The sequence below is a fragment of the Oncorhynchus nerka genome, linkage group LG1 (genome assembly GCF_034236695.1).
Source record: "Oncorhynchus nerka isolate Pitt River linkage group LG1, Oner_Uvic_2.0, whole genome shotgun sequence".
NCBI classification, from domain to species: domain Eukaryota; kingdom Metazoa; phylum Chordata; class Actinopteri; order Salmoniformes; family Salmonidae; genus Oncorhynchus; species Oncorhynchus nerka.
In genome coordinates this window covers 9860071-9981966 of record NC_088396.1, presented here as the reverse complement: position 1 = coordinate 9981966, position 121896 = coordinate 9860071, and the positions used below count along the sequence as shown (strand labels likewise).

At 42.0% G+C, this 121896-nt stretch overlaps 4 protein-coding genes and 1 long non-coding RNA gene across 15 annotated transcripts; 2 read left to right on the top strand and 3 right to left on the bottom strand.

The window, feature by feature from the left end:
- The first annotated feature begins 735 nt into the window (after nucleotides 1-735).
- On the top strand, nucleotides 736-32744 carry LOC115136440 (sterol 26-hydroxylase, mitochondrial). Of its 2 annotated transcripts, XM_029672052.2 has the most exons (9): nucleotides 736-1000; nucleotides 3991-4181; nucleotides 9722-9921; nucleotides 12390-12587; nucleotides 12729-12892; nucleotides 25858-26024; nucleotides 26134-26215; nucleotides 26385-26585; nucleotides 29119-32744. In XM_029672052.2, the coding sequence occupies exons 1-9, from the start codon at nucleotides 758-760 to the stop codon at nucleotides 29248-29250; spliced, it is 1578 nt and encodes a 525-aa protein (XP_029527912.1). In that variant the 5' UTR covers nucleotides 736-757; the 3' UTR covers nucleotides 29251-32744. The 2 variants fall into 2 exon arrangements, with proteins under 2 accessions (XP_029527912.1, XP_029527965.1); XM_029672105.2 differs by lacking the exon at nucleotides 29119-32744 and having other exon boundaries at nucleotides 26134-26250; nucleotides 26385-26555.
- Nucleotides 32745-33730: 986 nt separating this feature from the next.
- Nucleotides 33731-44649, top strand: zgc:66484 (uncharacterized protein LOC327557 homolog). Of its 3 annotated transcripts, none has more exons than XM_029671837.2 (4): nucleotides 33731-33835; nucleotides 41417-42606; nucleotides 43110-43299; nucleotides 44058-44649. In XM_029671837.2, the coding sequence occupies exons 1-4, from the start codon at nucleotides 33815-33817 to the stop codon at nucleotides 44193-44195; spliced, it is 1539 nt and encodes a 512-aa protein (XP_029527697.2). In that variant the 5' UTR covers nucleotides 33731-33814; the 3' UTR covers nucleotides 44196-44649. The 3 variants fall into 3 exon arrangements, with proteins under 3 accessions (XP_029527697.2, XP_029527821.2, XP_029527756.2); XM_029671961.2 differs by lacking the exon at nucleotides 33731-33835 and adding an exon at nucleotides 39935-40196; XM_029671896.2 differs by lacking the exon at nucleotides 33731-33835 and adding an exon at nucleotides 39935-40245.
- A 43-nt stretch (nucleotides 44650-44692) lies between these two features.
- On the bottom strand, nucleotides 44693-71117 carry vil1 (villin 1). Of its 4 annotated transcripts, none has more exons than XM_029671706.2 (20): nucleotides 71064-71117; nucleotides 57926-58034; nucleotides 57706-57780; nucleotides 57417-57613; nucleotides 56533-56641; nucleotides 53551-53661; nucleotides 52085-52293; nucleotides 51812-51890; nucleotides 50945-51043; nucleotides 50258-50411; nucleotides 49714-49814; nucleotides 49447-49584; nucleotides 49102-49260; nucleotides 48783-48962; nucleotides 48025-48170; nucleotides 47707-47851; nucleotides 46536-46724; nucleotides 46276-46344; nucleotides 45815-45967; nucleotides 44693-45678 (listed from the first exon to the last, which is right to left on the bottom strand). In XM_029671706.2, the coding sequence occupies exons 2-20, from the start codon at nucleotides 58004-58006 to the stop codon at nucleotides 45565-45567; spliced, it is 2508 nt and encodes an 835-aa protein (XP_029527566.1). In that variant the 5' UTR covers nucleotides 58007-58034; nucleotides 71064-71117; the 3' UTR covers nucleotides 44693-45564. The 4 variants fall into 4 exon arrangements, with proteins under 4 accessions (XP_029527566.1, XP_029527390.1, XP_029527304.1 ...); XM_029671530.2 differs by lacking the exon at nucleotides 71064-71117 and adding an exon at nucleotides 68530-68596; XM_029671444.1 differs by lacking the exon at nucleotides 71064-71117 and adding an exon at nucleotides 66108-66209.
- Nucleotides 71118-71738: 621 nt separating this feature from the next.
- On the bottom strand, nucleotides 71739-86397 carry LOC115135865 (integrin beta-2-like). Of its 5 annotated transcripts, none has more exons than XM_029671051.2 (16): nucleotides 86301-86397; nucleotides 83373-83421; nucleotides 83155-83261; nucleotides 79837-80041; nucleotides 78493-78663; nucleotides 77987-78228; nucleotides 76760-76918; nucleotides 76472-76567; nucleotides 76218-76307; nucleotides 75307-75441; nucleotides 74817-75010; nucleotides 74267-74499; nucleotides 73855-74074; nucleotides 73354-73565; nucleotides 72787-72953; nucleotides 71739-72559 (listed from the first exon to the last, which is right to left on the bottom strand). In XM_029671051.2, exons 1-16 carry the CDS (start codon nucleotides 86307-86309, stop codon nucleotides 72494-72496), a joined length of 2355 nt encoding a protein of 784 aa, XP_029526911.2. In that variant the 5' UTR covers nucleotides 86310-86397; the 3' UTR covers nucleotides 71739-72493. The 5 variants fall into 5 exon arrangements, with proteins under 5 accessions (XP_029526911.2, XP_029527002.2, XP_064857680.1 ...); XM_029671142.2 differs by having other exon boundaries at nucleotides 83376-83421; XM_065001608.1 differs by lacking the exon at nucleotides 86301-86397 and adding an exon at nucleotides 84686-84867 and having other exon boundaries at nucleotides 83376-83421.
- Nucleotides 86398-88242: 1845 nt separating this feature from the next.
- Nucleotides 88243-89692, bottom strand: LOC115130740 (uncharacterized). The gene is made up of 4 exons (XR_003863831.2): nucleotides 89577-89692; nucleotides 89065-89199; nucleotides 88822-88962; nucleotides 88243-88707 (listed from the first exon to the last, which is right to left on the bottom strand). It is a non-coding gene; the product is annotated as an uncharacterized LOC115130740 (long non-coding RNA).
- Nucleotides 89693-121896: the final 32204 nt, after the last annotated feature.

The following is a 121896-nucleotide window of genomic DNA, read 5'->3' as shown; positions in this document are numbered from 1 at the left end:
CAAACAATTTGACAGAGCTTGAAGAATTTTGAAAATAATAATAGGAACATGTTGCACAATCCAGGTGTGGAAAGCTTTAATCGCTGCCAACGTTTCTTCTACAAAGTATCGACTCAGGGGTGAGAATACTTATGTAAGTGAGATACTGTATTTCATTTTCAATAAATTAGGAAACATTTCTAAAAACACGTTTTCACTTTGTCATTATGGGGTATTGTGTGTAGATGGATGAGATAAATATATTTAATCAATTTAGAATTTAGGCTGTAACACAACAAAATGTGGAATAAGGGTATTAATTATTTATTTTAGTTTTTGCAAAGAAAGTAGTGTGTAGTTCCAGTAGTTAACTAGACAGCTACATTGGCAAAAAAAAGTCATTAACAACTCAAACACTACCAAGCTTTGAATTTAGTTCAACTACCACAAAGCTACTGCAAAATGTAGTTAAAGTCCTAGTTGAACTACATGTCGTTCACTACTCCCCAACACTGCCCACAGCCGTTTTTTTATCTGAGATTTTTAATTTCTCAACACAGAGACAGTGACAGTGGCCTTCTGTTATTTCTCTGTTCCAAGTAAGCATTACTTTCTGTAGGGCTTCTCTTCAACAAGGGGACATTCCTTCTATTCCTCTTCTCCAGTGTTGGAGCTGAAGGGTTAACCTCCTTAGGATCCCAGGGATATGGCCCCTCCCCAGTCTCACTGGTGAAACAGAAGCCCTGTGTTTTTAGATATTCCTTGTACTGCTCCCATCATGGTAGTCTGTCTGGCCCAGAGTATGGTGCAGAGGAGCGGCCGCTGGCTCCTGCCGTTCCCTACTGCCCTGTCTCTGGTCTACACCAGGGCTGCAGGAGGCACCCCTTCTCCCTCAGTCGCCCAACCGTCCACCTCCCAGGATAAGATTCGGACCGAGGATGACCTCCCCAGGATTAAAACCAGGGAGATGTTGTACAGATTGTATGTCCAAGGCTACTACAAGCGTCTACATGAGCTACAGGTACAGGAAAAAGGAAATGTGTGTATTCTAAGCGGGCTCTCTATGTTTTCTTTGGTACTCAAGGTGGCTTGCTGCAAATATTTACCCCTCTCTATGTTTTGGGTCCTGTAAGTTTCCAATATCTTACTGTGTGTTTCTGATATTTACTAACAAATTGAAACATGAGATCCGTGTCAGCCAGGGTGAGCTTTTGTGTTTAGCCACAGCTGACCCACAGAGACCGTGGATTTAACCCAAGACATGTTTATTTTTGTCCCTTGTAAATATTCAGCTTTTTTTCTATATACATTTCAATCTCTTTCCATTTTTCGAATTAAATATACCTTCCTCCAACCCGCCTCACCCAACGTGGTACGGATCTGCTATTTTTTTTTTTACCTTATAACTGGAACCTCAATTAATTACATGACTTAAACTGCCCGTTTCTGCATAATTCAAGCAGGCAATGAGCCCCGTCGGGTCTTTTTAAAAATGGCGGGTGAGGAAGCGAAACTAATGCGTGATAGTGAGACGGAGAGATGTTGTGGGAAAATGGCTTTTTTTCACTCGATCTGTCCAACTTATCACCTTATCGCCTCTAAAATGTAAATAAAACACTATAAAGAGTTTATATAATGTGTCATTACATACCTATTTGAAGGTTTGTGTCAAATTTGAATGTAACAGAGGGTCCGTTTTTTTCAACTTTTCCCCAATACTTTAGAGCCATTACCATGTCGATCCACGCTTGAGTAGAAACCTAGTTCACACCCCCGATTTTGAAGTTAACACAGTCGCTACAGTCCCAGTTTTCTTTGTAGCCTCGTTTGAATGTTGCGGTTGCGCACATTTGTACAGAATGGGATGAGTTTACGTTACCTCCCTCATCCTGCCTCACTGCTTTGCTTTCTTGGCCAGGTTGTAAATGAGAACTTGTTCTCAACTGGCCTACCTGGTTAAATAAAGGAGAGTGTGTGTGTGTGTGTGTGTGTGTGTGTGTGTGTGTGTGTGTGTTGTGTGTGTGTGTGTGTGTGTGTGTGTGTGTGTGTGTGTGTGTGTGTGTGTGTGTGTGTGTGTGTGTATATATACTGCTCAAAAAAATAAAGGGAACACTTAAACAACACAATGTAACTCCAAGTCAATCACACTTCTGTGAAATCAAACTGTCCACTTAGGAAGCAACACTGATTGACAATAAATGTCACATGCTGTTGTGCAAATGGAATAGACAACAGGTGGAAATTATAGGCAATTAGCAAGACACCCCCAATAAAAGAGTGGTTCTGCAGGTGGTGACCACAGACCACTTCTCAGTTCCTATGCTTCCTGGCTGATGTTTTGGTCACTTTTGAATGCTGGCGGTGCTTTCACTCTAGTGGTAGCATGAGATGGCGTCTACAACCCACACAAGTGGCTCAGGTAGTGCAGCTCATCCAGGATGGAACATCAATGCGAGCTGTGGCAAGAAGGTTTGCTGTGTCTGTCAGCGTAGTGTCCAGAGCATGGAGGCGCTACCAGAAGACAGGCCAGTACATCAGGAGACGTGAAGGAGGCCGTAGGAGGGCAACAACCCAGCAGCAGGACCGCTACCTCCACCTTTGTGCAAGGAGGAGCAGGAGGAGCACTGCCAGAGCCCTGCAAAATGACCTCCAGCAGGTCACAAATGTGCATGTGTCTGCTCAAACGGTCAGAAACAGACTCCATGAGGGTGGTATGAGGGCCCAACGTCCACAGGTGGGGGTTGTGCTTTACAGCCCAACACCGTGCAGGACGTTTGGCATTTGCCAGAGAACACCAAGATTGGAAAATTCGCCACTGGCGCCCTGTGCTCTTCACAGATGGTTCAGACTGAGCACATGTGACAGACGTGACAGTCTGGAGACGCCGTGGAGAACGTTCTGCTGCCTGCAACATCCTCCAGCATGACCGGTTTGGCAGTGGGTCAGTCATGGTGTGGGGTGGCATTTCTTTGGGGGGCCGCTCAGCCCTCCATGTGCTCGCCAGAGGTAGCCTGACTGCCATTAGGTACCGAAATGAGATCCTCAGACCCCTTGTGAGACCATATGCTGGTGTGGTTGGCCCTGGGTTCCTCCTAATGCAAGACAATGCTAGACCTCATGTGGCTGGAGTGTGTCAGCAGTTCCTGCAAGAGGAAGGCATTGATGCTATGGACTGGCCCGCCCGTTCCCCAGACCTGAATCCAATTGAGCACATCTGGGACATCATGTCTCGCTCCATCCACCAACACCACATTGCACCACAGACTGTTCAGGAGTTGGCGGATGCTTTAGTCCAGGTCTGGGAGGAGATCCCTTAGGAGACCATCCGCCACCTCATCAGGAGCATGCCCAGGCATTGTAGGGAGGTCATACAGGCATGTGGAGGCCACACACACTACTGAGCCTCATTTTGACTTGTTTTAAGGGCATTACATCAAAGTTGGATCAGCCTGTAGTGTGGTTTTCCACTTTAATTTTGTGTGACTCCAAATCCAGACTTCCATGGGTTGATACATTTGATTTCCATTGATAATTTTTGTGTGATTTTGTTGTCAGCACATTCAACTATGTAAAGAAAAAAGTATTTAATAAGAATATTTCATTCATTCAGATCTAGGATGTGTTATTTTAGTGTTCCCTTTATTTTTTTTGAGCAGTATATATATATTATATTTGTTCCCGTAATAACCCGCAGAGGAGTGCAACTTAAGGAAAACAGGCAGTCTCTGCTGACGTGCAGTGTTGTTTACCTTCTCCAAGAGCTGTCTTGCCCTGGAAATACAATCCCCATTGACACAGCAGGGATTACCAAAGTACAGCGGTTTACATTTATTGTACCAGAATGCATGTTGAAAGATTTGTTGACCCCATTTACTAATATCAATCCAGCTTTTCAGTTACATAACAATGTGGAAAAGATTGAATAGTAGATGTGTGCACAACAAAGTAGGCCTATACTATATGTAACCCAGCTCGTCGCTCTCTCTCTCTCACTTTCCCTCTGTGTGCTAGGTGTATGAGAAGCAGCTGTACGGCCCCATGTACAAAATAGGCGTAGGCAGCATTAACTCCGTTGCTCTCAACAGTGTGGAGCTACTGGAGGAGCTGCTTAGGAAGGATGAGAGGTTCCCCAGCCGAGGAGACATGTCCCTCTGGACAGACTACCGGGACCTGAGGGGCATTGGTTACGGCCCCTTCACTGAGTAAGGCCCAGGGATGCCATCTGTTGGTGGGAAGTGATGAGATCACATAAAAGAGGGATATAGCAGTGGCAAGGGGAAAGCAGTCACGTTAGAATATACTGTACATATATAGTATGTCTTATGATCACACTCAGTGATGCGGTGAGGTCGGTGGCTGGGTAAGCACGGGCTCTTATGAAAGCCAGATTTACTGACAAACCTTGATGAAGCTCCAACAACCAGAGTGACATAGGCTATTAAAATCCTCTATTGACTCACCTGTCCGTCAATGTAAGTAACATAATAAACAAATCCCCATAAACATCTGTCAGAAGCAAGCTAGAGTTACTGTATTTTTTGCATGGGCTGTGTCTAAATCCACCGCATTTGCCTGTGGTGGCCTTCCACACCTGTGGTGGCCTTCCACACCTGTGGTGGAAGGTGGCCGAGCTACAGCAGTGTTTTTCAGACCACGAGACATCCCGAAAATGTCTTCTCATAAAAAGGTTTGCAGCATTCGAACGGCCTACAAACGTATGACCACTCTATAGACCGGTGACACTCACAAACATGATGCTGTCCTCCGTTGTACTCTGAAGGTCTGAAGGCAATCCATACAAAGGAATGAAAGGCAGTACAGAGGTAGTTTTGTGCTAACAAAAAAGGAAATTCCTGAGCTTTGTTATCTCCTAGATATAGGACAGACACTTAAAACCTTAGTCTTTATGATTTATTTTTTGACGGCCTGTTTTGCCATTTATGAACCTGTTATTCAATGTGTTTCCATTGGTTAGTAGTAAAGGCCATTTTTTTATACCTAAAGGTGTCCTAAAACTCTAAATCAAATGGCTAAATGATCCATTCGAACATCGTAAAACAATTGCATATGTTAGCTTAGTAAAAGTGTTATTTGGTAATGACGTTGCAGACTAGTGGACATTCCAGTACTCACTGTTCGCCTGCCCGACAGCTAGCAGTGAGGGAGACGGTGGTTGCCTGTTATTGTTTGAGGTACAATAGTGTACATTTGTCAGGTATTTTTTTTTTCTGCCTAGAAGACCCTCTAAACACCAGTCTCAACGTTAACAGTGAAGAGGCGACTCCGGGATGCTGGCCTTCTACGCAGAGTTGCAAAGAAAAAGCCATATCTCAGACTGGCCAATAATAAAAATTTAAAAAAAGATCAAGATGGGCCAAAGAACACAGACACTGGACAGAGCAACTCTGCCTAGAAGGCCAGCATCCCTGATGTTTTGCGGGTACTATTTAATGAGGCTGCCAGTTGATTACTTGTGAGGCATCTGTTTCTCAAACTAGACACTCTAATGTACTTGTCCTCTTGCTCAGTTGTGCACTGGGGCCTCCCACTCCTCTTTGTATTCTGATTAGAGCCAGTTTGCGCTGTTCTGTGAAGGGAGTAGTACACAGCGTTGTACGAGATCTTCAGTTTCTTGCCAATTTCTCGCATGGAATAGCCTTCATTTCTCAGAACAAGAATAGACTTGACGAGTTTCAGAAGAAAGTCCTTTGTTTCTGGCCATTTTGAGCCTATAATCGAACCCACAAATGCTGAAGCTCCAGATACTCAACAAGTCTAAAGAATCTAGCTACAATAGTCATTTACAACATTAACAATGTCTACAGTGTTTTCCTGAATAATTTGATGTTATTTTAATGGACAAAAAAGGTGCTTTTATTTAAAAAAACAAGGACATTTCTAAGTGACCCCAAACTTTTGAACGGTAGTGTATGTGCATTAAAGTAGTAAAAAGTTTATTTATTTGGTCCCATATTCATAGCACGCAATAACTACATCAAGCTTGTGACTCTAGACATTTGTTGGATTCATTTGCTGATTATTTTACGCCCAATAGAAATGAATGAAATCATACCTTGAAGGCAGAACTCAGTGTGTCAGAGTGAGCAATGAGCTGTCGCCCACTCTTAGCTATGATGTGGGCGTGCCCTAAGGGTCAATACTGGGGCCCCTCCTGTTCAGCCTGTACATTAATGATCTGCCTTCTGTTTGTAGTTCGGTCTGAAGTTCAAATTTATGCAGATGATACACTGATATGTGCATGCAAAGAGCAAACAACAAGCTGCACAAGAACTGTAATGGTCTGTAATGGTTCCAATACTGTAATGGTCCAATACTGTAATGGTCCAGGTTACAAAGTGTCTCAGTGACTCGTGTTTGCATCTCAATGTGAAAAAAACTGTTTGCATGTTCTTCACAAAGAGGGCAATAGATGTTACTGAGCCAGATGTCTATGTGTCAGGGGAGAAGCTCCAGGTGGTATCTGATTTTAAGTACCTTGGCATCATACTTGATTCCTTCCACTTTTAAAAAGCATGTGAAAAAGGTAATTCAAATAACCAAATTCAACCTAGCTAATTTCCTATTTATATGAAATTGTTTGACTACAGAGGTAGCAAAACTGTACTTCAAATCTATGATACTCCCCCACTTAACATACTGCTTTACTAGCTGGGCCCAAGCTTGCTGTACAACATTAAGACCCATTCAGTCTGTCTACAAACAGGCTCTCAAAGTGCTTGATAGGAAGCCCAATAGCCATAATCACTGTTACATCCTCAGAAAGCATGAGCTCCTGAGTTGGGAAAATCTTGTGCAATACACCGACGCATGTCTTGTTTTCAAGATCGTAAATGGCCTGGCTCCCCCTCCACTCAGTATTTTTGTTAAACAGAAAACCCAAACCTATGGCAGCAGATCCACAAGGTCTGCCATGAGAGGTGACTGTATAGTTCCCTTAAAGAAAAGCACCTTTAGTAAATCCACTTTCTCTGTGAAAGCTTCCCATGTCTGGAATACACTGCCATCAGACACACACAACTGCACCACATATCAAACTTTCACAAAATGCATGAAGACATGGCTAAAGGTCAGTCAGATTTGTGAATATAATCCCTAGTGGTTTATTGCCGCTTTCCATGTTGTCTGTAGCTTGTGAGGTGTGGAAACACTCTGTTGCTTTTATGAATTTTGTCTTGCTGCTTTTTGTTCTAGGTTGCTCTGTCTGTATGCTACGTCTTGCTTGTCCTATGTTGCTCTGCGTGTGCTCACTGCTCAATGATTGTCTTTATTGTAATTGTTTTTAATAACCTGCCCAGGGACTGCGGTTGAAAATGAGCCGGCTGGCTAAAACCGGCACTTTTACTGAAACGTTGATTAATGTGCACTGTCCCTGTAAAAACAAAATTAACTCAAACTCAATGGTAAATCATGTATTGTGACATTTTGGGTCAGTTTTATTGTAAATAAGAATATAATGTTTTCTAAACACTTCTACATTAATATGGATCCTACCATGCTTACAGTATATCCCTGAATGACTCGGAAATAATAATGAGTGAAAGTTACATAGGCATAAATATCGTATCCCCCCAAAATGCTAACCTCCCCTGTTATTTCAATGGTGAGAGGTTAGCATGTCTTGGGGGTATGATATTTGTGTATCTATAACTTTCTCAGTGCATCTGTAACAACTTGGAGAAAGAGCGCAACACATACACACTGACAACGGCTACATCTGTTCAACTCCCCTGTGCCGTTCCTAAGCCAGCCTTTCGGAAGCTTTACCTTCACACAGCCTGTCCACATGTGCTGTGTTGTCTGCACAGCCCTAAATCCAGCCGCTCAGAGGTGTCTACATACTCCTAAAGCACACTGATGCCATTTCAGAATGTGAGAGGGTTTAACATGATTTGCACCCCACACAAGGTCCCTCAGTGAATTTCAAATACTCTCAAAGAAGGGCACCTATTGGTAGATGGGTAAAAATTATAAAAAGCAGACATTGATTATCACTTTGAGCATGGTGAAGTTATTCATTACACTTTGGATGGTGTATCAATACACCAAGTCACTACAAAGATGCAGGCGTCATTCCTAACTCAGTTGCTGGAGAGGAAGGAATCCGCTCAGGGATATCACAATGAAGCCAATGGAGACTTTAATACATTTAGAGTTATAATGGCTGTGATATTAGAAAATTGAGGATGGATCAACAACATTGTAGTTACTCCACAATACTAACTTAAATGACAGAGTAAAAAGCAGGAAGCCTGAACAGAATAAGAATATTCCAAAACATGCATCCTGTTTGCAATAAGGCACTAAAGTAAAACTGCCCAAAATGAACTTTGTCCTGAGTACAAAGCGTTATGTTTGGGGCAAATCTAACACAACACATTACTGAGTACAACTCTTCATATTTTCAAGCGTGGTGGTGGCTGCATCATGTTATGGGTATGCTTGTCATCGTTAAGGAGTTTAAAAAAAACGAAAACAAGAAACGAAATAGAGCTAAGCACAGGCAAAATCCTAGAGGAAAACCGTGTTCTGTCTGCTTTCCAACAGACCCTGGGAGACAAATTCACCTTTCAGCAGGACAATAACCTAAAACACAAGGCCAACTATACACTGGAGTTGCTTACCAAGACGACATTGAATGTTCCTGAGTGGCCTAGTTACATTTATTTTACTTCAATTGGCTTGAAAATCTATGATAAGACTTGAAAATGGCTGTCTAGCAATGGTCAACAACCAACTTGACAGAGCTTGAAGAATTTTAACATTGTACAATCCAGGTGTGCAAAACTCTTAGAATTATCCAGAAAGACTGGTGATTCTAACATGTATTGACTCAGGGCGATGAATACTTATGTAAGGAAGATAAATAAGTGTTTTATTTTCATCAATTCTAACATTTTGTAAATATTTTTATTTTGTGTTGATTGTTGACACAAAATGATGAATGAATCCATTTTAATTCCACACTGTAACACAACAAATAAATGGAATAAATCAAGGGATGTAAATACTTTCTGAAGGCAATATATATATATATATCACAGGGTAAGCACTGTCTACCCTGCCTACCTTGACTACACATCACTGCAGTGATGCCATTGATACACTAGTGCTCTGTCATGAAAGAAAATGCTACAGATCCAGTGATTGAAAAAAGGCTGTCATTACACATTTCTATAGACCATGCGTGTGTGCAAGGCAGGAAACGTGAACTATGGACTAACACAGCACAGCTTGCACTGGGAGTGTCCTTTTAGAACCATCAAACTGTATGAGATTACATGTGTTTTTACTTAGCAGCCATCTAGCTTTGTGAGATTTCCTATGTATATCAACACATCTACTTCAAATCGAAAAGCAGTGCAGTCATTCTGATTTATTTCCTTAGTTTTGTGTTCCGTGAACTCCAAGTGCTGCAAGACCAGCACAACACCCTGCGTGGCTTTGTAGGTCAAGGTCCAGTCACGTTAATCAAACCGGATGCTCACAAACAGTACATCCATTTAAATGAGCCGGTTACGTAAGAGTAGTAATACACTATTGTTACATACTGTATGCAATTTACACAGAAGCTGAAGTGAAAGCTTTATCCCATCTTATCCTGCTTGAATTCAATATGAAGTTACCTAAATTCCAACATGTACCAATTAATTAATGCATCATCAATGTTATTGTTGTGAATGTGTCATGCATGTTTCCTGATACAGTATATGTTTCCTGACAGGGAAGGGGTGAAGTGGTACAATCTGAGGACTGTGCTGAACAAGCGCATGCTGCACCCTAAAGACTCGGTGCAGTACGGAGACGTGGTCAACGAGGTGGTCAGCGACCTGATCAAGAGGATCTACCACCTACGCCGGACCAGCCCCACGGGAGACCGGGTGAACAACCTGTCCAATGAGCTCTACCGATTCTCTCTGGAGGGTACGTGGGAAATTCTGCCTATGGGTTGGGACGGCGATTCTTTCACTCTTCACTATATCTACAGTTCATTTTAAGTTCAATGATTTGATCAAGTTGGGTCAAGTCGCAGGTTTGACTGGATCTTTAAAGCATCCAGGTATAATTATAATATAATTCTAACTTGTTATAAGCATTACTAGGCTTTGAAATGTCTTATAATAACAAGGCTTTTAATGTCATGTGGGCTATCTCGTTGCTTAACATTTTCAACGGTCTCAAACTGGCTGTTATTTAGTCCGGCTCATTATGAGATGATTATACGACATTATAACGGGGTCATACATGCTAGTCTTGCTATGCATTACAGCTGCATCCTAATGCCTCATACCTGGATGCTGTAAAGCTGCGGTCACCAACCTTTTCTGAGTCAAGATCACTTTCTGAGTCAAAATGCAAGCCTAGATCTACAGCTCAGATTTGGTTTTAAACGTTACTTAAATAATAACAACGCAAGCTTATCGAAACACTGCTGTACCCCTTCATTGCATCTGCTGTGCTGGTTGTAGCGGGAGTGGAAGTAGGGAGAACGCACATTCAATGGTTTTTAAGTGTTAAAAAAAGTGTTGACCGTGCTGAATAACAACTTTAAATATGAACTTACTCCTAAAAACAGCAGCTCTTTGCTGTATTTGTGAAGTCTCTCCAGTCATGGTTTAAGGTGTTGTTTTGTAATGATATGGAAAATTATGCTTTACATAGTGTCTGGCATCTTGGTATGTCAGATGAACAGACAATGCTTATCACTACCTCCGAAGTAGACAGAGGCTAGGAGGAAGTGAGATGCATTGGGTGGGATCCCTTTTTATAAGAAACTCACAATCATCAGCTGTATACGGGATATTTCTGATTTGCTATGTAGCATAGTCAATATGTTAGTCATTGACAACCCTGGACTTTGTGCTCAGGGTTGTCAATGACTAATGCTCAGTCATTCTTCAGCTACCTTATTTCCATCATCTTCAAGAGGTAATGTTTACTGTTCCTAATGCACGTCATATAGCAAAAGGAGCATTCCAATACTTTGAAATTATATTGTATATATCTCATTTTGTCCAATATTGATAACCTATAAATAGAGCTTTTGTAGTCTGGAATCAGCAGAATATATCATTTTCCTTTGACAGAGAAAATGAATCTGAATCCATTTGTAAAACAGTACTCAAACCGTCAATTACAAAAATGGTCTTAAAGCTTCCTAAATGTAGGTACAACTACACATCTGCATTGAGAAACTGCCAGGGTATAAAGGTAATACAACTTTAAGGGTAGGGCACTGTTAACGTCACATTGATCCATTCTTTGAAGACTCTAACAGACATGACTGTTAACATGCGCACCTGAGCTCAGTATGTTTTATAACACTCAAGTCCTGTCACGTTGCTGTGGAGACTTTCCTTGAGTAATTTACACATCACAAACATCACTTCAGAGTTGCTTGATGAATCTCGAGCGGCTGGATTTATTTGTTAATAAAGTCACCACTATTGTATTGTAGACTTTACATTTAAGGGACTGGGTCCATTTAGCTATTATATAAACAGCGTTATGGTAATGTGGCCACACCGTCTCTCTTGAGCTTCCCAAGTTGTGCCAAACGGACCAGTTCGTAGCTGGATTCTTCACCGATCTTTTACACTTTCTCTGGAACATGAAATTTGTTCATACCTCAAGTTCTGTGTGGTGGAAGGATTTCCTTTCTCCATGAAAAACTACTCTATAACTGTGTGTCCATGAGGTCTTCTTAGGAATTTAGGACCTCTGACCACAGCAGTCTGGTTGTAGAAGCAGAGAGCGGGGGAGGGTGCTCGCTGTACTCAAAGAGGGCAACGTCATGACACCAGGCTTCGCCCTACAGCTTACCACGACATCCCCTCCCTGCAGGAGTTTGTGGACATGACTGACCTGAACACTAGTGCAATTGAGGGATCTGACGCCAATGAACGTGGACCTCATCATGCAGCCAGCACTGGGCATTATGTTCCACAACCTGACCAGGCTAGCGAGCAAGATTCTGATCTCCTATAGAATCTTCACTCTGGATGAGGTGAGCAGAGCACTCCCTCAGGCTCCTATATGTGGACATACAAAAAGAGTTTGGTGTCATGGAGAGTTGTTTAGAACCTCTGACCAGCCTGATGTGGAGTTCTGCTGGCCTCACCTGCACTGCAGCTGTGATTGGAGAACTGGGTCAGAGACATCTAATTGTCCCTCTGGGTCAAAATGTTTTCAACAGGTAGTTAAAGCTGTGTTTACTCTCTCTCCGTGCTGCTGAGCTGAGCAAATGATAGTGATGACTTTGCTGTTAATCTGTCCCTTTGCATCATATGTACAGTATCAGCAGTGATGGTGTCTGTGCTCCATAAGTCTATGGCTTCACCATTCACGTGCAGACAAAAGTTTATCTTAAACTTTAAATCTCTGTTCTTCAGGAATCTCTTCCATCCTGTTTGAGACTCGGATCGGCTGTCTGGAGGAAGAGATCCCGGTGGAGACGCAGCACTTCATCGATTCCATCGCTCAGATGTTCTCCTACAGCTTGCCGGTGGCCATGCTGCCCAAGTGGAGCCGCAACATCCTGCCATTCTATGGGCGCTACATCGCTGGCTGGGAGGGCATCTTCAAATTCTGTGAATTCTTCAGCATAAGACATTCTGTGCACTTCTGCACATCTCAAGGATTTAAGAGCACTGGAATGGAGTGTGCATTGTTGATATTGGAATTCATTTGATTACCTATTAGTACAGATGGATAATGATTTTCTTTTTCAGCTGTGAAGTTTATTGAGATGAAGATGGAGGCAATTCAGAAGCGAGTGGACACAAACCAGGAAGTTGAGGGAGAATACTTAACGTACCTCCTCTCCAATACAAAGATGACCAATAAGGAGGTGTACGGCAGCGTCGCTGAGCTGTTATTGGCTGGAGTCGATACGGTAAGTAAATCTGCGGAGATTTAACTACCGTCTCAGTTTTAGGGGAAGCAACCGGGGGGGGGGGGGGGATCCTTTATAATAAAGTAGCCTATTGCAGGTACAGTACCAGTCAAAAGTTTGGACACGCGGGGGGTGCTGTTGGAAGCTAAGGATGTAGAACGCATTTCCCTAGTTAGTGACCAAATGTATATATTTAACCTTGAAAAATTGTATGTATTTCTGTTTGGTCAGGTGTCTGAAGAGACCTCTAAACAATTCAGATCAAGTCTGAGAAATGTTGTAATGCTTTCTACCCAGCCAAAAACGGAGTCTGAAAGAGCAGGCCGCAGCAGGCCCGTGCCCTCTCCTGATTCAGCCGTGGATTCAGACGCTAAATCAGGAGAAGGAACACTGACCCACGGGAACACTGACTGTAGAGCTGCTACAATCCGTGATGGGCACCCTCAAAACTGATATTTTTGGTGGAGAGTCAAAGACGAGCTTAAAAAGAAGTTGATCTTAAAAAATCTATAGAGAGTATACAGAATAAGCTCGACACACGTAGCAGCCTTATCGGAGCTGGAGCTTGGTGCTACCGACCACAGCACTCGCATTAGCGAGCTAGAGGCTAACGTTGGCTCATTAATAACTAGGGTGATATACCTCGACAATAGATGCGAAGATATGAAAAGTAGAATGCGGAGGAACAACATTCATCTTCTGGGAATACCAGAGGGAGTGGAGGGCCCAAGACCGACGGAGTTCATGGCCCAGCTGCTTCAGAAGCTGCTCGGCCTGCAGGAGAAGCTGCAGCTAGACTGGGCCCACCGCACCCTGTGTAGCCGACCCCAGGATGGAGAACCCCCTCGACCATTTGTCATCAGGGTGCATTTCTTTTCACAATTCCAGTGGGTCAGAAGTTTACATATACGAAGTTGAATGTGCCTTTAAACAGCTTAGAAAATGTCAGAAAATTATGTTGTGGCTTCTGATAGGCTTATTGACATCATTTGAGTCAATTGGAGGTGTACCTGTGGATGTATTTCAAGGCCTGCCTTCAAACTCAGTGCCTCTTTGCTTGACATCATGGGAAAATGAAAAGAAATCAGCCAAGACCTCAGAAAAAAATTGTAGACCTCCAAGTCTGCTTCATCCTTGGGAGCAATTTCCAAACGCCTGAAGGTACAACGTTCATATGTACAAACAATAGTACGCAAGTATAAACACCATGGGACCACGCAGCCGTCATACCGCTCAGGAATGAGACGCGTTCTGTCTCCTAGAGATGAACGTACTTTGGTGCGAAAAGTGCAAATCAATCTCAGAACAAGAAGCCACTGCTCCAAAACCGCCATAAAAAGCCAGACTACGGTTTGGAACTGCACAGTACAGATCATCGTTTCTGGTCTGATGAAACAAAAATAGAACTGTTTGGCCATAATGACCATCGTTGTGTTTGGAGGAAAAAGGGGGATGCTTGAAAGCCAAAGAACACCATCCCAATCGTGAAGCACGGGGGTGGCAGCATCATGTTGTGGGGGTGCTTTGCTGCAGGAGGGACTACTGCACTTCAACAAAATAGATGGCTTCATGAGGCAGGAAAATTATGTGGATATATTGAAGCAACATCTCAACATCTTTTCAGTCAGGAAGTTAAAGCTTGGTCGCAAATGGGTCTTCCAAATGGACAAAGATCCCAAGCATACTTCCAAAGTTGTGTCAAAATGGCTTAAGGACAACAAAGTCTAGGTATTGGAGTGGCCATCACAAAGCCCTGACCTCAATTCTATAGAAAATTTGTGGGCAGAACTGAAAAAGTGTGTGCGAGCAAGGAGGCCTACAAACCTGACTCAGTTACACCAGCTCTGTCAGGAGGAATGGACCAAATTCACCCATTTGTCCCAAGTTAAACAATTTAAAGGCAATGCTTCTAAATACTAATTGAGTGTATGTAAACTTCTGACCCACTGGGAATGTAAAATAAATAAAAGCTGAAATAAACTATTCTCTCTACTATTATTCTGACATTTGACATATTAAATAAAGTGGAGATCCTAACTGACCAAAGACAGGGAATTGTTACGAGGATTAAATGTCAGGAATTGTGAATAACTGAGTTTAAATGCATTTGTCCAAGGTGTATGTAAACTTCCAACTTCAACTGTATGTCTATGTCCTGGGAAATGTTCTTGTTACTTACAGCCTCATGCTAATCGCATTAGCCTACGTTAGCTCAACCGTCCCGTGGAAGGGACACCGATCCCGAAAAAGTTTTAACCACTCAACTGTACGTCAATGATTTCTTCCACTGACTTGCTGTGCCTTCTGTCAGCCGGGATTTGGTTAAAAAATTAGAGCAGCTGATCACTGTTGAAGAATTGTCTAAGGCTGTCAAATACCTTCAATCCAGGAGAAGCCCAGGGCCTAGGCTTTTTTTAATAAAAAAATAAAACCCAATTGGGGACTTGTCTAAGACCCGACAGTGTATCATACCGTCCAATTAGTCTGCTAAATGTCGACTATAAAATTCTAGCCAAACTTCTGGAAACAGTCCTCCCATCAATTATCTCTCCGGATCAACAAGATTTATTCAAAATAGACACTCATTCTTCAATTATTTAATATTATATGTAATCCCTCTGTCACCAATGCCTCTGAAGCCATTCTATCCCTGGATGTGGGGAAAGCATTTGGAATGGAAATACTTTTTTACACTAAATAAATTCATTACTTGGATAAGACTTCTGTACTCATCCCCTCAAGCCTCTGTCAGGACTAATAACACTAATCAGATTGCTTCCTTTTGCAACGATCGACACGTTTGAACAATAATTATTAGCTAAATCTGGTCTCCCCAGACATAATTTATTTAGGTTCTTACAAATCAGGAGTTACGTCCACAGCATAGATCCCCGATTCCCCACCCTTCCTGGTGAAACACAGTTTGACACATTTCTTATCCCACTTCCTACTCTGAAAGGCATCTTGTCAATAATCAATAGCCAAATTTGCTCACTACAAACCACCTACTCATACAATATTAAATCCTCATGGGAGGAGGAACTGGGTGAGGAAATATCTGATGAGCTATGGGAAGGGGCACTCAAAAGGGTACATACCTCTTCTATTTGCGCTCGGCACGATCTCATTCAATGCAAACTCATTCATAGGGCTCACTGGACCAAAGCGAGATTATTCAAAATGTACAATGGATGTGAACCCTAATTGTGTATGATGTAACCAGTCTCCTGCTAATCACGTACACATAATTTGATGTTGCCCATCTCTTGTTGGTTTCTGGAAAGATCTCTTTAACGCACTCTCAGAATTAAGCTGCACACAGATCGAACCAGACCCTTTTATTGCATTACTTGGGGTTTCCTTTCCCACAATACAACTGGCCAAAATGAATAAGGATGTAATTTCCTTTGTCACTTTGTTAGCGAGACGATTCATTTGACTTAGATGGAAATCCTTTGCACTCCCTTCTCATGCTCTCTGTATTAGATCCATTTTGAATTGCATAAAGTTGGGAAAAATGTAACACCCCCTCAATGGGTCTATAGACAAATTCTATGCATTGTGGGCTCCCTTCTTTTCTTATGTTAAACGATTTCCCTGCAGTTCCAGAGTGATGTATATTTATATATCGGTGACGTAAGAGGCCTGGTATGTGTATACACGGAATCTCGGATGATAAGGAGGACTGTATTATCTGTGTTAGTGGACTTGTAACAACTATCAAAATATCTTTATTTTGTCTTTGTTTTTTTTGTTATTTCTGTCTCACTCTTTGATTTGCTGTATTGTTGTCCTTGATGTGTTGTTTTATATTACTACCAAATAACTTACAAGTGCAATTATTTTGTAAATATGGTGTTTGAAAATCCAAAAACACAGTAAAAAAAAAAGTTTAGACACCTACTCATTCAAGGATTTTTCTTTATTTTGACAATTTTCTTAAATATATTTTACCCCTTTTTCTCCACAATTTCGTGGTATCCAATTGGTAGTTACAGTCTTGTCTCATCACTGCAACTGCTGCAACTCCTCCGAAACACAACCCAACACAATGCCTGCTTCACCTGGAAGCCAGCCTCACCAATGTGTCGGAGGAAACACCTGGCGACTGTGTCAGCTTGCACTGCGCCCGGCCCTCCACAGGAGTCGCAAGTGCGCGATGGGACAAAGATATCCCTGCCGGCCAAACCCTCCCCTAACTGGGATGACGCTGGGCCAATTATGCTTCGCCCATGGGTCTCCCGGTCGCGGCCTGCTGCGACACAGTCTGGACTTGAAATCAGAATCTCTAGTTGCACAGCTACCACTGCGCCACTCGAGATGCTAATATACTATTTTCTACATTGTAGAATAGTAGTGAAGACATCCACAACTATGAAATAACACATATGAAATCGTGTAATAACCAAAAATATATCAAAATATATTTTAGATTCTTCAAAGTAGCCACCCTTTGCCTTGATGACAGCTTTGCACACTCTTGGCATTCTCTCAACCAGCTTCACCTAGAATGCTTTTCCAACAGTCTTGAAGGAGTTCCCACATATGCTGAGCACTTTTTGGTTGCTTTTCCTTCACTCTGCGGTCCAACTCATCTCAATTGGGTTGAGGTTGGGTGATTGTGGTGGCCAGGTCATCTGATGCAGCACTCATGACTCTCCTTCTTGGTCAAATATCCCTTACACAGCCTGGAGGTGTGTTGGGCCATTGTCCTGTTGAAAAACAAATGATAGTCCCACTAAGTGCAAACCAGATGTGATGGTGTATCGCTGCAGAATGTGGTGGTAGCCATGCTGGTTAAGTGTGCCTTATGGCTAACGAGACATGGTGTGATGAAAGAAACATACAGGAACTCAAATCCTTCTGTTCACCTGATTTAGAATTCCTCACAATCAAATGTAGACCGCATTATCTACCAAGAGAATTCTCTTCGATTATAATCACAGCCGTATATATCCCCCCCAAGCAGACACATCGATGGCTCTGAACGAACTTTATTTAACTCTTTGCAAACTGGAAACCATTTATCCGGAGGCTGCATTCATTGTAGCTGGGGATTTTAACAAGGCTAATCTGAAAACAAGACTCCCTAAATTTGATCAGCATATCGATTGCGCAACCAGGGGTGGAAAAACCTTGGATCATTGTTACTCTAACTTCCGCGACGCATATAAGGCCCTGCCCCGCCCCCCTTTCGGAAAAGCTGACCACGACTCCATTTAGTTGATCCCTGCCTACAGACAGAAACTAAAACAAGATGCTCCCATGCTGAGGTCTGTCCAACGCTGGTCCGACCAAGCTGACTCCACACTCCAAGACTGCTTCCATCACGTGGACTGGGATATGTTTCGTATTGCGTCAGATAACAACATTGACGAATACGCTGATTCGGTGTGCGAGTTCATTAGAACGTGCGTTGAAGATGTCGTTCCCATAGCAACGATTAAAACATTCCCTAACCAGAAACCGTGGATTGATGGCAGCATTCGCATGAAACTGAAAGCGCGAACCACTGCTTTTAATCAGGGCAAGGTGTCTGGTAACATGACCGAATACAAACAGTGCAGCTATTCCCTCCGCAAGGCTATCAAACAAGCTAAGCGTCAGGACAGAGACAAAGTAGAATCTCAATTCAACGGCTCAGACACAAGAGGCATGTGGCAGGGTCTACAGTCAATCACGGACTACAGGAAGAAATCCAGCCCAGTCACGGACCAGGATGTCTTGCTCCCAGGCAGACTAAATAACTTTTTTGCCCGCTTTGAGGACAATACAGTGCCACTGACACGGCCTGCAACAAAAACATGCGGTCTCTCCTTCACTGCAGCCGAGGTGAGTAAGACATTTAAACGTGTTAACCCTCGCAAGGCTGCAGGCCCAGACGGCATCCCCAGCCGCGCCCTCAGAGCATGCGCAGACCAGCTGGCCGGTGTGTTTACGGACATATTCAATCAATCCCTATACCAGTCTGCTGTTCCCACATGCTTCAAGAGGGCCACCATTGTTCCTGTTCCCAAGAAAGCTAAGGTAACTGAGCTAAACGACTACCGCCCTGTAGCACTCACTTCCGTCATCATGAAGTGCTTTGAGAGACTAGTCAAGGACCATATCACCTCCACCCTACCTGACACCCTAGACCCACTCCAATTTGCTTACCGCCCAAATAGGTCCACAGACGATGCAATCTCAACCACACTGCACACTGCCCTAACCCATCTGGACAAGAGGAATACCTATGTGAGAATGCTGTTCATCGACTACAGCTCGGCATTCAACACCATAGTACCCTCCAAGCTCGTCATCAAGCTCGAGACCCTGGGTCTCGACCCCGCCCTGTGCAACTGGGTACTGGACTTCCTGACGGGCCGCCCCCAGGTGGTGAGGGTAGGCAACAACATCTCCTCCCCGCTGATCCTCAACACTGGGGCCCCACAAGGGTGCGTTCTGAGCCCTCTCCTGTACTCCCTGTTCACCCACGACTGCGTGGCCACGCACGCCTCCAACTCAATCATCAAGTTTGCGGACGACACAACAGTGGTAGGCTTGATTACCAACAACGACGAGACGGCCTACAGGGAGGAGGTGAGGGCCCTCGGAGTGTGGTGTCAGGAAAATAACCTCACACTCAACGTCAACAAAACTAAGGAGATGATTGTGGACTTCAGGAAACAGCAGAGGGAACACCCCCCTATCCACATCGATGGAACAGCAGTGGAGAGGGTAGCAAGTTTTAAGTTCCTCGGCGTACACATCACAGACAAACTGAATTGGTCCACATTTACATTTACATTTAAGTCATTTAGCAGACGCTCTTATCCAGAGCGACTTACAAATTGGTGCTTTCACCTTATGACATCCAGTGGAACAGCCACTTTACAATAGTGCATCTAGGTCTTTTAAGGGTGGGGGGGGTGAGAAGGATTACTTTATCCTATCCTAGGTATTCCTTAAAGAGGTGGGGTTTCAGGTGTCTCCGGAAGGTGGTGATTGACTCCGCTGTCCTGGCGTCGTGAGGAGTTTGTTCCACCATTGGGGGCCAGAGCAGCGAACAGTTTTGACTGGGCTGAGCGGGAACTGTACTTCCTCAGTGGTAGGGAGGCGAGCAGGCCAGAGGTGGATGAACGCAGTGCCCTTGTTTGGGTGTAGGGCCTGATCAGAGCCTGGAGGTACTGAGGTGCCGTTCCCCTCACAGCTCCGTAGGCAAGCACCATGGTCTTGTAGCGGATGCGAGCTTCAACTGGAAGCCAGTGGAGAGAGCGGAGGAGCGGGGTGACGTGAGAGAACTTGGGAAGGTTGAACACCAGACGGGCTGCGGCGTTCTGGATGAGTTGTAGGGGTTTAATGGCACAGGCAGGGAGCCCAGCCAACAGCGAGTTGCAGTAATCCAGACGGGAGATGACAAGTGCCTGGATTAGGACCTGCGCCGCTTCCTGTGTGAGGCAGGGTCGTACTCTGCGGATGTTGTAGAGCATGAACCTACAGGAACGGGCCACCGCCTTGATGTTATTTGAGAACGACAGGGTGTTGTCCAGGATCACGCCAAGGTTCTTAGCTCTCTGGGACGAGGACACAATGGAGTTGTCAACCGTGATGGCGAGATCATGGAACGGGCAGTCCTTCCCCGGGAGGAAGAGCAGCTCCGTCTTGCCGAGGTTCAGCTTGAGGTGATGATCCGTCATCCACACTGATATGTCTGCCAGACATGCAGAGATGCGATTCGCCACCTGGTCGTCAGAAGGGGGAAAGGAGAAGATTAATTGTGTGTCGTCTGCATAGCAATGATAGGAGAGACCATGTGAGGTTATGACAGAGCCAAGTGACTTGGTGTATAGCGAGAATAGGAGAGGGCCTAGAACAGAGCCCTGGGGGACACCAGTGGTGAGAGCACGTGGTGAGGAGACGGATTCTCGCCACGCCACCTGGTAGGAGCGACCTGTCAGGTAGGACGCAATCCAAGCGTGGGCCGCGCCGGAGATGCCCAACTCACACAGACAGCATCGTGAAGAAGGCGCAGTAGCGCCTCTTCAACCTCAGGAGGCTGAAGAAATTTGGCTTGTCACCAAAAGCACTCACAAACTTCTACAGATGCACAATCGAGAGCATCCTGGCGGGCTGTATCACCGCCTGGTACGGCAACTGCTCCGCCCCCAACCGTAAGGCTCTCCAGAGGGTAGTGAGGTCTGCACAACGCATCACCGGGGGCAAACTACCTGCCCTCCAGGACACCTACACCACCCGATGTTACAGGAAGGCCATAAAGATCATCAAGGACATCAACCACCCGAGCCACTGCCTGTTCACCCCGCTATCATCCAGAAGGCGAGGTCAGTACAGGTGCATCAAAGCTGGGACCGAGAGACTGAAAAACAGCTTCTATCTCAAGGCCATCAGACTGTTAAACAGCCACCACTAACATTGAGTGGCTGCTGCCAACACACTGACACTGACTCAACTCCAGCCACTTTAATAATGGGAATTGATGGGAAATGATGTAAATATATCACTAGCCACTTTAAACAATGCTACCTTATATAATGTTACTTACCCTACATTATTCATCTCATATGCATACGTATATACTGTACTCTATATCATCGACTGCATCCTTATGTAATACATATATCACTAGCCACTTTAACTATGCCACTTTGTTTACATACTCATCTCATATGTATATACTGTACTCGATACCATCTACTCTATCTTGCCTATGCTGCTCTGTACCATCACTCATTCATATATCCTTATGTACATATTCTTTATCCCTTTACACTGTGTATAAGACAGTAGTTTAGGAATTGTTAGTTAGATTACTTGTTGGTTATTACTGCATTGTCGGAACTAGAAGCACAAGCATTTCGCTACACTCGCATTAACATCTGCTAACCATGTGTATGTGACAAATAAAATTTGATTTGACTCAGCCCAGTCAAAACTGTTCGCTGCTCTGGCCCCCCAATGGTGGAACAAACTCCCTCACGACGCCAGGACAGCGGAGTCAATCACCACCTTCCGGAGACACCTGAAACCCCACCTCTTTCAGGAATACCTAGGATAGGATAAAGTAATCCTTCTCACCCCCCCCCCCTTAAAAGATTTAGATGCACTATTGTAAAGTGGCTGTTCCACTGGATGTCTTAAGATGAACGCACCAATTTGTAAGTCGCTCTGGATAAGAGCGTCTGCTAAATGACTTAAATGTAATGTAAATGTAATTTAAGTGTGCCTTGAATTCTAAATAAATAATTGGCAGTGTCACCAGCAAAGCACCATCACACCACCTCCTCCATGCTTCACGGTGGGAACCACACATGCAGAGATCATCCGTTCACCTACTCTGTGTCTCACAAAGACACAGCGGTTGGAACCAAAAATCTCATTTGGACTCATCAGACCAAAGGACAGATTTCTACTTGTCCATTGCTCGTATTTCTTGGTGTCCTTCAGTATTTTTTTTTCATTTAACCCAACTAGGCAAGTCAGTTAAGAACAAATTCTTATTTACATTGACTGCCTACCAGGGAACGGTGGGTTAACTGCCTTGTTCAGGGGCAGAATGACAGATCTTTAGCTTGTCAGCTCGGGGGTTCAATCCAGCAACCTTTCAGTTACTGGCCCAACACTCTAACCGCTAGGCTACCTGCCCCCCCAGTGGTTTCTTTGCAGAAATTTGACCATGAAGGCCTGATTCACACAGTCTCCTCTGAACAGTTGATGTTGAGATGTGTCTGTTACTTGAACACTCTGTGAAGAATTTATTTGAGCTGCAATTTCTGAGGCTGGTAACTCTAATGAACTTATCCTCTGCAGTAGAGGTAACTTGGGATCTTCCTTTCCTGTGGCGGTCCTCATGACTGACCTTCAAGTCTTAAAGTAATGATGGGCTGTCATTTCTCTTTGCTTATTTGAGATGTTCTTGCCATAATATGGACTTGGTCTTTTACCAAATAGGGCTATCTTCTGTATACCACCCCTAACTTGTCATAACAACTGATTGGCTCAAATGCATGATGAAGGAAATAAATTCCATGTAACAAGGCACACCTGTTAATTGAAATGCATTCCACGTGGTTGAGAGAATGCCAAGGGGTATGCAAAGCTGTCATCAAGGCAAAAGGTGGCTACTTTAAAGAATCTCACACACATAATATATTTTGATTTGTTTAACACTTTTCTGGTTACTACATGATTCCATATGTGTTATTATTCTACAAAGTAAAAAATAAAAAGTCTGCCATGAGTAGGTGTCCAAACTTTTGACTAGTACTGTAGGTGTCATAACCAGCCATAAAAGAACTACAGTGGTAGGTTTTTGGGGGTTTTGACACTAATGTACAGTAGTTGTCATATCCAGCCATAAAATAATGCAATATATGTCACAGTAGGTCTAAATATATGTGTCATAACAGCTGACATGTCGTAACTTGTCGTAACCGGTCATAATATGGTCATGTCAGCTGTTATGAAATATTATGACATTGTTTGGACTGTGTCAAAACGTTGTGACGCTAGGTGTCAAGTGAAGTGTTACGGAATGCTGTTCATCGATTACAACTCAGCCTTCAACACCATAGTGTCCTCCATGATCATCACTAAGCTCAGGGCCCTGGGTCGAAACCCATGCCTGTGCCACTGGGTCCTGGACTTCCTGATGGGCTGACACCAAGTTGTGACGGTAGGCAACAACACCTCTGCCACGCTGATCCTCAACACGAGAGTCCCACAGGGGTGCATGCTCAGCCCCCTCCTGTACTCCCTGTTCACCCATGACTGCGTGGCCGCACACGTCTCCAACTCAATCATCAAGTTTACTGACGACACAAACGTGGTAGTGATTACCAACAATGACGAGACAGCCTACAGGGAGGAGGTGAGAGCCCTGGCAGAGTAGTGCCAGGAAAATAACCTCTCCCTCAATGTCAACGAAATAAAGGAGCTGATCGTGGACTACAGGAGACAGCAGAGAGAGCACTCCCCCATGTCACAGGAAGGCCAAGAAGATCATCAAGGACCTCAGCCACCGGAATCACTGCCTGTTCACCCCGCTACCATCTAGAAGGTGGAGGCAGTTTAGGTGCATCAAAGCTTGTACCAAGAGACAAACTATATTTCAATCTCCAGGCCATCAGACTGGCTTCATTAAAAACTGTTAATCTGATGGATTTTGGATGTCCTTGGTCTTATTTATTTGTTTGGGGGTCTATACATGAGGCCAACTTCACCATATTGTCCTGGCGGCATACTTACACACCCAGTCTCATTTTCTTTTGCGTGAATGATATTTCTCAAATGTAAACACCCAGTCTCATTACTTTGGCGAATGGCATTGTCATGGATGTGTTAGTAGCTGGGCTAGCACATATCAACACTATTTTTGGACACTATTGTCATTAAATTGTTTGCTATCCCTTTTCCTTTCTTTCTGTGCCACAAAATGTTTGCATATATGCTACCGGTAATGTTACTAGGGCCACGTTCAGTTGAAAAATGTTCTTGAATTAAGTTGTTTGTTCTTCATAGTATATTTCTAAAACGTGTCCTGCTGAACGCTCCCCCAAGTTGTTAGCTATAGCTAGCTAATGAGGTAACATAACTGAACAAGGTGTAGCCTAAACAAATGGTTGACGGCCCAGTCCAAAAGTAGCATGGTTGGTTTTAGAACAGCCCACGATATGCTTTATGAATGTAAAATGCGGCCTGCCAATGCATGATAGAAAGAAAAAAACGTAGTGCACTTTTATGAGTCAAGCCTTTTGAATGGTAGCCTAAGGGCTAGAATCAAGACGTTTTCTCTGAAGAAAAGATGGAGACTTGGATACAGAACCTGTATATGAAATTCAGTGGGAAATGTGGAAGGATTGATCGAGACTACAAATTTAAACTACTTTTTTAAAGCCTACTGAAGTGGGAGAAAAACACAGCTAGACTATTGTTTTACTATTAAACTCAATGCTGCTATTGTCTGTAATATCGTAAAGCGGCTTGTGTTTTTTAACCAGGCAAAGAGTAGCTAACTAGAAGGCTGGTGGTGACTGTTTAGCTAAAGTGAAGCAAGAGGGTCACCTGCGCGATGTGTATAATCGGAGGCGGAGCTGGAGCAGAGCCTGTCTGCCTACACTAGTTGCTCGCTCCCAGCAGCTCACCAGCTGATGAAGGCTGTGTTGCTGCTCATCTGTGCTGCTAATATTAATTGTGTTTGTCACTGAAAAGCTCTCCATCACTCCAAAAACTTTTGTCCAGTCCAGTTAGTAGTAAGATTTTAGTCACAGAGATCATTTTGTCTCGTTTTAGTAAACTTAAAAATAATAGTTAATTTTTTTCTGGCTCTATTTAGTCAGTTATAGTCTCGTCAATTGCCACTGAAAAATAGGTGTTTGACAAATATCTTAGTCACTATTTTTGTTGACAAAATGAACACGGATTTCATGTCTGAGTAACTCAAACATTACAACAAAATCAATGGGCTATAAAAACCTAGCTAAAAATATTACCTGACATGGGCTAGGTGATCTGGACATTTCTGACAATATAAACATGATCTAAGGTCTGTAATGACTGACATTGCATTAGCAAAACTGCTTATGCACTGTCCAAATTCGACATGGCACCTTCTGCATTCTTCTATTACAACTTTGAAGAGTAAGTTGAATGCCTAATTGAGGGAAGGGGGGGGGACCACTGATTTAAACCATGTTCTAACCAAAAGTTCACAAGTATGGCCCCAGTGTGTTGTACGATAAGGGCATGTATTCACGAACCACAGGAGGTTGGTGACACCTTATTTGGGGAGAACGGGCTCGTGTTAACGACTGGAGCGGGATAAGTGGAATGGTATCAATTACATCAAACACATGGTTTCCAGGTGTTTGATGCCATTCCATTTGCTTTCCTCCGGCCATTATAATGAGCCGTTCTCCCGGCAGTAGCCTCCTGTGTCACTACCGCTGCTGTTGTCATATTTTAAGACATCCAATACCATGATGTGGGCGATGTACCTGCTGTCCAGGGACTCCAATGTGCAGAACACCCTTTATCAGGAGGTGTCACGCTGTGTACCAGGAGACAACATTCCATCTGCTCAAGATGTCAACTGCATGCCATACCTCAAGGCTGTAATCAAGGAAACACTAAGGTAAGACATGTGAATAGTGGTCGTGTATGTCACTTTGGAAAGGATGGAGTTCTTGAAAGTTCCCTTATCTTACTCTAACACCATTTCTGATGTACTTCCTGTTCTTCAGAATGTACCCTGTTGTCCCCCTGAACTCACGCATCATGGCAGAGAAGGATGTCATTATTGGCGGACATTTTTTCCCCAAGAAGGTTAATCTCTCTTTAGGGAAACAACCAACTTTCAAGTACATCTTCACTTTACTGGCCTAAAACTGACCCAACCATAAAAACATAACAACATTTGAATGCATGTAAATCATGCCGTTGTTGGTATAGTGCTGTAACAATTATTTACCTCTCTGCTGTTTTGTGTCTGTAGACTTCGTTTACAATGTGCCACTACGCCATCAGCCAAGATGAAAAGACATTCCCAGAACCATCAAAGTTCAAGCCTGAACGATGGTTGAGGGACGGCCGAGTCCGGCCAAACCCCTTTGGCTCTATCCCATTTGGTTTTGGGGTTCGGGGTTGCGTAGGTCGTCGGATAGCTGAACTGGAGATGTACCTGGCTTTGTCACGGGTAAGAGCAGTTTACAGATGCATTGCACTAGACTATTTCAACCAATAGATTGTGTAGAGTGGATTTTGTAGTAGTGTAACGGATGTGAAACACTCAACTTTCCTAATATTAAGCACATTGCTTATATATACAAAATGAGTATAGACTACCGTAATTGCTGGACTATTAAGTGCACCTGAATATAAACCGCACCCACTGAATTATTAAAAAATATGTATTTTGTACATAAATACGCCGCACATGTCTATAAGCCGCAGGTGCCTACCGGTACATTGAAACAAATGAACTTGGTCACTATCTTCCTCCTCCTGTGCACTGAAACCACTGAAGTCATCTCCTTCGGTGTCGGAGATGAATAGCCTCAGAATTGCTTCATCCGATGTTGGATCGTTTTCATTGTCGCTCTCGTCACTTTCATCCGGAGGCAAATACCCCGCTGAGCTCATGCTGCCCCTTCAACACGCAGCAGTCCAGCCTTTCGAAACCCGTTGATGATAGTGGATTTTTTGACAATGCTCCACGTTGTCAGGACCCACTGGCAGACTTGACCATAAGTTGCTCTTCGCATGCAGCCCGTTTTAGTGAAGGATTTCTCCCCACTTGTCATCCAAGACTCCCACTGAACAAGGAGCGCCACCTTAAATGCACGATTTACACTGATGTCGAGTGGCTGCAAATACTTTGGGCCATCTGCTTTTCTTCCCTCTGAAAGCCTTTGTTGTCTTTGCACTGAGTCAGTTCCTCACTCTGCTGTTTCCAACGTCTTATCATCGACTCATTAAGGCCAAGCTCCCGTGCAGCAGCTCTCTTTCCTTTTTCAACAGCCAGATCGATCGCCTTCAACTTGAAAGCTGCATCATATGCATTTCTCCGTGTCTTTGCCATGATGAGGGTGACAAAATTACTACCGTAATCAGAATGATGGGAAGTTTGAGCGCGCTCGATTTTACGTCACATTATGTGACGGTGCTCAGTTGTTTGGCGGCATCAATCTTGTGAAAGCGGGAAAAATCCATAAATTAGTCTGATGGGCGACTTTTTCGAATCATAGTCGCACACATGTAACCTAGCCCATAGACCTATATATTTGGTAAGGTTTGTATCACAACTAAAGTGACCAAATAACTTCTTAAAATTAAGCATATCAAGGGGTGTAGAGCCTAACTGGCATATGCAGTCCGTGAGTCAAGTTTGGGGAAGATAATTTTCACCATAAAAATGCACCTTTATAATAAAAGCATTACATGCATAATCGTATTTGCATGTAACAATCGTATTTGTCACTTTTGATAATGGTGTTTTCCCGCTAATGGAACATTCGTGCTTATAGCCTACTGCCATGTGCACATTGCTGCTCTTATAATGTGAAGAAATAGCCTAATAGTTTGTCACATTTTAAGTTTTACATTCTGATCTGTTGCCTCATTGTGCAAAAAATATTTTGTTATGCTAGTCGTTATATTAATTTGGTATCTATCGCGTGCTACAACTGACCCAGACTGTTTGGAATATTTATTTCTCACAGAATAGGTCAACTTTTGTAAAAAAAAAAATATATATATATATATTTAACTAGGCAAGTCAGTTAAGAACAAATTATTATTTACAATGACAGCCTAGGAACAGTGGGTTAACTGCCTTGTTCAGAGGCAGAACGATAGATTTTTACCTTGTCAGGGGATTAGATCTAGCAACCTTTCAGTTACTAGCCCAACACTCTAACCAGTAGGCTACCTACCGCCACTATGGGGGATAGTAGATTGACCTAGGCTAGTGCTTTTGCTGTTTGTTAGGCCATCTTGTTGGCTGACGAAAAGTAAATGTGGACAGTTTTCCAATATATTTAATATGCACCTCGGAATTGGATAAGGACGGGCGCTGTTGCATCCCCGAAGTGTCTGTCTTCACTTGTAGCCTGTTAGAAAGACCCGATCACCTGATGGAGAGCCCGCAGCACTCAGGGAGAAGGGAACAATGGCACAGGTGTTGCAAAGGCTAATAGCATCAGTGGCTAAAAATCAAAGTGGCTAAAAGGAAGAAAAAAATATTATTCTGAGTCTCAAGATTATATAGTCATTCTGAATTACGTATTGGCCTACATACATCATTATAGATGTTGGTTGATATTAAACTGATCCAACTTTGAGTTGAACAATGAGAATATCTATCGAAAAAAGCAATTGACTGCAATAGTGTTTAATATGAAGATTTCACAGACATACTTCCTCCTCAAGAAAGACTGTGTAGTTAAAGGTTTGTACAGGGTATTGAAAATTGTGGAAAATATCCTCCTAAAAAGGAAACGCTGGCCAGGTGTCTTGCTTGATGCTTAGGTGGACGACTTAGGCCTATTCTCTCTTAGTGAATATATAAAGGCATCTTGATCTGTAGGATTACTTCAGTTACTACTAGATCTAGAACTCAAAGCGGTTGGTGGTTGTCAGGAAGCCGATAGGACAGGAATGTTTTTTGAACATGAATACTCCTGGAGAGACCCTGACAATGACTGAAAATTATATTTTCTCTCCCCCAGATAATCAAGCTATTTGAAATCAGACCGGACCCCAGCATAAGAGAGGTGAAAGCTCTCAATCGCTCCGTCTTAGTAGCAGACAGGCAAGTCAATCTGCACTTCCTGGAGAGGACGGACAAAGCTGCCCTTTGATATGTTAAAGACAGGTGATAGCCATTTGTCACCAAGCAGCCTACAATATCTATCGCTGAATGTAATTAAAAATACACTACAGTTCAAAGGTTTAGGGTCAATTAGAAATGTCCTTGTTTTAGAAAGATAAGCAAAAAATTTTTGTCCATTTAATATAACATCAAATTGATCAGAAATACAGTGTAGACATTGATAAAGTTGTAAATGGCTATTGTAGCTGGAAACGGCTGATTTGTTTTTTTAAATGGAATATCTACATACGCGTACAGAGGCCCTTTATCAGCAACCATCACTCCCCTGTTGCAATGGCACGTTGTGTTAGCTAATCAAGTTGATCATTTTGAAAGGCAAATTGATCATTAGAAAACCCTTCTGTAATTATGTTAGCACAGCTGAAAACTGTTGTTCTGTTTTAAAGAAGCAATAAAACTGTCCTTTAGACTAGTTGAGTATCTAGAGCATCAGCATTTGTGGGTTCGATTACAGGCTCAAAATGGCCAGAAACAAATTACTTTCAGAAACAAATAACTTTCTTCTGAAAATCGTCTGTCTATTCTTGTTCTGAGAAATTAAGGCTATTCCATGCGAGAAATTGGCAAGAAACTGAAGATCTCGTACAACACTGTGTACTACTCCCCGATGCACAACTGAGCAAGAGGACAAGTGCATTAGAGTGTCTAGTTTGAGAAACAGATGCCTCACAAACCCTCAACTGGCAGTTTCATTAAATAGTACCCGCAAAACACCAGTCTCAATGTCAACAGTGAAGAGGTGACTCCGGTATGCTGGCCTTCTCGGCAGAGTTCATCAGTCCAGTGTCTGTGTTCTTTTTCCCATCTTAATCTTTTATTTTTATTGCCCAGTCTGAGATATGGCTTTTTCTTTGCAGCTCTGCCTTGAAGGCCAGCGTCCCGGTATCGCCTCTTCACTGTTGATGTTGAGACTGGTGTTTTGCGGGTACTAAACACAATACCCCATAATGCCAAAGTCTCATTATATTTTTTCCAAATTAATTAAAAAACAAAAGCTGAAAGGTCTTAAGACAATAAGTATTCAACCCCTTTGTTATGGCAAGTACAAATGTGCTGAACAAGTCACGTAAGTTGCATGGACTCACTGTGCGCAATAATATTGTTTAACATGATTTTTAAATGACTACCCCATCTCTGTACCCCACACATACGATGTATCTGTAAGATCCCTCAGGCGAGCTGTGAATTTTAAACACAGACTCAACCACAAAGACCAGGGAGGTTTTCCAATGCCTTGCAAAGAAAGGCACCTTTTGGTAGATCGGTAAAAAAAAGCAGACAATGAATATCCTTTTGAGCATGGTGAAGTTATTAATTACACTTTGGATGGTGTATCAGCCTGTCACTACAAAGATTACAGGAGTCCTTCCTAACTCAGTTACCGGAGAGGAGGGAAACCACTCAGGAATGTCACCATGAGACCAATGGTGACTTTAAAAAGTTACAGTTTTATGGCTGTGATCGGAGAAAATATAACATGGATCAACATTGTAGTTACCCCACCATAGTAACCTAAACGACAGAGTGAAAAGAAAGAAGTCTGAACAAAATAAAACATTCCAAAACATGCATCCTGTTTGCAATAAGGCACAAAAGTAAAACTGCCAAAAATGAGGAAAATAAAATAACTTTATGTCCTGAATGCAAAGCGTTATGTTTGGGGCAAATCCAACCCATCACGGAGTACCACTCTTCATATTTATGGTGGTGGCTGCTTCATGTTATGTGTATGCTTGTCATCAGAAAGGACTAGGCACTTTTTTTTAGGATAAGAATAAATGGAATTGAGCTTACCACAGGCAAAATCCTAGAGGAAAACCTATTTCAGTCTGCATTCCAACAGACACTGGGAGACAAATGTACCTTTCAGAAGGAAAGGCCAAATATATCGACTGGAGTTGCTTACCAAGACAGCATCGAATGTTCTTGAGTGGCCTAGTTACAGCTTTGACTTAAATCGTCTTGAAAATCTATAGCAAAACTTGAAGATCGTTGTATAGTAATAATCAACTTCCAACTTGACAGAGTTTTCTTGTAGTTTTTATGGAAAGTTTTCTTAACCTTTTCAGAACAATTTGAGAAGATGACTTTAAATAGAACCATGAGAACCATGAGGAAAATAGAACCATGAGGAAATTCCCACAGAAGAATGTTGTTTCTTAACATTCTCAAAACTATTTGAGAACATTCCCAATGTCAAACCAGTTGGAGAACATTCCTAGAAAATTAACAAAATTGAAATGAAATGTAACCATCTTATACTTTTAGGAAATGTTTTGTTAAGGTAATGAAATACCAAGAAAATATACTGAACAAAAATATAATTGCAACATGCAACAATTTCTATGATTTTACTGAGTTACAGTTCATATAATGAAATCAGTCAATTGAAATTAATTAATTATGTCCTAATCTATGAATTTCACATGACTGGGCAGGGGTGCAGCCATGGGTGGGCCTGGGAGGGCATAGGCCCACCCATTTGGGAGCCAGGCGCAGCCAATCAGAATGAGTTTTTCCCCACAAAAGGGCATTATTACAGACAGAAATACTCCTCAGTTTCATCAGCTGTCCAGGTGGCTGGTCTCAGACGATCCCGCAGGTGAAGAAGCCGGATTTGGAGGTCCAGGGCTGGCATGGTTACACGTGGTCTGCATTTTGTGAGGCTGGTTGGACGTTCTAAAAAAAAAAATCTAAAACAACATTGGAGGTGGCTTATGGTAGAGAAGTTAACATTCAATTCTTTGGCAATAGCTCTGGTGGACTTTTGTTCAGTCAGCATGCCAATTGCACGCTCTCTCAAAACTTGTGACATCTGTGGCATTGTGTTGTGTGATAAAACTGCACATTTTAGAGTGGCCTTTTATTGTCCCATGCACAAGCTGCATGTGTGTAAAGATTGTTGTTTAATCAGATTCTTGATGTGCCACACCTGTCAGGTGGATGGATTATCGTGGAAACGGAGAAATGCTCACAAACAGGGATGTAAACAAATGTGTGCTCAAAATTTGAGAGAAATACACTTTATGTGCGAATGGAAAATGTGTAGGATCTTTTATTTCAGCTCTTGAAACTAGCACTTTACATGTTATTTATATTTTTGTTCAGTGTACAATTTTTTTGTTGTCAAGTTCCTTAAAATGTGCTGAGAATGTTCCAACACCAAGAAACTATCCTGCACCATTATCAGAAAGTTGTGGGAAGGTTGTATGCAAAATAACCATAGGCCACGCCTTAAGAAACATATGGTTCTCAGAACGTCATGTTGGTTTAGTTGGGGTTCAGCTGTCTTCTATGTTGGGAATTCTGATAAGGCTTTACAATGACTCATTAAAATGTAGGCTACTATATAAATTGCTATATCTAGACCACACTGCTTTGGTTTAATTTTAAATTGATGTATGGAAAGTCTGTTCTATATTTAGATTAAATAAATTCACTACAATGATGTTGTAAACTTGATATTTGTCTGTGTGTTTGAGTAGGCCTGCTGTAAGAAAAAAATATGTTTTACTAACATACTTTACATCAACTTCATACAGGTGCACCAATACCACATAGAATGAAAGGTTGCTGGATCGAATCTCCAAGCCGACGAGGTAAAAATCAGTCATTCTGCCCCTGAGCAAGGCAATTAACCCATTGCTCCCTGGGCGGTGATATCGTTTAAGGCACCCCCCTCACCTCTCTGATTCCCAGGGGTTGGGTTAAATGATGCAATAGACACATTTCAGTTGATTGCATTCAGTTGTACAGCTGACTTGGTATCCCCTTTTCCATTTCCCTATCAGTAATCAAATCAGTCATTGGTACCTGGCAATGTTGCAAAAAATGTTCTAATTATGTCCAGAAGATGTCAGTAGCATAACAGTCACCAGGAAGATCATGCTGTCAAACAGCTGCTGTAGCTACACATGTTCGGCTAGTTGTAATGAGGTCTGGATATGCATGAATGTACAAATTATGGAGTGCACAAATTAATAAAATAGAATCCCAGAGTGTTCTTAAGATGCCACTGCAAGATACATTTTATTTTGCGTTTTATAACATGAGGACTACCGAAGACATTCGAAGAACTCCTCCTTGTTCTAACTGTGCTAAACTGTATGGGTCCAAAGGCTAGCCTACCCAGTGTGAGATTTTAGTCCAGAATTTAAAGCAGAAACCACATGGAGAGGCGTTGTCAACGGAGTCAGAATTTGCGTGAGAGAGTAGAGAGCATCAATCCATATACAGTGCATAGCGTATGCCAATTTTAATTATCATGAGAATCCATATAAACAGTTGTTTTTGTTATGGTCGCTATGTAGCCCTTGTATATTATTGTTGTGTGTTCCTTTTTACTCAACTTAAAATGTCCTACGGGAGCCACCATACTTTAACTAACCAGTTATGTTAGCTCAACAATGTGAGGAGAGTTGTAGACACACCCAAGCAGTTTATAAAGACTTTAGTCTTGTTCTTCCTACATAACAGTATTCTCTCTTGAAATCTGAGTCCTTGAGTTTCCCAGTCCAGCCTGCCTAGGCTATATGCTATCGAAATCAACACAGGTAGGCTGCAATTGTTTTCAATTATAAACTTGATTCGAGTCCTGAATGCTGATTCGCTGACAGCCGTGGTATATCAGACTGTATACCACAGGTATGACAAAACATGTATTTTTACTGCTCTAATTACATTTGTAACCAGTTTCTAATAGCAATAAGGCACCTCAGGGGATTGTGGTATATGGCCAATATACCACGGCTAAGGGCTGTATCCAGGCACTCCGCATTGCGTCGTGCTTATGAACAGCCCTTAGCTGTGGTATATTGGCCATATACCACACCCCTTCGTGCCTTATTGCTTAAATGTATAGCCTGTTTGACTGAAACCTTAGCTTACAGCCCAATACATTTTAAACTACATCTTTAGCTAGTCTACTTAGCATAGGGAAAATAGTCCTCTATACCACACCACCACATTCCACTATTTAACCTATCTAATCCTACTCCAGACCAACGTCTGTGAAGTCAGAACACTACCACTCAACACCCCCCGCAACTGTTATGCAGTAAAACTTCGCAGTCCCAAGTATTTCTCTGCTGCTGCCAACAACCTTTTATTTAATGTGATTTTAAAAAAATAAAAAAATAATGCAGTACAATTGGCAACCATAGCTATGAATGCCAAGAAACCTACCTTACTGAAGCAAATACAGTATTCTTCCCATCACTCTCTATTAGTCTCTGCCTAATCGCAGTAATCCTCTCAGGATCCCTCACCCTGTACCCATCTTCCTCTACCACTCTCTTCACCACTTCCGCATACGACACTATCTGTACTACTCTGACGGTAGCAACCTCAACCTGCCTTTCTCTCACCGGACACCTCCGAGCTCTTGCCCCATCGGTACCCCCACAACTAACATCCAAACTACACATTCCATCATCTCATGCGCTCTTGCACACTTCTCACATCTAGGACCTTTCAGGTACTAGTCCAACGCTCTAACCACTAGGCTACCCTGCCGCCCCATTAAACACCGAAGTATTTCACGGGATAACTCTCACTTCCTACCCTAACCTTATCTGCTAAAGATTACAACAAAACTCAACAGAACAGACAACTTATTTTCCGTTTCCCAACGCTCTCCGGCAGGATCTGTGTCGCAACCAGGGTTGGGGAGTAGCGTATTAAAAATGCTTTCACACTTCTTTGTTTTCTCAATGACATTTAAATCAACATTGAAAAAAGGTTCAAGTTTAAGTTTGTTCCACTTGAGCATGTCTGAGCACAAGTCAGAAACCCCCATGATTTCACACAAAATATGTTTGATGGATCGCTGGAAAAGATCAGGAATAGGTTTTTGTAGGCTACAGTCCAATCTATGTCTTACAGTGGTGCGACTGCTGTTGGCATCTAAAGATGAATCAACTTGAATAAATACTTGGAGGTATAGAGAGAGAGAGAGAGAGAGTCCATATATATATATACTGTATATACGGTTGATGTCGGACGTTTACATACACCTTAGCCAAATACATTTAAACTCAGTTTTTCACAATTCCTGACATTTAATCCCAGTAAAATGCCATGTTTTAGGTCAGTTAGATCACCACTTTATTTTAAGAATGTGAAAAGTCAGAATAATAGAGAGAATAATTTATTTCAGCTTTTATTTCTTTCATCACATTCCCAGTGGGTCAGAAGTTTACATACACTCAATTGGTATTTGGTAGCATTGCCTTCAAATTGTTTAAATTGGGTCAAACGTTTCGGGTAACCTTCCACAAGCTTCCCACAATAAGTTGGGTGAATTCTGTCCCCTTCTTCCTGACAGAGCTGATGTAACTGAGTCAGGTGTGTAGGCCTCCTTGCTCGCACATGATTTTTCAGTTCTGTCCACAAATTTTCTATAGGATTGAGGTCAGGGCTTCATATGTGGATTTGCCCTTTAAACAGCTGCATATTATCAAGATATCAAAGTGTCACCAACAGAAAGATAAACAATAGGCCTATAGCAAATGCAGCACATGGCATTCATTTTTCACATGTAAATAGCACTTTTCAGTAGTGCCCAAAGCATGCCATTCCATGAGCGCAGCATTTTTTTCAACTCGAACCAGTGAGGCCAATCAGTCCTCCATGACAACAAAATCATAAGCAACAGAGTAGGCCTGGCTAATAAGTCCTTAGTTTTTGGGTTATGCTCAGGTAAAGCAATTTGGCTAATCTATACTTCCATATTTCCAAGTCCTATTCTTGAAGATCAAGGGGTATAACATTTACTGGAATGACTTTAATTCTGATAGACTTTGGTTTTTAATGTAAAGATGTAATTTATAATTTAATCGTATTATGTAGAAGGTAATGGGTTAAAAGCAGCCTACATAACCAACCCATAAAGTAAAATTGTACATCCATATATGGCCAGCTATGTAAACTTGAACATTGATTTATTCTGCAATAGATGTCGTTCAATTGGTAACATACATTTTTATCTTATTCTAATGCCTCTAAAGGGGAAGGTCATCTAAAAGTAACTGAATGTAATCAGATTGTTAGTGAGTTTGGATAATCTAAAAGTTACGTAACTGATTACAATTTTGGACAGGTAACTAGTAACTAACAGATTACATTTAGAAAGTCACCTACCCAACCTTGGTCGCAACAAATGGCGAACAGACACCGGGAATCTTCACTTTCAACTGATCTTCCTCAACATTTAATGCTACCCACGTTATCACTCCTTTCAAAGGTGCCCTGCTCTGGAGATCAAAGCAAGTCACATTTATTGTCTCTAATCGCGTGACCCGGAGCACCCGTTCCCTCTGGGCTGAAGAAACACAACAAATCATCCCTAGTCCACTCCTAGTTACTTTCACCAACTCAACAGTCTCAAACCTCTTCTCCACTCAACCTACCACCACATATTGATCAGCCAAAATGGAAGGATCCATTCTCTACACAAATATCACTCGCGCTGGCCCAGAATCATCCTTTACATCCTCGGACACGGCCCGACCTTGGTGGTCCTCACTGCAGGAACTTCATCCACACTCGTCAGGGCCCATCACTAAGCTACTGAAACACGTATCCCTTTTTTTGTACATGAAACCAACCTTCCTTGTCACACTGCTTCCCTCTACACTCAACTTCTTCTCAACAGTCATCACTGCACCTGCCACCACATCTAATTCATCTTCACACTCGTCCTACTCCATTTCCTAAAGTTCTTCCAAAAGTTCTGTGAAATCCCTCAGGGTAGCCTAGTGGTTAGAGCATTGGACTAGTAACCGAAAGGTTGCAAGTTCAAATCCCTGAGCTGACAAGGTACAAAATCTGTCGTTCTGCCCCTGAACAGGCAGTTAACCCACTGTTCCTAGGCCGTCATTGAAAATAAGAATTTGTTCTTAACTGATTTGCCTAGTAAAATAAAGGTAACATTTTTTATTTTTTAAGAATTCCATATTCCCTCAAACGTTTCCACGGCTTTCCTTTTTTTCTTGTCCATTATCTTCTCCTTCACTAGATCTTTTAGAAGGCCTGTGTTATCCTCCACTCCAATGTTTATTAATAATATGCTCCACTTTCTTCCTTATTTCCTTTTCTGCCATCTTCTCCAGTCGCTCCTGTTCTCCCTTACCAGTATTGCTCCGCATAGATGCTAGGAAAAATAAAGTTACCAGTCAAAAGTTTGGACACACTACTCATTCCACTGTTTTCCTTTAATTTTCCACATTGTAGAATAATAGTGAAAATATCAAAACTCTAAAATCACATATGGAATCATGTAGTAACCAAACAACATTGACATTTAAGTCATTTAGCAGACGCTCTTATCCAGAGCGACTTACAAATTGGGAGCAAGTGTTAAACAGATCAAAATATATTTTATGTTTGAGATTCTTCAAAGGAGCCACCCTTTGCCTTGATGACAGTTTTGTACACTCTTGGCATTCTTTCAACCAGCTTCATGAGGTAGCCACCTGGAATGCATTTCAATTAACAGGTGTGCCTTATTAAAAGATCATTTGTGGAATTTCTTACTTTCTTAATGCGTTTGAGCCAATCAGTTGTGTTATGACAAGGTAGGGATGGTATACAGAAGATGGCCTTATTTGGTAAAAGACCAAGTCCATATTATGGCAAGAACAGCTTAAATAAGAAAAGAGAAACGACAATCCATCATTACTTCAAGACATGAAGGTCAGTCAATCCATAATATTTCAAGAACTTTGAAAGTTTCTTCAAGTGCAGTTGCAAAAACCATCAAGCGCTATGATGAAGCAATGGACATTAGACTGGTGGAAATCTATCCTTTGGTCTGATGAGTCCAAGTTTGAGATGCTTGGTTTCAACCGCCGTGTCTTTGTGAGACGCAGAGTAGGTGAATGGATGATCTCCGCATGTGTGGTTCCCACCGTGAAGCATGGAGGAGGAGCATGTGATGGTGCTTTGCTGGTGACATTGTCTGTGATTTATTTACAATTCAAGGCACACATAACCAGCATGGCTACTACAGCATTCTGCCATCACATCTGGTTTGAACTTAGTGGGACCATTTGTTTTTCAACAGGACAATGACCCAACACACCTCCAGGCTGTGTAAGGGCTATTTGACATAAAAGGATAGTGATGAAGTGCTGCATCAGATGACCTGGCCTCCACAATCCCCCGACCTCAACCCAATTGAGATGGTTTGGGATGAGTTGGACCACAGAGGGAAGGAAAAGCAGCCAACAAGTGCTCAGCATATGTGGGAACTCATTCAAGACTGTTGGAAAAGCATTCCAGGTGAAGCTGGTTGAGAGAATGCCAAGAGTGTGCAAAGCTCACAGGCTGTCTGTTTTCTTTCAGTCCCTAACATGCAGTTAGATGTTGGAACATTGCTGCGGGGAGTTGCTTCTGTTCAGCCACAAGAGCATTAGTGAGGTCGGAAACTGATGTTGGCCTATTAGGCCTGGCTCGCAGTCTGTGTTCCAATTCATCCCAAAGGTGTTCAATGGGGTTGAGGTCAGGTTTCTGTGCAAGCCAGTCAAGTTCTTCCTCACCGATCTTGACAAACCATTTCTGTATGGACCTCGCTTTGTGCACGGAGGCATTGTCATGCTGAAACAGGAAAGGGCCTTCCCCAAACTGTTGCCACAAAGTTGGAAGCACAGAATCGTCTCGAATGCCATTGTGTGCTGTAGCGTTAAGATTTCCCTTCACTGGAACTAAGGGGCCTAGTCCAAACCATGAAAAACAGCCCCAGACCATCATTTATTCTTCAACAAACTTCACAGTTGGCACTATGCATTGGTGCAGGTAGCGTTCTCCTGGCATCCGCCAAACCCAGAATCGTCCGTCGGTCTGCTAGATGATGCATCGTGATTCCTCACTCCAGAGAGTGCCACGTTAAAAGTGTGTCGTTCTCTATGGATGTTGTAGAACATGGGGGGGGGGGGGGGGGTGAAAAGATTAATTGCTTTTTGGGATGGAAATGTTGATATGTTTTTATTTTCCGGCTTTTAATCTTCAATAGCTCTTAGACAAAGCTTGCCATGATGATGAAAATTATATATTCTGAATCGGGGAGGATGGATAAAAATTCACCTTTTGTTTGTTGTTGAAATTTTGTTATTTTTTAAATGTATTTTTTACTTTCAATTTTACACAAAGCGTACCATGACTATGAAAAGTACACAGCTCTGGAAAAAATTAAGAGACCACTGCATTTGACTATTTATAGGTATGTGTTTGGGTAAAATTAACATTTACATTTTATTCTATCAACTACTGACAACATTTATCCCAAATATTGCCAGAGCAGAAGGAAGCATGTTTTCTTCCTCCACCAAATTTCACAGTGGGTGCGAGACACTGTGGCTTGTAGGCCTCTCCAGGTCTCGCACCCATTGTGAAATTTGGTGGAGGATCGGTAACGATCTGGGGGTGCTTCAGCAAGGCTGGAATCGGGAAGATTTGTCTTTGTGAAGGACGCATGAATCAAGCCACGTACAAGGTTGTGAAAACTTGCTTCGGTTTCCTCCTGAACTAGACTTAATGGCTTTTCGGTAAAACAAAAAAAATATGGGGAAAATATTTGTGCTCTCTTAATAAAACATCATTTCACACCACCATTTTCAGGATTTTCTGACAACTTCCGGATGTTGCACACCTCGTGAGTCTTGTTTACCACTGGCTGAAGACGCACCACAACATCAGGAAGTAGCATTAGCCACATACATGGTGGTGGACATGTGTGTTTTATTAACATTATAGTACGCAAATGTCCCATATTTTGTTCCATAGACGAGCTATTAAATCTAGTTAAGGAGGAAACCGATGCCTTCGCAGCCAGAATAAAGGATGCTTTATGTATGTCAGACCATGGAGGGGACACGAGTGTATTACCGTCGAGGCTGACAGCGTTGGCACCTAGAGGTAATACGACATCAGGAAGAACTATGCCCACTAGAAGTCTCGGCGCTAGGTATGAGAGAAATTGACACACTGTACATTGTAGAGTTCAAAAACATCGCTAGCAAAACACAACCCGTTCTCGCTAAGAGAGCAATTGAATTAAAGGGCAACTACACCCTCCAAATGTACTGTATTGATTGTTCCCAGACCTCAAACGTGCTCCTGATGTGGTTTTAAGCATTGTTGTGATTTTGAGAGTGAAAACATGAAAAAACGAGGAAGACTCGAAAACCAGGACAAATTTAACCGGGAAAACAGAATTGAACAAAATAGTGTATTGCAATCTGAGCAGACTGAGTCGACACCTAGAGGTAATACGACATCAGGAAGAACTACGCCCACCAGGACACTCAGCGCTAGGTCTCGGCGATAAATTGAGAACAGCGACACATTTCTAACACTTTGTATTTTTTTTGTTGTACACTTTTAACATAGGCTCAGGCCCGGGTGTGAACTCATATCCCAGCCATAATGCCTTGCATTATGCCTGGGAATAAAACACTTCAAGTTTGGCTTAGAGGCAACTTGAATCAAACAAATGCGATGTGTCTTCAAAATACTATTCATATTATGCATAAAACGAACAAAATGTATTCATTTGTATGGGTTATATTGATTAGCCATTGGCTCAACTCGCCAAAGGGCACAATTTACCCCAAAGCAACCATTTTGACTATATTAGCCCACACAGCTACAAGGATAAACTTTCGTGATAGGTTTAGGACCTCATCTTGTAGCTTATAGAGACTCCAACTAATGTATGAAACAGTTTTAAGACTGTATTTTGGCTTAGATACAAGCATCATGAAACCTATAACACAATACATTCATTGGACTTGATTAATACATTTTTTTACCTCAATTTTTCCATGTGGTTTCTTCCTTCACAGACTCCATAACATGATGACATCTTCTTAAATATTTGGTCCCATGATTCATTTTGTGTATAGTTTCCTAGTAACAAAGAGTGACTCAACTAAACCTTTGGCATGACTTACCCCACTGTCCCTTACATTTTTGGCTAAACTTATGAGCAACAGAAATGGTCTATTATTTGTTGTTAAACAGCTGCACAAATACAGCATGCAATTGGAAGGTTTAGTTTTTGGTGAAGGAATGTGTCCCAAGCAATTCTATGGTGACAGGGCAAAAACTGTACCCTTCTCACCTCCTTCCCTCAGGAGACAGCTCACTGCAGAATGAGTCCACACAGTGCTGCCAGAGTGGTGGTGGTTGGTGCTGGTCTATCAGGCTTATCTGCAGCTTCCACCCTGGTGAAAGCTGGCTTTCGGCACATCCAAGTCCTGGAGGCTATGGGCAGGCCCGGAGGCCGAGTCTACACCACAAGACCCTTTGGCCAGAATGTAATTGAGCTGGGGGCCAACTGGATCCACGGTCAGGCCAACCCTCTCTTCCTGCTAGCCCAGGAGCAGGGCCTGCTGCTGGAGGAGAGAGGCTCAGCCAGCATCATGTGCCTGCCAGGCTCTGTCACCCCTAGGGACTACTTCTTCCGGGAAAGCAGGCGACAGCTTCCGGTGGACGAGGTGGAGCAGGTGTGTTCCTTTTTCAGCGGGCTCACCTCCAGGGCCTTCAAATCAGAGTTGGAGCCTAGGCACAGCAGTCAGAGCCTGGGGGGCTACCTGGACGAGGAGTTCGCCCAGTCACCCCTGGCGGCCTTGGAGGACGGCCCGAGGGTATTCGAGTGGTGCAAGAGGAGCGAATGCACGGATGAGGCCAGCTCCTCCCTCTATGAGGTGTCTGCCTCGCAGCTGGGTCACTATGTGGCCTTGGAGGGGGGCTTCTTCAATTCTCTGGGCCCCGGAGGCTATCAGGCCCTAGCAGACACCCTCTTGGACAACCTTCCGCCTGGAGCCTTGTTGTGTGACAGGCCGGTACACAGCATCCACTGGGCCCTGCAGGAGGAGAAGAACCACACCCGTCCAGTCAGAGTGCTGTGCCAGGGGGGCCAGTGCTTCATGGCAGACCACGTCATCGTGACCGTCCCTTTAGGCTTCCTGAAAGAGAATGCAGTGGCCATGTTTGAGCCAGCCCTCCCCAAGTCCAAGGCCGACGCCATTGAGAGACTGGGCTTCGGCACAGTGGACAAGATTTACCTGCGGTTCGAGGACAGGTTCTGGCCCCACGACTGTGCCGGGATCCAGCTGGTGTGGGACGCTGGGCCCGAGGATGAGGAGGTATACCAGCACTCTCAGTCAGAGGGTGGGGCCTGGAGAGACATGTGGTATAAGAAGATCTGTGGCTTTGACACGGTGGCCCGCCATCCCACAGTCCTCTGCGGCTGGATCACCGGCCGGGAGGCCCGACACATGGAGAGCCTGGACGAGAAGATAGTGGGAGAGGTGTGTGTAAGGTGTGTATCAGGTCTGCTTATCAATCAGGTGCACAGGTCAAAGGTTCAATCATTGAGTGTGTGGGAGAGAGTTGTGGCCATCATATCTCATCACTGAGATATGTGACATTCATGTTGAACCTTTCACCCTGCCTTTAAGGTGGTGTCTGTAGATGGCCTCAGATTCCATGTTTTTTATGCCCTTAAATACCCTACAATGGTTTACCACACTAATATTTAAGGACATTTTATTCTGCTATTGTTTTGTGCTTGATGACAAAAGTGACTTTATGACGAAAACTCTTAAGTAAAATAAGCTATTCTTATTTTTAAACAACCTATTTTGCAACATTCAAGCATGAGCTATTGCTCACAAAGCAAAAAAACAGTGAGAATGCATGCATGAAGAATTAAATCAGAAACACACAGTCATCACTTTTAATCCCATCATTAGTCAGCTATTCCTTTGGCAAACTGTGTGAGAATGTTCAGGATGAGTAACAATCAGGCTTGTGTTTTGACAGAATGCTCAGGTCCTTCACTGGCTGGTCAGTACCAGAGCCAGCCCAGGTCCTGATGTCCAAGTGGGGGAGTGAGCGTTTTGTCCGTGGGTCATATACGTACCCCCCTCCAGGAGTGGACGCTGTGAGGGAACACACAGCCCTGGCAGCCCCTCTTCCTTTGCCCTGTGAGGCTGGATACTCACAGGCAAAGGTACAGTACATGACGTTCACAACCCTTCCGGAGCGCACATGATTCTGACAACAACTTTCATGTACAGTTGGCAACACTTTAAAATGAAGATAGAAGCATGCTTAATGTTACTAGAAGCTAACTGCTCATGATTGCAATAACTAATATCTTTGACATACCTACTTCCTAATAACATGTTAGTAAGCATGTACAGTAGTTTGACATGGCTAATATTGGTACACACACAGTCAAGTTTGTAAGTGTATGAACCAGCGATATGTCTCTTAAGTTAGCTAACTTGCATTTGAGACGGCATCAATTAAGCCACGGTATCACTCAGAATGATCTCAGTTAATATTCATTTTATGGTCGGCAAGCTGACCCTTAATCAGATTTTATGCAGGAGATATTTTTGTTCAGTATCTGCAATTGAAGCCAATATCATATACCAAATACCAACTGAGTTGGTGGTGCTTTGTAGACTGTGACCTCTTTTTTTTAACGATGCGTTGTAGAATTGCACAATATACACATGTGATTTACAGTAAAGATAATACTCAGGGACCAAAGTTTGTGTGTTTGTGTCTGTCAGTTGTGTGTTTGTGTCTGTCAGTCCTGGGGTCAATTCAGTTTTCAATTTAGTCAGTCAATTCAGTGAATTAAAATGATATTCATGAAATGGAAATTATCCATTGTTTTCTATGAAGATTTTTCAATTGATGAATAGAATTTCAACTTACTCCCCGAATTGACCTCTACTCTGGTCTCTGTATGTTCAGCCTCTTCAGGTGCTGTTTGCTGGCGAGGCCACCCACGTGAACTTCTACACCACCACTCATGGGGCCTACATGACGGGCATCAGAGAAGCACAAAGACTCATTGACCATTACGCCGATAGTGAGCCCCGATTCCTCTAACGAGTGATACACAAAATGCCTCATTTACTAAGAACTCTAGCTTGTCAGCAGGTTACTAATACTGATGAAATTACCATGAATTGTTTTCGATATCTAGTAAGCAGCTGCTTGAAATCATTAGCCACTATGAATGTCGCCACTATGGATTCAGCTGTGGACTTTGGTCACCATCATGCGATTGTGTTAAAGTTGAAGTGCTTTGTAATTGTAGTTGTATGTCACAGTATCAGTTCTTTCTTTTAGGGATTGGTTAGCATACTAAGATTGCCTGACTCATAATGTAATGACCTTTTTCCTTTTTTCGTGTAACTTGAAACCTTAGCTGTCATTTTAAATGACACCTTTTTTGTTGTTGACAAATACATTTTTTTGTGGGATGAATATATTAATTGGATCCCAATTAGTTATGCCATACTGCCATTTGTTTTCACATTAAAATTTGATGCACATATCAGTATGATTCATTATGATTTGCTGAAGGTATTGAAAACACAAACTGGGGAATAGGGTCTTTATTGACTGTCATTGTAGCATTGCAAATGAAGGATCTTCATAGAGATGTATTCATCTGCTTATCCAACATAGCAAAAAACAAAATACCCCAATAGATATCTCCATTTGACAGTCATAATTTCATTGATACGTTACATCTCAACATGTGTATTATGAAACACAAAGTACCTACTAATAAACTAAGCCCTTGTGGTCCTCTGAAGATTGCAAATATATTTTTGCAGATATGTTTTCAATATTAAGGCTAATCGTGGACATAAAGTATAGAACCAACATCATATTCTACTTATTTTGAAATTCCTGACAGGCACATTACATATCCAGAAATAGTTCTGTGACACAACTAGCAATTCAGGGGGAAAGTGCTGCAAATGAAGCCTATGCTAAATCTCCAATAATAGAATGTGTAGAATCCTTTCTATCAATTACAAATGTCATCTTCATAACTCGATTGCCTAAATTTTAACAGTGACATTTCAGAAGCAAGAAAACAAATCATAGATTATTTGCAAGACTAAACCTAAAGGCGCTTTAATATGTTGTTTACAGTTATTTGAGAACGACCCACTCATTCACACACTCTCTTGGCTAAGAGTAGAAGTGCAAGGCTAGATGACAAAACACGAGGGGCCTCATTTTGAAAGCGAGAAAAAGTGTCAACCATGTCTGAAATACTCCATATACTTTTGTTTTAGTGGGGCTCATTTAAAAATAAAAAAAACAGTGCAGATTGAAGATGCAGAATTTCAAACGCTTGCATTCCAAACTCCTTTTGAAATAGAGTTTGAGAAGATTTGACAACAGTGCCGTTATTACACACTGTCAAAATGAGGCCCACGGTGTAGATATACTCCTTCTAGAATAGACCCTTCTCTTTCTTCAAATTCTGCTGCTTCCAGTTGGGCATGGAGTAGAAGTCTACCCTGGACACACCCAGGATCAGAGCAAAGTCATCATTGGAAAGATGCTCCTGGAAAAGATAAAGGTATGGTATAGTACATGTTACAATAGATGAGTGAGAACGATAAGCATGCATTTAGCTGGCAGCTACTCTGAAATACAGATTGAAGAGAGACCAATCATGGAGTTCCAACGGTGTAGTTTACCTCTTTCTTGGTGGGGTCAACCCCTTCGGGCAGGTCCTCTGTCTGGCAGTTCAACAGCTTGTCTGCAGGGAAGGTGGCCTGAACGGTAGGTTGCAACAGTGGTATTCCAGTGTTCTTGGAGTTATTCTGAGTGGAATTGGATGTGGTTCTCTCCTGTAGCCACAAACAGACAGAGACCATTCCTTTAACCGTTGCAGAAAATCATATCTGACTGGTTTCTGTGACAATGCCATCATTTTTCCTAAATGGCTAGGCAAGGTTAAAACACCAGGTCAACTGGTGGCTAGACCTTTCGGCAACTCTGTTGGTGGACATTGTTTTCCGTGAGTCAGATTAACACTAACACTTTAATACATTTCCAGTTGCATACTGTAGATGCACTGCATTTGTAAAGAATGCTTACATGAGAACAGTTTCATAAATCAGATTATGTTAGTGCGCTTGAGAGAGAGTACACTCACCACAGCGATCTGGATGATGTCAGTGGCATCTCCAAGCTCAGCCTTCAATTCTTGGTAGGACTTCCCTCCCTGTGGACATAATAATCAGCTTGTTTAAATCAATATTTTGTGCCCCGAGTAAACACATTTTGGTAACACTTGAAACCAACAGGTGTAATGCATTATGATGCAGTTATAATGCATTGTTAGACTTGTTATAAGCACATGACCCTGCTACAATGTGTATTATTATCTCATAATGACTCATTCTTGCTACATACACTCCACATGTGTGGGTCCCAGGCGTGGAACCAGCCAGTGAAGGTGGGAGGCTCAAAGCCCTGTTTGATCATCACGATGGGGGTGTCTACATCCCGACCCCCTGGGTGGGACTTCAGGTATTCTTGTGCCGTGGGGACCACATTGTCCTTCTCTATTTGATTGGCTCCCTTGCCGATCCACAGGAACACCTGAGTAAGAAGAGGTCAAGGGTTTGTAAGGAAGGATGTCCTCTCAGGACGGCTTGTGTTTTACAAGAACCAGACCTTTGGCCACCAAAGGACAGTACAGTAGTAGCCTGGAACCCAAACTGTAACCATGGGGAAACAGGGTAAATCAGTTTGGACTCCAGGCACAACCGATTGGCAAGTTGTACTGCAAATTGAGAAATCAGGTGACTAAACTGAAAAAAATAATAAGAAACTATACTATGAAACAAAGATAAATGATGTAAAGAGTGATAGTAAAAATGCTTTGGAGCACTTTAAATGAAATGTTGGGCAGAAAGGCAAACTCAGCTCCATCATTCATTGAATCAGATGGCTCATTCATCACAAAACCCACTGATATTGCCAACTACTTTAAAATGTTTTTTTTTCATTGGCAAGATTAGCAAACTTAGGCATGACATGCCAGCAACAAATGCTGATTCTACACATTCAAGTATAACTGAACACATTATGAAAGACAAGCAATTGCAATTTTGAATTCTATTAAGTGAGTGCAGAAGAGGTGATTACATATTTTTTTGTTGTCTATGAACAATGACAAGCCACCGGGATCTGACAACTTTGATAGAAAATTACTGAGGATGATAGCGGACAATATTGTCACTCTTTATGGAATAGCAGGTACTGTGAAGTGACACACACACAGGTACAGACACACGGCATACGCACACAAACGCTAGCACACTCACTCTACACACACGTTCATTGCAATATTGTTGTATGGTGGTATTATACATTTTCTATTGTAGATATGTAGTGGTGTAATGTTATGTGATGTACTGTTTTATCTTTTGTTTAATTTGTGATGTAAATGCCTTAATGAAAGAGTGGAAGAGTACCTTGGAAGAGTACCTTGGAAGAGTACCTTGGAAGAGTACCTTGGCAGCAGCTAATGGAGATCCCTAATAAATACAAATAAATGCTAAAAAAGACAGGCCCTCACCATGTCCCATATGTCCAGCAACATGATGTCATCTTCGTCCAGGTCGTCCTGGTTGAAGTTGGTGATCTCCGTGGCCAGGAAGCGGCCTGTCTGATTGGAGCACTCGAAGAGACGTGGGGTGATGTTTGTGTGCTCTTCCTGAAGCCTTGGCAGAGACCACAGACAGATCAGGAAGAAGGCATCAAAAAAGGGATGTCATTTTCAGTTGTTAACAATGTTTTTCTGAGTTCATTAATAAAATAAGTTAAAATCTGCTAACTGAATTCAGATGAACAGGGCCCTTAGGTAACTATAAAACCAAGGGATCAAGTGTAGTACCTCTTGCTGTCGGCATACTGGGACTTGCCCCCGAGATTGACCCAGAAGTGAGCCGGCTCCTGGCCCTCTGCAATGACCTGTTTTTCCCTCCTGGAGATGATGTCTGCCAGGGATTTGCCCATCTCTCGCTCATCGCCACTGCAGCCCTGCAAGGGATGAGAGTCATACCTGTCGCATAACTAGGTAAAGTACTGCCCTTGAACTCAGGGACATCGTGCCCCCTCTAAAATAATGGGTGTCTGAAGTATGTGCATATTTTCAAACACCTGAATCATCATTTTTCTTCAATCTAGAGCCATAATCGCCTAATTCTATGTAAAAATATGTATATACCTGTTTAATTTTTTATTAATCATGCACATTAATTATTTAGGATATTTTATGACTTAGGAGTTTAGTACAACTGCCACACTAGTATATAGTATCATAACCCAAGAACCTTTAGTACATTTAGTAATTTCTTGCTTATCTAAAAAAACAAAAAAAACATTCCTTGTACTTTTTGGCTGGTCCAATCATTGTGCCCCTCCACCCAAATACCGCTGACAGATCTTTTTATAGATAATTATGATAACATTTGGGCTGAAAAATAAAGTTTCGTAATTAGCATCAGAAGTTTTCAAAAACTGGGAAAATCTGAGCGGGCACGTGCCATTGGACATGACGCCACTGCTTTTACTCTCCTCATCAATGCTTAGCTGGAGACCTGTTACTCTGCTTAACCTGGATTACAAGGTTATGGCATTTTTGCTGCTTACCTTTCCGTACCACAGATAGCAGCAAGTGTCAGTGCTGAGCACAAAGACGTCGTTGGAGTTGAGGGACGAAGAGCGTGCCGGCACTTCAATGGCGCGGGTGTTGAACTCGTTGGTGCCGTGGATGTGGAAGAGACGAACTGCCGGCTGGACATGTTTGGAGTTGACTCTGGAGCTCCCCTCCTGCAAACCATGATTACAATCGAATGATTACATACAATCGTTATGAGATTCCAATGAGAATCTTTTAAGACTATAGATTTGAAACATTCCAAGAATTTCCTTGAAAAGTAATTGACAAAGGAACACATGGAGGGCTTACCTCATAGACCACCATCTTGCCCTTGAATATGGCCATGAGGTGGAGTGGTTCTTTCCCCATGGGCACTCGGACCTGAACTGGCTCCCCGTTGTACTGCCGGTCGATGTTCACGGCTTGGAAAGCAGAGGCAGCTAGCTCTCCCGTGGTCGCATGACGACCCTATATTGCACACGTCAAACACATCCTAGTTATCTATCTGCATAGGTTGCAGAAAGCAAGCCAGACTAAGTCATGAAATTAAGCTCTTCTCGTATCAACATTTTCTGGTATTAACTAAAAGCTTGATTGCCAAGCAGAAAAAGTGCTATGTCATACAGGGAAAGGTGGCTAGCAGGGTGTTCTGACCTGCCACATGTATAGCATGTAGTGACTCCTGTTGCTGACTTCATATTTGTAGAGGATGAGATAGCAGTCGCCTCCATAGAAGTGGCCCAACCACTTCCTGTCCACAGGCACCAGCTCACTGTCCTCTAACCTCCACACCTGGTTGGAGGAAAATAGGACATATTGGTGTCCATTGGATGTATAGTTTAAAGGGGAGGATTATGAATCATTATTGTGTCAAAGCTAGTTATAACAGGATGTGACAGAAGAATTTTGTTACCAACCAACCTCTGCTTCGCCTGTTCCGTCGTCCACCATTTTCTGCTGGGCAGCCAGGTCAGGCCTTGCATGCATGGAAGTTGCATCAAACTTGATCTGCTCAACCTTGGCTGCATTGTCAAGAAAACACTTTTTTTTTTTACCAGTGAATACTGAGTGCTTAGTTTCATTAGTCGAGTTGAGAAATACAGTTGAAGTCAGAAGTTTACATACACTTAGGTTAGTTAGAGTCATTAAAACTCATTTTTCAACCACTCCACAAATTTCTTGTTAACAAACTATAGTTTTGGCAAGTCGGTTAGGACATCTACTTTGTGCATGATTACAAGTCATTTTTTCCAACAATTGTTTACAGACAGATTATTTCACTTATAATTCACTGGATCACAATTTCGGTGGGTCAGAAGTTTACATACACTAAGTTAACTGTGCCTTTAAACAGCTTGGAAAATTCCAGAAAATGATGTCATGGCTTTAGAAGATTCTGATAGGCTAATTGACATCATTTGAGTTTTACTGTGCATTGAGTGTATATCCAGTGTGACTTGCTCACCAATTTTCCCTGTGCTGCTTGTGGTGCCCATCCCCACAGTCTGACCCTTCACGGTCCACCTCTGGAAAAGCTGCTTGAATACGGCAGACTCAGCACCATCATTCACCGTCTCGATGTAGGTGGAGATAGGGTAGCCCTTTGCCTTCTTGTATGCCTAGAATTCCAAGATTTTAGATTTTAAAATACAGAGGTGGGATCTTAATTTGATCACTATTTTGTTGATGAAAATGTATCAACCCCTAAAATCACTGCATTCATTACAATCCACATAATAGTTCACATTTCTTGTTGCTGCAGGATTATTTTCCAAACTGTCTCAAATTAAAATTGTACATCGGTAGGGATCACATGGAATGTAATTCCTGTGCTTTGTTTATTTTTTCTTTTGCTAGGAACATACCAAAGTATTCATACATTAGAATGTTATAGATATATGGGTGTCAGAGAGAGTGGGTAATCATTGAGTGGAGCTTAGATCCAGGACCAGAATAAGTGTCTCAGGTGTTCAGCTGGTTTTCAGGGTTAACTTGTTTGGGTATTTGTTATATGGGATGTACAAACCGAGGGTGTCTGATATTTTAGGACCCCCTATAACAGTCAGTCTGAATTCCCCTAAAAAGCCTATAGGGGACAGCAAAGGGGTATCAAAACCATTGTGAAACTAATATGTGTCGAGGCGCGGCTCACTTCTGCTTTATCCAAAGACTCAGACCGCTCTGTCTTGGAAGCCTTTTTTCCTTTCCAGATAAAGATTTGCGTACCACCTTGATCCAACAGAAAGCAGTCCTGTGAAATTAGTAGATATAGATTAGATGTCTCATGTATGAAATTACATTTATTTATACCTCTACTGCCCAGTAAAGAGGTTTACTGTTTTCCTGAGTGCCAGTACTGCATTATTAACTTCTGTACATAGGGACAATTATTATGTGGCATACCGAGAATGTCTGTAACAATCCCAACAGATTCATTTTCACTGCGCTAAAAATGAGAACCAATTACTATAAGAACCAGTTACTGTAATCCTCAATTTTCATGTGAGCTTCATTTCTCATGGTTTTAAACCACATCAGTGTTGGCTACTGAAATACTTAGACGCAGACAGACAGTGGATTTATTTTCTGTGTACCCCTTGTAATCTAGATGTATTAGTATTAGAAGTTTGGCTAATTTTGACTGTTGAGACCACATGCAGGCCCTCAAGGGGAAGCATGTCTGTCTCTGTCTGGTGTCACAGGGCCGAAATAGTCTCTCTTTCAGTTCTCATTAAAACATCACAGAACTAGTGTAAAACTTACACATACTTATCTCTCTCAGCTTACACATTTCGCAGAAGGATCTTTATCATTATCCTTATCATCTTCTCATTCTTGTATGAACCTGATCATTTTATTAGGCTTAAGCTCAGTCAATATAATTGAATAGCACACGCCCAAATACTGTACTTTGAATTCTGGATACAATTTTGCTTGAGTAGACAAGTGGCAACAAAGTGCACTTTAAACCCCTTCTCCTTTAACATGCCCCCTCCCCTTTCCCTGATTGGGGAATCACCTCGTGATTCAACAGGTCCTGAGTCAGAGGCTTCACTGCCACTTCCTGCACCACAAGGTTCCCCTCAGCATCTGAGATACTGCACAGAACAAACAGAATGTTACACATCATTTAAAAAAAAAAAATCTGTAAGAAAAATGGCTAGCTCTCAGTAGCTAGTTCACATCTGCTACGGTACATGTCAATGACAGGTCATAAGAGCTTATCATGTCTATGACAGGTCATAAGGAGGTTATAGATATCCCTGAGGTCAGGTCAGTGGTCATCACTCACTGAAAGAGCTTCACGCTGGACTTCAGCTTTTGGTCGACGACGTCGTCAGGTGCGATGCAGTCCCTGATGTCCCGTCTTGTCTCTCCTAGGTGCTGTTTCATCAGCTTCATGGCCTCCTCTGAAGACTTCTCGTCGTCCCCTTCCACCACGCTCACCTGTGCCCGTCCCCCTCTCTCCCTGTCACGGATGTCTTTGGCTAGAGTCATCCCCTGCAGAGAAAAACAAACGTGACAATATCCACCAATCATACCACCACCACTAGGGCGCTCTAGAATGCTAGTTTTTAGCTGATGCTTTTATCCAAAGCACCTTGAGTGCAGGGGCAGTACTTTACAATCAAACCCACCACGCTCTACCTTATTGAGCCATTGGAACCACACTCCTTCCTTAGTTGTAACCGATGTGAAATGGTTAGCTAGTTAGCGGTAGTGCGCGCTAATAGCATTTAAATCGGTGACGTCACTTGCTCTGAGACCTTGAAGTAGTGGTTTCCCTTGCTCTGCAAGGGCCGTGGCTTTTGTGGAGCGATGGGTAACGATGCTACGTGGGTGACTGTTGTCTGTGTGCAGAGGGTCCCTGGTTCGAGCCCAGGTAGGGGAGAGGAGAGGGACGGAAGCTATACTGTTACATTGGTGCCGTGACCCGGATCACTGGTTGCTGCGGAAAAGGGGGTTGAGTGTAACCAATGTGAAATGGCTAGCTGGTTAGCGGTGGTGCGAGCTAATAGCGTTTCAATCGGTAACGTCACTTACTCTGAGACCTTGAAGTAGTGGTTCCACTTGCTCTGCAAGGGCCGCGGCTTTTGTGGAGCGATGGGTAACGATGCTTCGTGGGTGACTGTTGTCTGTGTGCAGAGGGTCCCTAGTTCGAGCCCGGGTAGGGGCGAGGAGAGGGACGGAAGCTATACTGTTACACTTTCCATGCTGGAAGGGTTAGGTTTAGAGGCAGAGGTCTTCCTACATTGTTTGAATACTTTAAAAAATGCACCCGTCCTCACTTCTCTTCCTTATGGTTATCACTGACCTGACATGCTTGGAGGTGTGAAAGCAATGTGGTTGAACCCCTGCTTTCACTTATCTCTCATTCATGATGCACCAAAGTAAAAACAAAGTACCACCGCTCCACAGTTTGGGGTGGCAGGTAGCCTAGTGGTTAGAGTGTTGGGCCTGTAACCAAAAGGTTGCTAGATTGAATTCCCGAGCTAAAAAGGTAAAAATCTGTTGTTCTGCCCCTGAACAAGGCAGTTAACCCACGGTTCCTAGGCCGTTATTGTAAATAAGAATTGTTTCTTAACTGACTTGCCTGGTTAAATAAAAAAATCTTGAAGCACAGACAGGAACTAAACTCTGATGAGATCTGTCCATTTTGCTCGCAGCGTTTAGACAACGAAAATGTCACCCGTAAAGTTCTGTTAAAGTAGTATTGCTTTAATATCTCTATGGCTGTGGTCAAAAATGTCTCCTTACCTTGAGTTTTTCCATGCGGTTGCTCTTGGGTCCGTTCCACTGGATGATGAGGTTGCCCAGGTCCAGCAGGAACACATCCCCCTTGTTGAAGCTGCTCCAGCTCATGTCCACCTGTTCTCAAGGATGGATTGATGATGATGGAAAGGGGGATGATGGGGATGGAAAGAGGGATGGATGGTGATGGAAAGGGGGATTGATGGGGATGGATGGTGATGGAAAGGGGGATGATGGGGATGGAAAGAGGGATGGATGGTGATGGAAAGGGGGATGATGGGGATGGATGGTGATGGAAAGGGGATTGATGATGATGGAAAGGGGGATGATGGGGATGGAAAGAGGGATGGATGGTGATGGAAAGGGGGATGATGGGGATGGATGGTGATGGAAAGGGGGATTGATGATGATGGAAAGGGGGATGATGGGGATGGAAAGAGGGATGGATGGTGATGGAAAGGGGGATGATGGGGATGGATGGTGATGGAAAGGGGGATTGATGTTGATGGAAAGGGGGATTGATAGGGATGGAAAGGGGGATTGATAGGGATGGAAAGGGGGATGATGATGATGGAAAGGGGGATTGATGGGGATGGAAAAAACACAGATGAATTCCATAATAATGTTGATTAAAAAAAAATCGGATAAAAAATGAATATAAATGCTATAAGTAGGGAAATTGTTGGCTCACTGGGAATTGTATCACGGAGGCACTCCGCACTGCTAAAGCTAACTCTCTCTCCTCTGCTCTCATCCTTCTAGACCTATCGGCTGCCTTCGATACTGTGAACCATCAGATCCTCCTCTCCACCCTCTCCGAGTTGGGCATCTCCGGCGCGGCCCATGCTTGGATTGCGTCCTACCTGACAGGTCGCTCCTACCAGGTGGTGTGGCGAGAATCTGTCTCCTCACCACGCGCTCTCACCACTGGTGTCCCCCAGGGCTCTGTTCTAGGCCCTCTCCTATTCTCGCTATACACCAAGTCACTTGGCTCTGTCATAACCTCACATGGTCTCTCCTATCATTGCTATGCAGACGACACACAATTAATCTTCTCCTTTCCCCCCTCTGATGACCAGGTGGCGAATCGCATCTCTGCATGTCTGGCAGACATATCAGTGTGGATGACGGATCACCACCTCAAGCTGAACCTCGGCAAGACGGAGCTGCTCTTCCTCCCGGGGAAGGACTGCCCGTTCCATGATCTCGCCATCACGGTTGACAACTCCATTGTGTCCTCCTCCCAGAGCGCTAAGAACCTTGGCGTGATCCTGGACAACACCCTGTCGTTCTCAACTAACATCAAGGCGGTGGCCCGTTCCTGTAGGTTCATGCTCTACAACATCCGCAGAGTACGACCCTGCCTCACACAGGAAGCGGCGCAGGTCCTAATCCAGGCACTTGTCATCTCCCGTCTGGATTACTGCAACTCGCTGTTGGCTGGGCTCCCTGCCTGTGCCATTAAACCCCTACAACTCATCCAGAACGCCGCAGCCCGTCTGGTGTTCAACCTTCCCAAGTTCTCTCCGTCACCCCGCTCCTCCGCTCTCTCCACTGGCTTCCAGTTGAAGCTCGCATCCGCTACAAGACCATGGTGCTTGCCTACGGAGCTGTGAGGGGAACGGCACCTCAGTACCTCCAGGCTCTGATCAGGCCCTACACCCAAACAAGGGCACTGCGTTCATCCACCTCTGGCCTGCTCGCCTCCCTACCACTGAGGAAGTACAGTTCCCGCTCAGCCCAGTCAAAACTGTTCGCTGCTCTGGCCCCCAATGGTGGAACAAACTCCCTCACGACGCCAGGACAGCGGAGTCAATCACCACCTTCCGGAGACACCTGAAACCCCACCTCTTTAAGGAATACCTAGGATAGGATAAAGTAATCCTTCTCACCCCCCTTCAGTGACAACTGTATGGAGTTTGGAGTTTGTGACAGTGACTTTGTGAGATTATTACAGTATTACAGACATTATGTCCTGGGATTTCCTATGATATTTTATGTAGAAACCTTATCTTCTAAAGACTCTTGTGTCGCACGTAAGCATCGTAGAATATCCGTGGGAGTCTCAGCTTTTTATAGATAGATTTTAATAGTTTGTAGCTCCAATCATTTGGACACAGATGTTTCTGTAAAAAGACCTGGCACCGGGACCCTTTGGAATACTCCCTTGTCTCACAAACACCACTCTAGCACAGCCCCCGTTAATCACACAGAATGGTTGGTATCTGTGGATGCAGATGAACTAGACTAATCCAATGGTACAACCCAGAAGTCTGTAGCTACATTTTTTTGGAAAAAGGGGTTAGAAGTCTAAAACGCACCGGCATTATGGGGTACTCGTTGGGTTAACAATATCTTCCTTATTCTACTCAGCTTTCACAATTAGTAGTATGTCTGAGTTGAACATTGAAGGTAGACTCAGCGATATGACATAGATGCAGAAAATAAACAGCATAATGGGTCAATTTCCGAAAACAACTAATAGGCTCAACTTCTCTGCTGTTTTTGTCCTGCTGTACACAGCATGAAGCGAATCGTGCGCATGCACAGATACTGCTTGTGACCATGTGAGCGCTAAGTGTTGCATCTCGCTCATCTCAATATCTCAGATGCTGCTTGTCGTAATGTCATTTGGCTGAGTCAACCTTTAACCATGGAAATTTTGTAATGGATAAGGCACGTCAGTGTAATTTCTTGATAGGCTTTCTTGTGATTATGTCAGTGAGGAGCTACACGGTAGCCAGTGGCGCAGCAAATGTGACTAATAATTGATGCACTTGAATTTAAATTCAATCCGCTGTACATGAAGTGTTTTGCATTTGTTCCGAGGCAGAAAAGGAAGTGACATGCACCGGTTGAGCTGTTTCTAGTCAAGTCAAATTGAAGAAGAAAATATAGTAACTGAAGTAGACATCCTAGTCAGGGGCAGAGCAGAGGCTGTGAAGGCAGTATATTCCACAAGGGTCACGTTGGCTTGAGCTTTCTCACCTCTCCAGCCACCACATGCTTTTTTCCCTTGACATGGAGCAGGCGACGGATGTTGTAGGTGTTGGTCTCCACCTGCTTCATCCCAGATGCCACACCGCCCTTCTTGTAGCTGCAGAAAAACATGCACAAGAAATGTTGTCAGATGACAGCCATGAATGATGGTCTGAAACCATTTCTGTTGTTATTTGGCAATTACCAGGATTGTATTCATTAGCGCAAATTTCAGCAAAAGGTTTTGAAACAAAAATGTGTTTTTCTTATTGGACATCTTCAGGTAGATCCCTTCCTGTTTCAGCCTGTTTGTCTCTACTCGTTTCCTAGTGAATACACCTCTGATGCTTCTGAAAACCATTACATGTTAGGTACGTCACCACAAGGGGAAATGGCCTTTTGCTGTAGAGAGGGGGAGGTGATATAATTTCACTATGATTTACAGCACAAAACCGATGATGGCTACAGAAATACCAGTACCTACCTTTTTTCTCAGGATTCTGGTTCCTCCTATTGTCACCTCTTGTATATCAACTAGGTGTTTCTCTTGCCACTGTCTTTCATGGCGCCATAATCATTCCAAATATCTTGGTTTGAGGCTTTTTGGTATTGTGCTCATTGACAGTGCCACTACACTGTGTGTGGGTGTTGGGTATATTTCTTTTTATGGGTGTTTGGGTGTGTTACTTTGAGGTTAAGCCAACATGGTGGCTTATTTGAGTGATGAGTTGGAGGAACTCAAGTTGCTTGTCTCTAGTGTAAATAGTGACGTTGCATTGGATACATGTGAGCTGCTGCTAATTTGTCTGTGTTCAATGGGAATCATTGTATCAGAGTTGTTCCTTTTCTTTCCATGCAGTAGGCAGGTGTAGGGTGTGGACTACGTAGCTCACATGATGCCCTGTTTGAAGTATCCGCGGAAGGTGTCGCTCTCATAGCCCTGCGCCTCGCGGTGCTGCACAGCCACACCCCCCAGGTGCTCGTCCATCATGGTGGTGTAGATGGCCGCCGCCCCCTGCTCGTCGTTGGAGGTGTCCTTTCCGAGCCAAAAGTGGATGTCGTAGGTGAATGAGCTGTTCATCTTATTGGTCTACGAGATCAGACAGAGAGAGACATGATGTTACTGGGATGTCACTGTATGTATTATTTTGGGTGCATCATACCGGTGCATTGATTACTTACGTATAGAATGATATAGCTGTCTCCTTCATAGAAATTTCCATATGCTTTAGAAGGGAAGGGCACCATCTCCAAGGCCTGACCAATTGGAAAATTGGAACCAGTTCAATTGCATTTCATTTCATTGTGTGAAAAAGTTTGATAATGAACCTAAATTGTTATTTACATGTTCGGCATATTCATTATGTAGTGATGACAAAGGAAATATGTGCTGTTCTCTCACCTCTATCCTCCATATCTGCAGCCCTGGCGTGGTTTTATTGAGGACTTTTGCAACTTGGGTTTTGACCTCGATCTGTGGCATGGTGCCAGATTCAGCTTGGAGAAGATACCTAGAGGGAAGGGGGGGGTGAGTGAGTGAGTTAGTGGTCATTCACTATTTATTAATGAAGCTAACCTATTCATATTCTGTTGTTTACATGTTCAATAGTATTTCAGACAATGATTCAAAGGGCTTGGAATACCGAAAAACATCATCAAAACAGACACAAACTCTATAATCTGTACTGTTGCCTAGTGTTATCTTGCTCTGCTACCTCACATGACTGGCTAAGGGGAGGAGCTGATCCATAAGTCAATGAGTTGATCATTGGCAGAGTCAATGATGTGACAGGGGTGAAAGTAGATTCAATGTATTCCTTGTATTGGATGTCCTTTGTGTGCACACGCTTGTGTGTGGGCCTAATCAGAATTCCACCTGTTTTGAGCCCCACATTTTTTGAAAAATAAATAAATAAATGTATTTTTTTCTTTTGGGGGGGTGGCTTGTCTGTTTTTCAGTCATTATTTTGGCATTAATACATATCTTATATTAGTTTGAAAACAATGTATAAAAAAGTATATATATAATTCAGTTAATAAAGCTGCATACACACATGGTCTCTTTTTTGTTTTCTTGAGTAAGGCAGCTCCAAAATGCAGGTGTTTCAGCCTAGCTCAGTGCTTTCTGTGGTGGGGCGAGCCAGCAGAAAATATGAGCATTGCGCCTTGAATGGTTCAGTTTTCTGTCACTCATGGGGACAGTACGTCATCCCCAAGTTTAAGTCCTTAGTAAAGGTAGACATCCAGAATTTCAGCCCTATGGGTCCTGCCATAGAGTTATATTACAAGTGCCCTTTCAAGAAGGCTCAAGGTCATTGGCCACAGATAAAATGATGTCAAATCACATTATATGCACAGTAGCTTTGATTGGACTGATCATGTTAATATCTTACTTTCAAAGTCTTAGCTAGCAAGCTAGCAGTCATCATCAAGAATCAAGTCGACAATCTACAGGCAACTCCTTTTTAATCCTTGTCATATAAAGATTAATAATGAAGAGAAATTATAGATAAAACGTATCGGTGCTCATCGGTCATTGAACATAAACATTACACAACAAGCTGGAAATCGCAATTTCAACAATGAGTCGTTTGGAAGGAATCAGTGGCTAACCTCAAGCATTGCAAAGCAATCACTAATGTTAGCCTGCTATTCAGTGGAGTGGCTGTGTGTTTTTTTCTCAGTGTTCCCACGATAAATCCAGAGTATGCCGGACTAATGACAAAGTTTCATGACAAAATTTGCCCACAAAGAACTGCCGCGAGTCCAAAAATGTCTTGAATGCTGCTGCATAAACAATGTAATATGCCAGGGAGACATGTATACTGTAGCTAAGAAAGTAATACTAAGTGTATGTTATGTAATACGCTGTTAGTAGCTCATGTGCCTCAACCTAATAATTTGGTCTACTTTCACCAACGCGGTTTTGCAAACACATAGTTTGTGGCCGTGTGCTTGTTTGCCAACTTTTTTTTGTACAGCTTTGACAGTGCCACTGATAGTAGTGGTGGCACTTGGCTTGCACGTGAAAATTCAGCAAACGCAACATTCTATAATAGAATTGTGTTATTTGACGTCTATTTTCACCTCTTAATTTCACCTACTGTTCTAACTTGGTGGTGCACATGTACTGTAGCCTATAACCTGTTTTAGAGAAATGTAATCATTTAATGTTGTAAGAGCTTTCATTGTCTGTTTATATGCCCCCTTTATTTATCCTACGGTTCTGACTTGTTGTACAGGGAGTACACTGTAAGAACTGCCCATGTTCTGAATTCTGTCGCTGTACATTTCAAAAGTGCTGAACAAACAGTTATATTGACGACGTTCGCTCATTAATGTCTTAATCGGAATTACGGATGGCCTCTTATCCGCTTGTCGTCCCCTTATGCCATATTTTGTACATCGCATTCATCAGTAGAAACCACATTTGTTCAAGCAAGTCAGCCATATCAGCTTAGATTCTTTTAAAGGCAATAAATGAGGCTGAATTAACTGTTTCGCTGCCAGACAAGGCTCCGTTGAAAGCCAGGTGTAGCAGTGGTAAGGTGTTGGGACTGCTGTTGGGTCAGCTTTATGTAGGCCCTAACAGTTTGTGGGCACCATTTGTCACTGTTATAGTGCAATTAATGTATTGTTTAGTGTTGGGTTATCATAGAATTCCATACAGAATCCCCATTGATTCAATAGGATCTCTGTGGGCCAAGCCGTAAAGATGTCTCATTTAACTATTAAAATATATGACCTTTTACTGTGGCATAAACACAACCAGTCTTGATGTTGTCATCTGATTGTCAAACAATCACTTCAAAGAGCTCCTTTACTAGGCCAACCGCACATGTTCATCCACTCGCAACATATTTCCAGACTCCAAACAGTGGTGAATGGAAAAAGACATCTGTTACACAAAACACCAAAAAGTGTAACGGCATTTGGCAATTGTCATTAGGCCAGAATTTATACAGTACGTCTACTGCTGTCTGCCACTCATCTCTCCCTGCCTTGGCAAAGTGTGAGTGTTCTCGTAGAACCACATCACATTTTGGAGCATAAGTTATACTACACATTTTCAATCCCATTTGCTCATTTTTCATGCGGCAATGATACATAATAGTGTAATAGCCTACAGTTTTCTTGGCATTTTGCTTTAATTATTTTGTTTTAATCATGCTTTACCGGTATGCCATACCCCCACTATTTATTTTGCCGGCATGCCGTACCAGACCGTACTGCCTTACTGGATGTGACCTCAGTAGAGTATTTCCTATCTCAGGTCATAGAATGGTAACGGGAGTATACTGCTCAAGAGTGTCTAAGTCTGTGCTCATTGTACTACACAAAAGGAACAACATATTTTGAAGCCACCATTGCAGGGGGAGCGTAAACAGCTGCCACGAAGCAGGAAGTGAATGTCTCAGTACCTCCCAATTGTTACCACAGTCTTAAACACAGCAGTCTCCAATTTTCTGAGTGTCAAAACACATGGTGCCTTACTACAGTGTCTACAGTTATACTGCTATATTGGTATATATTGACAGATAGCTGAATGTCAACTTTTGCATCATGGTCTCATGCCTTATTTGTATCGAGGACCTGACAGAATTATGAATAGATATGTGTCTAACTTGTGCTTAATTTCGTGGTCCATTCCATTGTACAGCATGCTGTAAATACAGGGATTGACACATTTATGGCTTGTCATTTAGTTGGTACATTTTGCTGCTGAGGCGAAGCCAAGTTTTTATGATAATGCTAATATAATTTCTCGATCAATCTAAGGGAGAGATAGAGAACTGTAGTCTTGTCAAGGCGTTAAACCTTTAGGACTGGTTTCTCGGACACAGAGTAGGCTAATCTTATTCAAATGTCCACTGTGAAAAGGCTTTAATTGAATATCAAGTAGCGATAGTCCCCAACAACATATAGGAGCAAAACATCCACTAAACAGAACTATTTCTCCCGATTAATAGAATCTTCATTTAGAGAATGAGAGGGCCGGCTGGAACAGCATACTGTGTGGCTGGCTAGTTGGCTGGCTGCTGATAGACCATGGAAGCCCAGTTCAGTTTATGAGCAGTGGACCATAAAGTAATATTGTGCTGTGTTTGCACTCTGTCTGTTTCTTGTAACCACAGACTCGTCTCCATATGGCTTTTAAACCAAACAGCAGCCATCGCTGAAACAGACTAGCAGGCCTATTACATTGTGCCCTTTGTAGCCTGAGTGTTTTGTCAACCAATCAAATGACCCACCCCAACACCCTGGGGAGATTCAATAATAAATATAAGGCTCATAATTACAAAGACCGATGATAGGCTATTCACAGCTTCATCAACTCGTTACTGTGTAGTTGCTCCATGCTGGTTTCAAATCAAATCAAACGTTATTTGTCACATGTCTACCCAGTGTAGATCTTACAGGGAATTGCTTACTTATAAGCCCTTAACCAACAGTGCATTTCAAGAAGAGTTATGACATTTTTTACCAAATAAACTAAAGCAAAAAATAATAAAAAGTAACACGATAAAAAAACAATAATGAGGCTATATACAGGGAGTAACGGTACCGAGTCAATGTGCGGGGCTACAGGTTAGTCGAGGTAATTTGTACATGTAGGTTTGTGTGTGTATATTGTTTAAAAGTGTATCACTGCTAAACCTATAGCTTATCTTTCCTTTCTGTGCCATGCAGTGTATGTATGTCCTCAAAAACACTCTCTCTGATTTGCACATCCCAGCCAAATTCATGATATTGAAAACTATTTGATTTTCGTTTCTGTAAGTTGTCAAATGGAATAAAACCAAGTGAGTGATTGTTCACAAAATGTTCATTTCAAATTGACGATAAGTAAGACTGTTGCGCTCATAATGAGCCTTTCTACTTGTAGAGTAACCACAGTATAAATGCGTGTTTGCTTATCATAAAACAATAACTTTGAGTCAACTTATCAGCACCATTTTTCCTCCCATAGCTGCTGTTCAGAGGTCTGTTGAGTAATACAATAATGATTCATCACAACGACACTTATCTTACCTGTGTCATGATTGGATAATAGGGCGGAAAATATTTTTAGTATCTCAGATTGTACGGGCAATTCTCACATAGGATCATCAATGGGAGGAAGGATGTTTAACATGGTGTTTAAATATGTATCACATGCAATTTCTTTGGAAATCATGATGAAATGGGCCTTTTCTAGACCTATACATGCCTCCTGTAAAACCCTATGATCTGTGAACTGTACATGATACAGAAAACATTTCGGTGTAATTATCCTCCTTATAGTGTTCTCTCAAATATGGAGTATGTCTAGATTCTGTATAACAAATTTCACATTCATTTATTCAACCTTAACAATATGAATATTAATATGCTACTCTTTTTGATTTTGCTTATTTTTAGACATATTGTTACTAACAATATACACATGATCAGACACATTTTCAGACAAATAAATGTTTCTTCTATAATCAATATGAATATGTTTGCAAATGTCACTACTTTAGCTGATAGCTATATATCTGATACGTGTTGAGGCCATTTTCCCTAGCTAACCTCCCAAGGTTCCACAATGACCAAGACATCATTTCTCCTTAAATGTCCACCTCAACACAGAGCTCATTCCACATAAACACCCATTTGCTCATTCCACATAAACACCCATTTGCTCATTCCACATAAACACCCATTTGCTCATTCCACATAAACACCCATTTGCTCATTCCACATAAACACCCATTTGCTCATTCCACATAAACACCCATTTGCTCATTCCACATAAACACCAATTTGCTCATTCCACATAAACACCCATTTGCTCATTCCACATAAACACCCATTTGCTCATTCCACATAAACTCCCATTTGCTCATTCCACATAAACACCCATTTGCTCATTCCACATGAACTCCCATTTGCTACATCACATATTTGCGAAAACACACAGAAACGGTTTCAACGGTACGTTGTACAAAGGACTCACCGGATGTGAAGGGACCAGGAGTGGAGTGGAGAGGAGAGGGTGAGATGTGTCACTACCTGCCCATCTCACCAACCCATTTATAGCACCTGAACTTTGTCTCTCTCTCTCTCTCTAACATCTCTCTCTAACGCACACACACACACACACATGCACGCACACACACGCACACTTTTGATTGTCGATTACTTTAGTGACCATATATGGCAAACAGAGGTGATATGCATACAGGTGTGTGTGCCTTCTCTTATCTAGTTACGAGCGACCTTGTTCCTAGACCCCACAGTGTGTACCATGTAAAAAGACCCATGAGCACTAACATGTGAAGTTTATAGGAGCATATCAACTTTGGTGTAAAATGAAGGCTAAGAGTCTATCATTTTGAGTAATTAAGGTATATACATTTTTCAACTATTTTCCATCCTGAAAATAAGGAATAAGCAAATGCTTAGATTTCTGGTCAAATATGGGAAAGGGGTCTTACAATACATCTAACATAAAAAGTCTTAAAAGGGATTAGAAATACACTATATGACCAAAAGTATGTGGACAAAGTATGTTTGTCAAACATCTCATTCCAAAATCATTCCAAAATCATGGGCATTAATATGGAGTTGGTCCATCCCTTTGCTGCAATAACAGCCTCCACTCTTCTGGGAAGGCTTTCCACTAGATGTTGCAGTATTGTTGTGGAGACTTGCTTCCATTCAGCCACAAGAGCATTAGTGAGGTCGGGTGCTGATGTTGGGCGATTAGGCCTGGCTCGCAGTCGGCGTTACAATTCATTCCAAAGGGGTATGATGGGGTTGAGGTCAGGGCTCTGCACAGGCCAGTCAAGTTCTTCCACACCGATCTTGACAAACCATTTCTGTATGGACCTCGCTTTGTGCATGGGGCCATTGTCATGCTGAAACAGGAAATATCCTTCCCCAAACTGCCACAAAGTTGGAATCGTTTAGAATGTCATTGTATGTATGTATGTTTGTCATTGTATGCTGTAGCGTTAAGATTTCCCTTCACTGGAACTACGGGCCCAGACCATTATTCCTCATCCACCAAACTTTACAGTTGGCACAATGCATTGGGGCTGTTAGCATTCTCCTGGCATCCTCCAAACGCAGATTAATCCTTCAGACTGCCAGATGGTGAAGCGTGATTCATCACTCCAGAGAACGCGTTTCCACTGCTCTAGAGTCCAATGGTGGCAAGCTTCACACCACTCCAGCTGACGCTTGGCATTGCGCATGGTGATTTTAGGCTTGTGTGCGGCTGAAAACACATTTCATGAAGCTCTTGCTGAACCATTCTTGTGCTGACATTGCTTCCAGGGGCAGTTTGGAACTCGGTAGTGAGTGTTTCAGCACTCAGCGGTCCCATTCTGTGAGCTTGTGTGGCCTACCACTTCGCAGCTGAGCCGTTGTCGCTCCTAGACGTTTCCACTTCACAATAACAACACTTACAGTTGACTGGGGCAGCTCTAGCAGGGTATAAATTTGACGAACTGACTTGTTGGAAAGGTGGCATCCTATGACGGTGGAATGTTGAAAGTCAATGAGCTCTTCAGTAAGGCCATTCTACTGCCGATGTTCGTCTATGGAGATTTCATGGTCTGTTGTGCTCGATTTTAAACACTAGTCAGCAACGGGTGTGGCTGAAATAGCCAAATCTACTAATTTCAATGGGTGTCCACATACATTTGTATATATAGTGTACATCAAAACACAATAATGTTGTAATAAGACCCTTGCCAACTAATATCAACATTTGCCTTCTGTAAGTATAGGAAATATTGCCTAGCGTCAAGCCAATGTTTAGAGATGGGGGTGCCAAGACATTTTCTTTATCCCCGTGCTACTGGCAACTATTTTTGTCCGCTCATACAGGTGTAATAAAGGCCCATATACATCATTTTTGTTGTTGTTGATTTTTGTAAAATTGTGTTTTGTAATTTCTTTATTCTGATTTATCAGGGGGAGCTGCAGCTCCCTCAGCACCACTACTTCCCACCGCTATGAATTCTCACATAGGAACTTCATTGGGAGGAAGCATCACACATTTTGTATTGAAAATCATGACGACATTTTTTAGACCTATACATGCCTCCCCTGTAAAACCCTATTAATCTGTCAACCATACAGACAACATCTTGATGTCATTATACTCTTTATAGTGTTCTCTCAAATATGGAGTATGTCTAGATTCTGTAATGCAAATTTCAGATTCATTAAATTAAGGAGTATAAATGACATTTAAAATATTAATATCTCAAAACTACCCTGTTTGATTTGGCTTATTTTAGACATATTGTTGTAACAATATACTGTTCAAACAAATCCCATTTCCATTCAAATAAATGATTCTCCTATAACCAATATCAATACATTTGCAGGCAGACATTTCTACTACTTTAGCTAATATCTACATCTGATAGGTCCATTTTCCCTGGCTAACCTCCCATGGTTCCACAATGACCAAGACATCATTCGTCCTTAATTGTCCACATCAATAGAGCTCATACCGCATAAATGCCCCTTTTCTACATGACGTCTTTGCGAAAACACACAGAAACCGACTGTTAGCTTGTTACTTTGTACAACGGACTCACCTGATGTGGAGGGAACAGGAGTGGAGAGGAGAGGGCGAGATGTGTCAGGATCTAGCAGGCAGCAGCAGACTACCTGTACATCTCACCATGCGATTTACAGCACCTGAACTTTGCGCTCTCTCTCCCTCTCTCCCTCCCTCCATATATGGAAAGAGAGAGGTGATATGCATACAGGTGTGTGCCTTCTCTTATCTAGTGACGAGCGACCTTGTTCCTAGACCCCACAATGTTTATGGGCATTCACATGTAAAAAGCTCATAGGAGCACAACAAATAGAGCACAAAAACTTTACCAAAAAGCCACATATCTTTAAGATATTTTCCATTTCTCTCCCTCATTTTACTGATAACAATTTGGTTTGTAATTTATTAACGGATTAAAACATTTAATTCTGTTACCAAACCGGTAACAGAATGACAGAAAAATGAGGAACAGAATAGCAGCATGAATTAGCTACAATGAAAATTCATAGTAGTCACAAACCACAGTTGGGTCTAGTGCTACTGTCCTCCTTTCCACTGGCCACTGTTCCACTGTTCAGCTCATAACTGTTATGTTCAGCTCATAACTGTTTTCTTTCGCTTCCTGTCATCTGGTGGTCAAAGAAAGTGTGAAAACATTCTGGACAACCCCTCCTTTTGTCTCTCTGCCTCTCTTCTCTCTCTCTCTCTCCAGTTAATGTCACCTCTCCCGGCTCTTACTGACACCTACCCATGAGCCCCCTCTTTTTCCTTGTACTGTAACCAGCCCTCTCACCCACTGAGCACCGACCGACACCGGACGTCAATGGATGTTGAAAAGTGGTTGACATTTTGTCAAGTAGAGTAGAAGTCAGTAACAATACAGAACAGTACAGAACAGAACACTAGAGTAAAGTTTAGTGCAGTACAGTCAGGTAAGAACACTGACCCCTCTCATCGAAGCCACGAAGTTCAAGGCCGACCCGTGGTACTGCAGGTATTCTTTGCAGACAACAGGATTCCCCATTATAGTGACTTGGAAAATGTCGATCTTTGTGTAAAAAATATATGTATATTTAGGAGACAATCAAGGAACCAATAATTGCTTCTATTACAGCAGATGTATGTCCTCGAACTGATTATTTTAAAATCGCACACAGAAGAAGTTAGGATAGTTTAGTTGCTAATGGCAGCCTGCAGTACTCTGGTCGGCCTTCAACTTGAGATATTCAATGAGAAGGGGCAGCACTGAGCTACCCTGCAACGTCACTTCTTGAAGTAGCTCAAACTGTGCATGTTATGTACCCATGAAACACCACCTTAACTGACATCCTTGGCTTCAAATGCTCCATTGAATCTTCACATAGGAATGAAGGATGTTACGTGATCGATGGCTTTGTCCATTCATAAACAGTCATTGAGTACCTTAGAGCACACTAGAGTAGAGTACAGTATAATTTACTGTATTGTACTGTACTATACTGTACTGGACTCCACTCTACTGTGCTGGGATGTCCAAACTTGTGAAACATAGTCTATGATTGGTAGAGATTTGGTCTGGACTAAACCAAATGTGGTCTTGTTTGGGGGCAGAGCTCATTAGAATAATAGCCAGTGTGTAGAATCATACCCAAACATGCAAAGGAGGATATTAAAGTTTTCTACCTTTGTGTACCTACTCAGGATACATAACCATGAAGAGAATTATGCATTTCTGTATAGTACAATTCGGGGACCCATGATGTCAGTCTGTACCGGATGTTAAACCACTTTTATTACTGTACTTCAATTAGAATTTAAACATACCTTTTACTCAAGGTGTCATATCATAGCTGACACCCCGTTCTTAATTCAAAGTAGATATAACAGAGTTTTTAAAAAACGTGGTCACAAAACCTGAGGGAGATTTTACCTACATTCTGTTACCAAGATTTACTCCTGCACAGTTCTTCGAGTAAATGTGTTTTTGTAAAATTTTCAGTGGAAATTGTTAAAAGTGGGAAATAGAGTTGGTTTGTTTAACTTTGCAATCAATGTTTTTTGTTTGGTGTACTTTTAAAGTGAAAAACTGGAGTCTCATTGTCATTCTGTTTCTGTGGAATTGTCCTTAGTCTATAGATGTCTTATTGTGTTTGGCCTCCTCATGTTCACTTGTTGTCACGCCCTGACCTTAGAGATCCCTTTTATGTCTCTATTTTTGTCTGGTCATGGTGTGAGTTGGGGTGGGCATTCTATGTTTTCTATTTCTTTGTAGTTGGCCGAGTATGGTTCTCAATCAGGGACAGCTGTCTATCGTTGTCTCTGATTGGGAACCATACTTAGGTACCCTTTTCCCCACCTGTGTTTGTGGGAGGTTGACTTTGTTTAGAGCGAGCTTTGCGGTTGAGCTTCATGGTTTGTTTTTGTAGTGTTTATAGTTTTGTTTGGCGTCATTTGGATTAATAAAGAAAATGTACGCTTACCACGCTGCACCTTGGTCTGCTCCTTCCAACAGCTGTGACACTTGCGGTACTTCTTTTCCCTCCTGCCCTTGTGTGTTTGGAGAATATACATTTAGCCTAACACTTAATTTCATGGTACAGACAATTACCAGGTATTTACAGTGCACTCGGAAAGTATTAAGACCCCTTGACTTTTTTCACATTTTGTTATGTTACATCCTTATTCTAAAATGGATTAGATTGTTTTCCCCCATCAATCTACACACAATACCCCATAATGACAAAGCAAAAACAGGGTTGTAGAAATGTTAGCAAATGTATTGAAAATAAAAAACTTAAATATCACATCTACATAAGTATTCAGATCCTTTACTCAGTACTTTGTTGAAGCACCTTTGGCAGCAATTAAAGCCTTGAGTCTTCTTGGGTATGACGCTACATCCTTGGCACACATGTATTTGGGGAATTTCTCCCATTATTCTCTGCAGATCTGTCAGGTTGGATGGGGAGAGTCCCTGCACAGCTATTTTCAGGTCTCTCCAGAGATGTTCGATCGGGTTCAAGTCCGGGCTCTAGCTGGGCCACTCAAGGACATTCAGAGACTTGTCCCGAAGCCCCTCCTGCCTTGTCTTGGCTCTGTAACAGGTTTTCATAAAGGATCCCTCTGTACTTTGTCCGTTCATCTTTCCCTCGTTCCTGACTAGTCTCCCTGCCTCTGAAAACATCCTCACAGCATGATGCTGCCACCACCATGCTTCACCGTAGGGATGGTGCCAGGTTTCCTCCAGACATGACTCTTTGCATTCAGGCCAAAGAGTTCAATCTCAGTTTCATCAGACCAGAGAATCTTGAATCTTGCCTTTCCAAATCATGTCCAATCAATTTAATTTACCACAGGGGGACTTCAATCAAGTTGTCAAAACATCTCAAGGATGATCAATTGAAACAGGGTGCACCTGAGCTCTATTTCAAGTCTCATAGCAAAGGGTCTGAGTAATGTAAATAAGGTATTTCTGTTTTTAAAATAATCTAAAAACCTGTTTCGCTTTGTCATTATGGGGTATTGTGTGTAGATTGATGAGGATTTTTATTTATTTAAATGCATTTTCTGAATACTTTCCAAATGCACTGTATATGGAAATTATTGTTAATTTCACTGTAAGGTCTTGTGTTGAATTCTTTGAAGAAAGTACTAGATGTGCATATTTTTAGAACACAATTGCATGGTGAATACCACAGAGAGCTAGATGTATTGTGTTTGAGTTGGCTTTGGTCATCAATTACTTTCAAACTGAACCTGATAAGTTAAGTTTCTATTCAGTAACAATGAAGTTGCATGGTAGTTTTGTTTTTTTGTCAGTTGTGGTTGTTTCTATGTAGTAGGGGTCTCTCTGTGGATTTAGACAGTAAAGGGAAGCAAAATACATATGATCCTGTATGTGCCATTTTTCCTCTTTTGGTAACTTGTATTATGGTTGTCTATAGGTTGTAGTATGTGTTCTCTTTCCTCTGTTGGTTTTATGTAGGTTGTAGTTGTGCCACATTGTACTGGTTTAACCTCAGCCAGAGCTCTCTGGATAATAGTCTAGAGATTAAAAGCTCCCTGATTTTCAGATTAAGTGAATTCTACCAACACTCAAGCCAAACTCTTGGAATGCACAAGTGATTAACTCTCGCAGTTCCTCGTAGCTTTGAAATGACCTGTAATTGCACGCACACACACACAGTTTGAACTACAGCTGAACCAGATATCGAATGCAGGCCATTACTGAAGCCTTCTCTTTATCATGGAGGCCCCTTCCCTGAGCCACCCACTCTCTTCTCTAATGTCCTGCCTCCTCGTTCACTGGCCTCTTTGTCTATCCACTGTCCAGAGGATCGGACAACTATGGCCTCACTTGGTGATATTTGGACCACCATGTCAAATGACGAATGGGTGGGCTCTGCAGAGACCTTCAGAGTGCTTCACCAAGCTAAACGGACCATTCAAATTTGGCGAATGCTAAGTGGGAGATGTGTTGGTACAGTAGGGAGCTGTTTGTTCCACTAATGGCTCAGACTTTTGTTCCCTTGAAGTCATGCAGCAACTCAACATAAAGAGCCCCCGAGAAACCTTGCTGGTTAGAGAGGAGAGACGTCATTGGAAAATTCAGAGCAAGGCAGGTTACCAAAAGACCTCTATGGACAAACAGTAAAGACACAACACATAAACAATGCAAGCAGGGCCATACGTACTATGCGTATCCCCTCAGCTTTATAATGACCTGTAATTGCATACACGTCACACACACCCACACAGTAGGCTCATACAGATACACAACATAGAAACAATGCAAGCAGGGCCACACAAACAGTGCACACATGCACACAGGCTTCCAGAAACCGACACACTTATGCATTCACGCAAACACGGGTTTTACACCAGCTCTCGCTCAGCTGGCTCACTAAACAACCCTCTCACGAAATCAAAGCCTGTTCACACCTGCACCATGCACCACAACCCCCTACAAACACAAGAAAACAACGAACATTCACCCATCAAAAAAAAAAACTACCTCAGTCAGGTGAAGGGCGTGCGTCTCCTTGACAGAGTCAGTGCATCAGGGTTTCTCACACTCTCTCTCACTCTTCCACCTGCTGCTTGTGCCGGTGAACTTCAGCCCCTTCTGTACAGCCACTCCCTCCAGCTCCTCCAACTCATTAACCAGCCCCTTGGTGCTGCGGTGGTGGTGGTGCCTGGAAGTGCTTGGAAGGAGATAAAGAGAGCCTGCACCTCAGAGCTGCTTCCCTCATTGACTGGCTGCCACTGATTGCTCCCCTCCTGGGCTGCATGGGCTGGTGGACTCTCAACTCCCCTTCCCAAGGCTTATGTAAGCCTGAGGTGTTGGGCGAATGGTTAGTTCAGCTCCATGGCTCTCCCTTTGTGAAAGTGCTCTGGACTGTTGCAGGCCCTCAAAGGAGGGGCTAGGACCCAACCTCAACACTCGTGAGTAGGAGACCCAGCTCCCCCACCTATCTCCCTAGCCCCCCCCACACACAATAGGAAGATGAGAGATTTGTTTATAATATAAATTTGAATATTAACAATATAGAGAAAAGAAGGGAGAGAAGCACTGCTAGTGTACACAATTGTAGATATTTGTAGGTTATTAATAAAATGTGCTCTGTTGTTGTGATGACTGCAGAGTGCATCACATTCTCTTTCTTTGAATCATGAACTGGAGTCCATCAAATCAAGAGAGTTTTATTTCATAATTCACTTGCTTCTTTATTATTTATTTATTTACTCATGATGATGTACAGTCATGGTACATTGCAGATAACTACATAAAAGCTACAAAAATAATTGCTTAAAGGTCCAATGCAGCCATTTTATCTCGATATCAAATAATTTCTGAGTAACTAGCTGTTATTGGCAGAGAGGTTTGTTACTATTTCTTATTGGTCTATCAACTAATTTACGCCTAGCGATGTCACCAGGCACCAAAACTCCATTCCACCAAAACAGGCTGACATTTCAGGTGGTCTTTTCAAACAGCTCTTACACTAAAAGGGCATTATCATTATTTTTACAATTTCACAGTATTATTCCAACCTCAGTGTGGGAATATATATAAAACACTGGAGAATCACGCTGACTGCATTGGGCCTTTAATAAGTTTCATGAAGTTGAACAATGTGTCCAACTTTTTACACAACAGTTTATAATCCCAAACAAAATAAAACCAGGTTTGCACAAAACTATTCAGTGCTTTTCTAAACAAATTCCTGCATTTAATCCAGCCAAAATGGAATTGACTCCAACTAGACATAAGATCATGTAGCAACACTCCAGCCATTCTCTAAATGTTCAGACTCGGGACACACAAAAAGACAGACCAATGTATAAATTAAATGAACTAATCTACATAAATGCACATTAAAACAGAAACAATAAATGTATGCATTTGCATCCAACCGAAGGTCTTGACTGACTTCTCTGAAGTCATTCTCCACTAAAGGTAGGGTTAGCCACGGTGGTGGTTGCCTCCTGGAATATTGGATTCTTATTCTGTTGAGAGGACAAACGAGAAATTACAGAAGAGCCGTAATGTTTGGAACTCAGATGTCTGGAGCGATAGACACAGCATCATGTTTTTCCATAGCTGCAGTTTTTGCCAGCCATACATTTAGGGCAACTGACATACAAGGTTAATAGGTTGTGTAGTGTAGACCACTGCTGTGCAGTTCTGCCATCCACAAAGTGATGTTTTTTATGCGCAAGCAAATGTCACTCACATCTGACCACTTGGTTTTCTGCGCGTCATTCCTAAACTTGCGGTACTCCTTCAGGTCTTTCAATGTGAAGAAGACTTTGATGAAGAGCAGGATCAGGATTCCGATGACAGTCACGCCTACGATGGAGCCTCCAATGATGGCATAGATGTTTGGCAACTTGGGACACTCTAACACGTTTAGGACGGACATAAACAAACGTCAGTTTAGGCAGTCCTGGAAGCCATCACAGGTTTATGTTTCTGCTGGGAAAACACTTGGTTACACTTCGTTTTGACGTCTTTCCCTCTAGCAGTTTAACATGCAATTAAGATGCGTCTAACCATGTTAAATCTAGCTTTCCCACATCAGCAAAGTTGCCACTTACCTGGGGGTAAAAAAATGTAACTGATAGTTTATATATTTGCATTTAGGGGAAATTTCCTAGACCCAGATTAAGCTGACTAAAAAGATGACTGATGCCCTTCAAACAATATGGTCGGTCAATTAACCCCGGCACACATTTCTGTCTCTGTGGGCAATGAAGGTAACATGGGCATACTTTTCAGTTGCACAAGACATGTCTCTTACCTCTGGTCTTTAGTATTTGGGCGGTGTAGTTGTCCTCTCCGTCCAACTGTTTAATGGCAAAGAACACCCGGCAGCTCTCCACATCCCTCACATCACAAGGCTTACCAGGTGGCAACGTCTCCACCATCTTGAATTCACTAATACTCGTACAGGCCTGGGAGCAGTTCTTACTGAATGGGCCTGTCTGAAAGCCCAGACACTCAATGCATTTCCTGAAAACAGAAGAACAAGAGGTAAATAGTGAGAAACGTCATTGCTCAACGTTTCCTCTCTTCTTTATTAACACATAAACGCATGCTTTGATTCAAAAACGTTTTGAGTAAGATGGCAACACCCAGAAATTGTATTTTCTATTCTCCTAGGTATTCCTTTACGATCCATGGTAGCCATCGTTGTCCTGTGGCTTTTAACGTGGTCACAATGGCTCCAACAACATTACCCCAAGGGGCCAGTGAAAGAGGTGGTTATGTGAGTGGAAAAGGAGGGCCCAGGCCATTTTACCCCTTGGTTATACAGGTGGATTGGCAGGCGGGACAGGTCAGACAGTAGGGCCGCTGGTAGCCCTCCATACACTTGCACTGGTTACACTTGCACGTGCCCCTGCCGCTGCACACACTCCCGCTTGGTGTGCGACACTGCTCGTCCGACTTCTTGCATTGGCAGGAGGTGCCCTCGTACCCGGGTTTGCATTCGCAATTTTTGCAACGGCATTTTCCGTTCCCTTCAACACAGAGAAGTGATCTTATGTCAGAGTTTTGAATGTAGCTTAAATCAGAACGGAACTGTCATTAACAGAACGTGTTCTTTCTATTGTTATACACAAATGCACGCATATGTTTTCATCTATATTTCCTATCTATTATCTACCCCCCCCCCCAATTGATACAGTATTTTCCTATATATCAGACTCCACCTCCACACAGTTTGTTCTGGAACTTCTCGCAGCTCTCGTTTTCACACTCGCAATTCGTGCCGTAGTAGGTGCTGCCACCTGGTAAGGTGTAGCACTGGCAAATGCCACACACACAGTCCCCTCGTCCTTCACACTCCGTGCCGTTGTCCTTCCGGCACGCCGCTCTCAGAGAGCTCTCGTCCTTATCCCCGATGGAGCACTCACACTTCTGGCCCACGAAGCCGGCTTTGCAACTACACAGAGTTGGGGAAAATAAGCAATCTGTACATTTGGCTGTGAATACTTTACATGTCCCCCCCCTCCCACCGTGGTGCCTGTGTTTTGTCCCCCCTGAATATAGAGAAGAAAAAAAACAGTATAGAAAATAGATGAATCATATCAATCATGTTTCCCAGAAGGCCATTTGTTTTTCAGGTGACTCAATGCACGCAGAGCGGGAAGGAGGGTGAATCATGAATCACATATTGAATTCAATATTGACTAAATCAAAATAAGAATGATAATACTGTGCATGCTATGTTTTAAATATCCCGGCCAATGCCTGCCTTACCTGCACATGCCACAGTTGACTTGGCCCTTCCCGTTGCAGTACGAGGAATCGACCGGCACAGGGTCGTCACACTCACACTTGCAGAGAGTCGACAAGCTCACCTTCAGCTTGTCCTTCATACCCAACGGACCAATCAGGAAAGACATTTCACTCTGCACACATTCATCCGCTGTCACTGTTACATTGAAAGACACCTGAGAGGAATTCAAGAGAGGAAGAGAGGATTTTTTTTAGAATTTGTCTGTTTGGATAATGTTTGTTGCTATATATCATGTAACTAAATGTTTTCCTAAAGTATAACACTTTATAATACATTTCACTAATTAGCCATTATATTAATTATAATGCTTATAATCCTTTTAGATGCATATACATGTTTACCAGTAATTAAATACATATTTAATGAATGTTTTGTCAACAGTCTAATGCTTATTCATGAAAGTTAAGTGTTACCATATTATTTTTGGTATGGGATAGTCTGAGCTCTTACCATCTGTCCCACTCCCACATTGTTACACACTCCTTTGTCCCCTGAGGGTCCCCCTTCAGGACAGAGTGGAGTGTAAGTGACTCTCACGTTGTCAAGGAGAGCATCATGAGTCACCGTCACTTTGGAGGAGAGCCTCTGTGTCAGAGACACAAAAAAGTCTTAGAGCTGACACCAACGCTACATCACCAGAAAAAAACAACCCAAGAAAATCCAAACTGACACTTTATTCCTAGAGATACTAGAGTTTCAAGTTTATGATGAACTCCAGCAGGGTTGTAAAAGTACTTAAGTAAAAATGGTGTAAAGTACTTAAATAAAAATACTTTAAATGTAAAACTTAAGTAGTTTGAGGGTATATGTACTTTTTTTACTCCACTTACATTCCTAAAGAAAATATGCACTTTTTACTCCTATACATTTTCCCTGACACCAAAAAGTACTTGTTACATTTCAAATGCTCAGGCAGGACAGAATTATGGTCCAATTCACGTACCTATAAATATCACACTAAACACAAGTACTGAGTTTGTCAATTAAGAGTGTTGGCGCGTGCCCCTGTCTGTCCATAAATAAAAAACAATACAATCGTGCCGTCTGGTTTGCTTAATATGAGGAATTTGATGCGTGGTATTTACTTGAACTTTTACTCAAGTATGACTAACTACTTTTCCCACTGTGCTTATGTACATTTAAAACCAGACAGTAGAATTTTACTGGGTGACTTACCTGAATAGAAAATGACTCGATTAAAAGGATCTTTACTTTTACTCAAGTATGACAATTTAGTACTTTTTCCACCACTGAACTCAAGTAAAGTTTCACACATAATTACAATATGATTTCTTGGAGTACAGTTGTTTTGTTTGTTTGTGATTTGTTAAGTTAATAACAAAAGATTATAAAGGTCTTACGTTGTAGGCATTTTTGATCAGTTCAACGACATTATGGGAGTCAGCGGACAACACTCCGACCTCAGACTTGGGGATCATTTTACTGAGTTCCTGGAATAAAGGTGCTGATTATGTCACAGGATTAATAAGTGCCTGCATTAGATATGTTGAAGTGTGTCAAAAATATTGGTGCCGAAACCCAGGGCCTTTAGACAACATTCAAATGAATAACAGAAAGACAGAGGAAAAATGAAGGAAAGAAAGAGTCCACTTACCCTGTATACCTTCTCCATGTTCTTCGTCACAGCAAAGATTGGCTGAATGTTGTTCTTCTCTAACTGATTAGCCACTTGACCAACAGATGGGTAGTCCTACATGCAGAGACACTTAACTAGTACAACCTCAACAATGCAATTGTTTAGGGACAAATGGACTGGAATGCAGGCTTCTAAAGTCATGCTGTTCCATTCACTACATTTCTCATAATCTCTTATGGTATGTTTCATATAGTTTTGTTGAGGACCAATGATACTGATCTGAGTGCGCCGCATGTCATCACATACCATTTCATTGCTCTTGCTGTACAGGTTATTGTCCATGTAACATCTCTCATCATTGGGCTCCAGTATGCCAGCCAGCTTGCCATCCCCTGCCATGTGGAAGCCATCGTCGGTGGTCAGGACGATAAGCCGAGTGCTGCTATTCCTCCAGCCAATCCTTTCCTGTGGAAAACAATTTGGGGCGTCATGTAAAATGAATGACAAAGAGGTGAAAAAGTATTCATCATACATTGTTAGGGGCCTGAGTTTCTCTTTCGAGTGCTACACTAGCAGTACCCTTTTTTTTTTACTGCAGCCTATTGTATTGTGTAAAAATACAGAAATACCTTATATTTTTACCTTATATTTCATCATTCTGCTCCATTTCATTGAATTATGAAAATGGTTGGAATAACAATAGGCCGACTACATCTCCGTGTGAATTGTGTGTTGCAGAAGTGGACTATTTCCCTGTTTGTCTATATAGGGCTACCCATCTACTGTACTTGCCAAGTACCTCAACTCCTCCACAGAGTTGAGCGCAGACTATAGTTTTTGTAGCTCAGTTGGTAGAGCATGTAATGCCAGGATTGTGAGTTTGATTCCCGGGACCACCCATACATCAAATGTATGACAGCATGACTAAGTCGCTTTGGATAAAAGCGTCTGATAGATAAACTACTACCACCACCACCACTACTACTACTACTGTACTACTTCTACATTGAAATGAACCTCTGACTCCTAGTCTCTACATGTCTTTCTTCATTAGGTGAAGTCAATACGTTTTAATAAAACATTAAATCAAATACAACCACCGACTGTTTCCTTATTGCTGTTGCTCGAAGATGGCAACTCAGTGCTAATGCGCATGTGCCAATTGGATCTCAATCAGGAAACAGTCGGTGGGTGTATTTGACTAACGTTTTATTGAAAAGTATTGATTCAACTAATGAAGAAAGACTTGCAACAACAGAGGACAAACATGGGTACACAGTAAGTGTTTAAGAATGAACATTTTTAAAGTATTGAAGCGTAGCGAGACGGAGGTTCATTTAATAAACTATAGTCTGCACTCAACTCCAAGGAGGAGTTGATGTACAGTACATGGCAACTTATGTACTTATCTATGATACACAATGCTGCTTCGACAACAGGCTAACCAAAAATGTCACTGATGTTCAACGTCAGTATGTTGACAGAATGTTGATTCAACATATTTTTTGCCCTGTGGGATTAGACTACTTTTACCCCACAGACTGCAGCCTGCATGATGGCGTCCAGCGTCCCTTCGGGGGAGTCTAAGTTCCCAGAGATCCGCTGCTTGTTGACCTCTCTCTCAAACGCAGCTTTGTTTTCCGTCATGCTAAGAACATGTCTGTAGCCAAAAGCAGGTTGGCAGTACATCTCTGTTTCGGCGCATGGCTTATTCAGCTTCTCTGGGTTGGTGTTGGTGAACGGCAGGACAGTCTTGTCTACAAAAGAGCCAAAACCTAGAGCAAAAGATAATGGTTATAGAAATGAGATTCATGGACACACATTGATTTTGAGTAGGAATTGGAGCTGAGATAGACCTGGATTCAAATACTATTTGAAATCATTTGAAATACTTTAGCTGTGCTGTTGGAATGGAACTAATAGAAAAGTCCCAAAAGTGCCAGCCCTGCCCACGTGGAACCCAAGGCAAACTGAAGCTAATGCAAATAAAATAATCAAATAGTATTTGAACAATTTTATCTGATCTGAGATGGTGTCACCGATTCGTCCTTTTTTTGTGATGCTTTGCAGAGCGTTAAACAGTTCGTTTCCCAGAGTCTTGATGCTCCTCAAATCATCCTCCATGGAGTAGGAGAGATCCATCAGGTAGTAGAGATCAACAGGATAGCCCTCCACTCTCTGAAAGTCCAGCGTGAATGTATGAGGCAGTCCTGAAAAAAGCAACATCAAGGTGAAAACTGAAATGCCCAAGAGAAAAGTAAAAAGTGAATGAAAATATGTATTACTGTCATAAAAACATACACTGCAAGGATAACAGTAATGATGAAATTGAGGATGTTTATTTTCCATTTTAAGATCCTTTTATCATGATTACATTTGACTACTTTGAATCTGTTACAGCCATAGAGTTGGATAGAGAGCTTAAAGCCAAGGTTGGTGATTTACTGCCACCTATAGTTAGGAAATGTTCGCTGAGGAGTTTAGTTAATTGGCTGATCCCTGGTGCTGACCTGAATGAAATTCTGTTATCCTCATTTAACCCATAAAAAGTTCAACCCAGTTGACTAATTGGTGGAAAAAAATGCTCTGCCCATGCTAAAACAGGTGTGGTTTTATCCATTTTCAGAACATGGTGGTAGTGATGGGAAACTGAGGCTTTCAGAAAGTTTGCACCAGCTTTGGTGCTTTCACCAAATTGTGCCGAAAAATGGTTAATTACTCGGAGTTTCATTATCTGTTCACAATGCAATGGTCAGCACTAAATAGCAGCGTGTGATTGGCTTATCTTTCTCCATTCTTTTCCTCAAATCTACATGGTTCAGCGGAAAGTCATTGGCTTTGTTTGCCTCTCGTCAGTTGGAATACCAGATTTGCATCTTACATTATCCTTCACAACTTACATCATGCTTACGACAGAAGTTTAAACTATACTAAATAAAACAAAGTATTTGAACAGTGCAGAAAGTGTGGTTTCACATAAAACAATTTTAAAAATAGTGCGTCTTCAATGGGATCATATTCTCATTTTCCTGAATGTTACATAGTTACCTACTTTAGTACAAAACCCAAACTATATTTGTAAGTATGGGTTCCAGTAGAGGTTGGTGTTAAAAAGCAGCTTGGAATCCAAGAAGGCACCAGAACCATGGCGAAATCAGTGGGATCTCGCATTTTGCAACACACGGTTTGAAAAAGCACGTATTCAAGCGAATCTTCGGACATCACGATTTACTTCTGATAAAGTGATACACGTATCTGCCGACTGCTTTGAAGTTAGCTGCATCGCAATTTCGACCCATGCCTCAGATATCCGGTATCAAACGTCACATCACTACATGGTGGCCATTTTTACAACCCAGTTTGGCCATTTTGAGAACCCTCACCTGGTCTGAGCTTCAGATTGACCTCCTGAGGACGGAGCTGGATGGGTTCCCCCTTGTCCAATGCAGTGTTGGACAGGGAGATGTTCTTAGAAGAAGAAAAGTCATTCTTGGGAGATATGATGTCTTCTTCCATGCAGCCCCTTTCTATGAGCTGAGCCCAGGTGTCACAGCGAGCTGCTTCCTGCTCCCCTGGTTTGATGAAGTTCTGGGAATGGAACAGACTGGCTTCAATTAATAAAGTACTGTGATGAAGTAGCTACAGATTTGCAGCGGGATAATGTGATTCTCCATCAGCCGTTACAAGGCCATTCTCACAAAACTGTCCATAACACCAAACAATTCTCAAGTGTATTTTTTCAAGAAATGTCCTCTTGAATCACTGAGATGAGCATCTGTACTTATCTATTTCATAATTATTATTATGTTTTTTAATGAGATATTATACATTTTACCAACATTTTCACAAAATGCCAATTACCGAAGCAGTTTTAGATATCCAAAAAAGTAAAACAAATCCATATTTTTACTATAAAAAAATATTAAAAAATGCTCCCCCAATGAAAAGGCCTGATAAACATAACACTGAAAATAAAAATATTTCAAATTAAATTATACAATTATGATCAAATTAAATCAGACTTTAGCCCAATTTGAGCTATTTTGGTAATGAGAAGGCCACGTGGGGTAAAGGGGGTGTTTGAGAATAAGAACATCATTCTGAAGACATATACAGTGCATTCGGTAAGTATTCAGACCCCTTGACTTTTTCCATCATTTTTCCATTAGTCTTATTCTAAAACTGATTTTTTAAAAATCCTGATTAATCTACACACAATACCCCATAATGACAAAGCGAAAACTGTTTTTTAGAAATCTATAAAAAATAAAAACAGATACCTTTTTTAAATAAGTATTCAGACCCTTTGCTATGAGACTCGAAATTGAGCTCAGGTGCATCCTGTTGCCATTGATCATGTTTGAGATGTTTCTACAACTTGATTGGAGTCCACCTGTGGTCAATTCAATTGATTAGACATCATTTGGAAAGGCACACACCTATATATGGTCCCACAGTTGAAAGTGCATATCAGAGCAAAAACCAAGCCATGAGGTCGAAGGAATTGTCCATAGAGCTCCGAGACAGGATTGTGTCGAGGCACAGATCTGGGGAAAGGTACTAAAGAATGTCTGCAGCATTGAAGGTCCCCAAGAACACAGTGGTAAAACTGAGCAATAGGGAGAGAAGGGCCTTGGTCAGGGAGGTGACCAAGAACCCTATGGTCACTCTGACAGAGCTCCAGAGTTCCTCTGTGGAGATGGGTGAACCTTCCAGAAGGACAACCATCTCTGCAGCACTTCACCAATCAGGCCTTTATGATAGAGTGGCCAGACGGAAGACACTCCTCGTTAAAAGGCACATGACAGCCCCCTTGGACTTTGCCAAAAGGCACCTAAAGGACTCTCAGACCATGAGAAACAAGATTCTATGGTTTGATGAAACCAAGATTGAACTCTTTGGCCTGAATGCCAAGTGTCACGTCTGGAGAAAACCTGGCACCCCCCCCTACAGTGAAGCATGGTGGTGGCAGCATCATGCTGTGAGGATGTTTTTCAGTGGCAGGGACTGGCAGACTAGTCAGGATCGAGGAAAAGTTGAACGGAGCAAAGTACAGAGAGATCCTTTATGAAAACCTGCTCAGAGCGCTCAAGACTGAGGCGAAGGTTCACCTTCCAACAGCACAATGACCCTAAGCACACAGCCAAGACCACGCAGGAGTGGCTTCGGGACAAGTATCTGAATGTCCTTGAGTGGCCCAGCCAGAGCACGGACTTGAACCCAAACATTTCTAATATTTCTGGAGAGACCTGAAAATAGCTGTGCAGCGAAGCTCCCCATCCAACCTGACAGAGCTTGAGAGGATCTGCAGAGAAGAAATGGGAGAAACTCCCCAAATACAGGTGTGCCAAGCTTGTAGTGTCATACCCAAGAAGACTCAAGGCTGTAATTGCTGCCAAAGGTGCTTCAACAAAGTACTAAGTAAAGAGTCTGAATATTTATGTAAATGTAATATTTCAGTTTTTTATTTTGAAATACATTTGCAAAAATGTCTAAACCTCATTATGGGGTATTGTGTGTAGATTGATGAGAAAAAACGAATACATTTTAGAATAAGGATGTAATGTAACAAAATGTGGGAAATCTGAATAATGAATACTTTCTGAGTGCATTGTAAGCAAATTAACTTAACTTGTGCTCATCTAAGGACTACTCTTCTACATTATGCATCATGGGTGAATAAAACTATTCAAAAACTGATTGGAGTTTTAACAGGAACTTGAAAATTGTTACGGTAATAAGACATGTCCACAGACACTGTTTGTACGCAATAAATATATTAGTTCAATGTAAACATTTTTTTTATGATTTATGGACAATCCACAGCAATGTTTTGTGTTTTATTCAAATTAGTTAAAAAAATTTAAAAAATTAAAAAAACTTTTTTGAAATAAAACATTTTAAAACTGTTTTTAGGACAATCACCCTACAGCATAGGCGATACTATCTTCGTTCGTGATTCGGCCAAACATGTATCTTCTAAAATGTTGGTGATTCATTTGAATTTAGACAATTCTCCGTTATTAAAAGAGAGAATGTTTTGCTCCATGAAGTAATCCAACTATGTGCATGCCGTCATCTTGTCTATTTCAAATCTTCTCTTATTGATGAATACAGGTGGGTCCACCCTGAAGTGCCGCTTTTCATGATTTGAAATAGACAAGATTGTGGCACACACATTAATGGATTACTTCATGGAGCAAAAAACATATTTTAATAATGTTTTATTAATTTCAACTACCTGCAACTTGACACAGACATTTTAGAATATACATGTTTGGCCGATTTGAGAACAAAGATAGTATCGCCAAGTTAAGGCTGATCGAAAATTCTCTGTCTACGCCAAACAGAAGCAATCCTGTAATGGCAAATGGAGAATCACATTAGCCAGTTACAAATCTGCAGCTAGTGATGGAGTTGCTCTGTAATCCACTCTGAATTTGTAGTAAAATGTGTTGGAATGAATTTTAAATTAGTAGGACCCCTAGTTAAGACCATCTCTCTCAGTTGGTTTCAAGAGGTCTGACTGTCTGTGGATCCACTGGGAATATGATGAAAGAAATAAAAGCTGAAAGAAATAATTATCTCTAGTATTATTCTGACATTTCACATTCTTAAAATAAAGTGGTGATCCTAACTGACCTAAGACAGGGAATTTTTATGTAAACATCAGACTTCTTACTGTATATAGCTCTCCTCACCAGTTGTTTGCACCACGTGCAGTACGCTCCTGATTTGATGCAGTCACTGCAGGAGTTGATCACCGTTTTGGAACATTTCACCTCCTCGGAGAGCACTAGGGGAATGGCTGACACACAAACACACACACACAGACAGACACACACAGGATGACTCATATTATAATTGTGAGTATTTAAAAAAATCAAGAGGTGATTTTGCTGACTTTTTAAAAACGTACCACCTCTGCCCATCAGCAGGAGCAGGAGAGACACACACGGATACATTTCCTGGTGACAGAAAGAGGGAACAGCCATTTGTCACTCCATCAATCATGACCAAATGTCAAAGACTATTACAGTCATCTATATTTACCATTCAAGCACCAGTAAAAGTGCACTGTAGATAAACACACACTGTATACTATTAGAATATGATGCACACACGGCCACTGTCCAATATTCTGAGCAATATCAACTACTGTCTCCGAGGGTCAATATTTAGTGGCCACACCTTGAATGAGTAGGTGTGTCCAAACGTTGGACTGGTACTGCGTGCATATACAGTGCCTTTGGAAAGTATCCAGACCCCTTGATTTTTTTCACGTCATTACGTAACAGCCTTATTCTAAAATTGATTAAATATAAGAAAAATTATCAGCAATGTACACACAATATTCCATAACGATAAAGTCAAAACAGGTTTTTAGAATTTTACAAGGTGTGTCCAAACGGAGAATATATATATATATGGGGGCTTGGAAATGAGGCAGACAAATATACTGTAGATGGAAGCCACAATCCATCAATATTAAAGCAGATCTACCCACCCCTCCACCCAAACAGAATCGGCGGAATGAATACACCCCTGATCACCAGCACAGAGTTCAAGCTGTAATATGTAACTTTTTGGGTGACCCAACAAAATTAATATAGAAATGTGAGTTATAGATCTGTCCTTGAAAGCAAGTTTAAGAAGCAATATATCTGTTTTATGTGCGCTATATCTCCGCTTCCCGTTTCCAAGTTTCGCTTATGAGTCTTCTACTATCGATTTTGTACGCCAGCTTTAAACAGCTGAAAATACAATATTTTTGTTTATGAAAAATACATTTCACAGCGGTTTACATGGTACAATGATTACACTACACTTTTTCGTTTTGTCAAACTGAAATTAGGATAACTATTAGATTTTCAGCAACCAGGAAACGGCGGAGCGTTTTCTGCGTAGTGCATCTTTCACAGCAGCCACATACAAACAGCATCGTCAGAATGCTCGTTGTATAATTCCTTCTCACATCTACATGCTCTCCTCCTCTCATGTTTTTCCTTTCGCTTCAGTGCCCAACACAACAGCTGTCTGTAACCAGGCAAAAAAAAAACTCCAAACTTTTTATACCACAACCGCCTCATGCAGCCCCTACTGTGGTGTCACCATATTAGTTTACGCCATTGTCAATAGCTACTAGAACTAACCTGTTATTAAATCCGCTACAGTGTAGCAGTAACACCGGCGGGCCCGGGTGGCAATAAATTAATAAAACCGAAAGCTTACCTTGACTTGGACTTCAATGTGGAAAAATTGACGGGGTCTGAATACTTTTCAAATGCACTATATTTAGTTATTATTAGTCATTTAGTTATATTTATTTTGTTTTATCTAAAAAGGATCACTTTTTATGTATCACTATATATTTTGGTAGTCCTCCCCTTCCTACACTGAGGAGCTGTAATGTGTTTCTTCTTCCTCCTCCGAGGAGTAGCAAGGATCAGACCAATGTGCAGCGTGGTAAGTGTCCATAATTATATATTTAATAAATCAACAGAACAAAAGTACAAACAAGCTGAAACAGTCCCGTATGGGGAAAACACTAACACAGGATACAACCACCCACAAAACACAATAGAAAACAGGCTACCTAAATATGGCTCCCAATCAGAGACGACTGACACCTGCCTCTGATTGAGAACCATACTAGGCCAAACACATAGAAATAACAGAACAACATAGAATGCCCACCCCAACTCACACCCTGACCAACTAAAATAAAGACATAAAAAAGGAACTAAGGTCAGAACGTGACAGGAGCCTTCCCTGCTGAATACAAAGCCACTAATATGAACAGAGAGTAAAAGAGATCAAATTATCTTTCAAAAGCATAGCTGTTGTTAAATTAAATGTCCTCCATTGCCAGTATTTAAATGATTCATTACCATTATTTATCCAGGCGGGTATCTAAGAACACTTTTTTTTTTTTAAATGTTACCGCCCAGCGCGGTATAGCTAACAGGTTGTGAATTGGAAGACAATCAGTCATTCAGTACATATGAGTCTACAAAGTTATGGGGCTGAATTCCTGGACATTGAGAGTACTCCTCATTCAGGAATAGGTTTAATCTGGGTCTGGGAAATTGTCCCAAACTCTTGTGAAATATCTCACTTCTTAAATAGTTGGCTAGAAGTACTTAAGCAATTCACTCCTCTTAGGCATGAGCGGTCTCCCTTTTTTTGCCTTACTATCGTTTAGGAAAAGGTGAGAAATCTGCCACAAATATGAGTAAACTAAATTTGTTAATATTAGAAACATTAAATGCTCCATTGTCGGCTATGAATAAACCAATAAAAGCCTGATAAAACAGGCAATGAACTTTCATTTGTGATACTTTTGGATAGTTGCTGTCATTTATTTTCGTTGAGCGTCTGTTTAGCTTCTTTACTTGGTCATTAGAATTACAATGTTAGTTCTTCTTATTTATTTAAATTTTTAAATGTATTTATAAATCAACCAAATTATCTCAGGGTACAGTTACACATTGGTGCTAGCTTCACATTCTAGGCCTATGCTGTATATGCTGTGGTAGTATATGGAATAATCATATGGTATACTATATGCCTCAAGTGTAATGGAGACTTATTTTATGCAAATCCTTACAGGCTGATAAATATAAATCCTGAACCTAAATCCTTGATCTCCTATGGCACAATATTACATTATTATTAGTCTACATTAAAACATGAATCACAATTCTCTTCTCCTAAAGATAGAAAGTCCCAATTGTTAAATTTAGTAATAAAACAGTTATTGATCCTAGTAAAAAAATGTATCAACAAAATATACACTTTAAATATATATATATATAATATATATATAAGTATGGACGCTACTCACAAGAGTCATTGTGCTGCAGCTCCTATGTAACCCTCAACTCACTGTCATGGGTGTGCTCTCTATGTGGTTGACTGACTGCTTGAGATGAACATCACAGTTATTTTGTAAAAAGCATACAGTCTCATTACAGGAAGTATATGGAAGGAAACAGATAGGGCTATGACAGTACCAGTATGGCCCAAAATAAATCCATGCCAAAAATGTAAACACGAAGAGGTTGATGTTGAAGCAGCCAATTCTGAGTGTGTGAATAACGCGAAAAACGTGATTTTAATCCAGAAAGAGGACCGTTTCCAAATCATTTACGGGACAACAAAAATATTTTCATCCCAAAGTAATCTGTTTGACCTCCCGCAGCATGAAAGATGCCGACCAACCCTCTAGTGCACAGTCAGTACACAACATCATGTCTTAGCAGGATCAGATGGTGATAGGGGTCCCAGCAGGGTCAGACAGCCAGGGAAGACCAGTCTACAGAGCTCAGGTGAATTTTGCAGTATATTAATATCTGTGAATTATATAAATGTCCATCTTGAATATATGGGTAGACCTACAGTAGCTACAGGACAGCAGCGTCAGCTTAAAGCTACAGTCTGGGATCTGGAAGTAATTTAATTTATTGAACCATTGATTCTATTATTGGATAATGCCTCATTTTAGGATAATCAGATTGGGACAGGGGTCTCAGCAGGGTCAGGCAGCCAGAGAATACTATTCTGTGACGGAGCTGAGGGGAATTCTTCAGATGCAAGACTTTATTCTCTCTGTGCAGCAAACCCTGGACAAGCCAAATGCTATTTTAAAGCAGTCTGACACACCTCCAAAGTTGATTTCCAAACTGTATCAAGGGTTGATAGAGGCTTTTCCCGATGACACAATTCTAAAGAAATCACAGACAGTGTCACCAGCAAAGCACCCCCACACCATCACACCTCCTCCTCCATGCTTCACGGTGGGATTCACACATCCACACACCTACTCTGCGTCTCACGAAGACTACATGATTCCATCTGTGTTATTTCATAGTATTATTTATTCACCATTATTATACAATGTATACAAATAGTAAAAGTAAAGAACAACCCTTGAGTTGAGTAGATGAGTAGGTGTTTCCAAACTTTTGACTGGTCCTGTAAGAATTCAGACCCTTTGCTATGAGAAATTGAGCTCAGGTACATCCTGTTTCCATTGATCATCCTTGAGATGTTTCTTCAACTTTATTGGAGTCAATTGATTGGACATGATTTGGAAAGGCACACACCTATCTATATAAGGTCCCACAGTTGACTTTGCATGTCAGAGCAAAAACCAAGCCATGAGGTCGAAGAAATTGTCTGTAGCCTATTTGAAGGTCAGTTGGTAATATAATAAGCTATAGCCTAATAAGTTGTTCCCTGTTACAAATGGTAACAGGAACCCTGCGCTGCCTAAATAGTGCAATACTGTATCAGCCCCCTCAAAATGCCCTAATTCTTCATGACACCCCTAATGCAGGTCCACTGATGTCGGAATTTGCCTACATATTCAATCTAAGTATTTGCTTTTCAAAATGCAATATTCCCATCATTTTTGATGATTGTTTTCTCATTACTCACAAGAAAATCACTAGGTCTACTAAGTTGTTCTGACCAATCCACTGCTCATAACTAGTAGATAGGCTCACTGCTCATAACCTATATCAATCAGTATTGGTACAGGTGCCTTTCTTAGCAGGCTATAGTTTGTGAACTGTGTATTGAACAGACATCAATTCATTTTGGCAAAACAACTATCAAATCATATGCTGTGACATTGCAAGGGGCATCAACTTTTTATTATGTCAAAATAATTAATTCATACTATGTAATCGATTGAAACACACACACACACACACACACACACACACACACACACACACACACACACACACACACACACACACACACACACACACACACACACACACACACACACACACACACACACACACACACACACACACACACACACACACACACACACACACACACACACAAACTTGTTAGTGCTTAATGCATTTATTTATGAAGACCTTTACGTCACTTACTTATTTTAGAAGCTGATGATGTCGCCATAGTCTACGACAGGAAGAAACGGGAGGAGAGGAAACATGGCAACAAATGCACTGAAATAACACATTGCTTATATTTCTCTGGATGGGTTCAGAAGGTGAGGGGTCAGGGGTCAACGTCAGGAGACCAGGCTGCTCCCGAGAGAGCAGAGGCAGGGGTGGTGAATGATTTCAGAAAGCATAGCAGTTGTCATCTGAGCTCTCAGCAATAGGACTAGCTTTTGCTAGGTGTTCCTGGTGTTTCCTTGGACTTGTGTCAGTTCACTCAATCTTCTCTTCAGGAGGCAGAGAAGGCCATTCCTCCCTCCACTGCATTACCTAAAAGTAATAAGTAAAGCGCTAAATGATTGACAATTCCACAACACCGTGCAGAGTGTATTTGTAAAGCAAGACAAAATCTTCAGTCCAAAAATAGTATAAGCCTTAACTTACTCTGATCTTGCAGCTGTAGGCACAGTGCCTCCAGAGCTCCTGCTCTTTGTAGGCTCCCCCAGTGCCTCTTCACCTCCTGCAGTCCGTTCACCAACATCAGTCTGTTGAAGATTGCCTTTTTGATGGCGAGATGGCGGTTGCCTGTGAGATGTAAAACTCTGAGGTACAGTATTTAACAGAGCAACAGCAATGAGAAGGTAAAAATGTAATCACAATAGATACCTTCTGCAATCATATACTTACTGGTGCCAAGTCTCTCCCATGGCCCCACAATGTTGTTAGTACTGAGCAGCTCACCCACTGAGAAGCTCTGTCTGCTGTCAAGGCTGCCTTGTACTCAACAATTTCTCTGAATCTGATGCCTCCTCTTGTTGCCGTCTGAATACAATGGGGTGATTAGACGAACTGTAGATCCAGATATGTTACATAACTATAAGTTGTAGAGCTACTATAGAGGCACAAACAAAGCGAGTACAAAGCAATCAACTCCTTTCTAAAGCATTGGTTGTCATACAGTTATAACATTATATACAAGCCATGCAGAGTGTTGGCTCACAAGGTACTCTGCTGTTTATGGTGATGTAATTTCTTAGTTTAATGAAATGTTTTACATTAGATCAATTCATAACATAGGCCATGCCTACATTTGATCATAAACATGGTATGATGTGTATAACTCATGCATTTTATTTCACAAATCAGTTTCACTGCTTGATTAATAATGTGTTTGAGGTCATATTGTTGTTGGGCCCTACCTGTCAAACAGTATAGGTAGTGTTTCCTCTGGTTCACACTGAGGTAAAACCCCTCAGTCTTCTTCTGGAGATGCCCTGTCTGACTATCCTGAAGTGTGGTTGTCAAACATAGGGCATGTTACAAACGTAACTCCACTTACATCAGTCAATTATGAAAAACATTCACTTTTCTACCTGTTGGATTCTGGCTTGAAATATAATTTTTCCTGTCATCATATTAGAACATAGTTATTACTTTACTTGTATAAGAATTGTACATTTTGGGGGTCAATGAATGGTGAATTCGAAGTTTATGTATGGAAAGATACTGAGACTAGGGGAAGTGCAGAAAGTTCACATTCTGTTCAAAACATGTCGCTGAATATTAATATTTCTAAGGAAGGAGGCAAAAGAGCAACAGTTTAGTTTCAGTTCCTCATAAGGCAGGCCAGTTACACAAACACAAACACTAACACACACACACACTTCCACGCCCAAGAAAGTCCTAGACTTAGGCAGGTCATGACACTACCAGTGAGAGGAACATACTGTGTTTCTGCCTAACAATAGAGAATGATGCTTTATCGTAGGCATGCAAGGTGGTGCCTAGTCGTAAGGTATAAAAATACATGCTTGTGGGTTGAATAAACTTTTTCTGGTTGTCCGTTTTGAGTTTTTGCTCTATTTGTTCAGAAACTAATATACCTTCAGGCCACTGCTGCACCTCAGCAACCCACTCCTGTAGCACAGCGCCGTTGATGTCCAGCTGTGCCGCTTTTCTTCAAGGAGGCTTGTCTCCTCCTTCAGTCTTTTGACATTCTGAAAAAAATACAATTCAATTAAGGAATAACATAGGTGAAGGTTCAAATTTAGGCTGGTCTCCTCCTTCAGTCTTTTGACATTCAGAAAAAAAATACAATTCAATGAAGGAATATTTGGTTACTGTAGGTCTCTGTCCCTCTTTCTCTCCCTCTCCATCGATTCTTTAACAAGCATCAATGTTGTTGTCATTCCGCTAGGGACCTGTTTTCAGCGTATGAAGTTTCCAGTCAATAACCGATGTAAAGTGGGTATGTTTATCCTGTGTTCCCATTTAATTAGCTAGTAAATAAATAATTAAACCAATTTGTGAAGTACTGGATCATAAGTAAGGCTTGGTTTTTGCAGATGCAAGGAGGTTACGACTGTCCAGAATGGTGATATGATACGAGGTTATGATTAATAGGTTGACTGTTTATAGATGTGATAGGTAAAGACCTTTTAGAGTTTGATTTGGGAGATGGTTGGTTACCCAACATGCATAGCAGTCAGACGTCCTTTGTCCTCATCTTGTCGTGTCCCATGTATATATATATTTACACCTTTCTTCGCATATCTTTTATATATTTTCTTTTCCAAAAACTCAACTTCAAAACACTCTCCTGCAACCCGCCTCACCAATTAAAAAAAATATATATATATTTACCTCAAATCTGAAATCCACAATAGAAGCTAGCCAGAAGCTAGCCAGAAGCTAACCAGAAGCTAGCCAGAAGCTAGCCAGTTTACTGGCTAACGTTAGTATTCAGCTAACCATGGTTTGTGGTCATCAGCTATCCTTTAGCTCGAAAAGCTATCGCCAGTTTTGTACAACGCGACTCAGACCAGAACATACTGGACCTATTTTTCTCTCCATATCCCCGGATTTCAACCGCAAGCTCTGGACATTTACACCTGGATCTCCCAGCTAGCTAGCTGCTATCCGTGTGACTATTGGCTTACATCACTCCCGGAGCAAACATCAATTATTCCAGAGCTAGCCAGCTGAAGAGTTCCATCAGTCACTCCTGGGCTACAATCACCTATCCGGACCCATTTTACTGCCGATGCGGAGCCCCACCGGACCTTTACGACTGGACTACCGACGTTATCGGCCGGATGGAGTTATCCATCTGGCCCCTCCGTCGCGACGTTACCTGAATGCCCATCTGCGGTCCGCTAATCGTTAGCTGTCTTTTATCGGCTGCTATCTGAATAGGTCTATCAGACAATTTTTCTTGGGTCACTATAACTATATCTATTTTGCCAATTGGATTGATGCCCTCTACCACACGGAACCCCACTAATCTACCGACGGAAATGCATGAGGTGGCTAAAATCAGACCTCCATCCAATGCTAGCTTGCTACCGATGGCCCGGCTAGCTGTCTAAATCGCCGTGACCCCAACCAACCTCACTACTCACTGGACCCTTATGATCACTTGACTAAGCATTCCTCTCCTTAATGTCAATATGCCTTGTCCATTGCTGTTCTGGTAAGTGTTTATTGGCTTATTTCACTCTTATTTCACAGCAGCCTCTAGCCCTGCTCACTATACCTTATCCAACCTTTCAGTTCCACCACCCACACTTGCAATGACATCACCTGGTTTCAATGATGGTTCTAGAGACAGTAGCTCTCTCATCATCGCTCAATACCTAGGTTTACCTCCACTGTATTCACATCCTACCATACCTTTGTCTGTACATTATACCATGAAGCTATTTTATCGCCCCCAGAAACCTCCTTTTACTCTCGTTTCCAGAAATTCTAGACGACCAATTCTCATAGCTTTTAGCCGTACCCTTATCCTATTCCTCCTCTGTTCCTCTGGTGATGTAGAGGTGAATCCAGGCCCTGCAATGCCTAGCTCCATTCCTATTCCCCAGGCGCTCTCTTTTGATGACTTCTGTAACCGTAATAGCCTTGGTTTCATGCATGTTAACATTAGAAGCCTCCTCCCTAAGTTTGTTTTATTCACTGCTTTAGCACACTCTGCCAACCTGGATGTTCTAGCCGTGTCTGAATCCTGGCTTCGGAAGACCACCAAAGATTCGGAAATCTTCATCCCTAACTACAACATTTTCAGACAAGATAGAACGGCCAAAGGGGGTGGTGTTGCAATCTACTGCAAATATAGCCTGCAGAGTTCTGTCCTACTATCCAGGTCTGTACCCAAACAATTTGAACTTCTACTTTTAAAAATCAACCTCTCTAAAAACAAGTCTCTCACCGTTGCCGCCTGCTATAGACCACCCTCTGCCCCCAGCTGTGCTCTGGACACCATATGTGAACTGATTGCCCCCATCTATCTTCAGAGCTCGTGCTGCTAGGCGACCTAAACTGGAACATGCTTAACACCCCAGCCATCCTACAATCTAAGCTTGATGCCCTCAATCTCACACAAATGATCAATGAACCTACCAGGTACCACCCCAAAGCCGTAAACACAGGCACCCTCATAGATATCATCCTAACCAACCTCTGCTTATCTCAGCAATCACTGCCTCATTGCCTGCATCCGTAATGGGTCAGCGGTCAAACGACCTCCACTCATCACTGTCAAACGCTCCCTGAAACATTTCTCATTCTCCCAAATCCAGTCGGCTGATGTTATGAAAGAGCTGTAAAATCTGGACCCCTACAAATCAGCCGGGCTAGACAATCTGGACCCTTTCTTTCTAAAAGTATCTGCCGAAATTGTGGCCACCCCTATTACTAGCCTGTTCAACCTCTCTTTCGTGTCGTCTGAGATTCCTAAAGATCGGAAAGCAGCTGCGGTCATTCCCCTCTTCAACAGGGGGGACACCCTTCACCCAAACTGCTACAGACCTATATCTATCCTACCCTGCCTTTCTAAGGTCTTCAAAAGCCAAGTCAACAAACAGATTACCGACCATTTTGAATCCCACCATACCTTCTCCGCTATGCAATCTGGTTTCAGAGCTGGTCATGGCTGCACCTCAGCCAGGCTCAAGGTCCTAAACGATATTTTAAACGGCATCGATAAGAAACAATACTGTGCAGCTGTATTCATTGACCTGGCCAAGGCTTTCGACTCTGTCAATCACCACATTCTCATCGGCAGACTTGACAGCCTTGGTTTCTCAAATGATTGCCTCGCCTGGTTCACCAACTACTTATCTGATAGAGTTCAGTGTGTCAAATCGAAGGGCCTGTTGTTAGGGCCTCTGGCAGTCTCTATGGGGGTGCCACAGGGTTCAATTCTTGGACCGATTCTCTTCTCTGTATACATCAATGATGTCGCTCTTGCTGCTGGTGAGTCTCTGATCCACCTCTACACAGACGACACCATTCTGTATTCTTCTGGCCCTTCTTTGGACACTGTTTTAACAACCCTCCAGACGAGCTTCGATGCCATTCAACTCTACTTCAATGGCCTCCAATTGCTCTTAAATAGAAGTAAAACTAAATGCATGCTCTTCAACCGATCGCTGCCTGCACCTGCCCGCCTGTCCAACATCACTACTCTGGACGGTTCTGACTTAGAATATGTGGACAACTACAAATACCTAGGTGTCTGGTTAGACTGTAAACTCTCCTTCCAAACTCACATCAAACATTAAATCTAGAATTAGCTTCCTATTTCGCAACAAAGCATCCTTCACTCATGCTGCCAAACATACCCTCGTAAAACTGACCATCCTACCGATCCTTGACTTCGGCGATGTCATTTACAAAATAGCATCCAATACCCCACTCAATAAATTGGATGCAGTCTATCACAGTGTCGTCCGTTTTGTCACCAAAGCCCCATATACTACCCACCACTGCGACCTGTACACTCTCGTTGGCTGGCCCTCGCTTCATACTCGTCGCCAAACCCACTGGCTCCAGGTCATCTACAAGACCCTGCTAGGTAAAGTTCCCCTTTATCTCAGCTCACTGGTCACCATAGCAGCACCCACCTGTAGCACGCGCTCCAGCAGGTATATCTCTCTGGTCACCCCCAAAACCAATTAGATAAACAACAGTCTTCAGAATAATGTTAAAGTCACGACAAAGATGACTGGTTAAAATAATAAAAGAAACTGAGTCAGGATTGCAGACAGAAGATCAGACATGTAGAAATAAATACAAGTAGATACAGGAAAAAAGTTTTATGGAAGCACCACCCCCCAAAATTTTTTTCCATACCTTCACATATCTCTTTGCCAACATATGATCCATGTTGGCAAACTTCCTCTTATTCTAGCCCATTGCCAGTAGTGTGATAATGTCCGTACATCTTCAGTCAGCTATTCTAATAAATTACTACTGTGTGCCTAACCAATCAACACAAAGACTGCAATTACAGTCTTGTGTAAGATTTTTGAAAAACAACAACATTAAAATCATTTAAGATAGTGTTGTGGAAATTCACCACTAAAGACTCAAACTTAAAGTAAACGAGACAAGCTTTACTATCACGGCCAGAGAGGCTCACAAACTCAATAGAAGCCTGACAAACTCTGAAAAGGGCGTTTTAATAAAAGCAGCATTGTGCTAGACATACGATTACATAGGCATGAAAATACATTTCCATCACACTCCCTCCTTTTATCACTCTGTGATAACTATTGTTACATTTTAGGGTAACAATTAGATTATGGCTGAAACTATTAAAGGAGGTTCTATAAAAACACATATTAAAAGTAAGCGAAATCAACACATAAAACCAGACACTTTTTATCATTAAGATCAATAAGATACATCTCGAATTTTATCAAGGGCACATGCCACTCCATAATTATGGAGCATTACACCAGTTAATCATGACAGGGTAGTTTGTATATGAGTAATCCCAGGCCAGTGAGCGCTTCCACCTGTCTGCTGCAGGGGGACGATATCACTGGAAAATAATAGACAGGTCAAGGCAGGCAATAGACAGGTCAAGGCAGGCAGAGGGCAGAAAACCAGAGGTGGGGCAACGATACCGGACGGCAGGCAGGCTCAGGTTCAGGGTAGGCAGAGGTCAATAACCCAGAGGGGGGCAAAGGTACAGGTCGGCAGGCAGGCTCAGAGGCATGCGGGCTCGAAGTCAGGACAGGCAAGGGTCAAAACCAGGAGGACAAGAAAAAGAGACTGGAAAAAACAGGAGCTGAGACACAAAAACGCTGGTTGACTTGACAAGCAAGACGAACTGACAACAGACAAACAGAGAACACAGGTGTTATGTTTGTTCCTTATATAATGACAAACCCGGGGCGTAGGTTTAACTACTTTTGATGAACATATACTTCAGCTAGAAAACTCCATGTTTAGCCATGCAAGGCATTCTTTAACCATCTGCCTCCCGCATAGCCTGCTGGGTATCGTAGTCTAAATGTTATTAACACATAACAACACATCTTCTTTCCTTTAAAAGAAAACTACTTTTCTATGTAACTACACATGTCACATTTGTTTACTCAACCTGCATAACATGCAATTTTCAATAACACACATTTCTTTACCATTTTTCCCCCCCTTAAAAATAAAATATTTTTTCAACTAAAAATAGTCTGTCCAACAATACTCTATTGTGGCTCTATTTTTTTTTTAGCAATTCTCAATTAGCCTTTCAGGGGCTCTGACAGTCCTTTTTGGTCGTTCTGCTGAAGTGCTTCCTGAAACAGTTGGACAGTGTTCATTGTCAGTCAGGGTGTTCTGACTGAATTGTCCATTTCTAAAGGCATTTGACGCTTCAGCAGTATCCTCCTGATGATCCTCAGTCCCTTGAGTGAATGGCTGCAGCCTTAGATCTACTCTGTTTCGTCTCAGTTGTGATCCATGCTCCGTTTGGATCTCATAGGATCGCGGTGCAACTTCTCTCTGCACACACCCTTGCTGCATCCAGGTTTCTGTCTCGGAGTCGCACATGATCTCCAGGTTTCATTTCAGGTAAGTGTCTTGCACTTTTGTTGTGTCGCTGTTTTTGTTTGTCTTTCTGTTTTTCCTTTGCGAGTTTGACTTTGTGAGCACCTCTGGGTGTTAGCGTTAGCGAGTCCTCATGGATGGGTAGATTGTTTCTGATGCGACGTCCCATCAACATTTGTGCAGGTGAAAGTCCGTTCTGCAGTGGTGCGTTTCGGTAGGTCATCAGTTTTATTAGGAAATACTCCTTCCCATCATGTGCCTTTTTCATCAGACCTTTGACAATTTTGTAGTAGGGTCTGTTGGGTACTGGATGAGGCATTAGCGGCTCTGCTTGCTGCTTTGGCCTGTAGGTGAAACACAGTTCACATGAAGCAGTGGTCTGGCTGATTTCCTGGTTCATTCTTGACCAGTACATTACTTCTTGTGCTTGTCGTTTGCATTTTTCCTCACCCAAGTGGCCCTCGTGTATTTTCTGTAGCATTTCTTTGCATAGTGTCATGGGAATGACAATCTTGTTGCCTTTGAACACTATGTCATCCACAACGGTGAGCTCTGCTCTGCACATCCAGTAATCCTGTATTGTCCTTGGACAGTGGTATTTCTGTGCAGGCCATCCTATCAGTGTTGTTTCTTTCAACTCTGTCATTGTTTGGTCAGCTGCAGTCTCTCTTTTGATCTGCTCCATTCTCTCAGAAGACACAGGAAGTGATTCTACGATCATGTCGACGTAGGCCTGATTCTCAGTGTTTTTCTGTGTGTCGAAGCTCTCCTTCTTGTCGGCTGCTCGAGAAAGAGTGTCAGCGGAGAACATGAACTTTCCCGGGGTATAGATCATCTTCACATCATACTTTTGCAGTCTGATCAACATTCGCTGGATTCTCATTGGACAATCATTCAGTGGCTTAGACATGATTGACACCAATGGTTTGTGGTCGGTTTCTACTTCGAAGTCTCATTTGTAGACGCGTATGTGCTCGCCAGTAGTTCTTTCTCTATCTGTGCATACCTTGTCTCTGCGCCTGTCAAGGCTCTGGCTGCATAAGCGACGGGTTGCCATGTGTCGTCATGCTGTTGCAGAAGAACTGCTCCCAGGCCAAACTGTGAAGCGTCTGCAGAAATCCTTGTGCTTTTCTCTGGATCATAGAACCTGAGCACTGGCTCTTCTGTGATTGTCTTCTTTAGGTTTTTGAAGCAGCTTTCCTGTTCATGGGACCATTCCCATTCATTTTTCTGTTCCAGAAGACACCACTAGCTGCTAGGTAGATATTGAATCTCTGCTTGAAACGTTTCCAATTGTCAGCTAAATTGCCTGTTAGGAGTAGGAGGACTAAGCCTATCCATGATGGAGAACAGGAACCGTGTCAATGTATCTTACTTCAGTATGTTGCTCATCAACTTGCTTGTCAACAGATTCCAATGCAGCCTCGCTCTCGCTGCTGTCACTCTCACTGCTGCGGACGATGGGCAACACTTGGAGGGGGATGGAGACAATCACAAGAACAGGTGAAACAGATCATGGAGTAACAGGATAACCGTACTTCCTGATGGAGACATCCAGCTCTCCAGGTTTCTAGCCATTTCCTGAGCCTAGGGCATGACAGTCCACGTCCATTTTTTTGCAGAGGAACGTGAAAGAGAACCTATCTCGCGATTCCTCAGCTACTGGAATGCTGAAGAATGCATTAGCCAAATCAATCACTGAAAAACAACAGCTTCCAGGTGGAACTTGAGAGAGAATGGTCACCGTATTAGGCACAAGTGGTACTTGACCATGTACAGCATCATTAACCAATCTGAAATCCCCTGAGGTTTTCTTCCTGGGAGGTGGAGTGTTACCAGGTGAACTTGGCCATGGTATAACAGCACCCGCCTCCACTAATGCTGTATGTACTGGAATTATGCCTTTTTTCTGCCTCTTTGCTCACCACGGTTGCTGCTCCTTTCGTTTTGACAATGTCTATCTTCCCTTTGACCCATAATTTGTCTGGTACTTTCTTTAGCCATGGAATCGTGTCATTTGTTTCAGCCACCACCATTACTTCTTCGGTGGGGAGAGGTAGTTTCTTTCTTCTGGCTTCTTGCTGATGCCCAATAGGGTGAGATTAATTTAGCACATGAGGTCTCTTCACAGTAGATTTACTGGGCATGAGGATGCATACATTTTGTATAGGTGCTGTGTAGCCTGCAGAACTTTACGTTCGTTTTGTATTTTGTTGTTTTTTTGGGGTTCATTTTAATAAAGTAAGATGTTCGCCTACCACGCTGCACCTTGGTCTAATTCATCCAATGAACGTAACAGCTGATTTCTTCAGGGCAGAGACTGCTGCATCAGTGTCTACTAGGAATGGATTTTTGTCTCCCAGTATCTCAATGTTAATTAGTGGATTTTCTGTTGAGAGAGTAGTTAGTTGTGACATCTGTAGGGGTGTTTCTTCTTCTTTATTTTCTGCTTCTGTCTCATCCTATTGTTGGTCTCCGAAAAGGTCATTTACCCTCATGTTTCTGGGAGGTCCATTCCACTCCTCCCTGCCTTCATTTTCTTGGCAGTCTCTGGCAAAATGTCCTGGTTTACCACAGATATAACACCTCCGACCATTTCCGACTGTTTCTTTCCGCGGGTTCCCACCTCTCCCCCGTCTTTCCCTCATCCTCCACCTCTTCCTCAAGCTCCTCTTCCTCCTCCTCTTCCTTCTTTCCCTCCACCACTGTAGCACATCAGCTGCAGTAAGGGCTGTGCCTCAGGTGGGGCTGTTGGAAATTCTGGATAAAGGCTGTTCTCTTTTTTCTTTGCCCTTCTCTCACTTTCTTTCCTTTTATTTGACTACTTGCGTCACCATTAACACTTTCACTGTTCTGTCCTTCTATTTCAGTGATTCTGCATCTCTGCCTCTTCCAGTTTTTCTCTGGCTTCTACATGTCTCTCTGTATCCCATCTTAAGGGAATGCTACATTTGTCCATTTAGCCCATTTAACTATTTGGTCTAACACCCCATTCCCAAATTTCTGACTCATCGTTTTGGCAGGTCCCGAAATTCGGGGCGACTTGTATTTTCGTTTTTTACTACAACACATCCCCATTCTCTCTTTTTGCTCCCTATCTTGAAACAGGCACACCTGAAGTATAAATCGGCAATACTGTAGTTGTAAAATACAGTTGTACCCCCCCCCAAAAAAAATCTTCATTATTGTCCATATCAATGTTGTATTTTGTGTCTTTGTAATTACATTCTTTCTTTTATAATACACATTTTCCAAAAAGTAGTAGCATTAAGTCAAGTAAACACAGAAATAAACAAATGGCACAATTTTAAAAATAAGTGGTGCTTTTCTTCTTTTCTTTCTTTAGATATTCATTCTTCACAAATTCCTCCTTCACACTAGTGTTCTATAAATACAACACATTCGGTAATTGTAATCTCTCCTTTCATATCTTCACACACCACCTCACTATTTTCCCAAATTTCATTCACACATCACACAGAATCCTTATAACATCATCAATCGAAGTCCACACAGAACTTGCTTAGGTAATCCCCATTCACACCACCAGCAATGATCTGCAGACATCATAGTAAAACTCATTATATGCTATTTTTATCGCACTCAAGTTCTTTTGATTATGAGGGGGGATCCCTTACGAATTGCTAACACAAAACATTTAGGAACCCCTCTGGTAGCTTATATGATGAGATATGGATGAGAGAAATATCCTTAAAACAATCAAATACAATTAGCAGCCAAGCATCGATCATCATGCATGTCACCAGCATTCAAATAATACCTTCAATATTTATTGGAAATTTGCATCAAGGTCACTTAGCCACCATGAAGTTCATCATAACTTATTTCATCTGCCTATGAACTCTTAATGCTTTCTCACGTTGTAGGTTTAGTACAACTACAGTAGTAGTGGAAAAAGTATCCAATTGTCATACTTGAGTTAAAGTAAAGATGCCTTAATAGACAATGACTCACGTAAATGTGAAGGTCAACCCAGTAAAATAGTACTTGAGTAAAAGTATTTGGTTTATAATATACCTAAGTATCAAAATTAAATGTAACTGCAAAAATATACTTAAGTATGAAAAGTAAAAGTATACATTTATATTAAGCAAACCAGACGGCACATTTTCTTTATTTTTTTTCCGAATAGCCAGGGGCACACTAAACATGCAGACATAATTTAGAAACAAAGCAGTTGTGTTTAGTGAGTCTGCCAGATCAGAGGCAATAGGGATTATCAGGGATGTTCTCTTGATATGTGCATGAATTGGACCATTTTCCTGTGCTGCTAAGCATTCAAAATGTAACAAGTACTTTTGGGTGTCAAGGAAAATGTATGTAGTAAAAAGTACATTATTATTTTAAGGAATGTAGTGAAGTAAAAGTTGTCAAAAATATATAAAGTACTGATACCACAAGAAATGACTTAAGTAGTACTTTAACATATTTTTACTTAAGTACTTCACACCCCTGAATAAATTGTATCATTGCAAGTTTCTCGCATAATTAATTTGACACACAAAAAGATCCCATCATGTCGATCAAACAAATGGTCTGTTGGCAATTACTAAATTGAAACATAATTCCCTGTTTCTATCAGCCCAGTCATGACATTTTTTTATGCATTAGGTAATTCATCTGCATGAAATGGTTGGAGGGAAACCTGGTTAATGAGTGAGATGACATGATGGCACAAACAGATCTGGGACCAGATTAGGATAGAATATTTCCTACCAGAGTAGAAGAACCAGTCTAATTCTTCCCCCTCTTCTATCATACATGAACCATTAGAACATTGGTAGCAGTGTTTCTTTGTGGTATGGATGTGTCCTTCTAGCACCACTAGGTGGAAGAACTAGCAAAGAAATAAGGTTGTGGTAACATCTACAAAATTCCTGCACAGAGTAAAATAATACCAACATATTAATTGTGTTCGTTCCGTTTCTCAAAATATGTCTGCTGTAGTTATAGAATTACCACGTGGTGAAATTTAAGGAAACTATCTTCCTTCATCCATCTCTTCTGTGGACTGAGTTACAGTCCAATGTGTCTGGTCACTTATACATATACTGTGTTTACTTTGGGTTCAAGTTCTACTAGAACAATCCAGAAAATAACATCATTGGATCTATGTGAGGGACACACACACAGACACACAGACTGATCTATAAGTAGCCAAGCTGAGGGCTGGTGGAGGAAAGGGAAGACCAAGCTTATGAACTTATCCCCAGTGGACCAACCCACAAGGCATTGGTTTTCATCTCTGTCCAAATGAAAAGATGAGAGAAAGAAAGAAAGAATAAAGGAATGGGAATAGCTGAGCCAAAGGAACTGTCAACCTGGTTTGTTGAAGAGAAGATTTGGGTTAATTCTTCCTATCTGTGTGTCTTGGGGTAAATGTGGAGTACGGGACTGTGTGATTTTGATTATCTCCATGTTCGGGTTAGATGGTGCGATGGAAATCCTCACTAACTATAATAGGCAATAACGTTGATAATCAAGTCCCTACAAAGACTATCTATTTTCGGTTTTCTAAATCTCTGCACTCCCATTTCATTCTCTATCCTGCTGTTTGGTGTAATACAGCAGCCTTGCTCCCACCTCTCTCTCTCTCTATCCCTCATCTCTCTGCTCCAGTTAGAGGCACTGCGACACCGTGCTTTGAGCACACACACTGCATCGCCATTCATCCTATTTCTGCCATGGCGTATGCGTGCTGCCAGCCCAGCGCACTGCAGTTCTGTGTTGCAGAGAAGATGCAGGGTGCCTGCCATGCACTGGGGGAGGGGGGGGGGGGGGTGCTGGAGCTATTTATAGCAGCGAGGGATGTAAATAGCCTATGCGTGAAGCTATAGGGATCAAAGGCAGTGGGATGAGGGGGATTTGATGAGAGTGAGGAAGGTTCAGAGTAGTCAGAGGGTACAGTATTTATTGGTGTCATAGGGTAGGGATGGAGAATGAAGAAGGGGGGAGAAAAATGATGTTTGTTGGCTGTATTTTGTTCAGGCTCTATGGATAGGGAGAATATAGAACTGCTTTGTGAATGTGTGTGTTGTGTTCATTTTAGAGTGACATTCGTTAATGCAAACCAAGCAATAGCGCTGAAATGAACCACAAACTCTAATTGGGCTCATTTCAATAATTCCATTATGGACTGTACTGCACACAACACCGTCAGCTTCAGTAACGTACGCTAAACTGAATTTCTCTCTCTCTCACTCTCTCGCTCTCTCTCTCTCGCTCTCCCTCTCTCTTTCTCTCATTCATATATACAGATGCAAGAAAAAGTATGTGAACCCTTTAGAATTACCTGGATTTCTGGATTTTCAAACAATTTCACAACAATAGACAAACACAATGTGCTTAAACTAATAACACACACATTATTGTATTTTTTTGTCTATGTTGAATTACATAATTTTAAAATTCACAGTGTAGCTTGGAAAAAGTATTTGAACCCCTAGGCTAATGACTTCAACTAAAGCAATTTTTTGGGCCTTTCTAGGGAGTTTTTCCTAGCCACCGTGCTTCTATACCTGCATTGCTTGCTGTTTGGGGTTTTAGGCTGGGTTTCTGTACAGCACTTTGATATATCAGCTGATGTACGAAGGGCTATATAAATGAATTTGATTTGATGTGAACCATGCCTCGAACTAAAAGAGATCTCAGAAGACCTAAGATTAATAATTGTTGACTTGCATAAAGCTGGAATGGGTTACAAAAGTATCTCTAAAAGCCTTGATGTTCATCAGTCCACGGTAAGACAAATTGTCTATAAATGGAGAAAGTTCAGCACTGTTGCTACTCTCCCTAGGAGTGGCTGTCCTGCAAAGATGACTGCAAGAGCACAGCGCAGAATGCTCAATGAGGTTAAGAAGAATCCTAGGGTGTCAGCTAAAGATTTACAGAAATCTCTGGAACTTGCTAACATCTCTGTTGACGAGTCTACAATACGTAAAACACTAAACAAGAACGGTGTTCATGGAAGGACACCACGGAAGAAGCCACTACTGTCCAAAAAAAAAAACATTGCTGCGCGTCTGAAGTTCGCAAAAGAGCACCTGGATGTTCCACAGCACTACTGGCAAAATATTCTGTGGACAGATTAAACTAAAATTGAGTTGTTTGGAAGGAACACACAACGGTATGTGTGGAGAAATAAGGCACAGCACACCAACATCAAAACCTCATCCCAACTGTAAAATATGGTGGTGGGAGCATCATGGTTTGGGGCTGCTTTGCTGCCTCAGGGCCTGAACAGCTTGCTATCATCAATGGAAAAATGAATTCCCATGTTTATCAAGACATTTTTCAGGATAATGTAAGGCTATCTGTCCGCCAATTGAAGCTCAACAGAAGTTGGGTGATGCAACAGGACAACGACTCAAAACACAGAAGTAAATCAACAGAATGGCTTCAACAGAAGAACATGTGCCTTCTGGAGTGGCCCAGTCAGAGTCCTGACCTGAACCCAATTGAGATGCTGTGGCATGAACTCGAGAGCGGTTCACACCAGACATCCCAAGAATATTGCATAACTGAAACAGTTTTGTAAAGAGGAATGGTCCAAAATTCCTCCTGGCCGTTGTGCAGGTCTGATACGCAACTACAGAAAACATTTGGTTGAGGTTATTGCTGCCAAAGGAGGGTCAACCAGTTATTAAATCCAAGGGTTCACATACTTTTCCACCGGCACTGTGAATGTTTACACGGTGTGTTCAATAAAGACATAAAACATATAATTGTTTGTGTGTTATTAGCTTAAGCAGACTATTTGTCTATTGTTATGACTTAGATGAAGATCAGATAAAATTTTATTCCAAAGGGTTCGCATACTTTTTCTTGCCAGTACCAGTCAAAAGTTTGGACACAACGACTCATTCAAGGGTTTTTCTTTATTTGTGCTATTTTCTACACTGTAGAATAATAGTGAAGACATCAAAACTATGAAATAACACATATAGAATCATGTCACTTTAATAATGTCACTTTAATAATGTTTACATATCATTACTCATCTCATGTGTGTATACTGTGTTCTATACTATCTACTGTATCTTAGTCTATGCCGCTCTGACATTGCTCATCCATATATTTATATATGCTTACTTCCATTCCGTTACTTAGATTTGTGTGTATTAGGTATTTGTTGTGAAATTGTTAGATATTACTTGTGTTAGTGTTAAACAAATCAAAATATATTTTAGATTTTAGATATTTCAAAGTAGCCACTCTTTGCCTTGATGACAGCTTTGCACACTCCTGGCATTCTCTCAATCATGTTCATGAGGTAATCACCTGGAATGCATTTCAATTAACAGGTGTGCCTTGTTAAAAGTTAATTTGTGGAATTTCCTTCTTAATGCATTTGAGCCAAGAAACACAAGCAACAGACATTAGACCGGTGGAAATCTGTCATTCGGTCTGATGAGTCCAAATGTAAAAATGTTGGTTCCAACAGCCGTGTCTTGAGATGCAGAGTAGGTGAACGGATGATCTCAGCATGTGTGGTTCCCACCGTGAAGCATGGAGGAGGAGGTGGGATGGTATGGGGGTGTTTTGCTGGTGACACTGTCAGTGATTTATTTAGAATTCAAGGCACACTTAACCAGCATGGCTACCACAGCATTCTATAGCGATACGCCACCCCATCGGGTTTGCGCTTAGGGGGACTTTAATTTGTTTTTCAACTATTTGACCAAAGAGTGATGGAGTGCTGCATCAGATGACCTGTTCTCCACAATCACCCGACCTTAACCCAATTGAGATGGTTTGGGATGAGTTGGACCGCAGCATGAAGGAAAAGCAGTCAACAAGTGCCTAGCGTATGTGGGGACTCCTTCATGAGCATTCCTCATGAAGCTGGTTGAGAGAATGCCAAGAGTTTGCAAAGCTGTCATCAAGGCAAACGGTGGCTACTAAAATATAAAATATATTTTGATTTGTTTAACACTTTTTTGGTTACTACATGATTCCATATGTGTTATGTCATAGTTTTGATGTCTTCACTGTTATTACACAATGTAGAAAATAGTCAAAATAAAGAAAAACCCTTGAACGAGTAGGTGTGTCCAAACTTTTGACTGGTACTTTATACATATCACAGGAGGTACCTTAATTGGGGAGGAGGGTCTCGTAGTAATGGCTGCAGTGGAATATGGGTGACACCTAGAGGAGGTTGGAAACAAGCACAAAGACAGGTGAAACAGATCAGGGTGTGACAGTTGCTTCTTCCTTGCTGAGTGGCCTTTCAGGTTATGTCAATATAGCACTCGGTTTACTGTGGATATAGATACTTTTGTACTTGTTTCCTCCAGCATCTTCACAAAGTCCTTTGCTGTTGTTCTGGGATTGATTTGCACTTTTCGCAACATAGTACGTTCATCTCTAGGAGACAGAACGTGTCTCCTTCCTGAGCGGTATGAATGCCGAATGGTCACATGGTGTTTATACTTGCGTACTATTGTTTGTACAGATGAATGTGGTGCCTTCAGGCATTTGGAAATTGCTCCCAAGGATGAACCAGACTTGTGGAGGTCTCCAATTCTTGTTGGCCTGATTTCTTTTGATTTCCCCATGATGTCAAGCAAAGAGACATTGAGTGTGAAGGTAGGCCTTGAAATACATCCACGGGTTGACTCCAATTGACTCAAGTGATGTCAATTAGCCTATCAGAATGACATAATTGTCTGGAATTCTCCAAGCTGTTTAAAGGCACAGTCAACTTAATGTATGTAAACTTCTGACCCACTGGAATTGTGATACAGTGAATTATAAGTGAAATAATCTGTCTGTAAGCAATTGTTGGAAAAATTACTTGTGTCATGCACAAAGTGGATGTCCTAACCGACTTGCCAAAACTATAGTTTGTTATCAAGAAATGTGTGGAGTGGTTGAAAAACTACTTTTAACCTTTTGCATGTAGGGGGCAGTATTTTCGTTTTTGGCTAAAAAACGTACCCATTTGAAACTGCCTATTCCTCAGCCCCATAAACTAGAATATGCATATAATTGTCCGATCAGGATAGAAAACACTCTAAAGTTTCCAAAACTGTAAAAATATTGTCTGTGAGTATAACAGAACTGATATTGCAGGCGAAAACATGAGGAAAATCCAATCAAGGAAGTGCCTCTTATTTGAAACCTCTCTGTTCCTATGCATGCCTATCCTCCATTTAAAGGGATATCAACCAGATTCCTTTTTCTATGGCTTCCCTAAGATGTCAACAGTATTTAGACATAGTTTCAGGCTTTTATTTTGAAAAATTAGCGTGAAAGATCACATTGCGTAAGTGGATAGGTGGGTGCTCTCAGAGTGAGTTTTGTACTACAGAGTAAAGCGGCCATTGTTTCTCCTGGTGTTTTTGAAAAACCTACACACCCGGTTGATTTTTATATATTATCAAATATATATTTTCAAAACAACCTGAAGGATTGATTATAAAAAACGTTTGACATGTTTCTGTGGACATTATGGATATTATTTGGAATATATGTCTGCGTTGTCGTGACCTCTCTTTCCTGTGGATTTCTGAACATAACGCGACAAACAAACTGAGGTATTTTGGGTATAAATATAATCTTTATGGAACAAAAGGAACATTTGTTGTGTAACTGGGAGTCTCGGGAGTGAAAACATCCGAAGATCATCAAAGGTAAATGATTCATTTGATTGCTTTTCTGATTTTCGTGACCTAGCTACTTAATGCTTAGTGTACATAATGTTATGTTATGCTATCGATAAACTTATACAAACGCTTGGATTGCTTTCACTGTAAAGCATAATTTCATGCTTTCACTGTAAAGCATAATTTCAAAATCTGAGACGACAGGTGGATTAATAAAAGGCTAAACTGTGTTTTGCAATATTGCACTTGTGATTTCACTAATATGAATATGTTTTAGTAATATTATTTGACTGTGGCGCTATGCTATTCAGCGGTTGCTGACGAAAATGATCCCCTAACGGGATGGGTAGCGTCAAGAATTAATGTCTCCAACATAAGTGTATGTAAACTTCCGACTTCAACTGTACGTTTATTTCACTTAGAGACCGTGCCAATCATTCTCAAGCTTTTCCCCCATTTTTGACAAGAAAGTGTTCTGTTGCCATGGTGAAAATTGGCTTTGTGCTCCAATGTCTCAGCATATTGCTGGGGCTATTGTGTGAGTCATCACCCACATCAGCTGTTTATTTTTTATCTGTCAATATTGCTGTTCGCTTCAGCAAACGCACCGTCTACACCAGATGACTGAGAACAAAGACGATGAGAGAATCAGTTCTTTTTGGTATCAGAGCGCTCAAATGGACAAACAGTACCAACCATTCTGTTCAAATGTTACAGCCTTCTTATAAAATAGTTTTTTTTTATCCCCTCAATCAACACACACAATACCCTTTAATGACAAAGTAAATACTTTTTTTTAATAATAAAAAAATATATATATATATATATATATATATATATATATATATATGTATAACCAACATTTTAATCAGATTTACATAAGTATTCAGATCCTTTACTCAGTACTTTGTTGAAGCACCTTTGGCAGCGATTACAGCCTCGAGTCTTCTTCACTATGACGCTACAAGTTTGGCACACCTGTATTTGGGGAGTTTCTCCCATTCTTCTCTGCAGATCCTCTCAAACTCTGTCAGCTATTTTCAGGTCTCTCCAGATATGGTAAATCGGGTTCAAGTCCGGGCTCTGGCTGGGCCACTCAAGGACATTCAGAGACTTGTCCTGAAGCCACTCCTGCGTTGTATTGGCTGTGTGCTTAGGGTCATTGTCCTGTTGGAAGGTGAACCTTCACCCCAGTCTGAGGTCCAGAGCACTCTGGAGCAGGTTTTCATCAAGGATCTCTATACTGAAATGATTTGTTACCCTTCCCCAGATTTGTGCCTCAACACAATCCTGTCTTGGAGCTCTATGGACAATTCCTTCGACCTCATGGCTTGGTTTTTGCTCTAACATGCACTGTCAACTGTCGGACCTTATATAGACAGGTGGTTGCCTTTCTAAATCAATGTCCAATCAATTTACAACAGGTGAATTCCAATCAAGTTGTATAAACCTCTCTCAAGGATGATCAATGGTAACAGGATGCACCTGAGCTCAATTTCGAATCTCATAGCAAAAGGGTCTGAATACTTATGTAGATAGTTATTACAAATAAAAAACATAAATACCCTATGTAAAAATGTATATAAACATGTGGTATTGTTTGTAGATTGAGGAGGATTTAATTTAATACATTTTAGAATAAGAATGTAACACTACAAATGTGGAAAAGGTCAAGGGGTCTGAATACTTTCCGAATGCACTGTAAATGTAAATCTGAGACACTTTATATTCAGGACAAAAATATAATTTCTTTGCTTTATCTTTTTCATGATTCATTTGTTGAGTTATTGCAAACAGGATTTATGTTCTGTAAAGGCTTCCTTCTTTTCACTCTGTCATTTATGTTAGTATTGTCTAGTAACTACAATGTTTTTGATCCATCCTCAGTTATCTCCTATCCGGAAACTGAGTTAGGAAGGACGCCTATATCTTTGTATTGTCTGGGTGTATTGAAACACCATCCAAAGTAATTAATAACTGTACTATGCCCAAAGGGATATTCAATGTCAGCATCTTTTTGTTTTACCTAAAGGTGCCCTTCTTTGCGAACCATTGTAAAACCTATATGGTTGGATCTGCGCTTGAAATTCACTACTCGACTGAAGGACCTTGTAAATAATAAATTTTATGGGCAGTGTTTAAAATATATATATATATTTCACTTTTATTTAGCCAAGTAGGCAAGTTGAGAACAAGTTCTCATTTACAACTGTGACTTGGCCAAGAATAAAGCAAAGCAGTTCGACACATACAACAACACAGAGTTACATATGCAATAAACAAAACATACAGTCAATAATACAGTTGAAGAAAATCTTTATACAATGTGTGCAAATGAGGTAAGAAAAGGGAGATAAGGCAATAAATAGGCCATGGTGGTGAAGTAATTACAATATACCAATTAGACACTAGAGTGATTGATGTGCAGAAGATGAATGTGCAAGTAGAGATACAGTGGTGCAAAGAAGCGTGCAAAGCATGCAAAGGAGCATGGGATACAGAGATAGGGTCACTTAAAAATCATGTTAAACACTTTTTTTTCAAACAGAGTCCATGCAATTTATTATGTGACTTGTTATGCCCATTTTTTACTCCTGAACTTATTTAGACTTGCCATATCAAAAAATGTAATTCCACTTCGGCTTTATGGGGTTTTGTGTGTAGATCAGTGACTCAAAATCTCAATTTAATCCATTTTAAATTCAGGCTGTAACACAACAAAATGTGGGAAAAGTCAAGGCATATGCATACTTTCTGAAGGCACTGTATGTATGGCATGACCAAATCGGAGAGATATGTAGGAGCAAGTCCATGTAATGCTTTGTAGGTTACCAGTAAAACCTTGAAATCAGCCCTAGCCTTAACAAGAACCCAGTTCCGAGGCTATCACTGGACTAATATGATCACATTTTGAGATTCTATATGCCATATTTTGCACTAGCTGAAGTTTATTTAGTGCCTTATCTGAGTAGAGCATTGCAGTAGTCTAATCTTGAAGTGACAAAAGCATGGAGTAGCTTTTCTGCAAACTTTTTTTGATAAAGTTTCAGATTCTTGCAATGCTACAAAGATGGAAAAAAGGTGCTTTTGAAATTATATGTTTGATATTTTTAGGTTCCAGAGTCCTTCACTTTTATTTGAGAAGACTGTACAACCATAAATATTCATTGTCAGATCCACAGCAGATCTCTTTGTTTCTTGGGACCTAGAACTAGCATCTCTATTTTGTCAGAGTTTAAAAGTAAAACATTTGACGCTATTTACTTCCTTTTGTCTGAGGCAGTTTTGGATCTTCACCATTTTTCAAAGAAATTGAACATAGCAGTGAAAGTTGATATTGTGTTTTTAAGAGGTAGCATATATAGTGAAAACAATAGTGGTCCTAGAATGGAACCTTGAGGAACACCATAACCAGTGTTGTACTACCCACAAACTGAGGGTCTCGGTCTTGTCTCGGTGTCAGATAGAGTTTTACTAGGTCTTGGCTCGGTCTCGGACAATGAGTACTCATCATTTCCTCTCGAGACCAGTCAAGACCATCAAAAGTACTCGAGTACTCGAGGACTGGAGTTGGGAAACACTGCTTCAGATGGACCTGGGGCAGGGCACAGCATGTACAACACAAGTTTGATTTGTAACCTGCACAAGTACCGTGAAATGCTTAACTTGCAAGCCCTGCCCAACAGTACAGTATTCAATATCAAATAGTATAACTAATAATAAACATAAAAAATACAAGAAATAAGAGAGGAAGCTACAGTGCATTTGGAAAGTATTCAAACCCCTAGATTTTTGATTTTTGTTACGTTACAGCCTTATTATAAAATTGATTAAATAAAACATGATCCTTTATTTTGATTTATTAGAAATAAAAAACAGAAAAACATTATTTACATAACTATTCCAAATCAAATCAAATGTTATTTGTCACATGCGCCCAATACAACGGGTGTAGACCTTACAGTGAAATGCTTACTTACAAGCCCTTAACCAACAATGCAGTTTCAAGAAGAATACCTAAAAAAAAGTAAGAGATAAGAATAACAAATAATAGCCCTCATGCAAGTCTTCAGGACTTGCCTCAAATTAATATTAATGATTGAATTGTTAAATCAGCCTCCGAGACTCCAGCAGGCAAGAACGAAAAGAGGTTCAAGATGTTGTGGCAGACCAGGGGGTTGGGTCAAGACGTTTACACAGATCAGACACGGACAGAGTATGATTAGCTCGGTTTCAATGGTGTTTATTAAATAATAAATCAAAAGTAAAGGATAGGTCTCCCCCACGAGATCCTCTCCGGGATACCATCTTCTGGGCTCCGGGTCTTACTGTATCCCCCATGAGATCCTCTCCGGGATACCATCTTCTGGGCTCCGGGTCTTACTGTATCCCCCATGAGATCCTCTCCGGGATACCATCTTCTGGGCTCCGGGTCTTGCTGTATCCTGTCGGGCACATAAACTCAAACTCCCTCATCTTAGCTCGGGCGCCGTCTCCAACTACATGGAAGTCACCTTCCTTCCCCCAGTCCTCTCCTGTGTGCTGCCCTTCTGGCAGCTTTATGGGGCTTGTACAGCCTTTGATTACTCTGAGAGGGATTGAGGGATTTATTAAATGAGCCCCCAGTTAAGAAGACTAGACACTACTATGTTTATTGTTATTTATGGGCCGCATTATTCTTGTTTCTCACTTCAGTCTTTCATAACACTTATCTTCACTTCACAGATGGTGTTAAAGCACTCTGTACCAGTGATAGAGGTCCAAAGGAGAATAACCTCACACTCAATGTCAAAAAAACAAAGGAGATGATTGTGGACTTCAGGAAACCGCAGAGGGAGTACCCTCCTTATCCACATCAACGGGACAGTAGTGGAGAGGGTAGTAAGTTTGAAGTTCCTCGGCGTACACATCACGAACACACTGAATTGGTCCTCCCACACAGACAGCGTTGTGAAGAAGGCGCAGCAGCACCTCTTCAACCTCAGGAGGCTGAAGAAATTCGGCTTGTCACCAAAAGCACTCACAAACTTCTACAGATGCACAATCGAGAGCGTCCTGTCGGGCTGTATCACCGCCTGGTACGGCAACTGCTCCGCCCACAACCGTTAGGCTCTCCAGAGGGTAGTGAGGTCTGCACAACTCATCACCGGGGGCAAACTACCTGCCCTCCAGGACATCTACATCACCCGATGTCACAGGAAGGCCAATAAGATCATCAAGGACAACAACCACCCGAGCCACTGCCTGTTCACCCCGCTATCATCCAGAAGGTGAGGTCAGTACAGGTGCATCAAAGTAGGGACCTAGAGACTGAAAAACAGCTTCTATCTCAAGGCCATCAGACTGTTAAACAGCCACCACTAACGTTGAGTGGTTGCTGCCAACATACTGTCTCAACTCCAGCCACTTTAATAATGGAAATTGATGTAAAAAATGTATCATTAGCCACTTTAAACAATGCCACTTAATATAATGTTTACATACCCTACATTACTCATCTCATATGTATATGTATATACTATACTCTATACCATCTACTGCATCTTGCCATCTTCATGTAATAAATGCATCACTAGCCACTATGCCACTTTTATGTTTACATACCCTACATTACTCATCTCATATGTATATACTATACTCGATACCATCTACTACATCTTGCCTATGCCGTTCTGTACCATCACTCATTCATATATCTTTATGTACATATTCTTTATCCCTTTACACTTGTGTGTATAAGGTAGTAGTTGTGGAATTGTTAGGTTAGATTACTCGTTGGTTATTACTGCATTGTCCGAACTAGAAGCACAAGCATTTCGCTACACTCGCATTAACATCTTCTAACCATGTGTATGTGACAAATTTGATTTGATTTGAAAGCCACTGCTCCTGTGTTGCAGGAAGTGCTATGTGCAATCATCTGGTGGCCCTTCTTTACCAGACAGCACACTACTCTAACTAAACATTCCTGCTGCACCAACAGTTCACAGCTGCACAGACACAGAACAGCATTGGCACAAGCCAAGAACACTTTGTGAGTCTATCAATATCCATAAAAAATGCACCTGAAAAGTATTCAGCCTATGTAACAGTAAATCCTGGTTAAATAGGGTGTGAAGTCAGGTCCGGTTGATGTGATAGAGTTCTGTAAACCGACTAACTTGTGTGCTGATGGAATAAGGTACATTGTTGGTCCCTAGAATGGAAACATTTTTGAAAACATTTTTTAATGATTTTTTGTAACCAGATGATTCGCCTAAACAGTGGCGTCTTTACGATGTAATGACAAATGTTTGGGACAAAGACTGGGGGGAAATATATAATAATCTATAAATCTGTATATTTTAATTCATGTTATTTGAACTTTCGGGCTTGTGCTGTTTCTGGAAAAGTTACATAAGTCTGTTATAGCAATCTCTCCAACCTGATGTTAAGGTTTTAAAATGTTTTGCAGAAGTTCTCTCTACAAAGCACTCTATGGATACATGCCTGACATGGACCTTCTCCGCGTCTCAGCTACGTATGCCAACTTACTGCCCCTCTTGTGACAACAATGGAAATGTCAGCTGACGTGCCCCAGTTTGAGTCCGCTTTTGGGCCAGTGCAAGCTGGCAATGTGCTGTCCTATCAACTTCCACAGCCAAAGACCCGTGAAATTGTGAAGATTGCAGATGCCCCTTCGCCACCAATACTTCCATTAGATGGCTACAGGCTTCAGTCTTCCCAGTGTGCTTACGTCCTTAGCCATCACGAGCAGTTCCACGTCAAGATATAGAGACAACCTATGAGATGTCACACAAAGTCGAGGTTGCTACAAGGGAGCAGAGCAGCAGCCCAGAATGGCATCAGCTCAGGAAAATGAGAATAACATCCTCTCGTTTCCGAGATGTTTGCCATGTACTGGGAGAGACCTCAGCTGGCCGCCTAGCTGAGCAGATGTTCAAGGGATCTGGTATGCAGACCATGGAGATGAAGAGGGGGCTAGCCATGGAGCCAGTGGCTGTACAGGGATCTGGTATGCAGACCATGGAGATGAAGAGGGGGCCATGGAGCCAGTGGCTGTACAGGAGTACTGCACACTGAAGAATGTTAACTTTTTTCCATGTGGCTTCGTAGTGCACCCAGAAGCCTCGTGGTTAGGATCCTCTCCAGATGGCATCATATTTCATCGCAGTGTGAGACCACACTGTGGACTCTTAGCAGTCATGTGTCCAAATGTACCAAGTTATGTTGACCGCCCTTACCTGAAGATACAGAATGGAGAGCTGATGCCCTTACCTGAGGATACAGAATGGAGAGCTGATGCCCTTACCCGAAGATACAGAATGGAGAGCTGATGCCCTTACCTGAAGATACAGAATGGAGAGCTGATGTCCTTACCTGAAGATACAGAATAGAGAGCTGATGCCCTTACCTGAAGATACAGAATGGAGAGCTGATGTCCTTACCTGAAGATACAGAATGGAGAGCTGAAGTTGAAGCGATCTCATGCTTCCTACTGGCAGGTGAAAGGTCAAATCCTTCTCACAGGTTGTAGCTGGTGTGACTTTGTCATCTCTGCACAGGAGGACATCCTAGTTGAAAGGATATATTAAGATCTACAGGTTTCAAAAACTATAAGAGAGAAGGTTGACCACTTTTCTTTTTTTTACCACTACTTGCAAAAGTATCTATCTTGCACCTGAATGGATCCCCTGCATGGGTGCCAAGTTTAGTGGCATTATGAAGTATTGATGTTGATGTTCTTGTGAAAACTACAGTGGAATAGATTTGTTTCAAAAAATAAAATTCAGCAAATGTTCAACAGTTAATCAATTTCACATCTCTAACATTGTATTCAATTCATGCGCTGGCATCTGTAGTTGACCAACAGGCATGTCAAATAATTGATTTGATGCCTGAGAGAAAGGCTGCTCCTTTACTCTCAGCCTGACAATGGATTGGGTCTCCCTAACCTCATGCGCTGGCACCTTGACACGGAACAATGTCATCTACGAGAATGCCCTCCTCCATCATAATGGCCATGTAAGGGGTGAGAAAGGAAATAATTCCAGACTGCTTGAATATCTCCTTGTCACTCATAGATCCAGCAGACAACGATGACATAAAAGTGACAGCTCCATGTGGTGACATTCCCAACATGCCTTTAAAAGTACAGTGTGACTTGTAGGAAGAAAACACCTCACTCTGCAGTAGTAGTGAAGATGGTGTCTGTTCAGTGCAGTCGATCACTACCTGGGTGTCTGGGTAGTCCTTGAACTCAGGTGGCAGGTGGGCTTTGATGGTTTCCTTGGGGATTCATATCTGTGCTGATCCAAGCAGACAGTAGAGGAAGTTGGCCCAAGAGAGGATAATCCAGTTCACTTTCGATTGGTGGATGCTGAACCAATGGGCCAAATCCTTCTGCTTTCAGACCCAACGACAGATGAGTCATAAACAAGAAGAACTCGTCGATTGATGGCAGTGTCTGAACATAAAGAAAACCATTTTAGTACAATATAGTCTTTACATTCGGTCCATAACACAAAAAGTAAATCATGTTTAACAATTACAGTAAGATCAAATAATATTATCTTACGTACCGTATTTAATGAAGTTGCCCCTCACTGGTTTTCTTCGAGTAACACTTGTATCTAAAGACGGACCCAGAGTATTTGAATACCAAAAAAACTATTATTATTACTACTATTATTGCCCATCTTCTCTGAGCATCAACTAGACCTAGCTGTTATTGTAGCCTGTTTTCTTGTTACTGCAATTCGTAATGTAATTCACAGCAGCTATCATCACAGCAGTGAATTTGTTTTAAATGTTCCATTATTTAAACTGGGAAGTGGACTAAGAACCAAATCTTATTTGCAGCAACGACCTGGGAGCATTTTTTTGGGTTAACTGAAAACGAATGTAAAGACAATATACATTCAACGAGGCTACTTATGCTAAGATATACTATAACTAGTTTTAAATAATAATGAACATGTTCTTTAAAGGTAAGATGACCTTGGGGTTAATAATAATAATTAATAGTAAATAATAAACAATAGTAATGCTGGATAATAATAAATCATTACTGTACCTTGTGTAAAATCATATATCCTTGTCAGAACCAGCAAATCGCTGTAGACCAAAGCCGTGTTGTGTGGTCAGTTTCTCTAGCTTGGCTCGAAGCTCCTCAATTTCTCTTACGTGCTCATGGTTTGCCATCAGGGCCATGTCCAGGGCTGCAGGTTCAGCGACTGCACAGTTATCATGTTTCTGGACCAGATCAGAGGCGGCAGCGCACCTTGTTCTTCATCCTTCTCAGTTGAGGCAGCGGCCATGTTGAACTGTTTAAAGGTCTTACTCACATTGGCTTCGGATAGCGTGATCACACAGTCGTCTCGAACAGCTGATGCTCTCATGCATGTTTCTGTGCTACTTGCCTCGAAGCGAGCATATAAGTTATTTAGCTAGTCTGGTAGGCTTGTGTCACGGTGCAGCTCTCAGCTGTGCTTCCCTTTGTAATCTGTAATAGTTTGCAAGCCCTGCCACATCCAACGAGCGTCGGAGCTGGTTAAGTACGATTTGATCTTATTACTGTATTGACGCTTTGCCTGTTTGATGGTTCATCGGAGGGCATAGCAGGATTTCTTATAAGCTTCTGGGTTAGAGTCCCGCTCCTTGAAAGCGGAAGCTCTACCCTTAGCTCAGTGCGGATGTTGCCTGTAATCCATGACTTCTGGTTGGGGTATGTACGTACAGTCACTGTTTGGACGACGTCCTCAATGCACTTATTGATAAAGCCAGTGACTGATGTGGAGTACTCCTCAATGCGGAGAATCCCGGAACATATTTCAGTCTGTGCTAGCAAAACAGTCCTGTAGTTTAGCATCTACTTCATCTGACCACTTTTTTATAGACCGAGTCACTGGTGCTTCCTATTTAAATTTTTGCTTGTAAGCAGGAATCAAACGGAGGGCGGAGGATTTAAGTTTCCCTGCATTAAAGTCCCCGGCCACTAGGAGCGCCGCCTCTGGATGAGCATTTTCCTGTTTGCTTATGGCGGAATACAGCTCATTGAGAGCGGTTTTAGTGCCAGCCTCGGTCTGTGGTGGTATGTAGACAGCTATGAAAAATACAGATGAAAACTCTCTAGGTAGATAGTGTGGTCTACAGCTTATCATGAGATACTCTACCTCAGGCGAGCAAAACCTTGAGACTCCCTTAGATATCTTGCACCAGCTGTTGTTTACATAAATACACTGGCCCCCGCTCTGTGTCTTACCAGAGGCTGCTTTTTTGTCCTGCCGATAGTGTATTTTCTTAATGTCGTTGTTCAGCCACGACTCTGTGAAATATAAGATATAACAGTTTTTAAATGTCCCGTTGGTAGGATGCTTTCAGTTTATCCCATTTAATTTTCAGAGATTGAACATTAGCTAGCAGAACGGAAGGCAAGGGCAGATTAGCCACTCGTCGCCTGATCCACACAAGGCATCCCAACCTTTTTCCGCAAAAACCTACGTTTCCTTTTCCAACGAATCACGGCGATCTGGGCCTGATCGGGCGTCCGTAGTATATCCCTTGCATCCGACTCATTGAAAAAAAACTCCTCATCCAACTTGAGGTGAGTAATCCCAGTTCTGATGTCCAGAAGTTATTTTTGGTCATAAGAGATGGTAGCAGCAACATTATGTACAAAACAAGTTACGAACAACGCGAAAATACAAACAAAATGGCACGGTTGGTTAAGAGCCAATAAGATGGCAGCCTTACCCTCCGGCGTCATCTTTAGCCAATTCAGACCATTTTCTATGAGACTCGAAATTGAGCTCAGGTGCATCCTGTTTCCATTGATCATCTTTGAGATGTTTCTACAGCTTTATTGGAGTCCACCTGTGGTAAATTCAATTGATTGGACATGATTTGGAGAGGCATACAACTATGGGTCCAAGTCAGGACCCACAGTTGACAGTGCATGTCAGAGAAATAACCAAGCCATGAGGTCAAATGAATTGTCCGTAGAGCTCTGAGACAGGATTGTGTCGAGGCAAAGATCTGGGGAAGGGTACCAAAAGATTTCTGCCGCATTGAAGGTTCCTAAGAACACAGTGGCCTACATCATTCTTAAATGAGCTCTGTTCTTCTATGCAGCTCTCCACCAATTAGGCCTTTATGGTAGAGTGGCCAGACGGAAGCCACTCCTTAGTAAAAGGCACACGACAGCCCGCTTGGAGTTTTCCAAAAGGCACCTAAAGACTCTCAGACTATGAGAAACAAAATTCTCTGGTCTGAAGAAACCAAGATTGAACTCTTTGGCCTGAATGCCAAGCGTCACGTCTGTAGGAAACCTGACACCAACCCTAGAGTGAAGCATGGTGGTGATAGCATCATGCTGTGGGGATGTTTTTCAGTGGCAGGGACTGGGAGACTTGTCAGGATCGAGGGAACGATGAACGGAGCGAAGTACAGATACCCTTGATGAAAACCTGCTCCAGAGCGCTCAGGACCTCAGACTGGGGCGAAGGTTTGCCTTCCAACAAAACAATGACCCTAAACACACTGCCAAGACAACGCAGGAGTGGCTTCAGAACAAGTCACTGAATGTCCTTGTCATGTTTCCTCCTGGCACCAGAGGGTGGCAGAGACCACCCTAAAGACTTTTATTGGACTCAGGTGTGTCTTATTATTTCATGTTTGTGTCCCTGAGGTGGTGTGTTTTCGGTGGTCCTTTGCAGAAGCTTGAATTGTTTACCGTGTGCGTTCGTTTCCTGAGTGAGTTTTCGAGGTGTTTTAAAAAAGAATGTACTGTGATCCTGCTGCTACCATTTCTCAGTAAAGTATTATGTTTATCCTTAACCACTTATTCCTCGTCTGGTCTCTTCCCTGCACCTGGGTCCAACCTTACCACATCACAGTCCTTGAGTGGGCCAGCCAGAGCCCGTACTTGAACCCAATTGAACATCTCTGGAGAGACCTGAAAGTAGCCGTGTAGCAATGCTCCCCATCTAACCTGACAAAGTCTGAGAGGATCTGCAGAGAAGAATGGAAGAAACTCCCCAAATGCAGGTGTGCCAAGCTTGTAGCGTCATACCCAAGAAGACTCGAGGCTGTAATTGCTGCCGAAGGTGCTTCTACAAAGTACTGAGTAAATGGTCTGAATACTAATATAAATGTTATTTAAGTTTTTATTTTGTAATGAGCAAACTTTTAAAAAACACAGATTTTTTCTTTGTCATTATGTGGTATTGTGTGTAGATGAGGGGGGGAAAACAATTTAATCCATTTTAGAATAAGGCTGTAAAGTAACAAAATGTGGAAAAGGTCAAGTAGTCTGAATACTTTCCGAATGCCCTGTATATACATGGTCAGTGCCAGCACCAAATGTACAATGTGCATGGATACTGGAGTATTTGAGGTAGATATGTACATGTAGGCAGGGATTAGGAAAAAGTGACTTGTAGCAGGATAAATAATAAACTGTATAGCAGCAGCATAAGTGGTTGGTGAGTGTTCATTTGGTGGGTGTGAGTGGGTGGGTGTTCAAGAGTGTCAGTGTACAGTAGCTACTTTATTGAGGAAAAATGTACTTACTGTGATATGTGGTTGTCCCACCTAGCTACCCTAAGGTGAATTAACTAACTGTAAGTTGCTCTGGATAAGAGCGTCTGCTAAATGACTAAAATGTCAAATGTGATAGGCAGATATACATGTAAACAGGGCTGAAAAGTGACTGGTATCAGGAAAATATAAATATGGTAATATATTAGTTGTTAACCATTTAACAGTCTTGTGGCCAGGGGATGTCTTGGGTGGCTGGAGTCTTTGGCAATTTTTGGGGGCCTTTTTCAGACACTGCCTGGCATGTAAGTCCTGAATGGCTGGGAGCTCGCCCCCAGTGATACGCTGGGCTGTCCTCACCACCCGCTGTAGGGCCTCCCGGTCGAGGGCGGTGCAGTTGCCATAACAGACAGTGGTACAACCGGTCAGGATGCTCTTGATGGTGCAGCTGTAAAGTTCTTAAGGATCTGAGGGGCCATGCCAAATCGTTTCAGCCTCGTTCTTCACAACTGTGCTGGTGTGAGAGTGCCACGTTAAATCCTCAGTGATGTGGACACTGAGGAACTTGAAGCTCTTGACCCATCAATGTGGATGGGGGCGTGCATCCGCCCCCGTTTCCTGTAGTCCACAATCAGCTACTTGGTCTTACTGACGTTGAGGGTGAGATTGTGCTCCTGGCACCACACTGCCATTGGTGATCAGGCCTACCACCGTCGTGTCATCAGCAAACTTGATGATGGAGTTGTGCGTGGCCACACAGTCATGGGTGAAAAGGGAGTACAGCACACTGGGAGGGCCCATGTTGAGGTTCAGCGTGTTCAGTCACAGGATCCCGCCACAATTAGATTGCCTCATTTCTCTCTCCATCTCTAATCATCTATCCATCTATCAATTCTGTCTCTACAGCACTATCTCTTTCTCTGTCTATCCCTTCTGTCTCTCTACATCTATCTTACCTAATCTCTCAAGTTCTCACATTCTCACTCTCCTTCTTCATCTACACTCTTAGAAAAAATGCTAGCTATAACCTAAAAGGGTTCTTCGGCTGTACCCTTTGAAGAACCCTTTTTTTTGGTTTCAGGTAGAACCCTTTGCACAGAGGGTTCTACATGGAACCCAAAAGAGTTCTACCTGGAAACAAAAAGGGTTCTCCGACCTATGGGGAGTTCTGAAGAACTCTTTTGGAACCCTTTTTTCTAAGTGTATCCCCACAACTGTGCAATCACCCCCTCTCGCTTTCTCCCTTTCCCTCCCTCGGCAACTGTCTCCATCCCTCTATAGCAGTCATGAGTTCATTCGCTGGACTAGCTGACGTAGGGATCGGCGAGAAGAGAAGTTTGCTTTCCCATTCATGCATGTCTCTTCACAGTCAATTTCGAATCTCATAACAAAGGGTCTGAATACTTACAGGATGTAAATAAGGTACTTCAGTTTTTTGTTTTAAATAAATTAGCAACAACTCTGAACCTGTGTTTTGCTTTGTCATTATGGGGTATTGTGTGTAGATTGAAAAAAAGATTTGATCCATTTTAGAATATGGCTGTAACATAACAAAATGTGGAAAAAGTGAAGGGGTCTGAAAACTATTTGAATGTACTGTAAAAAAAAACACTTGGTCAGGCCAAATATCCAAAATCCTTTCACAACACAGTAATATGGGGTGTAGCGGTTAGGGGTCAATGTGGAATTAGATGATTCAATATTAGAATGTGGCATGGAGAAAATCTAGGAAGAACCTTGCTTGCTAAGCTATTACATTAACCTCCACTGTCCTCCAAGATGTTGTATTTGGAGGAGACTTTCGGATAAGGTCCCTAGGGGTTTCACTGGCTGCTCGGGACATTCAAATGTCCCTAGTCTGGAAAAGCCATCTGTGATGTGGGAGGAAAGTGAACAGGGCGTTCTTTAGTTCTTTAGTATCACGTTATTCAGATTTATACTTCTCGTGTATTTTGTTCAACACTCCATAAGTGCCACCTCGACTGATTATTTTTCCATGTTTAGCCGACGTTTGCCAAATGTTACCTTGGAGAGAGTTCACGCTGCATTAGGAAGCCTAATATTGGGCTTTCCACACTGAACGTTAAAGCTTATGGGTGATTTCACACCACATAAACACAGCCTATTTAGAATTTTCAATGTCCCTGTGACTGAAACGTGCTTGATTTCCTTCAAAGATATATTGGTTTTTGGCTTGGGACAATCCCTCTAGTCCATCTACAGCAGGGATGGGCAACTGGCGGCCCGCGACCCCCCCTTTGTTGTGGTCTCAACTTAATGGTAGAATACATACGGTGCAATTTTTTAAATTTGGTTGTGCATCAGCAGTTTCTCTTTTTATGTCAGTCACTGACAGTCACTCATTTAGCCCATGTCAGCTAACATTTTTTTATTGGTAAGTTAGCTGGCTAGACTAAGTAAACTTGTAGTAATCATGGCCCAATTACCGACCGAGGGGCCCCATTGATTTTGTCATTCATTCTCACTCAGATATCATATTCAAAACGGCAAA

Bases quoted from the DNA above. Each gene is read 5' to 3' on its own strand.
- LOC115136440 (XM_029672052.2), top strand. From the start codon at position 758: ATGGTAGTCTGTCTGGCCCAGAGTATGGTGCAGAGGAGCGGCCGCTGG. The intron at 1,001-3,990 runs GTACAGGAAAAA...TCTGTGTGCTAG, and splicing joins AGCGTCTACATGAGCTACAG to GTGTATGAGAAGCAGCTGTA. The intron at 26,586-29,118 runs GTAAGAGCAGTT...TCTCTCCCCCAG, and splicing joins TGTACCTGGCTTTGTCACGG to ATAATCAAGCTATTTGAAAT.
- vil1 (XM_029671706.2), bottom strand. From the start codon at position 58,006: ATGCCACAGATCGAGGTCAAAACCCAAGTTGCAAAAGTCCTCAATAAA. The intron at 56,642-57,416 runs GTGAGCTACGTA...GTTTTTCTGCAG, and splicing joins TACTTCAAACAGGGCATCAT to CTACAAGAAGGGCGGTGTGG. The intron at 52,294-53,550 runs GTAAGGAGACAT...TTTTCTCTGCAG, and splicing joins ACCGCATGGAAAAACTCAAG to GGGATGACTCTAGCCAAAGA.
- zgc:66484 (XM_029671837.2), top strand. From the start codon at position 33,815: ATGCTATCGAAATCAACACAG. The intron at 33,836-41,416 runs GTAGGCTGCAAT...TCCTTCCCTCAG, and splicing joins TGCTATCGAAATCAACACAG to GAGACAGCTCACTGCAGAAT. The intron at 42,607-43,109 runs GTGTGTATCAGG...GTGTTTTGACAG, and splicing joins GTGGGAGAGGTGTGTGTAAG to AATGCTCAGGTCCTTCACTG.
- LOC115135865 (XM_029671051.2), bottom strand. The intron at 76,568-76,759 runs GTATGTGATGAC...CTCTGCATGTAG, and splicing joins ACAGCAAGAGCAATGAAATG to GACTACCCATCTGTTGGTCA. The intron at 76,308-76,471 runs GTAAGTGGACTC...CCTTTATTCCAG, and splicing joins ACATGGAGAAGGTATACAGG to GAACTCAGTAAAATGATCCC.